Source organism: Corvus hawaiiensis, chromosome 4 (assembly GCF_020740725.1).
Source record: "Corvus hawaiiensis isolate bCorHaw1 chromosome 4, bCorHaw1.pri.cur, whole genome shotgun sequence".
In the NCBI taxonomy this organism is placed as follows: domain Eukaryota; kingdom Metazoa; phylum Chordata; class Aves; order Passeriformes; family Corvidae; genus Corvus; species Corvus hawaiiensis.
In genome coordinates this window covers 12,571,929-12,680,566 of record NC_063216.1, presented here as the reverse complement: position 1 = coordinate 12,680,566, position 108,638 = coordinate 12,571,929, and the positions used below count along the sequence as shown (strand labels likewise).

General features: G+C 39.4%; 3 protein-coding genes across 18 annotated transcripts; 1 reads left to right on the top strand and 2 right to left on the bottom strand.

The window, feature by feature from the left end:
• Nucleotides 1-10,074: 10,074 nt before the first annotated feature.
• RIBC2 (RIB43A domain with coiled-coils 2) lies at nt 10,075-50,949 on the bottom strand. 2 transcript variants are annotated; one of them, XM_048300950.1, is made up of 8 exons: nt 50,695-50,949; nt 47,223-47,304; nt 45,479-45,823; nt 44,797-44,915; nt 39,393-39,620; nt 37,824-37,990; nt 36,583-36,697; nt 10,075-13,814 (listed from the first exon to the last, which is right to left on the bottom strand). In XM_048300950.1, the coding sequence occupies exons 1-7, from the start codon at nt 50,809-50,811 to the stop codon at nt 36,616-36,618; spliced, it is 1,140 nt and encodes a 379-aa protein (XP_048156907.1). In that variant the 5' UTR covers nt 50,812-50,949; the 3' UTR covers nt 10,075-13,814; nt 36,583-36,615. The 2 variants fall into 2 exon arrangements, with proteins under 2 accessions (XP_048156907.1, XP_048156908.1); XM_048300951.1 differs by lacking the exon at nt 10,075-13,814 and adding an exon at nt 29,617-29,719.
• A 128-nt stretch (nt 50,950-51,077) lies between these two features.
• SMC1B (structural maintenance of chromosomes 1B) lies at nt 51,078-80,699 on the top strand. The gene is made up of 25 exons (XM_048300935.1): nt 51,078-51,310; nt 53,135-53,323; nt 53,858-53,970; nt 54,699-54,902; nt 55,297-55,535; nt 55,992-56,250; nt 57,232-57,372; nt 59,158-59,240; nt 59,757-59,964; nt 62,568-62,753; nt 64,138-64,317; nt 65,309-65,455; nt 66,032-66,169; nt 66,643-66,759; nt 69,240-69,346; nt 70,100-70,241; nt 71,014-71,159; nt 72,283-72,436; nt 73,776-73,874; nt 74,751-74,907; nt 75,474-75,628; nt 77,010-77,161; nt 77,567-77,636; nt 80,234-80,344; nt 80,589-80,699. Exons 1-25 carry the CDS (start codon nt 51,202-51,204, stop codon nt 80,697-80,699), a joined length of 3,717 nt encoding a protein of 1,238 aa, XP_048156892.1. The 5' UTR covers nt 51,078-51,201.
• Nucleotides 78,303-95,489, bottom strand: FAM118A (family with sequence similarity 118 member A). 15 transcript variants are annotated; one of them, XR_007203098.1, is made up of 8 exons: nt 91,107-92,560; nt 89,919-90,140; nt 89,176-89,304; nt 88,109-88,394; nt 85,128-85,160; nt 83,511-83,658; nt 82,762-82,867; nt 78,303-82,414 (listed from the first exon to the last, which is right to left on the bottom strand). XR_007203098.1 is itself a non-coding variant. In XM_048300938.1 (8 exons), exons 2-8 carry the CDS (start codon nt 92,611-92,613, stop codon nt 83,555-83,557), a joined length of 1,179 nt encoding a protein of 392 aa, XP_048156895.1. In that variant the 5' UTR covers nt 92,614-92,622; nt 95,291-95,489; the 3' UTR covers nt 83,430-83,554. The 15 variants fall into 15 exon arrangements, 13 of the variants coding, with proteins under 13 accessions (XP_048156894.1, XP_048156895.1, XP_048156899.1 ...); XR_007203099.1 differs by having other exon boundaries at nt 78,303-80,825; XM_048300938.1 differs by lacking the exons at nt 78,303-82,414; nt 82,762-82,867 and adding exons at nt 92,567-92,622; nt 95,291-95,489 and having other exon boundaries at nt 83,430-83,658; nt 91,107-91,464.
• Between the last annotated feature and the right edge of the window lie 13,149 nt (nt 95,490-108,638).

The following is a 108,638-nucleotide window of genomic DNA, read 5'->3' as shown; positions in this document are numbered from 1 at the left end:
TGAGATGGCCTGATTAAGTCTAAATAAGGGTATCGACCTCTGTCTAATGAACAAAGCTGACCCAGGGTCCCAGCTGCTGTGCCTCCTAGCTCATCTCTTTTACTGCAGCTCCCAAAGTCTGATTTTTTTACCACTCCACCTATCTGTCCTAGAACTTGAGCAAAAGAGAGGGAAATTAAATTGCACTATCTTCCCTGTTTGCAGGAAGAATGTTGCAAGGAAGTTAATAGATTCCCCTAGAAATTAAATCTAACTGTAGATTTCTAACTGTAAAGGGAAATTCCTTCGGCCCTATGGCAAAAAATGAAGCTACATATTGGTTCTTGTTATGAAAATGTGCCTCATTAAAGATGCATAAAAAGGCCTCTTTTCCTTCTTAATAGGAAGAATACATCACTGATTGGTACAGATACACAAGGATTAAGAGGATTCATGTGGATCTTACCATCTCTCACTGTAAATAAAAGACCCCAAACCCTACAGTAGGTAAATCCATGGCTAGTGGAGTACAAATGACCACTTAGCTAAGCTCCAAACACTAGTACAGGCATGGTACAACTGACATTTGGCTTCTTTCCTGGAGAAAACACTACCTGAATATTTTCTGAACTTGAATAAAACCTATGTACAAAAGACATGTGGCAACAACTTGACACATAATCATTTTAATATTGGAAGTTTTAGAATTTTTTTGGTTTAGTATCTTAATATAGGAAATGGATTTTGAAGGCTTATGGGAACCTTTCCGACTATCTTGCCTTTTGGACAGTAATGATAAGTTGCTCATTAAACTAGAAGACATCTTTTACAAAGAAAACTTAGCAGAGTTTTCAGAGATGGATGCACAGTAATCCTTGATTATTTTTTGAAACTGCTACTGCCATTACAGATAACAATTGCTTGCTTATTTTGAGTCTAAATCAACGTAGTTTAGCTTTTAATAGCTCTCTGGGCTTGTATTCATGTTGAAGTTGCTGACACTTTGCGCATCACCACTGATCACCAAAGCCCCTTAGCGTAGTGTCACTTGGGGGCACTTCATATGCACTTCCAAATCCTTGTCAGGGATTAATTTGGAATAAATCAGGATGCAGGCACATCCCCATCCTCAAATCCCAAACTACAGACTATCCATACGAAATGGCTCCCAGCCTAGGTAAACAAAAGGAAGTGGGATGACTGTGAGCCTCCTCTGTTGCCCTAAGAGTCCAAAACTGCACCTCCAAGAAGGCCCACCCAGACACCACCATCAGGCTTGTTATGGCATCTTGTAGCTAAAGTCAAGGCTGGAATTCCTTCCAGAACAATTACTATGCCATTCATAACAATCCTGAATTTACACTGTTCTTTATATAAATCGTATTACATAGAAATACATACATAAGTCGTATTATATATATATATATGCATATGTACAATTACACAGATGCCAGTAGTCCAAGCCACTATGCCATATGCATAGACAAGAAATACAGATGCTTGTATCCAAACAAGGGAATTTGCCTGGGCTCTATGTTTCAAATGCCTAGAGACTGTCAGAAGAGGCTTGGCCTATCTTAAAGAGCTTTCCTTGTCAAAGACAAAACCCCTCTTTGCATGGATCAGTTAAATATTCCAGACTGGGACTCATAACCCTGAGTCCTTTTCAACAGTGTTGCTTCTAAGCATGTTGAGGTTTTGCCCATTTTGGAATTTGTATCCATTTTTTGCATATTGCCTACATTTTCTTTTCTGTCCTCTCTGATTTAAGGAATTAGATATAGCTATCTTGGACACTCAGAACCCACACTGGTTGTCCATTATTATGTATGGGGGCTGCTTCTAAGACAAGGGGAAATTTATTTGGGCATAGAGGAATGTTTTGATGATCCATGTAATTTCCCTTGTGGTATTATTTGTAGAATTCAGGAATAACTCAATCTGACATTCATGGGGCATTTCCTGCCTCTCCTTCTAGAGATGCATCCTCCCAGTTTCTCAGATCTCCCACTTCCTATAAATTTCCTTTCCCCTTCTAAACTTTCTCATGTCCCCACACACTGACCTAGTCTGATGTGTGGATCTGCAAGGTGTTCTCCAGGACCTGAGCCCCAGGAAGGCTGGGATCCTTTGGTTAAGTTGGAGAACAGTGGGAGTCATGCACACACAGGTAGGAGGGGACAATGGCATCTGCCTTAGACTCTGCTTGGAGCCTCCACAAATCCAACAACAGCACGAATCAGTCACTATTTTAGCTGCAGTCTAAATAAAATCTCATTATAAAGGGTGGGGAAAAACAATCAATAAAGTAAATGGCTATTCTGATAAAGGCCTTTTCCCCTCCTGATAACCCTGGTAAATCTGAACTCCATCCCTTGTCAAACAAAAGTAATATTCAAGTATGTGACCCAATGATCTTTGGGCACCAGAAAATATACAAATGAATGTAAGACATTTCAGGCTTGAATAAATAAAATCCCAGAGTCAGCTGTACCTATCAGCTTTAAACCAGGAGCAGTTTTCTATGCTTCCTCATAATCACTGAAGACCTGCATCATTCAGTGCTGTTTCTTCATCATTTTATGAATTTTCTGTATTATTTACAAGTCTTTTTGTGTAATTCTAATAAACAAGAACCCATCCTACCCATCTTCAAACAGTCCCAGCCTGCCAGAAAACTTTTATCTTACCAGTAGAAACTGCAATTTAAACACAGTATAATGTAAGCAGGCAGTCAGTGGAAAGAGTATGAACACTGATAAAACTCTACAACAAATTCATGTATACTCTTTTCCTCCTTCTCCCCCAGTTTCACAGACAGCCTGTTTCATTTCCTCAGTCTCAGTTTCCTTATCAGAGGTTCTCAAACTTTATTTACTCATGCATCACATCTTTTAGACTTCACAGCCTTGGGCTTAATATCTTTGTCCCAGGAACCCAAGATGATTCTCGGAGGCCTGATTCTACAAACACGTTTGTAATACAATTGACAGGGAGTGTGGCTTGCATTTACAAAATTCTGACACAATTCTGAGCAGTGGCTATGAGAGCATACCTTAATAAACATGATTTTTAAAGTTATTGTAGTGTAGCAAACTGTTTAGAATAAAAATATTATAAACATAACATATTTTCTGGCACAATTCCAGAAACTGGTTGATATCTGGTACATGTGAAATTAGTAGACACTGGGTTCTAGTTGGAAGGGTGAATGGATCAGAACACCTATGTAATGCTGCAAAAGGCAAAATAAATAGACGAGCTCTATTAAATGAACCTCATGTTCCATGCTGCACGTACCCTGTGGTTCTCAGGACAGCCAGTTTCAGTTGTATATACTCCATCATTAGCCACAGCCTATGTGGATGAGGAGGCTGGCTCAGAGTCTTTGGAGAGCTACAGTATACTCTACATTTTGGATAACATTGAGCTAATGTCAGGGACTACTCTGTCATTCCTTTCTTAGCTCCTGGGTGAGCTCTGGAAGCAGAGGAAGCAACAAAGTTTAGGTTCCAGCTAAAAGAACTTGAACCAACTAACCAGATCTTTTCCAGACTACCCCTTCCTGACACTTTTATTTCTTTCAACTTTGATCTCACAACTGTTCTTTCATATAGTCAAAGAGTTTGGGATTGGGTCAATGAGCTATTGCTGCAAGAGGGAAGAACAGCTCCCAGGTGAATGTATGAAAACAGGATGTGGCATACAGACAGACAGCAGCAACTTACACCAAAAGGAGGCAGAAAAAAATCTAGGCTGCTCACAAAAATGACCCCCACACCCTGAAAGTCCTAACTATTTAGGAGTTAATTATCCAAGAGAAATGTGGCCTGCTGAACAGCAAGTTTGAGCAGACTTTAACAAACATTCTCTTTCTAGCTCATTCTCTCTAGCTTCTGAGATACCTTTTGGCCAAATACTGGACCTCTTAGTGCCACATGTTGTCTATAGGGATAACCTGATTTGTAAAATGTTTTGAGCTCCATAAAATTAAACAAGACACATAAGAAATAGTTGTTAAAAACTAGCAACTTTAAGCCATTAGCTTCCCACGATTGTGGTATGAAATAATTTTGTCCAATTTTAACTTCTATTTCCCCTGTTTCAAAGCAGCATCCTATATAGTCTATATTACAGAAACAGTAGTGTTCAGAATAGCTCTCATGTTTTCTCCAAACTTAGAAATGTACAGACAGGCACATTTCCAACAGAATAGCAGATACAAACATTTGCTGGATAGTTATTCCATAATTTGTACTCTACAAACATACAGGCTGTCATTATGAAGATCTAACTTGTGCATGTCAGTAATAGTTGCATTGCAAGTCAGAAAACAGGATTCTTTCAAATAGGTGTATTTAGGAGCTATATAAATTGTGTCTTAACTCTCCTGCAGCAGATAGGTTATATGAAAAGCATTTGCAGAATCATTTACATGAATCCAGAAAAAGAAGTGTCTTTATTCATCTCAGTTTATGCAATATACTGTATTTAATAGCTCTGCTAAAGACAAGTGAAAGCTTGGCTCTACAGAAATCATTGGCAAAATTCCCACTGACTTCAGTGGGGCCAATACTGCTGTTAACTCTTCCCTACAAGGAAAATCTAGATTGCCTAGGAAGGTGGCCTGCCTCTGCTAAGACCTCAATCCAGACTGCTTACAAGCTGAACTGACCTTGTACAATTACGAAAGCTGTTATTCTTGAGAATTTGCCAAATCCTCAAGACAAAACTAGCATAATAAATTATCCCCAAACTTTTACCCTGGAGTAAAACAAACCTTCTCCTTTTATAAATGAAAGCACCTATGTTGACTTCCATATTCCAGTGGTTTCACTGACTATTTTACAGAAATTTTAAAATTTATTATTATTTCCAGAAAGAAACTCATGTTTATTAAGTGAACACTGTGGAACATTCTGCCTCCAAGTTTGACATTTCATTTTAAATGCACTAAAACATATAAAATTTGTTGAAATATTAGTATATTGTTTTGTATCTTCTGAAACTGTCAGAATTAAGGATGATTTATAGCCTGTGAGGAAAGGCTAGGTGAATTGGGATTGTTCAGCCTGGAAAACAGAAGGCCCTTGGGTGACCTAACTGCCCTCTCCAGTACCTGAAGGGAGCCTAGAAGAAAGATGGAGAGAGACTATTTACAAGGGCCTGGAGTGACAGGACAAGGGGGAATGGTCTCAAACTGACAGAGAGGAGGTTTAGATTGGATATCAGGAAGAAATTCTCTGCTGTGAGGCTGGTGAGGCCCTGGTACACAGTCCCCAGAGAAGATGTGGATGCCCCATGCCTGAAAGTGTTCAAGACCAGGTTGGACAGGGGTTGGAGCAACCTGGGATAGTGGAAGGTGTCCCTACCACGGCAGGGAGTGAAATGGGATGGGCTCTAAGTTCCCTTCCAACACAGACCATTCTATGATTTAAATATATGTCTATTCCAGACCATTTACTACACTCTACACCAAACCATTCCGTTTCCTTGCCCCCACTGAAATACAAAGATGACTTTGTGACTAGGAAAAAACCACAAGGAACTGAATTTAATGTGGAACAGAAAATTCAGCAACATTGTGATAGTGCAACAAAACCCCTAAAAATCCAACTGTGGAGACTTCTCTACTTAAGTTATACTGAGGATGGTCCATATTTAGAGTCCTCTGCTAAACACATGGAATGCAGATCCATGTTAGTGGTCATTGACTAACTCCCTGTGTCCCCTTGCAAAGTCTTTCTAGCTGCTTTTCTTTTGAACTCTGAACTTTCACAGTAGATGTTCAAGTACCGTTGTTCTGATCATAGCTGGAAGAAATTGGACTGTTTGCTCTGAAGCAGCAAAGCTAAGAATAGCTCTAACTTTGCAAGAGACTGCCACTGAAGAAACTGGTAATATTTCTGTTGGAGTGCTGTAGGACTTGTTCCCATGGGATGGTATGTAGCCTGATTTCAATACAGCCAAACACTTCATCATTATTTAACTGGCTTATTAACTTCACTGGGATTACTCACACACCTTAATTTATATATGCCCTTAAATTCTTTATTGAACTGGGTTATATAAAGTGTCCTAAAAAAAAGTTCACTCATGTTTTTCATTTTCCAAAATATATGTTGAGAACTGTAGTCTTTCACTATGATTTCTCAAGCCAGCATTTGCCAGACTCCATCACGGGTCAAAAGAATCTTTTTCACACCCATGCTGTTCATGCATCCATCTGTATTTTCTGACAGCTCACAGAATCCAAGGTCCGTTTCACTTCACTGCCTGTCACAGTGAGCTGTTTCCTTTCTTAGTAAAGCCAGCCTTACTAGAAATGTCTGTAAATTCTCTTCTGGTTTGCTGTTCTGGTTCCAGTAAAAAAATTCATGCTGGAGTTTTCACTGCCAGATTTCTCTTCAACTCAGTATTGGGGAAGAGGACCCAAATAGTAAGGTCAGCATTACTTTCATATGTTAAACTTATGTAGATTTTCAAAAGAAAAAGAAAAAAGAAAACTTCTCCCTTATATTCTGAGTTTATTTATTCTGTGAAGGAGGCAATGATTGTTCTTTTTAAAGAGCTAGCAATTTTGGCATTCAATTTTTCTTCAGAACCTACTTTCATGGAGAACACACACACAAGAGTGTGTTTTTATCTCAGGCAAGTGTATCCCATATTCATTTTCTTCATGAGTGAAGACACAGGAGTAGAGACTTTCAGGCGATTACAGACAAATACACTGTCACATTCCCATGACTGTTGTTCATTGTGTTTTAGCTGAATGTCATCTCTTCCAGGCATGGTTCTACATAGTGGAATCACTCCTTTATTTGATTACATGGACATTAGCTGGTCACTCCTAGAGGATCTATCACTGTGGAGTGACATTTTGTAGTGGGTTGAGTTCGAAACTGGGCGGAAACACCAATTAAATGTAGTGGTTTTGGTTCAAAATATTCATTACTTACTGAACGCCAGCATTCTCCTTCTGTGAGATAAGAATTAGGAGAAAAGCAAAGCAGGCACAAACCTTAAACAGTTGCAGTACAATGAAAGAGCTTTATTACTAATAGAATTAAAAGTAAAGAGAAAATAACAAAACAAAATTAAAGCAAATCCCCCTCCCCCCCCCCCCCCCCCTTTCCAGCACTTCTCTCCTTTTACCCAGCTCACACAAGGATAACAGAATATGGGATGTTAGTCAGTGTTCCAGTTCTTGAAAAGTCTCTCTCTTATGCTTAAGGAAAAAAGGGTTTTCCTTCCGTTGCACGTGGTTCCTAAACTGCTACTAACAGCAGACCCACCCGGAAACAATCAATTTGCTGTGTGTAGAACATCTCTCCCATGAAAAATCTCACAGTTCCTTCACACTGTAAAACATGGGCCATCACATGGGGTTATTAATCCTTTTAAGGATAAGTTATTTTGGCCTGCACACAGAGGCTTTTCTTCGCCACAAGTCTCTAACAGCCTCTTACTACTTCTATATAGCCTGGCATAGGCACTCTTCACAATCTTCACAGGCCACATGGGGATTCTCCATCCCCCCATGTTCTTCAAATGGATTAAAGAGACAAACAGTTTGTGGTATTACAGTTTCTTACCACGGCATGCAAGAAGGTTTCTTTTAAGCTGCGCGCCAGAATCGCGGCACCGCCCTCTTTTCTCCTGTCGCCATGCTCAGCTCCGTCTCACGTGACTCACTTCTCTTTCTCTCTGACTCTGAAGCCGCCATGTTGAAGAGTGTTCTTGTTCAGGCTTTACGGTGGGGAAAGCCTCGCTCCCTCTGTGCTGCTGGCTGCATGGTGTCTTCTTCAGCGCGGAGTGTGCTGGCTGCAGACAGGAGGCTTTGCCGGCTCCCGTTGGCTCCGCCGGCTCCGCATGGAGAGGAGAGGGACCCGCCTGTCCCCAGAAGCCGCGCTGGATGGGTTTAGCTGTGAGCAGTCCATGGCTGGTTTTAGCTGCCTGCGGCTCTGGAACAGTCCCCCCAGCGACCCAGGGTCCGTGCCGCAGCGTTGGGAAAGGGGGAAAGGGGCAGTGGCCCCGGCCCGGCCCAGCGGGGCCGGGAGGCTCGGAGCCCCCCCACCTCCCAGCAGGCGAGCTCCGACAAAAAGGGGCAGTCCCCCCTTTCTGTGCGGTTTAAATATGTAAATTCTGAGAAGCGTAATTGGTCTTAAAGACTGTCCATCAACTCAGGGTCAACCCAATACACATTTTTAAAACCAGACCCCTAGATACTGCCTTCATATAAACAGCAAATAATAGTAGCAATGGTCCACAAAATATTAATAAAAGTCTAAAGAATTCCTTTCATCTGTTCTCTCTTCCTACATTCCCTGGCTCCTCCTCATACAATATAATTAATATTTACCTTAGACACCAGTTAAAGTACTCGAGCTTTAAGCTGTCAGTCGCTAATAGCTTCTCATCAGACGGCTTTTGAGATGGAAGATTGACTAGAGATCTTTCCTGCTAGAAGGACAAGTTTGTTCTTAAGAGCACTGCCATGATAGAAATGAGACTTAACTGCCTATGTGACTTCAGAAAGTCCTCATTATTTTATCAGCAGGATGGCAAGGTCAGAAAGTACTTATCAGAAATATTTTATTAGCCTTTATAATGCTTTCAGCATGATATTGTTTTTCAAGCTTATTGTGAATATTCACAGCACTTTCTAATGCCTTCCTACACTGTTATGTCCTACATCACCCTTCCATCCAGACATATGATGAGACAAGAATGTCAAAATACCTCTTCCGACATTTTTTTTTAACTGATAAGTCATAGGGAAAACTTCTGTTTGGTCTATGAACAGTCATTGATGAAGCTTCCATTTAAGTCATGGCCAAAGAAAAACAATTTGTACTTTTCTTCCACCTCAGGCTGATGTTTCATTATTTCATACTTGCTATTCTTTGGGGGTTCTGCCCTTTCTTCACCTTTACACTCATTTTGATGATTGCTTTGTCTGTCATGGAACCACTGTATTCCGTGATTACTGTCTGCTTTTGTGACACACTGATTAATAAAGTCCCTTTAAGGTCCTTTGTTCTATTTGAAGTTTTATTTACAATCTTTTTCATTAACTGTCATGGTTTGACACTGGCCAAATGCCAAGCACCTATGACAGCCGCTCACTCACCCTCCCCTGCCACAGCTGGACAGAGGAGAAAAAAAAAAAAATTAAAGGGTTCATGAGTTGAGATAACAACCGTAAGGAAAACACTCTGAGGGCAAAACAGGCTCAACTTCAAGGTACAAAGTGAGTTTATTACTAACAAAATCAGAGGAGGATAATGAAAAGTAAAATAAGCCCTTAAAACACTTTTTCCTCCCTCAACCCATCCCTCCTTCCCACTGACAGCACAGGGAGACAGGGCATGGGGGTTTGGTCAGTTCATCACCCGAGGTTTTCTTCCACTGCTCAGGGAGAGGAGTCCTTCCCCTGTGAGACTGTGGGGTCTCTCCCACAGGACACAGTTCTCCGTGAACTTCTCCAGCATGGTTCCAATCTCACAAGCAGTAGTCCCCCCACAACTGCTGTAACCTGTGTGAGTCCCTCCCACAGGCAAGCAGTCCTCCCAAAACTGCTGGGGCATGGGTCACTCTCCCACGGGGTGCAGTCCTCCAAGGACAGGCTGCTCCAGCCTGGGAGCAGGGCCCCCTCTCTCCACCAGGTCTCCCACTGGATCACAGCCTCCTCCAGGCATCCACCAGCTCTGGCATGGGCACCTCCCCCAAGGGCTGCAGGTGGATCTCTGCATCCCCCGTGGATCCCCATGGGCTGCAGGGGCACAGCTGCTTCACCATGGTCATCACCATGGCCTGCAGAGGCATCTTGGCTCCGGTGCCTGGAGCACCTCCTCCCCCTCCTTCACTGACCTTGGTGTCTCCATGTTGTTTCCCTCACATGTTCTCACCTCTTCCTCTTCTCCATCTGGAATTAAAACTGCCCCACTATCTTTGTTTTGATTTCTTCTTAAATATGTTATCACAGAGGTGTTACCACCATCTCTCATTGGCCCAGCTTTGGCCAGCAGCATGTCCATCTTCAGAGCCACCAAGGATTGACTCTGCTGGACATGGTGGAAGCTTCCAGCAGCTCCTCACAGAAGCCAGCTCTGTGGCCCCCCCACTACCACAAACCAGGCCATGCAAAACATTAACAGACACAGATGAGCAACATACCCATCAGCCTGCAGCAATTTTAAGTTCTGTATTATGAGCACTTGAGAACCAGAATGCACACACAATGATTCCTCTCTATCTCTGTCTGTCCCATGGGACACCCTTCAAAATTTACACTTTTTCAAAATGTATTTAGAATATAAGAAAATGCTCAAGCAATGTGGGTTTATCTGGCTCCCATTTTATTGTGTTTGCAGTAATTTTGGCTTTGGCATTCCCATGTACCACCCAGGTTGTATTTTATTTGGAGGCATTTTCACAGTGCTCCTCTCTATTTCAGAGGACTCAGCGAAGGAATGGATGTTTTGCACTTTGCAGCACGGAACTGGAACTGTCACTAGAGCATGTATAATTACATTTAGATATTGAATTGTATAGGCACTCTTATGTATCTCAAGAACAGGGTGTTTTCTGGGACAAACACAACCACCTTCTCTTTTGACCCTAATGCCTACGAAAAGCACCCATAATTACTAGTGAAACACCACAAAAGTGCCAAGTTTGAGCATGTGTTTCTTTGCTTTTTTGTTTATTTATGTATCTATGCATACAATGTTATGCTGGCCTGGTTCTTGGATCAACATATCCCAAATTTCAGCTGAAAAGCACAGAAGGTTAATGTTCACTGTCTCTCAAAATGAAGAATTCTTGTTTAAAAGACCTTTTGTACACTTCAGGAAGTTACATGGTTTTGCCTTCAGACTCCTACACTCCAACCATAACTTCAGGGAAAGACTGAGCACATACAGAGTCTAAAAACTCATCCATGGCATGAAGAAAAATGAAAGTGATATCATAACTAAAAATGCAATGGAAGCACAGATATCTATATGTCAAGATTCTCAATCTTATGGCTCACTTAAATCCTCATGGCTCCACTATTTTCATCAAAATTGTGCCAATTTGCAACAGAAGAGGATTGACAACTCTTGGGAAAAAAAGGAGGTGCAGTATCCTATGTATTTCTAGATGTAAAGCAGGAAGTTTATTAGTGTCTCTTCAAAGATATTCTCATTCATCTCTTTGTTAAGAAAAAAAAAAGGAAAAAAAAGGCCTTTTAAAGTTTGAAACTTAAGACCTGGAATAACACCAATCACTGTAAAGTCAGACCTTTAACACATCATGGTATAATGCACTACACTGAGATGTAATACTTAAAAATATTTGACACTGCTTATAAAATCACATAGGACTTGGATTTAAAGTTCTTTCTGTTATAACATTTCCCATCTCCTTTTTTTATGCTTTTTTTTTTCAGCGTAAAAACTTCTTAGAGCCTCTGCTTCAAATACAAGAAAATCTGGTCCCACATGTCACTAATTGGGAACAGGTTAGCAGAGAGATTTACACAGAGATGCCTGAAGTTACAATTCATCATGTGGGATCTGACAGCAGCCTCTTTCCCTGGGCTGTTTCATTTCAGTTGTATGTTAATAAGCTTTAACCAGTACCAAGCAAAGCACAGAGGATACATTTAAGCAGGAAAATTACATTAATATAGGTCTTTCTAAATGCTCTTAGTGTTTGTAATATGCACCACGTAAATATCTCCCTTCTAGCCAGGGATTCAGCATAAGCACAGATTATGAATTGAAAAGTGAAAAGAGAAGTACATTAATCAGTGTCTTCTGTTTCTTAACATCTGACATTTAAAAACTAAATTTAAGGAGTTAAATGTCTTTCAGCAGATCACTAGTTAAAGAACATTTTAAAATTAATTTTCTCTAATAAACACAATATTTGGAGAGGGAAGGAGGAGTAAAGGGAATTGCGGTTAGTTATGATGTAGATTTGCTTTTGCTGCTGAAATCAGCAGGAATGTTGCCATTAATTTCAAGAGTAGAAGGACTGAGCTAACTACGTAACAGTTGCACTAAATGAACCAACAGAAATACTTCTTGCCCACGGGGTTAAAACACCGTTAAAACACAAATACTTAATTTGAAATCTAGTCTTTAAAAAATAAACTGATCAAATTACAAATAATTGAGACAGTTCTGCACATTTACATGCAAGCTTAGACCAGAAACCACTGAAGTGAACTAACAATTCTCAACACATTTCAACTGGGTGGAACTGCCAGACAGCACTCACTATCGGCCAATTATTTAACTAAGATATTAACACCTGTGCTCCATTAGAAATGTTTACTTCAAATTTATAAGGCTTTTTTCCTACAATACAATAAAATGATGTAATTGCACATACAAATTCAAGCATGGTCCCAACGACAGTATTTCTTGAGCCTTATTATCCATTTTCCTGTGTTTCATGTTAGCCATTAGCCCTGGTGCTAATTGTAAGACAGAAAAAGAGTGGGGGTTTTCTTTCATTTTTCTTTGCATTGTCTCAAATGACTATATAAGAACTTGGGTGCATTGAAATCTACTGCAAAATTCTCCTTACTTCATAGGAAAAAGGATCCAATCCAAGTTATGTGAAACATTTTCTGTTGTGGAGATTACTTTAGATATACTTTGCCCTTCAAATGAAATTAAAACTAGGAGGCAGTTAATATGTACACATATACTAGCTAACCATATAATTATTATTTTAGCATGTCATTTATTAATGTATAAGTTCTTTTTACTCTTAATTTCATGGTCTTGTGAATATTAAGATCCACATTTGAATGATGCAGTTGAAATACACTGGTTCTGAAAAGAAAGGTTTTAAACAGCGAGATCCCATTTTTGCTTTCCAAGATCACTCTTTGTCACTAGATCCATAGTGACAAAAGTGACTCATTATAATTATTCTGACAGGCAATGCCAGAGACTCCAGCTCTCTTTCCTGTTACAGAGGTCTTTGGCATACTGCGAGGTATTGTGGGAGCCAGGCAGCCACTGGGCTTTATGGAAGGTATATTACTTTGGAAGTTCTGGAAAGGGGAGACTTAAAATTAACTTTCACCAAAAAACTGAGTTTTTTACTTGGAAGAAAATCAAAATCTATCACTTAGTGCAACCAGAAGCTGCACCTGAATTCTAACACAGAGTAATCTTCATGTTATTTTAAAACTATTCTGTAATTTTTCTGTTCATTTAATCCCTGATTTCTGTATTGGATTCATATAAAGTCTCCAAACAAAAGAGCTCAGAAGGCTTAACAATGTATGTGAAATGGAGAAAAGCAAACTGCCATCTTCTTGTAAGAATGAGCAGAACATGCAAGTAAGGACACTAAGTTTTTACCAAACTGTCTTAGAGGATATTTCAGGGTCTCAAAGGAAGTGCCCCAAATACCATTTCAAGCTCAGAATGTCTCCTCTTCAATGTTTAGGGAGGAGTGCTATGTCTGGCTTTGTGGCATCCAGAGTGCTCAAAGCATTATTTGTAGTTATGGTTAGTTACGAGTCGTATATTAAATTCATTATGGAAATTAATGCTGAGATTACTTTAAGAATGAAAATCATCATCACATTCATACTATTCTCCCAATCTTCCCTAAGTACAAAGCAAAGAAGAAACAGACCAAAACATCTCAAAAGAAAGGGTTTTGTTTGTACCTATTGTGTGTCCTTCTAAACAGCCAGTTTTGCTTCCCAGTGAGGAACAGGGAAAATAAATCTGCTATGCTGATCAGAAATATTATTCTCAGACTATATTCAGTTCATATTAAAAGACATCCACGCAGGCATAGGTCTCCAATCTGTCCTGTGGGGCAAAGAAAACAAGGCAATGTAATTTCTTCTCTAGACTAAAATTTTCATTGCTCCTAAACCAGCCCTTTACAACCCCTTTAGAATCTAAATTTCGAACAGATTTGCCTAGTCCCTCTGATGTATTCCAGGCAATTTTTAAACAGTACAAGAAACGTAACATAGTGGAGCCTCTTTGGCAATTTGCCTGAATCCAAACACATCATCTGCTGGCAAGACAGAAATGGTTTGGTTATGTCAAAAGTGGCATATGTTACGTTAGGAAACAAATGCCTTCTGCAGCAGAAATTTAAACACAAGTGCAGCTCCAAAGTATCTGTACAATGCTCTTAACTGAAGAAGAAAACTTGTATGAATGAATGAATGAATGAATGAAAGCCCAATACACAGGAAGTGATGCAATCTGTCTTAGGATTCAACTAATACACTAGAATACAAAAAAAATTCTAAATGTCATCCTGAAAACTGGCTACTACCATTGTTTATTATAGCTAAAGGACGAGAAAAATTAAAATCAGAAAATTATGATCTGTGCTGCTGGTAATTTAGACTTGAGTCTTAGATGCACTGATGTTGCGAGCAAAATTCTTTGTGAGTTTTCCCTCCTTCACTCCAAGCTTCAAAAATACTCTTATTCCAACTTAAAAATTTTGAATTCTTGAACTTTATTATTTACTTGATAGGCAGACCAAGAAATAGGCTGTCGCATACAATGAGATATTATTTCATCACACATTAGTCTGACATTAAGAACTAAAGCGTTTTGCTAACTTTACAGAAGATTATTATTGATATTATTTGGGGTCAATATATAGTGAAAACAACAAATAACATAAGCAAAAGACTTAGCGTAGTAAGAAAATTTCTAATTTTGTCAGAAATGGTGTACTGAATTGCTAGATATAATATATACTTGTACATATATATAAATACATTAATTTCATAATCAGTCAGCAGGAATCTTTAGGTGAATTCAGAGTTCTCGGGTGCCAGCTATAAGCCTCACTTAATTGTGAATCAAGCAGGCATGTTAATGATGGACAGCATGCTAGCATTTGGATAGACAGGGAATTTTCATTGAATAGACAGTGAAGATTGATTTCCCTATTTATCCCTTCATTAGTAGTTTTATGCTAATATAACAATACTATTTTCAAAATCCTAAACTTGCATAAATCTCATTAAGTTGAACAAAAAAGAGGATTAATTGCTGTTAATAGAACTAAGCTGAAGTTAATAATGTAAAATATATTTTTCTTAAATCCCTGGAATCCATTAAAGGAAACTGTGCATTGTGGCTGTGGTGGACTGAATGTTAATCTAACACATATGCTTTAGGAATGCGCATTCATACATAAATTCTCAGATGAAATATTTGAAAGCATTATTATAATCTTGTACAGCAATATTCTTCTAGATCTGAAACTGGGTAGTTTTAAGAAATATATGCCTTAAGGAACCACATAATTTTTTGTTGAGTCTTAGCTGAAAAAAACCCCCAAGCACCAGTTGGTTTTTCAGAAATAACCCTTCTAAAGGATTTCCCATTCTGGAGTGTTATAGCAGCCTCCATGAGTTAGCAAATGAAGAAAGCACTATTCTGACTGATTGAACAATATAATACATTCATGGAACAGTCATGTTTCCTGGAAAATCACAATTTACATCTACTGGTTTTGAACTCATCAGGTTTTTTTCAATCCAGGCGTTTAAAGAAGAAACATGAGTTTCTACTCACTCTATATTGAAAATATGTGTGGCAGATTAATAACCTTAAAAAATAAAAGAAGACATAAATCCCTAATTAAAGTTCCAAAGTCAACGTAATTTTTACTGTGATCAGTACTCTCTGATATTGTCTGTATAGTTTTTTATGCCCCAGTTTTCAAGGACAACAAATACAATGAAATGTCTAAACCAGACTGCAAATCAGTCAGATTTGGAATCCATTAAGTCCCTTTAAGTAATTTTGGAAGTCATTAAGTCCCTTTGTATTTTATGAAAATATCAGCTCTAAATTATTGCTTGGATGTCTAAATAGCCCAATAATACAGCATACCACATGCCCCAAACAGGTGATTTTGGTATTAAACTGGGTGATTTTGGTCTTGTTTTTAAAAAAGAAACACTTTATTTGCACTTCTTAGGAACAGGAATTCAAGCCAGGGGGCCATTTAGACCGGTATCTTTTTTCTGGCAGTAGCCATAATTGGATGCTCAGTGAATAGCAACAGAGAAAAACCAGACTTTTCCTTCAGAAGTCCCTCAGTTTCCAATTATATGCAGGTCACACAACTTCCTAAGCTTAAGGGATTTTTTCTGTTTATTAATCGTTAGTGGATTCCTCTTCTAAGTGTTTGTCCACTTCCCCCTAAAATCCACATAAATATGAGCATCTGCAATGCCTCCTGGTGAGCAGTTCCATGGGGCTACAACTCTCTGGTTAAAGAACTGCCATACTGTATTTGATCTGAAATCAGCTTAGCCAGTTTCATTTGATGGTCCTTAGTTTTTCCGTGAAAAGAGAGTGAACAGCTGACCTGTATCAACTATTCCTGTGAAAGCCAGGATTCTGTGGATCTCTTATCAGCCCTCTAAAACACCCTTTTCCAAGTTAAAAATGGCTAGCCTAGTAATCCACCCCTTCTGGAGAAACTCTGTACCTTTGTCACGTTTTTTGCCTTCTCTGAATATTTTCAAGTTTTAATAAATTCCTTTTTGAGATCAAGGGATCAGAACTTGCGCAAAAAACCACGACTGAACTATAAAGGTACATGGTGGCATAATGGTGTTCTCTGTTTTGTTTTCAGTCTTGAAAACGCCAAACAGTTGATTTGGTTTTATGACTGTCACTGAGCAATGAATCAATGTTTTATGAAACTTAAGATCATAACCTCAGAATCTTGCTCTTGATTGGGAACAGCTGGTTCAGTTTTACGTGACTCCAGAGTTGTTTTCACCATGTGTATGACTTCACATTTATTTACTCTGAATTTCAGCTGCCATTTTATTGCCTGGTCATTTAGTTCTATGAGCGCTTCTTTACCACCTTTTCTTCTTCTCTCTATTCTGAATAACTTAGTATCTTCCAAACTTTTAATCTCAGTGTTCACATCTGCTTCTAGGTTATTTATAAGTACGTTGAAGAGAGTAGATCTTAGCACAGACCACTGCTGAAATTTGCAAATGACCATTCATTGTAAAAACAACTTTTTTAGACTTATCCTCCTTAGTCAATATTTTAGATGTTTAGCTAAGCAAGGACCTTCCTTTTTGGTCTGTGCTGATTAATTGTCTTAAAAGCTCTCAGTGACAGACCTTTTTAAATGCACTGCATACCCACACAGACTATGGCCTGAAATAACAACATGGTCCACATCTGCACTGATCCTCTGAAAGATAACCCAGAGGTCCATAAGGCAGAAGTCTCCCAATTCTCTTACGTAGATCATATTGAGTTAGGTTTCCACATTTTAATTTTTATTATGAATTTATAACTGAATTCTGCATGGAACAGACCACTGCACATTTTAAACAGGAACAAATTAGTATTTCCAAACCCAAACAGGTACTGTTTTACAAATGTGGGCAATATGGCAAAGAAAGAAAGAAGGGCAGTTGCTCAGGGAAGTTGTGGCTGCCCCATCCCTGGAAGTGTTCAAAGCCAGGCTGGATAAAGCCTTGAGCAACCTGGTCAACCGGGAGGTGTCCCTGCACATTGTAGGAGTGGTTGGGACTAGATGATCTTTAAGGTGCATTCCAACCCTTTAAAATTCTACAGTTCCACGATTCTATGAAGCTGCATTGATTTGGACTTGATGATCTCAAAGACCTTTTCCAACCTTAATGATTCTATTTACATCAGTGGTAAACTGGACTGCTTGGCTCTTACTTTCACTGGAATGTACCATTCTGTAAGCCAAAATCACAGATTTTACCAAAAATGTAAAGTCAAATGATTCATTCTTTTTCTTTAATCCATAGAAGAAAAAGGACTAATTAATTCATTAGGAAAACCTAGAAGCCTGGAAAACTGCAGTTGTCTAGGAAGAAAACTCATATCATTATTTGAACCCTTTCTAGCCATATGAAAAAAGTACCTGTGAAAACCTGCAAGGAAAAACACAGCATTCAACTGTGAATATTTTCCTTCCCTATGAAAGAATTTGATTTAAAAATAACCACCTTTGTTACACTTGCCTTTTTAAAGTGATACCCACAGCCAGTGTTCCACAGCCAGCTACACTATCCTGTATCCTCTCCATACAACACTGGCTCATAGTTACCTGAAACCACAACCTAATCAGATACTCTTTTTTTACTACCTAAAGGACAACAAGTCTATTAGGCCCATCCATGAAAGCTCCCAATGATGCAAAATCAAAGATGAGTAAAAAAATATCATCTGGATAATGATATTCCCAAAGTATTGGATACATTTCTAATTATTATTTTTATTGAGTCACCATATTTATAAAGGTATTTAATTCTTTCTGAATTCAACAGGAATTAGCACCAAAATATATTTAAAACTCCACCATGTAGGACAAAATGGGAAACAGAATTAATTCCTTTTAGAGGCCAAAAGCATACATGGGCCAAAATACTCCTAATTAAAACTCAGGACAGAAAACTACAGTGAGAGGTAAACAAACAAATGGAAGACAGGCTAACAGAAAGATGGCAGTATTCACAGAAATAAGTTGTCTTGTTTGTAATAACAGCTGAGCTGCTTACCCCATTAGTATCTTCAGTTTTTCATTCTTTTATCAGTATCAACCCTAAGTCATTCATCAGAGGAACTGTAAAGTAAATTCAAAGGACAAACAGTGATGGTAGAGAAGACAGATCATCCTCCTGTGTGCGGGCAGCAGTTTTACACGTATAGAACACTTGATTTCAATTTCTCCTCTTTTAATGAAGAGTAGTTTAGTGCAGATTTTTTGCAAAAGGGAACTGATGCAAAACACAAGGAATAAAGAATGTGAGTTTATGAAGCCATGCTGTTCATGTCTGTTGGTGACAGCCAGGCTTTGGCCAGCACTGAAGTTGGAAACCATATGGTAAGTGTCACAAACACTTGGAAAATACTGCTCTGAAAACTACTCAAGACAGCAAGGAGCATGTTCTAATTAAAGCATCCACACTGTAAGTCCAGTCAGCAAGGATGCAAGGCAGGATGAAAAGCAACAGGATGAAAATCAGAATATTTTAGGGGCAATTGCTTGAGCTTTGTCAATAAAAGCTGTGCACATGAGTGAAGAACATTTTGGCCTTCAGTAGTTACAGTAATAATACAGTTGAACACCATGGCCTATAAAAAAAGTTGTGTGGTTTTTACTTGTTTTTTAAACTTAAAATTTCCTGTAATCATTTGAGACTGCAGTGAGTTAAAGATTTGATTTGTTTTCAGGGTATCTCAAACAAAAAACATCTTCAGCAAAAAAAAAATTTTTGCCTAAATTTTAGCAAAACCCAAAATCCATTCAACATCATTCAAATAAATCAAATAGCCATATCAGTGTCTGTTTTCCACCCAATCTACTGTACGGCAAGTAGATATTCAGTTCCCCATAACATTTTATACCCAGATGTAAGAACTGAGCATGGAAAGGCAATCCTTTGTTTTAACATCCCTGTGAGCACAAAGCCTAAGCCTCAATTCTGCACCATTTATGCTTTCTACTAAACTGCTGCATTACGAACATTTACCTGTCTCTGATAATGGAGGCTTATCTCCCTCCACTGCACGTTGAAATTCAATTTACCCACCTCTTCAGTGCACCATACAATGCGGGATGAAAGAATTTTTCAAGAGACAAGAATCTTCTTAAGAAGAAACTTCTATAAGTGAAGAATCCCATTAGAAATCCCTCCTTTTTCTACCCAAACACTATAATTCCAAGTACAAATGCTGCACCTCACCATCAGGTAATGACTGTTCTCTGCACAACAGAAAACCTGACCTGCCTTAGCAATGAGTGGCAAATGCTTCCCACGGTGATGCTGCTGCGTTTAGTTCCATCCCAGGGAGCCAGTGTCAGGGGTATGTGTTCACTGCTCTGTTCAGCACACTGTCACATTCACAAACCAGTTTTTACCTCGGCACATCAAAACTGCCCATTCCTGCTCCATGTTACTCCAACTGCATTACTGCAACTTCTTTTTACATTTATCTCTGCTGAGCGATTTCTAGTTGAACTGGTATAGTTTTTGTTGATCAAAAGTCTTCTTCTAGGGCAAACATTAAAGGCTAAAAAGAATAAAGAAACAGAGGCAAAAAGGAAGCTAGATTGTCTAAAATACTTTTTAAAACTAAATTAAATTGCTCCTTTGTTTTCCCAGTACTTTCACACATCTCTCTCTCTCGTACATTATTTTCACAGACTGGGCCAAATTCAATATACACATTGAATGGCCTTATCTGATCTCAGGTCACTACTTAATTAGATGACAGAGAATTATTACATGACAGGGAGCCGGTGAGAGAAAGAATACACAAATTTCTCAACCTTGGGCAAAACTAAGACTCCAAATTTGAGATATAAATGCATATGAAGCAAGCATCATTGCTTGTTATTTTGCACTTTTTCAAAAAAATATTAGTGCTAAATTAGGAACTGGCATAGCGAACTCCACAATGACCATACACAGTTGCCTCAGATTCTCAGAAACAGAAGATTCAGATTTATATGAGGAAGATTGCATTATAGATGATAAAAAGATTTTGTATCATGCTCTAGGAAAGTTTATTATTTACTAATCACTGGGAAGAGTCTGTGGACTGGAACGTGACATGGGCTAATTGACATTTTTGTGTAAGAAGCCTATTATAACAACTGAAAATAAGCAACTAGATCTTGGAGTCTGTCACTGAATACAAAAAAACACAAGTTGAAAAGATGGAAGAAAATGGATTTTTTTTGTTCTCACAGTTCTAAACAGCAAATGGTGGAGAATCTACACATCCTCATGGCTGCCTCAAATTGTAAGTGATACAGTTTCCAAACTCTCAAGAAGGTGGGAATCCACAAGGTTATAGATTTGCTCTTCATATTCTAAAATAATTTGGAATATTCTACCTCAGCTGGAGGAGAGCAGTGTCTCACAGCAGCAGAGGACAAAAAAAACCACCCTCCCTGTCTCCCGAACACTGGTACCTTTCCTTCTCTGTCTCATAGGATTGCTTCAATTGCAGCCTGTTGATACTATTTAGGCATCTTAGAGTGCTTGTCTTGGTTACAATGTAAGGCATGTATTCTATAACCACCTACACCACCTTCTGATGAACTGTTAATGGTCGGTCATTTGCAACAGCTGCCAAACACACACTCAGCCTAAAGGGGCCATCTCTGCTAATAGACCATCAAGGACTTCCCAGAATGACTCACAGAATTACATCATCTAATTGTGAAATGCCCTGCCATGGGGGAGGTACCGAACATTCCCACCTGTATATAATCTGGGGCTTGGGCCATCACAATACTACTACTGGGTGCCCAGAGGACAAGAGCTCTTGACAACCACCCCTGTACCTCCAGAGAAAAACCAGACCTTTTCTACAAGAACACTGCTTGGACAGAACCACATCCATCACCCTGACCAACAGGTCAGGCTGTATTCTGACTTTTTTGGTTTAAGCCAGTGTTTCTGTACTATTGCCTTTATTGTATTTTTTCCTATTAAATTGTAGTTCTGACTCGGAATCTCTTGCAACGTATTTGTGTGGAGTTAATTTCTCCCACTGGTTTGCCTTCAAACCAGCACAGTGCTTTTTTGTATTTAAAAGACAGAAAGATACTGGTTCCTCTCCCCTGCAACTACCAAGAATGTGTAATTTCTGAGAATTTCTTTGGAAAACCTATGCTTTGAATATATGCATTTATATATGGTGGACTTGTTATGAAGGCAGAATAATTAATTCTGTCCAGAATAACACTACTGAGTAAATTTTAACAATGTTACAAGACTTTTGGAACCCTAAACTCTTCCCAGAAGGGATTAAAACTTTTTACATAGAAGAATTTTACTCCATCAGAGTTTTTTGTTCTCAGTGGACAGCATTACTTTTGTTACAGTATTAAATTAACATTTCTTTCATTTTACTTCAGAAAGGAGGAGAAGGAAAAAAATGTTTTTTATGTTTTTCCTTTCTCGTTTCTCTGTCCAAGACCTTCTGAGACTAATTTAATAACATGGAAGAACAAATGAAAGCAAAGACAAACCAACCTATGGCAACCAACAACCTATTTTGCTTGTATATTACTTCAGAAATGGCTTAAAAGGTTTTAGTTGCCTTGCTAAATTACACAGTTATCCAAATGGCCCTGAGGTTGCACTTTAGAACTGTCTGATGCATAGCTGACACACAGATGTTCCTTCTCTGTTCCTCTGAATGTCGCAGTGGTATTGAGATAAGACATGTAGATACACAGAGGAACACTTTGAGTGAACAAAAATTATATTCCCTTCATTTTTTTGAGGCAAGAAATGAAATCACAGAATTACAGAATGGTTATATTTGGAAGCAACCTCTGGAAATCAGCTGGAGACTCCCTAATCAAAACAGAGCTATGTAGAGCTGGTCACTCTAAGGACTGTATCCAGATGAATTTTGAATAGCTCTGAGAATCAAGACTCATCTGCCCTGGGCAATCTGTTAGAGTGCTCTATCATCCTCCTGGGAATAACTTCCATGTACAAAAGGACAGCCCTACACAAAAATGGCACCGTACACTGTCCTATAATGAAATATAAATGTTTAGAAAAACCACCAGAAAAGCTAAAACTGGAAATTCATGCTGGCAGTCAAGTAAATCATCACAAGAATACACTGCTCATTTTACTTCATATCTATTTGTGTATTCTTACCTACTCTTAGGGATAATACTCTCAACTAAACGTTTCAGTCTCTGTTTATTTTCTGTGACATGAATACAAAGGTAACTCTACATATTCACACTCAATACCATCATCTCCTTTGATTAAATCATAAGCACTCATAAGAAAACAGAGGATACCAAAAGCAGTATCCCACTGTTGAATTTAGTACTTTTGGATGTGGACATAAACCACTTTGAATCAAAACTCACAGTGACTCTTCAACATAAATCTCCTTCAAGAGTCCAGAAAAGAAAAAAGACATCAGTAAATTTGTATACTGATGCAGCATGATGACAATTATATGTATTATACATATATTTTCTCTAGACATTCAAAAAAATACTGCTAATACTGATAAAGACAACTATACTTGCTATAGAAAGTAAGAATGAAAAAAAACTTCTATGATACTTAGTTTGTGCACAGATTACTCAGGGCCTGAGGCTTCAGCACAGTCCTAATTCAGGTCACAGGATGACAGTGCTTTTAGGCAGATGAACAGAATCTGATTATTCCATGCATCTAGGACCTCACATTTTAGCATATTAAAACTATTAACATGGCTCCATTCTAAAGATAAACAACGGTTTCTAGACACAACAACATCCTTTGTTTGCGTAAATGCTTTATACTGAATCTGAGCAGCATTTAAAAACCATACATTCTTTGTTTAACGTTCCTTGCCAAGAATGAGAACACCATTTGGACTACAAGCTCAGTGACATCATTACTGAAGAATGAAATTATTTTCCTGGCTACTTAAAAGACCTGGACATTATATAACATTCTTAGGTGATCTCCATTGTCTGTTCCTAGGATATACATGTCTAGTAATTGACATTTCCCAGTGGATACAACTCTTCTGTTTTCAGAGAGGTCAAACAGAGCATGCAGAAGATAGGGCTCTTAATTCCTTTTTCCTCTATGCACTACAGAGAAAGGAAAACAAAACACTGAAAAATTGCTCTTCACAGGAAAATATAAGCGCATAAACAACCTATTGGATCAGACCAGTCGTTCATCTATCATAACATCCTGCCTTTGATAGTAACTTACGCACTAGGGGAAAGTAAGAGAAAGGCATTATACACACCTTCCAAAGAACCTGCCCATAGCCGAAATTCTACCACTGATCTATGAGCTTCTGAGCCAGTAGAGCACTGAGGTACACTTTGAGTACAAACAGTTCCATTGCCTTGAATGAAATCATGCATGTTCCTAACCTGCTTTAGTGATTTATCACACAGTGGTCCTTCATAATTTGCTTAAGCCCTGAACATGACCGTTTACATCGTAATTTTCACAACATGCCCAAAATGGTTCAATAGATTCTCTATAAGGATATAAGGAAATTGTTAGATTTTATTAAACTCCCTCAAAGATTCCGTTTCCTTACTTTATGTGTTCCTTTCAAACATTTCCTTCTACAATGGTATGCATATTGCCTTCCATTTTCATTGTCTTCTCTTATCAGAGAGTCAATAAGATGGCCCATTCACTGTGTTCTCAGTTGTAGTATTTGTGTAAAGCTTGAGTGGCTGGAGACACCTGAGCTAACCCAAACCAGACCTAATTCGGACTGCAACTCTGCACAAATGCAACTGCTCTCCTCTAGAGGCTGGCTGCATTTCAAGGGCAGTTGGTGTTACCATGTGGCACAGAAGGCAGTTAAACAAAAGTCACTTAAAACCTGACGATGCCCATGAGAACTACAGAACTAGTAAGTACAAATAATATGAGACCTGTAATGGCTCAATGTATGTGGATATTTGTTGAGATATTCAGGCCTAGTAGTTGCCCAGTAGAACTTGACGTCCATTTTACCTATCAATTTATCTTATGTATTTTTATATCTCTGTCTAGTGACATAAAATCCTTGGTACATTTATTGTTTTTTGTTCTAGTTGGTTCTTCTGCTTTATCTGTCTTTATAATTTAATGCCATTATTTAACACTTGACTGTAGTGCTGTGAAATAGTTGCCTCAAATTTGAAGTGAGCATAGAAAGTAGATCTAATCTATGTATTTGTTTACACTATTTGCTATTGAATTATTCTCATTTTGCAGACTAGAAATTAAACTGAAGAAAGCTTAAAACTCTCGTGGTCAGACATGACATGTGGCAGACCAAGGATATGCAACTGTGGTCTCCAGTGTTCAGAACTATTGCACAAACTGATTCTTTCTGAGATTCAAACTTTTTTTCTTTCTCATCTCCAAAATGCCCCCTTTCCTACTTCAGAATTTTTTGGCAGAGAACAATCACAGCCAAGCATAAGGTATTGGATCATGTTACCACGTTATGTCATTCCTTAACCAGTTTGGGGTTTGAGGCTGTGACAAACTGGCTATAAACAAGTACAAGTCTGTACTTGTCTTAGCTCTTTTTCTTCAGTGGCTACAATTTCTATTTAATAGGTGTCATTATTATTTTAAGCAGCCATTGTCTTCCACTAGGTTTAAGGTATTATTATGCTGCTTGCTGGCATTATCAGCGAAGTGTTCTATGTGCTGCTATTATAAAAAAGCACTTCCTAACGTGTCTTGTATTTTCAGGGACCTGGGCTAGGGAAAGTTTGATATTTATGCTTTGTCCATAGATCCCTGTGACTTGCTTTTTTTCCTACGGAAATAGGACTTGCACAGTGACAGAACCCGTATTTCCTGTCTTGCATTCCTTTCCCTTCACACATTGAATCCCTTGCCAGTTTCAACCCAAATAAAAGAAGGTAAAGTTTTCAAATAGAAATTTATATTAATTTCACAAGTTGAGCTTGGAGAAGGTAGAAAGAACAAAGGTGATTGACCTGTTTAGGGAAAGGATGCAGCAAGTCAATACTTCTGTTACATGTGGCTTTGGGCTTGTTAGGCAGCACAGCTGCAGGTCTGAACAAAACACAGTTTGTGGTCAGGTGACACAGGAGGAAGACTGAGAATTTTACTGCAAAATGGCGTAACTGAGGCTAAGTTAAAATACCATTATGTCATTTATGAATTAAGGCTTTTCTATAAATGCATCATAACATCAGAATACAGTAAGTCTCGTGTGCTAGAGACCTACTGTACAAAGTGATTTTCTTTTGAAGAGATGCTGGCATTACTCAAGTACTTTCTCTCGACATTTACCTTCACAAGAACATTGGCAATCCAATATTTAATACTACAGCAGCTAGTTAAAAATGACAAAATATTTCCAGTAAACTGAAACATGAATTAATACACACAGCAGAACTGAACAAACATTCAAATTCATAGTAAGGCAGGTCTGTAGGCCCTCGGACAACGACTGTTACACCGGTATCTTTAAGAGTTCATCTTATCAATAAATACTACTAGAATAAATAGAAGTAATTTTCTGTGCTGACCAAACTTGATATACTCGTTTATTGTTCATTAACTTTTACTTACAAGTTGATATTTTGTACTGAAATATGACAATAAAACAGTTTTCTAGCACTTAGGAAGGCCCTGAAGGAGGAGGTTGAGGAGGCCTTTCTTTTTTCCCAAGCCTTTGGTATGTTGAGCTATAATTAGTAACTTTGGGGCACATGGGTTTTATCTGACAGAAAAGCAAAATGTACTTTCTTTAGCACAAGTCACATTTCCAGAAGAGAAAAACATGTACTATTTCTTTAAAATTTTTTCAGCCTTACTTATGTCTAACACAAGGCTTTTTTCTCCTCCACCCTGATGCATATCCTCATAAACAGAATTATGTCACAGTTCTGTGGCTTATTTATATACAGATCAAATTGAAAACTGATGCTGTATTCCAGACTTGATACAGCAAGGGCTTTTCTCTTCAGTGAGGATGCAAAATCATTTTCTTCTTCGATGCACACAGTTAACAACTTCAGTTTTACAAGAAAGGGAGGAAAGAAAATCCCAAGCCAGGAGAACATTGCTGTGAGATCTTCCCTTTTTCCATAATATTCCCTTTTTGTGCTTTGCTTTTTTCAACATGGAATGTAACTGGAAATACATACCCATCTGGTAGCCTGAGATTCTTCCATCTCTACGCAATCTACACCTTGATTATAATCATGCAGGAAGAAACTCAAATCTTTTCTGTTCCATGTTTCAAAAGGGTATCCAGACTGTAAGAGGACTAAGTCTCCCAAGTGTCCTTCTGCATTAACGAAGCCTGTGCAGAATGTGCAATTTCTTGTCAAACTGGCAGGTATAAACAACTAAATCAGAAATGTGCAAGGAAAAGGTTGTAACACGTATGTGGCAAACCATGGCCTCTTTGCAGGATACTAATGCATCAACACACCTTCTAAACTACAGAATAAGAAGGGCAGACTTACTTCAGAGTGGAAGAGGCTTTACAGAAACTGTCACCTTCTATCTTCCTGAGCTCAGTACATGCTGCTTCCCATATTTTGGCAGAGTGGTCACATAACTGTACACACCTGAACTTTCAAATCATGGCTGCAGCCAAAAGTGACCATAATCCTGACCAGAACCTTAGTGACCTCTGCTCTATTTTGTTCATAAATTACCTGTTAAGAGGCTCAAAAGTGCAAAAATTAAAAGCATCAAATATTACTTTCATAATTTGCTCAGATTTTTATACAGCCATGCTTTGATGTTTCTGACTTTTCATCCATAATTTACTTAATTACTTTTCTAATTTTTCTGGTTTTCCATTCTGTTTCTTGGTTAGATATCTGGATGAATCAGATGATTCAGTTAACCAGCATGAAATCTATTTTCCGTTGGCTAAGACAAAACTTGCCACTAACCTTTGTATCAGTGAAATTCTATCCCATCACCTTACAGAAATACCATAATTCTATTCCCTCTGGGATGCTAACAACAGCTTACCAAACCAAAAACCAACAGGGAGAGATAAGAGATGAAATTTTGGTTCCGCTCAGGGGTTGTGTTTTCACAGATTGTGTACCTTTTAAGCATACAAAGGTACACACCCCGCCAGAGCTTACTTGTTTGTGCCATACATGGCCCATGCTCTCACTTCTGGAAGAACTGTTACACATCCTACTAAGGTCTCAAAAATAGAAAAGCGAAGAGCCTTTAGACCATGCTTTAATGCAGTTCATCAAAGCAACAAGCTATTTCCCAGCTCTACACCACCTGGATAACACTTGGCTAGCCTTGGCAGAACCTCTCATTCTTCAGTCCTTTCAGCTTTCAGGGAAAACCATTTTCTTTGTAGAAATAAGCTTATGATCTCTGTTGGAATGAACTCTGGTGCTGGCCATACCTCCAAAAAAACACTATTTTGTCTTTCTTTTTTTTTAAGGCAGCAGGAGCTGAACAGATGGCTTTGAAAATTGCACTTTCATTTCTGTGTATGTACACGCATCTATACTTACATATTACATGCTCACATGTATTGTGGGAGGCTGAAAACATTGATCCACCATAATTTCAGTTATCCTGACTCTAGGCTTGGTACTTGGATCTCTTAGCCAGACTTGGGTAACGACAGATACAAGAAAACCTGCATCTCCCAAGAATTCACAACTCAAAGTTGTCACTGCTCCACACTCAACTGTTTTTCCAGCAGAAGCATGAACCCAGAGAATGACTGTGGATCCTTCTGCATGTGAAAAGACAAACAGTATTTTCCAGTTAGAAGGTTTCCTGGAGAGTGACTACTTTACCCATTTTGCTATTCAGCAAACTCCAATTATTATATGTCCTTTTAACTGAGTTTTCTCAGATATCACACTATTAAACTGTTGAGCAGTTGGACTGTTTTTTCATCTATCCTTTCACTAAATTTTCCATTCATCCTGATTTCAGAGCAGTGTCATTGATTCCAAGGGTTTTAACCAACTTTCCAGACATTTGTGTTTAAACATCTCATCATTTAATTGCCAGGGACAGCATTAAAGCAGAAACTAGTATTTTAATATTACCAATGAAATATTTTGTTTTTTAAAATAGTAACATCTTTATGTAGCTGGCTCTTTCTTTTTGTCAATTTTTCCTGTGTATGCTCGATTTTTCAATCCTCACTTCCTTCCTAGCATTTTCAAACAAGAAACCTGAATTAACTCTTAAATTTTATTGATGGAGAAAGTTCATTGAAAATTTAATAAAGCTCAAAGGTAAATAATTTTCATTTTTATAAGCTGTACCAAACACTTACAGTATTTACAGTATTCTGTTTCTTAGAATATTTCAACCACCGCTGCAATAGCAAATATTCTGTTAGAAAAGCCATAGCACACACTGGAGCACTCTTTTGTTCAAGTTGGTATGACAGTGATGCATCTGGATCCTCAGTATTTCCACTCTCTTGTACTATTGCAAAATGGCATAGTTAGATTAGAATATGTATTATTAAAAAAAAAAAATTACCCTTATCCCTATTTTCTAAGGACCTCAGCATGAGTATTTTTTGCTGTGTGAACAGCAATTGTGCAATTTCTACTATGACATATAGAGGCTGCTGCTTATTTCCTGTGGTTTTTTCTATGGGCAAGATTTTTGTGGTTTCTTCTGTGAAGAATCAGGATTGCTAATGAGAAGCCACAGGAATTAGATTTCTCAGGGTGAGAGTTCATTACAATTCTGCTAAGCAGCATTACATTTCTGGGTTAGAGCACCAATAGACCAATAGCAAGAAACATTCTAATGGTAATGTCCTCATTTCATAACTCTGGTAATAAATCTAGGAAAGGACAGTATATTTGGAAAAGTATTTAAACCAACAGAAAGCATGCTGAAGTCTTAAAACAGTATTTAAAGATTCATGCAAAAATGGGCACAGATATATATATATGTACATACATAGACATATTTGTGGCAACAAAAGAGTAATGATAATCAATTTAATAAAGTTAACTAAAACCAGTAAGCTAAGCCAAACTTTAAAAAAAGTCATATTTAGATAAAACTCTGAAAGCCTTCAGAAAGCAGTATCTCTCCTGATTAAATGATCACCTGAAGTATTCCTCATACTTCCATTGCATCATCAGCCTTTAATCAAGTAGAATGTCTACTAGATATCCATTTTTCCCTGGTTCCACATGCTGGCATCTGAAAAGCATTTAACGTCATTAATAATTGCAACAAGGTAAGACAGAAATGGTACATAAAATTCACTGGAATAGACTTAACATGAATTTTCTCCCTAATTCATACAGAGTATTTCTGCGCTTTGAGAATTTGAAGTACAGTGGTTTGGTATTACAGGGCTGGGAACACATACAGTATTGTCAAGAAATAAATGTGGAGGAGTATGTGAAGCAAAAAAAAAAAAAAATTACAGTAGGAAAACCAAGACTGACCTGACTTCCTTCATTATGTGCTTTTATTTGTTTTTTAGCATTATTATATTAACATTAGATAAGTTGGAAATACCAATAATATTTCAGTAATAGCTGCAAAAAAAACTTAACTTTGCCCTTGCAGGAGAAACCCCAGGAAATTAGCGAAATGTAGTTTATTCATTCAGAAACTCATTTTTTCCCCCACTCAGAAACTTCTTTTTTCTAATTTTGAAATCTATATGCCTATTTGTCCATGCATAGTTTGCCTTGTTCAGTTGCAAATTACATTTAGGATTATGTAACATATCTGCCTTCATTGCCAAGTTTTGAGGTTAATATCCTCTGAATTGCATTTGATACAAAACAGTATCTTCGGTTTAAAATGAGGAACTAAAAACTGGTTCTGAGAAAATGTTCTAAAAAAGAATTGACGTGAAAAGAGAAATATCAGGATCCTCACAGAGATACAAAACAGAATAGAAAAAGAAAATTAGCATTTTTTCTCATTCTTTAATCAGATTTCAGTATTTGTAATGGCTAGTTCCAACCTGACTCTCCACTACTTGCTTATGCAACTTGCCAAAATAACAGCAGCAATTTACTCAGTGAAATCCTTCAAATCCGTTAGTTATAACAACTTTACACATAAGCATTTTAACTCTTTCAGCAGATATTTCTATTTGCATAGAAGTTAATGACTACAAATGGAATGTCATCTACCCAACCAAATATAAAATTCAGTAATATAATAGGTTTAATTCTGATTATTCTAATTCAGAGACTTATTTTACTCAAATGAACAGATGAAAAAAGTAGTGAAGGGCCAAACCTGACCCAGAATAACACCAATTATTTTATAAGGTCTGATCACTCCTTTTGGATTTATGATGTTCTATTGGTTTATTTGTTTTATTTTTTAACTGAATATTTTCTTTGTTCCTCAGCACGTTTGTTTAAGTTGAAAATACACTTAAAACACCTTGTACCATGCAAACAACATAACTTTAGTAGAAGTATTAAATTTTACTTCAAAGACGTCTTTCATTAGTTATTTAGTTTAAAGTGAAGTTTAATTGCAGTGATTTCTGGGGTTTTAACAGAAAAGAGCTGAACTTTGCCTATTCAGTTCTGATTCAAAGCTCACTAGCATCTGCAAGACTCTTACTAGGCCTTTCTGAGTTTTAGAAGTGAGAGAAGGAGACGGCATTAGACTATCAGAAACTCAGTCATCCCTTCTTGAAAAATAGCAAAGTAAACTGCAGACTGACTATTTTTTAAACTTTTAATTAATTGATAAAAATGAAGAATTCATACTTTTTTCACAAGAAAATAAACTGCCTGCTGGCATAAGGATAAGAGGAGACTGGTTTTTCCTTTCTTTCGTCTCTCTCACCTATAAAGCCACGTAAAACCTGAGGAAATATTTTTAATGTGATTTTGTAAATTCATTGGCCAGAAAATGTGAAAATTCCTAGTTAAGTAGAAAACCACTAAAAAAAAAAAAAAGTACGCAAAATTAAATATTATCCAAACCTTAGAGGAAAAATCTTCCCCAAGTATTGTTAGGTAGCAGAGTAAACCTTTTCAAGGATGCCGTCAACTCCTCCAAAGGTCCATGCCAGAAGCAAAGGGGAAACCAAACTTTGGCAATTTGGATGTAAAACTTAACAACATAGACCAAAAATAAAGTTTAGAGATCTCTAAAGTAAAGGTATAAAATTTATATTCCTTTCTGAATACCTCATAAGGAGGTGATCTTAAAAAGAAGCCTGTAGGAGACAAAATTTCTTAAAGCAGCAGAAAAAATGAGGTCATTTCAAACAGTTTAAGAGATTTTTTGTGTATTCACAGTGGTGGAGAGTAGGGATGTTTCCAAACCAGAACACTGTATTATGTGGAACATATTAGTAGTGTTTCAAGCCATTGTGTTGATTACAGACATCCCAGGCCAGCATAACAAAATGGACAGTAACAGATTGCACAGAATGAAAATTCCCTTTGAGATTTCCCTTTGGAGGGAAATTGCGAAGTCCCACAAGCCCTGGGTAAAATGCTATTCAACATCCTGAAAAAAGAAGTAAATGTTGCGATCATATACTTTCCTGATCATATTAACCTACCTGTGTAGCAAAAGGATGATGAGAAGATAAAATGGTAGGTGAAGTTTGATACAGGAAAACCCAAAAGTGACACATACCAAGAACTACTCCCCAACCCTAATTTTAAGTATAGATTTTTGGGGACCTGAACTAGTTGATACCGAACGGAAGAAAAAAAATGTCTTTGAGCAACACTATAGAGTTCTAGGAAAATGCCTCTCAGTGCTAAACAAAGGCCCAAACCCCCAATGTTAGGATTCTATAGAAATACACATATATTTGCATTATGGAAAATATGGAATAAACCAGAAAATATCATTATTACACAATCTTCTGACCTCCTCATCTCAAAAAGGTTATGTAGTCAAATTTTTAAAAGTACAGAAGTTAATAAAAAGGACTGAGAAACCTATGTGATAACTTTTACTGAGGAGTAACTGAACAAACTTAGGATTCTTCAGCCTACAAAAAGGGAAGATTAAATGGTGATGTGACAGTGGTCTAAAACAACTTAAAAAATATGAGGAACAGCTATTCACCTTTTTAAAACATTTTCATAAGACGATTAACAGAAGCAAGTGAAGCTCAAAGATGTCAAGTTCAAAAACCAAACAAACAGAAGGTGAGTCTGCAGAAATACATCTTGGATGGTACATTTACCTGAGTTCAAAAAGCAAAGGGTTTTTATCATGGTTAATGATTGCAATAGCAATCACCTATTGTAGCTCTGGAAGTCCCTGAGACAGTTTCCTGGAAAGGAGTATTTCCCCATCCTGGAGATGATGGCTTAGCTGGATATTTATTCTGACAAATTTCTTAGTCCCTCTTTAGGGACAGGCATGGAAGAAGGCGAACCATACCCAGAATTTCAAACTCATTTGCTCACACCAATTACTACTGTTTCCAAGACTTAACTATGCACTTTGCATTACATCGCTATCAATGAGAGACACAAAAAAACCCCATCTCATTTTCATATATAATTAGCTAGTTCATGTTTCAATGAACAAAAAAGATTTATCCCAATCCATTTTCTACAAGCATATCAAAAAGTGCTAACTGTCATGAAAATTTTGTACACTAACTAAGAATTTCCTTGGGTCAGACCTTTGCTCCAGAGTTAAGACAGAGAAATATCATAAATATTATAAATATTAGAGTAGAAAATCCCAAGAGAAAGTAGAATACTGGACTCAGGTCAATCACTGTAACTTCTTTTTTAAACTTTAAATACCTACTCTTTTCCCAAATTGTTGATCCAAAGACACGTGGAAAACTGTGTGAATATAAACCACAAATTTAAAGATGATAGGTACTGATCATAATTTTCCTCTCTGAAATCAGGTCCTAGCACATGCATTTTACCCAACTTACTTCCGTGAAGCTCCATGAAGACCATTTAATCTAATTAACTGTGCTTATTTGTAAGGACCATTATAAGAACTGACGAATGTTAGAAACTTCTTATGCCATACTCACAGTTTTTAAAAAGTCTTTCTTAAGAAATGGAAAATACATCTATGCTTTTTTAGAAAGAGATGGTTGCTATCCCTCTACTCCCAGCAGCTGTGATTTGTACTCATTCCAGTTAGCTGATCATATCATCACATAGAAGATACTGTCTTTTTCACTGCTGTATTTAATAGAAATACCTACAAATATCACAAAAAATAGATTACCTCAGCAATGGAAACCAACATTTTCAAACAGCACCTACAATCAGCTAAGGCTCTTTTTAATTGATCTCCTCCACTTATTTCAAAACTCAGCAGTAAAAGTTAAGAGAATGATGCTTCAAAAGGTGAAGATACCACTCACAGCTTGTTTGTTTCAAAGCCATACAGGCTTGAGGAGTTCCTGCACTTCAATTCTTTATTATCATCTGCTCAGTTGATAATACCTACTGAAAATATGGCTTGTTTCAGTGCAAGGCAAAAGTTAGTATAAAATATCAATAACAATGAATCAGACCTTTTCCCCTTTACATTAAGCATGTTATCTACAACTTGATTGTGCTTCCAACACCCAAAATAAATTTCAGGTTTTATATTTTGAAGCAACAGGTAGAATGGAACGTGGTTGTTCTTGCAAATATGATTGATGATGCTGAAAGTTTTCTAGGAAATTCAGTGATGCCTGATCCTGCCCAATTATTGAACTGTCAGTCTTATTTGAATTTCCATCTAAAGGCTTATTCAGACAGCTGAGAAACCTATCCTTCTCTGATCTCATATAAAATGTTTCCAAGCAAACAAATAGGTATTACAAAAAGACTTTAAAAACATATTCCTTCCTGAAGGAAACTCAAACATCATCTGACGAGGTCCAGCATCGTTTCATTAAACTGTAGAGCTGTTGTCAAGTCTGCAAGCACCTAGTCACACGAGTTGGACAAACTAAGACAACTTCATGAACTTTTCAGCACTTGCTTTATTTATTTTTTTCTGTCAGGTAATTAAATTCTAGTTAAAAAAGAAAAAGTCAGAGTCTGAGATATTCAACACAGATCAAAACCAACTTTAGTGACATGAGAACTACTATAGATGGCATATTAATCCACCCATCCCATTTGATGGCCTGTCTATTCTAAGACACATACCTGCACTCCTGAGATTGTCAATTTTCTAGGTAATACTCCAAAGACATCCAGCCATATGTGAATCTCAGTCTGACAAATAAATGGATCTCACATTGGCATCTCTTGAATATCATTCCTTCTTACTTTGTAGACCAGCTCATTATTAACGGTGCATGACCCCCTCTCAACTTCATTTTCCAACTTTCCTACAGTTCCTGTATTTCAGCCACACTGCTTTTCTACTTAGCTTCTATCTCTACTGCAATTAATTCCAATTGCATCAATGTCCTACAATTGGGACAGACCTTTTTCCTCAGGATAATCATGTTGAAAGGCACTTCTTTAACCATTTTAATGTTCTCCTGCATTTTCTTTCACCTCTCCTATCTAAAGGCATTAACATGATGGGTCTCTTCCAAACTCCTCTTTAATCAGCGTTTTGAATCAGGCAGGAACACTGTATCAGCGTGATCCCACAGGGCACTATTTCAGCTGAGCAAACAGACCTGTTTGAACAGTCCCCTTTCAAGAAACGCTTCCTTCAAACATCATAAAATCCTCCTAATAATATCTCAAGAACCATGCATTCTTCATTATTTTCAGAGATGAGAATAACTCATTCAAGTTTATCTCAGCCCTTGGTTTTTTTTAAGTATCTTTCCTCCTTTGCTCGGTGGAGGCATCTTCAACCTGTCTCATCACAAAGTTCATTCAACATTACCATTATTGCTGAGACAAAGTGGACTCCAAGCCAACATCATCAGGATGTTTTTACCCCAGATTTATGTCCCATATGCTGGCAAGTTATCGAGATCTATTCTTATAAATGGGCTCTCTATTTTTATTAAAGGTTCACAATATTAGAGGTCTTGGATTCTTAGCTGAATCTCTCATCTGACTCTCATTTTTTCTCCTCTTTCATATCTCCTGACTCTTAGGATTAGTCTCCTTTTTGCAGTCTATTCCATGTCAGCTCTTTCTCTTCTGGATTTCCACCATCCATTTCCCTTATGTAGTTAGTTTCTTGCATTGCTTCTCTGTGTTTTCTTCCTTGGTGTTGTGCTCGCCCATGTTTCAAATGTCAGTGACTGGCTCTTTCATTGCTAAGTCAACACTGCCACCATGAAGGCAGGAAGTAAACAGTTTCCCTGAATTACCCTGCACAAGCTGAGACTTTTCTCCTTGACTTTGTTTGGTGCACACCTGCTTTTTCACCCCTCTTCTGTCACACCTGTGAATTGTCCCCACTCTCTTTCAGCAGCACACTACCTGAAATCTTCTCCATTATTTCCAAAGAGTGAGGGTGTATGTAGGAATACTTTCCCCCCTGCTTTTCCACACTAACTCTACCACACATTCTGTTTCAATGCTATACCTCAGTGCACTAATCACTTTGATGACTATTGAACTCTTATTCCCACTGCTCACAAAATAAAACATTTCTGACCAACTTGACCGCTTCTTTCTCTTTGCTTGCCTTTGTGTCTGGCTGGTTTTTTTGCTTTAAGACAATCCAAAACAAAAAACCCAAAACCAAACCACAAACAAACCAACCCAAAATTTTCTCACTAGGTCATCTTTCTTCCCTCCTAGAGAAGCGCATCACTTGCGGTCTGTGGTAGGCAGCATTCCCCTCTGGCCAAGTTGCATAAAGCAGCATTGTAGTTTAAATTCAGGTTTCTTTCCAGAAATTAATTCCTAAAGGCATGAATAATGTAAATATTACAGCTAAGCCTGAGACACAAGAGTCAAATAACCTACTACTGAATCTACTAGTTCTTTCAGAACACCAATCACGTTTAAAAACTATTACAATGTTTTCCTTTTCTTAGAACAAATCTGGCCTAGCAGACTGTCCTTTAGTTTGAGTGCAGTGTTTGAACAGGGCAGGGAACAGATAAAAATAATAAAACATGGGATTGCTCAATTGAAAATTTTAATATGTCTACATACTTCTGTATAATTCAGGTTGATTTATCCAGATTGTCACCGGGTGGTTGTATTAAACTGTGCATAAAACTCGTCTGTTGGAATATTTGAATACTCTTCTTCTTTAAGATAAATGTTCCTAGAATTAAATAAAATTTTTTAAAAAGCCATTAGTAAATGTTTCCTTGCTATTATACAGAAGTAGCCTGAGAAACCTAAAGACGATATAATGCATTAACACCTATAAATGCTCATAAATTATTAGAAATGGAATTTAATATAACTAGAACTTGTTCTGCAAAATATATGCCACATCTCAACATAGCAAACTTAGGTTTTTTCTTCCTGAAATATCCCTCCAAAAATCTCACAGTAAGAAAACCTGAATTAACTCAATTCCAAACTTTTGTTTTCATAACAAGAAGGCATCATGTATTGGAAATTCATTTGCAAAAGGTATGTATGAACCTGAGACTGGCACAGTTGGTCAGAGCATGGTGCTAATAATGCCAGGGTCACAGGTTCAATCCCCATATGGGCCATCCACTTAAGAGTTGGACTTGATGACCCTTCTAGGTCCCTTCTAACTCTGACTATTCTGTGATTCTATATTCATGCCAAAAAAAAAAAAAAAAAAAAAAGAAAAAGAAGGAACTGGAAAAAAAGAACACCAAATCATTAAGTTCGTTTTTCTTTTCCTGCACATATTATCTTCCTCCTTTCCCATAAGAGCAGACACAAGAGCTGCCCACCAAGACACATCCAGTGGTTAGTTAAAGAATCATCCAGTTCTGTCATACATAATGGAAATGCTGTTTGTGTTGCTAGCCTAACCCTGAGCTATCAAAAACTGGCAGTTCTACTGGTAGGTCATCCTTTTTTGTCTCAGAAAACTAAGATAAATTAAAGAAACATGTACTGTTTTTCACTTGATAATATAATTTTCTGCATAGATAATTATATTTATTCCATATTTTGCCACCTATATGAACAGTCTGTTGTCAGTGGAACGCTTTTAAGAATTCCAGATCCTAAATCATGTATGTCAGTCAGTAACACTCAAAACCTACACTTTGAAGATTGATTAAATAATACTGAAAAACACACTTCAGACATATTGGTTTTTTTGAAAGAATGAACTTGTAAAAAGTGTCTTTAAAAAGTTAGAAACAGAACAAGTAAAAAAGGCTCTTTGAAAGCCATGCTATTGTGTTAATAATGGTAAAGAGCTGTTTTTATTTGAAGAACCCTATTCTGGTACTTACTTTGCTTTCTGCTCCTGAGAGAGCTCTGCGTTCACGAAATCTAAATCTCGGCGCTGTACCCGATTCTGCCGCTGCTGCTGCCGCTCCCAAAGCAACTGGGCTCTCGCAGTCTGTAGACGTTGCCTATCCCATTCAGCATCTCTTTGGCGTTCCTGCTCTCTTACTCGCTACAGGAGCGAAAAGAATGCTTCATTTTCTCTTTCAAAGATGAAACTGTATATATAAAGTCTCATGGGTAAGTTCATCCAAACAAACTTGCTTGCCTTTATTGAACACTAGAGGTAGCACTTGAAATGGGGAGAAGGGAACAAGGACTTCTAAACCAGGCAGAAGCAAGATACAGCCAATGAAAGCGCTATTCTTTTCTCTCTGTAAAAACCCAGAGCAGCAAGACAGATTTTTTGTTTTAAATTCTTGTTATCAAGAGTTGAAAGTTCTTGAGGAAGAAGTGCATAGAGTTAAGAAGTGCACAGACATCAGTATGGCTTATAATATGGCTAACTTGGTATACATAATAGATGAGCCATGAACACTACATGAGTAGACTGAAACTGTTTTTTTCCTCTGCATCACTTCCTGTCTGACACCTCATTGAACTGAATCAAAAAATGAGGCCTGCAAAAAACTTACTTTTCTTGGTTGTACTCATTTTCAGTCAGCTTAATGACTTGAATGGGTTTACTTCAGAATAATAGGAGAGGCAGGAAAATGACAATTCTACCTCCAGCTTTAATAAGTCCTAGGTAAGACACAGTATAGCCCACAGTATTGTAGGAACTAAAAGATAAAATCAAACACTATTCCTTAGCTGTCATAAATGTAGCCTCTGTGCTGAGGGAGGCAAGTCACTTCCTACTTCACAGTATCTAGGCCTGGACACTCTTGACTTCATAGGAGACTAGATGTCTTCATTTTGACTGCCTCCTTCTGTACATCTCTAGAGCAGCAACTATTACCATTGTAATTCTATTCTACAGCACGGTTCATAGCTGTGTAGGACAGTAGAAACGAAACTCCATCACATTTTCACATTCATGAACTTATAGGCCTAAGAAATATGCATGAGCAAGGTCAGTGGACCTGCTCTATTTGCCTTGCTTGGGTACCCTTGAGCATGAGAATACTGCTTTGGCCTGCCCTGCTTTCACCTTCAGGTCCCAGATATTCTTCCCCTGTAGAGCAGCCCACTCCTTGCAGGCAGCTTGTCCACTCTCAGGTCCTGAACTGCACCATGAAGCCTGGGTCCTGGGCTGGACAGGACTTTGCTGCTCAGCTGGACCATCATGGACCATGTCCTAAGATCCCCTTGGCCCTGGGCTCCTCAGCAAACTTCCTCCCAGTCCAACTCCAGGGCTCCAGCCTACCCCATGGCATCTCCCAGGTGCTTCAGAGGCACTGTGTTCAGTTAGACTGATTAAAGTTTGGATAAAATGCAGATCAATGGAAAACACAGTCTCATAATGGCATGTCCAGGGCAAACAAGGTATTTTTCTTCTACAAACATTGTCTATAGTATTACTACAACCAAGAAAACAGAAAATGCATGAAAATGTATGTGAGCTTAAATACCAGTTTCTCCAGAGCTTGTTCCTTTTGAAATTGACGAATTGCCATCAGCTGCTCCTGATTCATTCCCTTCCATCGATCCACAAGCACATGATGTTTACCCAAGGGACCTATTGCTTGGTCAGGATTTTCAGAAAGTAAGTCTCCTCGAAGGAGGAAGGTAATTTCATCCATGTCATCTTTTATTTTTTGAGCCTTTTCCAATTCATTTTTATGATCTAGTTCAGCAACCTAAATTCAGTGGAAAGAGAGAAGTGATGTTTTTTCCAAGAGAAAATATGAACTAAGGAGTGAAAAAATGTTAACACATTTTAACAGATGTCTTTCCAACCTGCATACAGTTGTCAAAAGCATCACATACAAATACTGTGATCATTGTCTTATTGGCCAAGATCAAAAGTCTAATATCAAAGAGTTCTTTAATGTTGTCATATCACATATAGCAAGTAAACTGTGGGAAAATAACTTTGTTTTATAAGAAAATGCAGAATTAAATAAAAAATAATTCCACATTTATCCCCAAGTAAATAACCAGTAGATATTTGGCAGACAAATACAATATGGAAGAAATTTACAATAAAAATTTACAATCCTGAATCACTAGCCTTGATTTACATATTACATACTGAATGAAGAGTGTGGGTAAGCCCTCAAAATAGACAGATGTCCAATTAATGTCTTTAGATGCAGCCTTGATTCTGTTTGCTGATACAAAATGCAAACTTGAATCATATTATGTGGATGTATCTGCAATACTGGAAATCACAGTATGAATTTTCTATGGAATTCACTGTTCCTAATGTTCACTACAAGGTGCAGTCTCCTATTCAAAGGAAATTTTCCTTTTACAATACTCCAGAAACAAAATACAATGGGTTTACTGTAACATAATTACCTTCCAAAGAATAATTAGACTAAGTAAACTAACTTAAAGTAGAATGATAATGCTATGCATCATTCATTTCTAATACTGTGTCATTCTTCTGTAATGCATAAACTAAACTATCTGGAACAATGCCTGGTTCCAGCTTCCATCTGGACAGAGGACAAAAAAACCTCCTGCTTGCTAGGGCACACAGAGAACAGGCTGCCAGATCGGTCTCTCTTTACACATCTATCTTGACTGCAACAGATCAGTGGGTAATTCTGTCTCCACTTTGACCAAGATGTGCTGTTAAAAAAAACCACTGCCTTGAGAATATTCACTTATGTAGAACAGCTTGGTACTTTTCTTGCTGATCAGTAATTCACTGGTTGGCACATACGTATTGGCAAAGTAGATGAGGACAAATGAAAACTCGAGGGTTTTCCATTACGAAAGAGCAGGTAAAGTCTTCTGTGCCATAGAAAGTTGAACATGAGTAAGCAGAGTAACTAGAAGATATAAACAACAGAGAATAACATGACTACAGACATGTGTGAGAACTTGTTCCTCTGCACATCTTAAGGAAAAGAATCCTAACTGAGCAAGCACGGTGATCTATGCCACCAGAGAAGACTGCTAAACTGAGATTATCTCTACATTTTTAGTTAAAGACTTTGAGTTTGGATAACAGCGGTTGTCCCAAACATCAGGCCAGGAGACTGTCAGAGAGTGACTTCTGTTTGCTCCAAGTAAACATGCTAAACTACCTGTCAGTGATGGGGCAGAAGAAACAGCTAATACTAAGTACCATATCCTAGATTAATAAATTCCTTGGCTGAAAACAGCCAAGGTTTTTGTGGTTTCCATTAAAATAGCATTGTGGTTTCCATTAAAATAACAGAAGTATTTGATATGCAAAGAAAGTAAAAGAAGAGAAATTATTTTTTTTAAATTATACATTAGCTAAGCCACAGTTCAGCTTAGACAATGCCCAAAATCACGTCTTTAGAGATGTCTATGTCCTAGGTTACAATGTAAGATGTAACCAAAAGCATGCATTCTATTATCATCTTCACAAGCTGTTAAAGCAGGTGAGGCAGTGTTTGTTATCTCCTACCATGACTCATCCCTGATAACTCCCTCTGGGAGCTATCTCTATTTAACGGGCAATCAAGGACCCACCACATGACTCATAGAATTACATCAACCCATTGTGAGATGCTCCATTCAGGGGGAGGAGCCAAGCATTCCCACCTGGATATAGTCTGGGGTTTGGAACAGCATGAGCAGCCCTTACCTATGGCACTCCCAAAGGACAAGAGCTATCACTGGACCTTCAGGTGATGACCACACCCTTTTCTACAGGATCACTGCTTCAATAGGACCACTTTATCTGGACTGTTACCACCACCCTGACTAACAGGGTGTCAGGCTGTATCCCGACTCTGTCAGTGTTCTTGTACTATTGCATGTATTTTAATTTTCCTATTAAATTGTAATTCTGACTTGTTTTCTCTCCCTGGTTTGTTTTCAAACTAGTACAGTCTACCACCCAACAGGAACATCAACTATAAAGCAAAAAAAGAAATGCCTACTTTTAGAAAAACAGAAAACCTCAAGCAAATCAAATTTCTCATGACAAACATCAGCTTCAGATCTAGGAATCATTGTCATCATACCATGGAATAATACAGTAAGAATTACAGGCCACTTTTCCATCTCTGATGTTAGTGAGTATGACTTTTACCAGAAGGTAAAAGAAATTTTTTAAATTCAAAATGTATTTCCCTGAATTGTTTTTTTTTTTCTCAAGAAGAGTCAGTAAGAACTTGAAAGGAACGATGACATTACAACTTTTAAGATCCAAACCCCTGAAGATATTCAATCATCCAATACTTTTGGAACACTGAAACAGAACATCTGAATATATACTTTTATCTTATTAATACTATGAATCAAGCAATTATTTGTAATTTGGAAAAAGCTCCAGAGTAAATCACATTTAACAGAAAATAATTTTGAATGGATTTCACATAATTGCTAGCCTCGAAGCTTAAAATGTATAATTGTTATTTAGATCACTTTCTTAATGTCACTCCACTGTGATCTACCAAGAGATCAAAACAAGGCACTTCAACACTGTAACTCAGATTTGCCATTAAGCGGGAGAGCATAAAATTTCCAAGCTGCCTGAGAATCTTACTGGAGGAAACCCCCAGCCCTATGCATAGCCATGTATGTCATACTACTATGCCATGATTAACGACAAGAAAGATTTTAAATGCTGAAAACAAATCAGATTTATCCTGTCCAAAGTCCTGCTGCCTTCACTATTTCTGATCCAGGCCAGGTGCCACTGGCCTCTTGCATACATTGGCACATCTGCCTCATACTCAGCCACTGTCACCACCACCCCAGGGCCTTTCTTGCCAGGCATTTCCCAGCCGCTGTCCCCATCTTGGAGCTGTAGGGGGTTGTTGTGACCCAAGTGCAAAATCTGGAACTTGGCCTTTTTGAAACTCAGACCACTGGCCTAGGCCCATCAATCCAGCCTGTCCAGATCCCTCTGCAGAGCCTTCCTATCCTCCAGAAGACTTGGTGCCATCTACAAAGTGACCGAAGGTGCCCTCAATCCCCTTGTCCAGGTCATTGATGAAGATGTTAAAAAACTGACCCCAGTTCTGAGCCTTGGGAACACCATTGGTGCCTGGTCCCAGCTGGATGTAGCTCCATTCCCCACCACTCTCTGGGCACAGACGTCCAGCCAGTCTTTTACCCAGTGAACAGCGAGTGCCCCTGTCCAAGCCATGCGGAAAATGCTGGGAGAAACAGCGTCAAAGGCTTTACTAAAGTCCAGGCAGACACATCCACAGCTTCCCTCATCCACTGAGGGGGTCACTCTGTCCTAGGAGATCAGGTGGGTCAAGCAGGACCTGCCTGTCATAAACCCTGGCTGGCTGGGCTGATGCCCTGGTTGTCCTGCACGTGTTGCATGACGGCACTCAAGAGGATCTACTCCATGACCTTTCCCAGCCCAGGGTCAGGCTGACAGGCCTGTAGTTCCCTGGATCCTCCTTCCAGCCCTTCTTACAGAGGAGTGTCCCACTGGCCAACTTCCCTTCACCTGGGACCTCCCCGGTGAGCCAGCACTGCTGGGAAATGATGGAAAGCGGCTCCATGAGCACTGCCACCAGCTCCCTCAGTACCCTTGGGTGGATCCCATCTGGCCCCATGGACTTTTGTGGGTCTAAGTTGCATAGAAGTTCACTGACCATTCCCTCCTGGATTATGGGAGCTTCATTCTGATCCCTGTCCCTGCCTTCCAGCTCAGGGGGCTGAAGACTGAAGCACAGAAGATATGAAGTACCTCAGTCTTTTCCTTATGCTCTGTCACTATGTTTCCCCCCAAACAAAGGATAAGAGATTCTCCTTGTCCTTTTGCTGCTGATGTATTTGTAGAAACATTTTTCATTGTCTTTGACAGCAGTAGCCGGATTAAGTTCCAGCTGGACTTTGGCCCTTCTAATTTTCTCCCTGCATGACTTCACAACATTCTTGCAGTCCTCCTGAGCTGCCTGTCCCTTCTTCCAAAGGTGATAAACTCTCTTTTTCTCCCTGAGCTTCAGCCAAAGCCATCTGTTCAGTCAGGCTGGTCTTCACCACTTTCAGCACATGGGAACGGCCTGCTCCTGTACTTTTAAGATTTTGATTTTCAATTAACTTGAGCTGTCTATAAATAAAATTATATGACAAATGCCCCTTGAAAGGCTCAAGCAACATTTAAGGACTTGCATGCTTATACAGCTAAACCAAAAAGTACCATACTTAATGTAGGTAATTCTAATGTGGTTTATTTTGATGTGACTAAATACACTTAAAGCTAAGTCACAACAAACATAGTTTAACAAAGCTATTAGCATCCATGTAGCCCTTTGAGCTGTATGTAGAAGCTGAAGAGAAAAAAAACCATCTGCAGTAAGATGAAGAACTAGAGCATGACAGATAATGGTACTAAGACAGGTTCCAAAGCAAGGTCAGTAAATAACCAGGAGACATTTTACACAAATACTCATGAAGTAGCCAAAGAGGCAAAACCAGTGGTTGTGGAGAATTAATGTAAACAGTAAGAACAAAAAGCTAATGTTAACAGTGTTTCTACACACGTGCAAAGAAAAGCAGACAGACACAATAACATAAACCAGAAAGCAGCATGGGAGGCTTTTGCTGTACCCCAGTTTACCAGACCAAAGCCCTTGAGTGACGGAGCAGCTGTTTCTGCTCACCAGTCAGCAAGCTGAGAACCAGGAGGCACAATTTTGGCAGAGGATAACTAGACAGAGGACATCTAGATCCTTGAATCCTTTGTTCACTTGGCAAAGTGAATAAAATCTATCTTGTTCCAAGCTGAAACAACCTTGGAAGTCAGCTGCTAAGAAACCCCTGTGAAAACATTACTACTCATTCTGATTTTGTGCATCTTATTTTCCTTCTCTGTCTCCATGTTTTCTGAAAAACAAACCAACCAACTTAATATTAATTTACCTGGATTCTATTGAAATCTTTAGTAGCTGTACAAACAACACGCCTGTTTTCCTCTTCTTTTCTTTGTTCCTCCATAATCTTTCGGTCAAGTTCAATCCTAAACTTGTCATAAAGATCATCTAAATTCGATTCAAATGAAATTTAGTCAATATTCATGGACATGATGTGCAATATGAGTTAACAAGGGGAAGAAGCAGGGGGGAGCTACAGATACAGTAGGCTGAATAACTATTTCCAAATCCTACCATCAAAGCTTTCCATCTTGGCATTTCAGGTGACCCATGAATCAGTTTAATATGTAACCTATCTTGTCTAAACATTTGGTGTTAAAATGAAAGAAGTTAAGTGCTGCAGAAAAGAATGTTTCATGACAAGCTGGGAAAGAAAAATCAGTATTATTTTTTCTGCTCTAGAACAGTACAAATTGGACAGTTTGCTCTGATGAAGTAAGCATACCAACTGGAGGCATAAACCAGAAATGAAAACTGGGTGATATTACAATCATCACATGTTATTAAATAGAGATTTCATAAAAGAAATAGTGGATACATTAGAGCTTATAAAGTAAAAACTGCTCTAGTATTTTTAGAAGTTAAATATACAATAGGGTATACCATATTCTCATCAGACACATCACAACTTCAGGAAAATAAGATTAAAACTACATAATCTTTTTTGTTACCTGCCACTTTTTGGTCAGCTAATGCATTTTTCCAGTCTTTCTGTTGCTGAAGAGACCACTCTCTTAACTGCTCCTTTTGAAACTTCATCCTCTGATCATAGTTTAAGTCTTCACCCATAAACTTCTGCATGCCAGATATAGTACACCGTGGATCACTGTCTGAAACTCGAGCAGGTCTGTCTTTCTTTAGGGCTTGTGGATCATTCAGGTCAAATTCACGTCTTGTTTCCAGCTTCTGAAAATTCTTGTGAAATTCAGTGAGAGCCCTATTCATGTCTTTGATTTCATTTTTCTGTCTTTCTTCTAGCAGACACATAAGCTTGTCATTTTTCTTCATGTTATGAGCTAGACAAAAATGAACACAATGAAACCTCAACTCTTAGAGGTGCACAAATCATTGGAGTGCACACATAAGATGAAAATAAAATTTTCAAGATGTATAAACAGAATATAAGTCTTCAAACTGTTACACCTTAGGAGAGTATTTGATCTGTAAGTACCAGCCCAGCAAACACTCTAATGTTAGTAATATTTACTTATGAAATATTTTCAGCTTTTTAGGTATAAATTATTTTATTAATGCTACAATGAAATATATGCATGTGAAAAAAAAATATAATAGTAAGTACTAGAACTATGAGGTTTCATTTGGTGAAAACCTGCAGGAACACAAGAAATGTACTGTAAACCAGTTGTTCCCATTTACTCTTAGTTTACAGCTACAGCTGAAATACATTATTGCTTGTCAGGAAGCAAACCAAAATTGGGCTCCAACTGAAAGGAATATAGGTAGCTCTTCCACAGTTCCAGTGATTTTTCTAACCATAGCACTAAAATCATTGGCTGGCATTAAGTTTTGAACAGCTTAATAGCTCCTGCCCATTTAATTGAAACTAAATCACTCACAGCATTTTTAAGAAAAACAAACAAAACTCCCACCAAACCAGCCATTTTAGCTATTTAAATATAATTTGCTAGAAAAGATAATCTCCTCTTTTTCCAGGCTCCACATTGCTGCTGGTAGTTTTCCAAGAGTCAGACCCTGACAGGTGTATTTTCCAGCCAGGAAGATCACAAGCAGCTGTAGTAGAAGCACAGCATGGAAGTTGGCAGCTCCATTTTAGCTCCTCTTCAGGCACACAGAGAGCTCAAGCTGTGGGACCTTTTCACATGATAGCACGGGAAAGCATGCCAAGAACAGAACACCACAAAGGGTCTGAGGTCAGGGCACAGCGTGAAATATTTGTGTGGCTGCGTGTTCTGACTCAGCAATGGCTCCTCTTATCGCCTTACTGTACGTGACTCATGCTTCCAGCAATAATCTAGAGAGGATTCCACAGAATCTATATATTCTATGAAAGAATGGCCAGACAGAACATGAGCTCACTCTACAAGAAAGCAACCAAAACAGATTAGCCACTACTATACTGAAAAGGACAGTGGTAAGTAATTTTTAAATCCTCCTGCATATTCAGGTTTTTAAATGATGCTATTTGTCAACAGCTTTTAAAAGAAAACACTGAACATTCTGGTCTATTAGGCAATGTATCCCAGTTCAACCATGTCAATATAAATCTTAAGATAGCAAGGAAAATACATACTGTGCCAATGTAGGTGTATGAACATAAATAGGACATAAATTGGATGACTGAATTTACAGAATACACGAAAGGATAAAAGAAAGCAGAAAACAGATTAAAACATTTAACTATTCACAGAAATATCACAGTATCTATGAATATACCGAATTTTTCATGTTGTGCTTTTTCAGCTGCTTCTTGAAGTTTCCTCTCCTTGACCTGCGCATCCAATGCATCTTTATCAATCTATTGAAATGAAAAAAAAGCAGCTCTTTAGGAGATACTGTTTGAACAATTAAAACAGGGATTGTCAAGCTACATTGACTCACAGTTGTACAAGATAGATATATAAGCCCACTCACAACAGACTATATACACATTACTAATGTAGGTTAAACAAAATCCAGAAACAGAACTATTCTTGTTTGCTTTGCTTTAATAATGACAGGTATGCTCTTGCACCTGATCATATGAAAACACCACATTTACACGATACATAGAGCTGTAAATATTTTCAGCTGCATTACACAGAGTATGTTTTCCTCATTACAGCTGGCAATTTTATTGTTCTGCTTTCATTTATAAAGCAGGTAAGTATTTTAACAGTCAAGATGACAGAAAGTTGTAATAGTTCACATTTGAAAAAAATACAGAAGGTTCACTAGAAGAATGGAATGGAAATGTTTCCAGTCTTATCAGAGAGATTCACATGGTTGCCAAAATGCACTACAGGGCACATGATCTGTGATGCGCTGACAGATATGGTACAGAACATCCACATCCATGGGGAGTGGGACCTGAGGAAAGGATAATATAGGCCACATCATCAAATGGGAGCAGACACCTCAATTTTAGGCAAAAGAATGTGGCCTCACATTTATTGGCAGATGGTGGCAAATTAATAGGCAGAAACATGGATTTTACTTCTTTTTTTTTTATTGTCAAGTCACTTAATGTCTTTAAAAAATTTGTGAAAAATACAATGATAAATCTTCAAGAACCTGGTAAACAATTTTGATAGTCTTTGTCTAAAAACTATTCAGATGAAGACAGAAACAAATCATGGCTGAAAATACACATGGTTAGTACTGTCAAGGACAACTGACAATAGCAATCAGGCAAAGAGATAAGTTTGTAAGCAAGGGTGAAACCATCAAGAATTCTATCCTCCAAAAACAATGGTGTTGTGGACACTAAATATCAACTCTTTCAGAGGTCTCACTGGCGAAGCCAAGCTGTCAGTATAACTACAGGAAATACTGTTAAGAGAAGCTCAATACAAGTTCTTAGTATTCTGGCAATAATAGAGGTAGGTCAGTGTATCGGCTTGTGTTACACTATTGGTTCTCTCCTCTTCCAAACGCTTTCACTCGACACAAAAACATCCCTAAAACAGACATTCCCAGTCATATAAAACTACAGGTTTCACTTTTAAGTGTTTAAATAAGAAATCTACAAACAGTTTGAAGCAGCTAATTTTTAAACAAGGTCTATTTATGTATAAAGTTCACACGTAAATTAGAAGTAATTGTTCATTTGGATTACTCATCTGAACTCTTCAGAAAAATCAGTGATTTACTGAGGATAAATTCTTCAACCTGTAAGTGAAGAGGGCAGTATCTTACGTTTCCATTACTCAGACGACCAAACAGATACCGAAGTCAAAGTAATAATAAAACTAGTAATAATCAAGGAAAAAGAATATAAAATCTGCGTTCCCATTCTGCTTTCCAGTATATTACCTCCACGTTTTTATTCAAGCCCTGCTTTAGGATTTCTGGTTTCTAAGTCAAATATTGTCTTGATTTTTTAGTTTTCTTAGAGACTGCCACTCAGATAAACTGGTCAAAGAACAGAAGCAAAGAATCTAAAAACCACACAAAAATACTGATATAGAATATCTCTGTATGGATTTCATGGCTCTTAATGGTTCAGACCTGGCCTAACTTCAAAGCGTAATAACAGTCCCTTATGTCAGCATCATTGTTCAGGTACATTGAATGACGGTAAATATACTGTTAATCAAAATTCCCCAGATGATCTCTCCTTCATTTTAAATGTTTGTCTTACGTAAACATCTATCAAAACCTGCCTGAGTCAGTTCTACAAAATAAGTCAGTTCTACAAAAGTATTTGGGTAAAACCTTCGGATGGTGTACTCCTGTACGGCTCAATAAAACACACCAGGATATATTAGTTGCCAGCTATTTCATTAACTGAGAATTTATGGTTTGCACTTAATTTTTAAGGCTCTAGAAAAGCCAGAGAAAATATGTGTTTCTGATGAAGAAATTTCAAGTATCTTAACCCATCCCACAACTGCTAAAAAATATTAGCTCCTTCCACTTAAGTATATTGTTGGTTACTGCGTATGTTGGGATGCCATACCAGGTGGACACATCTGTCATGTTCCTTAAGTGGGAACTGCTAATTGCTCTGCAGCTACAATGACTCTTGCATAAGAGTGACAAGAATAAATTCAAGGCCCTGTCAGAGATAAGGTGAACATATTTTTCCACTGAGTTATGTTTCTGTACCTCATAAAAGAGGATCCAATTGACATCTGTTGCAATTCTACCAGTTCAATGAAATCACCTCACAGCACTCTTCCCTCCATGCACGCTCACAGAATCTTAATGTAGGCCTTTGAACATATCACAGGGAGATTCAATACACTATTCCATCCGAAGTCAAATAGGTATAGAGCACATCATTCCCTCATGTTCAGGATGCAAACTACATAGTGAACTCTGGAGAAAATCCACCAGCCTAAAGGGTGTTCACATTTACACATCCATGCCAAGAAAAAACAGACACAACAAAGAATTACCTATACATAAACAAGGATGGATCTGTCCTATTTTGTCTCATGCAAAATACTGGCTAATTGCAGGACCCTTACAGCAGTAAATCTCTCACAGCATCAATTCTAGTGAGATCCAAGCAGACAAGGGCAGTATCAGAGCAGAGAGGTAAAAAACAATTATTTGTTTCAGCCACATTGCATGAGCTGACTCTGGAAGCATTTGGCTTTCCTCCAAGTAAAGCAAACCACATTAACTCCTACACAGAAATGCAACACAAGGCTTGATCTCTCTGTGCTGTTCGGGGGCAATGACACCTTGCCCTTGAACCCAGAGAAGAGGGGCACAAGTACATACAAGAAGCAATACCCACGAAGTTTTGCCTCAACAGGAGGAAGAACTTCTTTCCATTGAGGGTGGCAGAGCACTGAACAGCTGCCCAGGGGGGTCACGAAGTCTTCCCCCTTTAAGATATTCCAAATCCGCCTGGACATGTTCCTGTGTCACCTGCTCTGGGTGACCGTACCTTGCCGAGGTGTTGGAGTGGATGATCTTCAGAGGTCCCTTCCAACCCTAAGTATTCTGTGATTTCTGTCACCAGTGACTTTAAATGCGACTCTAAATGTTGCATCTGGGCCCTCCCTCCTCCCCCTCACACACACGCCTGAGCAGGGGTCACTGGGGTACCGCTGCTGGCCCGCCCAGACCGGCTCAGTCCTGTCCCTCCCTGTCCTGCCCTGGGGGTCGCCTCTGCGTTAAGCCCCTCTCCTCAGAACTCGTGGGACCGGCGGGGGGGACACGGCGCCTTCCCTCCCTTCCTGCCCGCCCTCACCCCTATAGTGCGGAGCCGCGCGTTGAAGATGCGGCCCCGCCGCAGCAGCTCCCGTCGCCGCCGGCGCTCCAGGGCGGCGGCCTCCTCCAGGTCCCGCTGCGGCCCCAGCCTGCTCATGGCGCCGGGAGGGAACAGCGGGACGACGGGGCTGGAGTGAGGGCGGTGGCCGGGAGCGGTGGCGTCCAGCCGGGAAATAACGCGGCCCGTCGCGATGGGAACAGGAGCGGCGGTGACCAGCCGGGACACAAGGCGGCCCGTCGCGAAGGGAACGGGAGCGGCGCCGCCCGCCGGGCACCGCGGGGCGGGGCCGCTGCACGAGGCGCGCGGGCTGTGAGGGCGGGGCGGGGCCGGGCCGTCCGTCCTTCTGAGGCGATAAAGTTGGGGAATAGTGGCTTTGGTTGGGGCTGTTTTTCTGCCGACAGACCAACTGGTGAAATATCCTCGTCGATTCTTTGTGGGGGTTGAGGCGGGGAGCTCAGGAGCTCCTGCTCCCGGCTTCCCGTGGGGATGGGTTACCTGAAGTTGCTGGTGGTGAAGGACTTCAAGTCGTGGAGGGGGCAGCAGGTTATCGGCCCGTTCATGAGGTTCAGCTGCATCATCGGACCCAATGGATCAGGTAGTGTGGGTGGTGCCTGGGTAGGGGGCAGCTGCTCCATGAGCTGTCAGCATTGAGGGCTCAGTTAGGTGGGATTTAGCCTCACGGACCTACTGAAAGTCTTATGTGCACCTGAAGGGGCGGCAGCACAAATGAAGCCTTGGAGGTGCCTGCTCTGTAATCCTTAGCTGAGGATGTAGGTTCTTCCAGCATGAAAGGGCAGGAGCAGGCTGGGGGCGTTGATGGAATTTTAATTTCGGGTTGACCTGGCGCTTTCAAGTTTAAGCAGAAAGCCTGGTTTGCAAACAGCACACCTTGTCTTGGCCACCCCAGCTTACAAAGGTCACATAAAGGCGGTTTTATTGTAATACTCCAGGCTGTACCGGTGGAAACCTGCTTTTTTATGGGAGTCTGTGGGTTTTACCACGCTTCCTCCGGGAAGGGGAGAGCGGCTCTACAAGATGGCGGCTGCCACGAAGTCGGGCTCACACGAGCAGCGCGTTTGCAGGTGCAGCGCCACGCTGTGATCCCAAGGTGCTGGAACTTCTTAAAATTGGATCTTTGCTTCAGAAAGCTCCATTCAACAAAGGGGATTTTATCTTCTGTTTGTCAAAGTGGTAGGAGGTGAGGGCTGTCTTAACAAAGCAGCAAGGATGGGTTTAACATCTCACTTTAGTTTCCCCAGTCTGTTAATGATTTAATTTATAATTCAGATTTTTAGAACCTGTAGTTTCCTCACATACCCGATTGAAGTAAGATCTGTGAATGTAAGTTGAATATATTCAGCATTGTTCTCATGTTCTTTATCATCCTACCCCCACTGTTCTGTATTGTAAAGTCTCAGAATGATGAGACTTTTTCCAGGTGCTCTTTCAGTTAAGTCTGAGTACATTTTATAGATGAATCCAGGGGAAAAGTGTGAATATGATGTAAACCCGGAATTAAAGGTGTGAGTATTATGTAATCCCTGAATTGAGTATCTTTATTTTTCTGGTTTCCTCATGGTGTTCTTCCTTTTCTGATACTTTTGCGAATAAGTCAAAATATTGTCGAAGTAGCAAGGTTAAAGGCTGAAAATAATTAAGCTGTCAGCGGAAGTGCTCAAGACTAAAGGGATAAAACAAAAAGAGGATTCCATTAGGAGGATTTTTGTCAAAGGACTGTGACCAGAGAGCTTTGTTGCTGTGGTGATTGGATCTGGGATAGTGCTTGTATTCTTCAGGAGACGGGAGTTGCAGTGGAAAGGTTGGGGATGCAGTGCTCATGCAATAAACTTCCCTCACTTCGCTCCAGAAAGCTCACTGCCAAGGAAGGAGAGTGATGTGGTACACTCTCCTCCAGAGAAGCTTGTGTAAAAACAAAGGACTTCTTCAATAAGGCTGAACAAGTAAATTAGTTTTGTCGTAATTTTTATTACAGACAGGCTTATTTTCTGCTGCCAGTGTGTTACCTCTTAAAAATGTGTTTATTATGTGCAACAGCTTTTCCTCAATAAAATCACAAAATCATAGAATGGTGGGAAGGGACCTCAAATCTCATCATGTTCCAACCCCCCTGCCATGGGCAGGGACATGTTCCACTATCCCAGGTTCCTCCAAGCCCCATCCAACCTGTCCTTGAACACTTCCAGGGATGGGGCAGCCACCGCTTCTTTAAGCAACCTGTGCCACTATCTCACCACCCTCACAGGGAAGAATTTCTTCCTAAAATAATAAAAAATACATAATTAGAAATAGAATTTACAAAGAATTCACAATTCTCCAGATTCTTTAACTAATTCTTAATAAGATGCCTCTATGTATGTCTTGTCAAAAAAGTCTTAATTTTTTTTTTTTACTTTTCAAGGAAAATCTAACATAATGGATGCTGTTAGCTTTGTGATGTGTGAAAAGACATCAAATTTGCGAGTTAAAAGCGTTCGAGAACTTATTCATGGAGCACATGTTGGAAAACCTGTTTCTTCTACAGCTAGTGTGAAGATAGTATATTGTGAGGAAGATGGGGAAGAAAAAACATTTTCAAGAGTTATCCGTGGTAGGTAGTAAATTCTGCTGCATGTACTGTCTATTTTCTGATCTGTAAAGAAATGGAGACCAAAAATACGCAAATTGGAATTTCAGATGACCGATATTATTTCGTAGTTGGGCAGATTAGTATAGTCCTTCAGGTAACATTTTAGTAGTGATATAAATGAAAAAAACCCCCATATTTGGGTTAATTAGTTAAATTAAACAAGTTATTTTATGTTCTTTGCTCGATATCTGTCTCTAGATATTTCCTTGGATCTGTAGATGACGTTGGCTCTAGGAAATGGGGTCTGACACCTTGCTGCAGGCATGAGCACCATAAACATGTCTGTTCCTTCAGAAAGTACTAGAACTAGAGACTAGAGTTTTCAAACAGAAAAAATAAATTACTGAAAGGAATAAATGAGTAATTGAAATCTATTGTCCTCTTTGAGAAAATTGCTCAGTTAAATAATTCCAGTAGTTTATAGTTTAATTATTTTCCAGTGAATTTTTTGTTGTAGCTGTTTTCAGCGGTAATTTGTTTCCTTTCCTCCTTTAGGTAGTTGTTCTGAATTTCTTTTCAATGACAAGTCTGTCAGCCGATCTGCATACATATCTGAGCTTGAAAAAATAGGCATTCTTGTCAAGGCCAGGAATTGCCTTATTTTTCAGGTGAGCGTTCAAGGTACTTTGAAAAGAAAACAAAAGGTTCTTAGGTTATTTCATAGAATACACAGTTAAGTATTGTCTAGAAATGAGGACACCCATAGCTAACTACAAGGCAACATGTTTTTCCTGACCTGGGCCAAGAACTACAAGATTACAAAATACACTTAATGGGGTTTGTATGTACATGCATACAGTAGTAAGAAAGAAGCTAATCTGGAAGAAGTTGAGTGCTTACATTGTTCACAGTATAGAAAAAAGTATGGGTCTGTATAAATGTTTAGTGTATTCAATTGTAGGAGTGCTAGGAAAAAGTGATTTTATCTTAAAACACTCCTGTTAGTAAAGATGCATGAAAATGTAGAGGATTTTTTGTTAAGACTGAGGGGTTGAAAATTCTGTTCAGCTATTAGTTTCCACGAGTTTAATTACATAGGCCTTAAGCATTTGCTGAATAATACATTTCACAAAGTCATCTTCCTTGGAGTTGCTGACGAAAATTCCTAAGGAAGAATGGATTTCTCCCTTTTGCAGAAACATTTATAGAAACCCGCATGGTTAGGTGATACTCATTTTGGCACTAAATTTTTCCTTGGGTTCAAATCCAGATGCCGACCGACCAACTGTGTTCACCATAAATATATACAGAGGTCAATTTTTACTATATACTGTTAAATTCATAAGGCATCAGAATGATCTACAGTGCTGTATAATTATTTTCAATTTTGGTTTAGGGAACAGTAGAATCAATTGCAATGAAGAAGCCAAAGGAGAGAACTCAACTTTTTGAACAAATTAGTAATTCATGGGAATATGCTGAAGAATATGAACAAAAAAAGAAGAAAATGCAGCAAGCAGAAGAGGATGCACAGTTTAATTATAACAAGAAAAAAAGCGTGGCAGCAGAACGCAAACAAGCAAAGATAGAAAAAGAGGAGGTAACTTCAATTTACTCCATGTTTTCATGCTGAGATGCCAGATTTTGCATCTCTTGTGAACTTCAGTAGTGTTCAAAAAAGCACAACAAACCAACAAAACAAACCCACAAAGTTCTGTTGGTTTTAGTCTGGTATTTTTTTTTCAGTATGGTGTAGTATATAATAGTATCGTTTAAAAAGGTAGATGAATACACGTAATCTAAATAAAAGAAAGCATAGGCTTGCCAGTATAATTAATTAAGTATTGACTTATATACTTGAGTTTTACGATTAGTGAACATTACTGAAATTACAGCTACTTGTATGTCATCTTACATCACTTTGGCCTTGAAATTAGACTGCTAATGATGGAAAATAGTTTTTATAAACTACAAATTAAATTTTAAATTGGTAGGCAGAGCATTACCAGATGCTAATCAAGGAACTGGATGAAGAAAGGATACAAGTGCAGCTTTTTCAGCTTTATCACAATGAAAAAAAAATTGACTTTCTGAAAAACAGTTTGGATGAAAAGAATATGGAGGCTCATATCAAGAAAGAGTCTCTTTCTACAGCAGAAGATTCATTTAAAGTCAAGAAGAAATTACTTGGGATACTAAACAGGGACCAACAGCATATGGAAAAAGAAATGAAGTAGGTTTTCCAATCAGATTCTGTGATAGTTGAATTTTAAAGCATTATCCTGGTAAAAATTTGGGTGATAGCCCAGTGCTATGGAAGTCAGCTCCTAGCAGTTCACTGAAGTAAAATCTAGAAATGGTTTTCACCTCATCTACCGTGCCTAGATACATATTTCGTTATAGAAATGCTTGCTTGCTATTAACTTTTAGGAGGTTATGTTTCACTTCTTAAATTACTATTTTCGGTGGAGATAAAAAAAAGTCCTCTGTGGGCATACCCACAGTGTAAGCCCCAACCTTACAGTTTAAAACTGATTGTTTGCATATGTGGTTGGCAGGGGGGAGGGGGTGTCTTTTCTATCTTCCCTCTCTCCCCTTTACCTGTGACTTTGTTGTTTTGGCTGTGTTTTGTGGTGGTTGGCTGATTGGGGTTGGTTGTTTTGGGTTTGTTTTCGGTTTTGTTTTTTAGGACTCTGGAAGCATCACTGATTCAGCAGAGACCCCTCTATATAAAAGCAAAGGAAAACACATCCTACCAAATCAAGAAAGTAGAAATGTCTAAAAAATCTCTAAGGGACAAGGAGAAATCCTGTGATAAGGAAAAGAAGAACATAAAAGAACTAGAGATAGAACTGAATGATATTGAGAAGGCATGGAGAGCATTTGAGGAGAAAGCTGAAGAAGAGAGAATGCAGAGAGCAGCAGATATTGAGCTGGGAGAAAGTCAGGTGAACCAGGAGGCCCAGAAGTACTGTTTACTAGAGAAGTCCAAAAATACTCCTGTTTACAGGGAAACTGCTATTTCACCAGTGACCTGTGATTCCTACTAATCTTTTTCCCCTTGAGCTCCAACAAAACCAAAATTCTAAGCTTTATTTAGACACATGGTACATTGTGGGAGGGTAGGACAGAAAACATTTGTCAGGGTCTCAGGGTGAGTGATTTTTGAGAACTGGCTTTTAATCTGAGATATCAATTAGGGAAAACCAGTGAAGACAAAAAGGTAAACCAGACCTGGTAGTATACATAGCATCTGCTGTGGGTCTGAGACTGAAACTGGGGTAGCTCATTTGAGAAGGAAGGGGCTACATCCTTTGACAGTAAATTCACTTTGGAAGAAGCTGTCTTTGCAACCATATGGCCACAAATGCTTGTAAAACTACGTGATAGCTTTTTTCCACTGTCTCCTCCTTAAAATAGTTTCTGATCAATTAATGGAGAACATGCAGGGTTATTACCTTAGTTTGTGAATCTTTCTGCTCTGCACTTTAGAGGTATTTGGTCAGTTAGTCATCACTTAGCAGAATTGTTTAAAATATTTATATTTCACTTACTATGTGAAATTTTTTAGTAACATGAGAATGCTGAAAATATAAATACCAAAACTTGCACTAATTTTGGGCTATGCAAAAACTGAGTGTTAACCTTCAGATGGAATGGGAAGTACTATAAACTTCCCTGAACGGTAATAGTTCTTGCCTACAGTCTTTTTTTAGCCTTTTTTATTACTCTTAAGTGTAAACTTTGGATTGAATCTTACTCTAAAAAAGTACAGCTTGTTATCCTGCAATCAGTAGCTACAAGAGTCTTCTGGAGAATTGGGTAGTTTCCATAATTTTTATTATGATAAAGTAGGTAGTTACTTAAGGCTGTAACAAGTCTTCTCACTTTCCAAGGAGTGAATCTTTTTTTTATTTCTTTTTGTCCAGTTAGAGCGGTACAAAGAGCTAAAGGAAATGGCAAGAAAGAAAGTAGCTACACTAGCCCAGCAGCTAGAAAAACTTCGCTGGGAGGATAAAGGAGATCAAGAAAGGCTGAAACTTAATCGGAGGAAGAAAAATGAAATTGAGGTATTTGTATGAAACTAGAATTAGATTTTTAGGAGAAAAATGTCTCTCTACCATTTCCTCTGGTATAACTGTATATAAGCATGTTCAATACTTTGACATAATTAAATCCTCAGCAGAGGAGGTATGTTGCAAGTGTTAGCTCAGTTTCCATGTTGCAGCAGGTTTAGCAAAATGGCCTCTAAATTTGTTCAGAAGTCGTTTGCATGGGCCTACACTGAGGATTTGGGTTTGAAAGCTTTGGCTATGATATTTTACAATTACTCAGAACACTGGCTTAACTGTCATCAGTTTCTGGTTTTGTAAGTGTAGTCTTTCTGGGATGTCCCACTGCTGTTGTATGTGTGTATGACACACCCTGCAGAGGTGTATTTTGATCACAGTTACCTTTTGCTGAGATGGTTTTAAGGTCAGTTGTGTGTAAGAATGTGTTGCAGTTGGAAAAATCTCAGTGTCCACTCTTTCCTTGCACTTCAGAGGCAGTTGTTTTGTGTGAATACAGTTTCAGGCATTTTGATTCTGATATCTTTTATCATTGCAGATACAAACATATAACAATAAAATATGCACATTTTTCACTCTGGCTTGGTTACCATGCCTGATGTTTGCTTCTGATGGAAGTAAAAAGGGCAGAAGCTCAGCTGATGATCTGTGTTTTGCTGGAAACCTTGTCCTGTTAGATGTTTTGGGTTTTCTGGTTGGTTTTTTTTTCAAACTCCGCTAACTTGCATTTTTGTCATGTACTAAGAAGTTAGAGAGGCAGCATGCATTTCTTCAGCATTTAGTTACAGAGTCAAGGTTGAGGGAGACTCCTGTTCAGAAAGCTTATCAATGCATCGTATGAGACTTTACCAGTGATAGAGTTGCAAACACCTCATTCTTGTACATGTAAACTTGCTTCTATGGAAAAGTTTATATTTTACTCCATACTTAAGAGAATATAAAGTTATCCTTACCATAATAGCTAAGCTGATATTTGTACATCCATTTTTTTCTTCATAAAATACTATTTCTTTTTGGATTACTAGTTACCAGGAAAATGTAATTAGCATCTAGAAGTGAAATAAATTCCATTGCCTGTGCTTCTTAAACTGAGCAAGTCCCATTGTGTTGTTGAGAAAGGAATAAGGAATACTTAAGAGTGCATGAAATACAAATATGCAAACATTTAAGTGGGTTCATGAAGAGGTTAACTTTCCTTCCCTAGAACTATTTAAAAGGTCACAAGGATTTCAGGAGTTAAATTAAAGCTTAATAAGCTGTGTAGGTAGCAGTATTTTTTTTCTTCTTCACTTGCTTCAGTTAGTGTATTTTTATTAAATTTGAGTAATTGAAAATTCTAGTTTTACCATTGGCGGGGTTTTTTTGCTACAATGTTTTGTGTCAGTTTGGAAGCTGTGTCAGCTTCTTTGGAAAAAGCTATTCATGCAGGGCCAAGAATAGCACTTTCTCTGTTTTAAGCCCTATAATTTCCTGGCTCTTTGTTTAAAGTTTTTTTTTATTTGTTGGTGTCATGATTCTCTGTGCTGAAGAGGCTTTTCCTAAACTGTAGCTGAACATGGAAAATCCAGTAATGGCCTTGGTAGAATAATTTCCCTGTATTATTTGTTCAGGTGCAGCTTGGCACCTACTATAGCAAAAGAGATGCTGTTACTTCACTGTGAAATACCAGTAAAGAAGAGAAGACATATCTCAGGACTTGTTCTGAATGTAAAACTGTGTATCTTGTTACAAAACTGTCATTTTGCTCTGGTTTATTTTCAACACATTCTATTTGTGACTGCATAGGAAACCATAAAACAGACTGTGGAACAGGTGGAAGAGCATGAAAAACGCATAGAGAAGTTGGAAGAATATGCTAAAATATGCACGTATGTGTAAAAAAAGAAAAGCTAACTGGATTTCTTGGGTGTTAATTATTTCTTGGGTATTAATCATTTTCAAAACACAGGTTTCTAATTCCTTCTAATTATTTTCTTTGAAATTTTAGTAAGAACTAGAGTTCTTACTGATTACTACTAATTTTACTTAATAATTCAGTTACTTTAGCTTTCAAAATAGGGTAGGAAGTATGATGATTAATCCATATTTTGTTTGAATCGGTTCTATAATTCTAATTTCTCTCGAGTTATTTCACTATGGGTATGGGGCTATTAATGGACAAATTCTGAGCAAGAAAACAGGACAGTTTTGTAATTGTGCTGCTCTAGAAAGCATTAATATTTAGGTTGTTTATTAGCACAGCTCGGTTCTTGCCTCCTGCATCTTGGCTTCTGCCTGATACTCCTTGTGAAGTAAGGTGACTGCAAAATGACCTTAATTTATACTGAATGTGTGTATAAATGAAATTGTGAATTGCTTTTTTTTTTTTTTGCTTCTGTTCAAAGTGGATCGTTAACAGAAAAAAAACAGCAGGAGGAAGTGCTGGCTAAGGAAATTGAGAACGCAACAGCAAGAATGGGTGAAGTGAATGAAGAGTTGAACAAAATAGTTGGTGAACTACAGAATGCCAAAATTGATTACCATGAAGGAAGGCGGGAGCAGATGAGAGCAGAGATCCTGGAAAGTCTCAAAAGGCTATATCCGGATTCTGTGGTAATGGAATGTCCTCATTTAAATGCTTTATTTTAGCATTATGACATAAAAGTTCTGCATTAGACTGAGTAAGCAGCTGGAGTAAATTGGACAGTCTGGCACATCCTTTTGAATTTTGTGCTTGCTTGAGTGTACTTGATGAAATAGTATTACTGGAAGAATTGTAGCATGTACTGTCATTATTTTTCACAGGTTCCAAAAATAAAGGGATTACTGCTAGCATCAAATAGTAATTTTGCTCTCTTGTGTGATTTAGTGGTGTTTAATTCATTTTTTCCTTATTTGGTTTTGGTTTTTTCTGTCCTCAAACATATTTTTGACTTTGTTATTTTGAACAAATGAATGGGAAGGTTAGCCATGAGACCATTTATTCCGAACAAATAGTGCTTCTGAAAGACAATTTTTATATTATCAAATGGTCTGTCTTTGCTTATAAGTTGGCATATTTTACATATTTTCCTAAAATTACTCTTCAGTACTTAAGGGGTTTGTGTATTGATCCTGAATTGTCAGCAGACATTAACTGGTTTATGGAGCATCTTTACATCTTTTTAGTGACATCAAAAAGATATAATGCAACACTGAAAGCCATTTCAAACAGGAATTTTTAAATAAATATAATCAATTAAATAGTTGGCCTCTGAGTATGACTCAGAGTAATCAGTCCTTTTTGAAACATAGTCATTTGAGATGTGCAAGCTGGAAATCTTTTTTTTTTAATGTTTTTTAATGTTTACTCAGCTTTCCAGTGTTGCCATAAGAACATAAAAAGTAAAATGTTTTCAGTTCTTTGCTTCTTGGTCTTTTGCAAAAACCTCCTCAGAGTACAGCAAGCATCTGATCATGTTGTATTCTCCAGAAAGTAAGAAACTTGCTTTTCAGCTGCTCTTCAGAATTTTTTCATCCAAGTTAGCAAGATGGTCCAAAAAAATCAAAAACCTGATTGCCTTACCTCTTTTTGCTCACTCTTTGTTTTATATCCCTGTTGGAAAATAACTGGATCAGATGGTGATGCCATGCCAGCTTAGGGAAGGCTGGTGTTGAGGAATATTCTGTCATTTTCCTGTAGGAACTACAAATTTAAGAGTGCTTAGAGATGGGATGGCTTCTAACAAAAATGAGAAGTCAAATTTGGTACATAAACTATCCTGTTACAGGAAGGCTTAGTGCTACCTGCTTCAGTTACCCTTGTTCCTGTAGTAGTTCTCCCAACACTACCATACTGAGGCAGCAGAGTTGTTACTGAACTGCTCCTTAATGCTCGAGTCTACTAATTCCAGATGAGTGAACGCAACCTAAATCACAGTTTTAGGATGGAAGGGTCAAGACACATTTTGTCTTCTGGTCTGCTGGCAGAACTGAAGGAAATCTTTGTGTCTCGGTCTTCTGGATTTCATGGGCAAAAATGGCAGACTGCTTCTAAATGTTCAGTTCCTACATCCATCTTACAGCTTCTGTTCTGTTTAAAACATGCTTACAATGGTGGGTGTGCACTGCAGGTACTGAAGTTAGCTGTGCCATAACGTGGTTCTGCTGTAGTACTGACACGTGCATTTACATGGATTTGGCCCATCAATAAAGGGAATTTTGCAGCTGCTTATAGTTTTTACAGCTTAGTTGTCAAAATTGCATTCTTACATTAATAGTTTTAATTGTCAACTCTGCTGTTATTACAGATTCAGTTGGACACTCAGTATTTGTTTTCATAGAAATCTGACATTGCATTTAGACTTAAATGCATGTGTCTGAAAACCAGATCATAGTAGGCCGTGAGTTTCCAGTAGTTTAAGTACCTTGGCTGAGACAATACTGTGAATGACCTGTCGCTCACAGCTCTTGCCAGCTGTCTTTTCATTTGCTTAAATCTGGTAAGAAGAAAACTGTAGATATGCAAGAAGAGATGAGTAGCTACATGTCAAGAAGCAGGAAAATTGTTTTTGCATGAATTCACAGATAATAATGTTCAGAATGTGCATCAGTGGAATTTGGTCATTCAGAAAAAGTTCAACTCTGCCTATAATTACAGAAAAGAAATAAAACTCTTTAGGGAGCATGTACAACAGAGAACTATAGTTAATTTTCTCTCTGGATGTGTTATTTCAACACATGGCAAAAGAGGCTTGATTATTTGGACTATGCAGTACAAGAAAATTAGTTTTTATCCTTTCATGCTTTTTCGTTTTTGGGTTGAAACTGGAGTGGTACCTGCCTTTTGCAGGTAATAGGTCGATTTATTTAAGATGTTAATGTCATTTTAAGATCTTACTGTTAGATACTTTTCTTACTTTCCAAAAAACATGCTTAGGTATCTTTGTCACTGTCATGCTTCTAGAAGTGTATGAAAGAGATTCTCAGTAAAACATTGAGATATGTGACTGTAACCTTAGAGAAAAAATTACATCCCTTCAGATTCTGAAGATATACTTTGCAAGCTGGGTTGATGACTGCTATGATTCCTGTTTTTTCTGATGTACAGCTGTTGTTGTGAGAGAGTGCAGCTGGTAGATAGGTAATACTGAAGCAGTAAGAGGAAAACATATCTTCTATGCAGAAATATTTTTGCTATCTAAAGTATTAATATTTCTCTCTATTTTAATCTTCAGTTTGGAAGATTGCTTGACCTGTGTCATCCTATTCATAAAAAATACCAGCTTGCTGTTACCAAGGTATTCAGCAAATACATGACTGCTATTGTTGTTGCCACTGAAAAAACAGCAAGAGATTGCATTCGGTTCCTAAAACAGGAACGAGCTGAACCTGAAACTTTTCTTGCTTTGGATTACCTTGATGTAAGTATGTTTTTCTTTCTCCTGTCATCAGCAAGCTAATACATTTGTAAGTCTTGGTACTGGCTCATTTAACTAAAATAGGCTTAAGTGTTAAGGCACAGGACTTGGCAAGTGAATTTTGTGAGGCTCCTGTTGGCCCACTTTGCCAGCCAGCTGAGGTCCCTCTGGATGGCGGCATGACCACCTGGCATATCAGCAGTTCCTCCCAGTTTTGTGTGATCAGCAAATTGCTGAGGGTACATTCTTCCCCATCATCCAGATAATTAATTAATGAAGATGTTAAAGAGGATCGATTCCAGTATTGACATGGCTTGCTACGGGCCTCCCATGGGACTTTGTGCTACCAGTCACCACCCTGTGGGCTTGTCTGTTCAGACAGTTTTCAGTTCATCTCACTGTTCATCCAGACCCTATTTCATCAGCTTCTCAATGACGATCTTAGGGGAGGCAGTGTTAAAAGCCTCTCTGAAGCCTAGGTAGATAATATTCACTGTTCCCCCCTGCTCTGCCAGGCTAGTCATTTCTGTTCTGTTAGGCTGTTGTTGGTCATGCATGACTGACTTATGAATCCAATGTTGACTACTTCTCCAAGGTTTAGTGTTCATATGCCTGGAACTGGTTTCTAGGATAAGTTGCTCTATCACCTTTTGCAGGATCAGCCTGAGGTTGGCCGTCCTGTAGTTCCTTGGGTCTTCCTCTCGCCCCTTTTTGAACAGAGGAGTGACACTTGGTTTCCCCGAATTCTTAGGCACCTCTTTCAGTTGCCATGATCATTCAAAGGTACATAGAAAGTGGCCTTGTAATGACATCAGCTTCTCCTTCAGCTCTGCTGGTTGCATCACACCAGGGCCCGCACATTTACATGCATCCAGTTTGCTTAAGTTTGTCTGACCTGATCCTCTCCTAACAAGAATGTATCTTTCTTATTCCAGACTCCCCCCTGGGCTCTGGAACCCAGGATTTCCAGAGGCTAGTCTTGCAAGCAAAGATTGAGGTGAAAAAGGAATTCAGTACCTCAGTCCATTCTATATGCTGTGTCACTAAGTTCCCTGCCTTATTCAGTAGCAAGCTCACATCTTCCTTAGTCTTACTTTTGGCACAGATCTTGAACTCTCTTGTTTATTCCCCATGCATTAGTGTCCTTTGATTTCATGCACAGGTTACACAGTAGTATCTTAATGCCATTATAAATAGTAATGCTGTAGGTTACACAGATTGAAGGACAATGGTGTACCAAGAGCATAAACCCCAGATCTGTTTCTAGTCTTGCAGTGATTGAGCTCCCTGGTGCATTGATCTGTACATTCTGTCCCCAGACCACTCAGATTTGGAAATGCTTTGCTCTAACAGCGTGGATTCTAAACACTGCTTGTTTGCTTTACAGGTCAAACCAATTAACGAGAAGCTAAGGGAGGTAAAAGGAGCTAAAGTGATGGTGGATGTTGTACAAACACAATTTGCACCATTGAAAAAAGTCATTCAGTTTGTGAGTGGGAATGCCTTGATCTGCGAAACAGTTAAGGAAGCAAAACATATTGCATTTGATGGACCAGTGAGGTTGAAAGTAAGAAGCCAAAGTTTGTGGCATACGTTTTTCATTGCAGTTTTGTGTTTGATGCCATTAAATAATTCTTCTGTAAACATGCTGGAGTATTACAGATAAACACAGAGTTGGTACCATGTTGTCTAATCCCACAGAAACAAATCGCTAGATAATTCACATGGTTGTTTTCCTCTGAAAGTAAGTTGAAGTGGTTTCCTGGGAAAAGGAGGGGGCAAATGAAAGGATAGTTAGTGTGCAAATATGGTTCTTGGTATGGTTCTTGTGATTAGGAGTAGGAGGGAGGGATAATCTTGCTTCTGAAACAGTCTGATTTAAAAATACAGACTTTATCTTACAAGATTTTCTTTGAAAAAATGCTTTCAAAATTCTTTAAAATACCTGCCAGAATCCCTTGGTTGTAGATACAGGTTATGTCAAGGACTGGAAGCTTCTCTGTCACTTCCTGCAGTTCTTTCTTATTCCTGTCTCTATTGCTGCAGACAGTATTTTATGCACTTAATAAACCTTCTAAAACTTAGATTAAGACACGTTTAAGTTGAAGGTGAGTGTGAAATCATGTTTACTTGAAATAGTCACAAAAACACCCATGTTCTTTACTAAAATTTACACTTTCACTGTACAAACAAGCTGTTTGCCTTTGCTCCGGTACCACGTTGCTTGGTCTGTTCTACCGAGCTTAAAAGGTGTCTGTTCTACACCTTTTCAGTACAAGTGTAGACACAAGTGGCTATATGCAAGGAAATGATACAATTTCATTTTATTTTCTGATCAGTTGTAATAATACCAAAATGTAATTAGTGCTAAGAAACAACAGACTTTTTCTTTGCTTCAAATATCTCATGTTAGCAGGTTTGGAAGAGAAAAGAAAAATTTGAGCCCAACTCAAATGTGGTTGTTACTTGTTTAACTACCGTATCTTGGGCACTAGTGCATGGGGTATTTTGGCTGGGTTTTTTTCTGATTTATTTGGATTTAACTTATTTTCTTCCAGACAGTGGCTCTTGATGGAACTTTATTTTTGAAATCTGGAGTGATTTCTGGAGGATCAAGTGATTTAAGATTTAAAGCTAGATGTTGGGATGAGAAAGAAATGAGTAAAATGAAAGAAAGAAGAGATAGCTTGATTAATGAGTTAAAGGTAGGTCTCTTAAAAGCACTTAACTGTAGAAGTCATGCTATATCTAACTTATTTCAGCTCTGAGAAGGTGATCTCCTAAAAATGTAATTTTCAAAGCTTTTGACAGGACATAATAGCTGTTCATTCTGTTCTAGTTAATAATGAACTCTGCATCTCTCTTCTTAGCTGAGATTCTCAGCTCACAGGTGGAAATACAGGACAAGACTGTTGGTCCAAGCTCCCTCCAGGAAAAAGTTGTTGTTCAGAGTACCTGAAGACTTGTAGTGAAAATGACAATATGATCTGTCAACATGGGAATGTTTGCATGAACCAAAACCTGCCAGTGTAAAACAATGTGTCATTAGTGTTGACTTTTTTTAAGAAGGATGGAGTTGTAATGTAATCTGCCAGTGGGTACTTTCTTGGGGGAAACAAATCCATTACAATATTAATATTGAATATGACCTGTGCTATCAGCCCTTACCTTGAATGAGGCCTGTGTCAGTGAGGCTAGCTTTAAAAGCTGAAAAACAAATAATTTTCAAATAGTACGCCTTTTGTTTAAATGCTTTTTCTTCCACCATAACACTTTCCCAGGACTTAATGAAGATCAGACGGAAGGAGGCTGACTTGAAGCAATTGCGTGCTCAGTGCCAAGGAACTCAGACACGACTTAAGTATTCACAGAGTGAATTAGACGTTATTAAAAAGAAACGTCTTGCTAATCTCTTCATGGTATAATACTAACTCTGTATAATTTTCATGTTTAATAATTGTATTGTTTTAAACTGCAGTTATTCATCAAGTAATGCTACTTCCTTACGTAGTTTTTAAAATTCAGCTAAAGTTTTACATATAGCAGTTACAAGTGAGGAATTGATAAAATATAAAAAACAAGATTGCAGGGTACTTCACATGAGGCTTTTTGTATTGTAGTTTTAAAAAGCTTGGTTTATCATTTAGTAACCTTCAGAAGTCTGTAAGTCAAAGTGCACTTTATGTGGTATTTAGTTTGCTTTTCTGCTCATTTAAACTAATTGTTACATGCAGATTAGCAATAATAGTGGTTAAGTGGCATTAGAGAAGAAAATATTTAAATTTCTAATCAGAAGAAACAGTTAACATGGAACAGAGCTGTCTCTTAATTTCTAGAAAGTTGATCCTTCTATTAAGAGAAAGTACCATCTTTTTCCTTTTTTTCTATCTAGGAAAAATCAAAACTGGAAAGTGAACTGCTAAATATTGAGGCTCAGTATGATACGCTTAATGAAGGAGTAGTACAAAGAAAAGAGAAAATACAAGAATTTCAGAAAAAAATTAACGAGGTAATGCATTCCATCAGAGCTTTGAGATGTTGTGCTGTTAGGCTACAGAAACCTGTGTTTTACTGACATTTAGACCCGGACAACTTCTTACTTTGTAAAATGTTTTGTCAACAAGGCTTGTACATTATTCCAGCAATCTCTCCACATCCTCTACCTTTCTTGCCAAGGTAGCTGTGAACAGAGAATGTTAGTGTATGTGTGTCATAGCTTTGCAAATCGGTTTCCTTAGAGTCAAAGTTCTGTGACTGTCAAGTGCTAAACACAAATCCAACCAACCAAATCCATCTGTGTCTCAAATAGATGAAGCTTTGCTTAGTATCTACAGTTTTCTAGAGCTGAAAAGAGTCCTCAGTACTGTGAGAGGACTGTGTTCTGAACTCTACAGGTGACATGTCTGGGGGATGGCCTGTATACTAGGAAAGTAGATGGAAAACAGCATAGTGTGAAGGTTCCTTTCTCTTGGGAAGTAGCCAGTATTTGTGCTTCATATTCTCTATGCTCTGATTACCCCGGGAAAGCCGCTGAGGTGTGCATGATAATTGTCAGCAAATTCCTATTTCACTGTTTAGTGGGGTTTGTTTGTTTCTGTAGAGGTTTTCTTTTTGTGGTTTTGTTGTTTGGTTTTTTCTTTGGTGGGTGGGAAGGAGGTTCTTTCGGGTTTTTTGCATGTTGTGGTTTTTGGGATTTGTTTTGGTATTTTGTTGGGTTTTGATTTTTTTTTTTTTAAGACGGTTGTATACCTGTGTTCAAGTCCAATTCAGGGAAGGTGGAGCTAGCCTGTGATATAACTGAGTGTTCTTCTTTCACCCTCTCTTTTGAGCTGTAGGTGATGGAGAACTTGGAGATCTTGTTCTACCCCACCTGTCCAAATTCATTACCTGTTAGAATACTAAACAGCTTTTGTCTTTAGAATCTGCTCCTGTCTGCTTCTTATCAGCAACAGGAAAAGTTCCCTATGATATGTGATCTACCACCTAGGTTTCTCAGCTGGTGTTTGTGTAGACACTTCTGCCATCTCATCCCTCAGTTTCCCTGTCATTTGCTGATCTTCCCGTGCTCCCCAGAACAGTTCATACAGACACTGGGCAGATGGAAGAGCAGGGTTGTCATGAAGAGACTGAAGGCATTCAGTGAAGGGAATGTTAGTAAAGCCTAATGTGATGCTAGGAGGGGTTTCCTACTGTGTTCTGCTAGAGTAGGCAGTAACTGACCTCTTGGGGAAATAGGCATCTCATCTCTACCTGCATCTTGAAGCTGCCTTTGTTCCTACTCTTGCCAAACAAAGAAATCTGGTATAAGCTGTGGAAAAGTGGTACTGCAGCTTTATCTGGAAAATTCACAGCCTACGACTTAAGATGCTGGTGTAAATGCTGGAGAAGGAGAGATTCCTCACCACTGTCCGTAGTAACTCAGGCTGTATCATACATCTTTAATTTAGTTCCTGGCTTCTGACCCATTTTCATCAGTCAGTCTGGGATTAATTCATGACTGGAATTCTACATTTAAGAACAAGCCAAAATTGCTGCTGGTTCTCTGTCTTGCTTGGGGTGCAGTCATGAGGGAGTGCAGGTGTCTGTCATCTGCAAACACTGAGAATGTCATTGATGGTTAAGCTTGTAAGAATTCCAGGTACAGGGAACTTTTATTTTGCTTATTCTGAAAAAAAAAAAAAAGGGGCTATCATTTGGAGCAATCATCGGTTTCCAAAGAGTAGTGTAACTTGGAGAATGTAACTTGGTTTGATGTAGTATTTGATACCTGGCTAAAAAAGCCTGAATACTAAAACAATATCAACAATACCAGGTTTTGACCTGTAGAGTTCTCGTAAAATTTTGTTCAGTCCATTGGGTTTCCTTTTAAATAGGCTGTTGCTATTTCTTCCTTCAGTTCAGCCATATACATTCTACCTAGTATTTGCCTGCTTAAATTTTTCTTCAAAATTTTAGAATTGGTTTTGGCTGATGCTTTTGTTAATATCTACTGTATCATTAGGAGATTAGATATTCCATGGCAGAGTTTTTGCTATGACTTTTCTATAAATGGAGCACAGTAATTAATATTAATGGTTGTCTTGAAAGGATTCAAATAAAAAACTGAACTACAACTCCAAGAAATCTGGTGTATCTAATTAGTGTCCTGTCCAGCTTTCTCTTCTTCCGCTGTCTGGGAACAACAGGCAAAACCAGGGAAGCAGGTTACAACTGTGATGACTTTTGTCTTCGGAATGACCAGGTGCTGTCAAGATCATCTTAGGTTGGAGTTACACTTGGTAGCTCACAGGCACATATGCCATATGTCTGGCATTTGGACTGAAAATGTTATTTGAAAATTTCAAATACAAATTACTTCTCAGTAGTTGTTAGCTGTTTTCTTGAAGTATCTTAAAAATCCAGTCTGTAGCATGAAGTGATTGAATATTTTACATCTGTGAGTTGAAAAATAGTATAATCATTTTTTGTTCCATTTCTCTGTTTTCAAAGGTTGAAGATGATGTTTTCCGGGAATTCTGTGAAGAAATTGGTATAGAAAATATTCGTGTGTATGAACAAGAACATGTGAGACAACAAGAGGAGATCGATAAGAGAAGGTGATATATGGCACTGAAATGTAAACCAGGGGTCGGTATTAGATTGGGCACACTGGTACTTGAGAAACTCCCTCACAGGAAATAGCACAAAGTCCTAGAGGATGTAGAAGGTTCTCTTTATTACTGTAAGGATTAGGTAGGCCACTGCTACGAATTAGTTAGACAAGGATTAGTTAGATCACTGCTGTGGTTTGGGTTTGTTAGACAGTCAGGGACTGCTTGCAACAAACTTGAAAGGTAACATTTACTATTTTGGTAGCACTATTGTAAAGAAATAGTTTTCTGAAACCTACATTGAAAAATTGCACTATCCCAGATTGAGAATAGCATGAAGGGTCACTTGTGTTCGAAAAATCTTAAGGAAAACTGGGTGTAAGATGCAGGTGTTTCGTATAGGAACATACTCTTAAGGAAGACAGGCTCTTGAGTTTTTCACATGTGACCTCACCTAGTGTTTCTCTCTTGTGTCACTGCACCATAGATTTGTATTTTAGGAGGAAAATGATAAAATGAACTGATGGTTGAAGTTCAAGTGTCACTTTCCATATTGATGTGGCTATATTGTATTTTTTTAACTAATATCACTGTATCTTTGTGATTTCCCATATATCCACAGGATGTGGTATAGTAGAATCAATGTATGCCAGGTTTTGTGTTCATATAGAAGATACAGTAATGGTATCTAAATAGAGTCCAATCACAGTTACTAGCCTGCTTTGTAAGAACTGGTTTTAAATCCTGTACTTTGACTAGACTGGAGTTTGAAAATCAGAGGACACGACTGAAGATTCAGCTGGAGTATAATCGTGATCATCTACAAAAATTAACAAACTCAGTCAGCAAGTTGAGGGAGACAGTTCATAAAGATGAAGCTGAGATTATCAAGCTACAGAAGGTAAGTGTAAAATCAATGTCTGTCTCCGTAATTCAGTGCATTCTTTCCTCTCAGTTCCAATTTTGAATAAATGTAGTTGATGCTGTGGATTAATTTTTCAAGAGGTTAATTTAGTTTTGACTTGGTAATTACTTAAAAAATGCAGATGCATATTGCATTTTAACCTTGGAATAAACTGTTGTATTTGGATGCTTATTTATTATTAAAAATAAGTTTACTAAAAATTAAGTTTTGGATTACTGTCTGTACAGTATTATTTTATATTTTGTTCAGTTAATGTGTTCAGTTGATATGAAAAGGCAACATACAACTACAGATAAAACCAGCAGCATGTGGCTCAGATTCAGCAGAAGATTTTATGAGTAAGAGCAAACAACTCTAGTGCTTTACATCTTTAAGCTACTTTACAGCCACTAACACATTTAAAATAATGCTTTGAAACCGATTTAGATTTTTAGTTGAAGTAATATGTATGGAGTCCTCCTTCACAGTGTTTATCCTGTATTGTGCTGATGGTGCTTGTTAAAGAAACTGTGCTTGTTCACAGAAAAGGGAAGGAGAAAAGATGTGCTTTGAACAAAAAACAAAAAGTGAAGTGTATAAAACTGCCACAAAGTGGGGGAAACCCCCTCTCTCCAGTGCCTTTTCAGATCTTGTGCTGTAACACATCTGAATGTAACAGGTTTAAACTTTAACTTCTCCTTTCTCTATAGTAGATGTTCCAGATCTAGATTCTTGGTGGGAGGTTAAAACTTCAAATATTTCTATGCAGGATGAGGAAAAGCTTCTAAAAAAAGTGAATGAACTTTTGGAGGAGCAGCAACACCTTAAGGATAGATTAAGTGCTCATAAATCTGAGCTTACAAAAAGCCAAAATGAAGTTGAAGAGTTCAGAAAGACGATGTTAACTCTTAATAGGTAATTCCTACTTGTACTCCTGGGAAGATGATTAACGGGATAATATTTAGAAGGGATTTAGTGATCACCTGTTTGGATTTCTCTTGTTTTGTTTTCTTGTGAAAGATTTATTAGAGACATAGTGATCTGCATCTACAGTGTGCCTTAGTTTAACAGTGTTTCTAATTCAGTGTGTGAAGGAGAGTATTTCAAGAGAGCCATTCCATAAACCATATAGAATAATTTCATTACCTGCCTAGTCTTGGGTCTCACTGTGATCTCTGCCCACAGATCTCTGATCTCTTGTGGTCAGTATGTAGTAGCTTACAGCTTGACTGGGGGCACGTGAAGTTCCCTGGTAGTTCCACAATTTAGTTTGAGTTGTACAGTAGGCCCAATTAATGGGAACATTTTTATTTTCCAATTTCATTGTTATTTTTCCAGACTTTTCATGTGTTGGATACCTTAAACTAATACTAATTTTAGGTCATTATTTTGTCCTACTATTATATTAAATCAATTCCTTTGTGGACAGTTTATACTTCAGTTTTGTGGTGCTTGCTTATTATTGATGTGGCTACTGTCCTTTAATCAGGAGTCATCTCTGTGTTTTAAAACCCCATCATGTTGGCACAGTATGGCTAGGTAAACTTGTGGAATTTTCTATAAACTTATGAACTGTATGCCTATTAATTTGTATTGTGTGTAATTTTAACAAGATGTTTCTGCTGATGGTAACTTTGTGCTATCAGAGGAATTGGTTGCAAAGAATCAAGCTGTTTCAAGAAGAGTAATGATAAAAGATACTTGTTTACATGTTGAAGGATCAAATCTCCATACGTGTTCACTAGAGTTCAGGGGTAGGCTGTAATTAGGAAAGATGGGTATTTGAACATGCCTTTAAGTGAACTTGGCAATGTACTGAGACTGAGGCTCCCTCTGGAGTAATTCAGGAAAATGGAGGGGATGGCAGAAGTACAGTACCATTTTTCCTTTGTATTTGATGGGGATTACTGCAGAGGAAAGAGCACTCTTGGTGCTTGGAATCTGTTTTCCATGCTGTATTTATCTTGCTGTTTTTCTGTGGATGTTATTAGCAGTGGTTTTCCACTCTTGAGTTGTTTTGTGCCCTTTGTGCATGTAGAGAAGCCACAAAGTTGCAGAGGGAAGCTACAGCTCTAGAAACCTCTCTGGAAGAGAAGAGATTAAAGCGACACAATCTGCTGCTTGAATGCAAGGTGCAGGACTTGAAAATCAAGTTACTGTTTGGATCACTGGATGACATCAGTGAAGTAGAGGTACTTAAAGTGTTTACAGGAGATAGATATCATAGAGGAGCACTTACTTATTAATTTAAAGATCCTTTTTCGCTTCTTACAGGACTGTTTGTCTTACATAGTACTATTCAAACAAATATGCTCTATTTGTGTGATCAGGTCTCTTTCATTCAAAAGAAGTATTTCTTTTTATTTTTGTAGACAGAAATATTGTTTGCAAGTATTTTTGCTTGTGCTTGAAACATACTTCTGTGAAATACATAAAATCTTGTGGGACAAGAAAATTGGTACGAAGATACATAAGAGGATACACAGGGGTCAGTTTGGAAATGTAAATAAATATGGCTTGTGCAAGGGTTGAGATCACATTTGGTCAATCATCCATAATATAAATGCTGTACGTAAAATCATCCTTTTGTGTTCAGTAGATGTAGATATTCACAGAAATCAGGGATAGGCTAAAGTAGAAACATTCCTGCTGTCTGATGATTGCCCCTCGTTACTTGTCTTCATCTTCCCTCCTTTTCCAACATATTTTTGTGAGGAGAAATAAACTTTCTGCACTGTTACAAAAGAAATGAGCTGTGGGTTTTGAAGAACTTACTACATGTGTTTGAATTTGGAAGGAGTCTTGAACCCATTCCTTAGAAAAGTATTTTTGCTGGAGGATAGGTGTGAACTGGGCAGGAGACAAAATGCAGCCAATGAGGTGGGGTGAGCAGTCTGCGAAGGAACAGAACTGCTAGTGATCAAAGGATGTAGGAACTCAGCTCTCACTGTTCCTGAATAAGGAAGAGAGGAAACCAAGGAGGTGAGCAGAAGGAATAACGATGTGGATTCTTAATTAATCTCACTGAGAAGACCAGCAAGATTTGGTTCTGAGGAAGCATCTTGGTGGGAAAGGGGTCTAATAATGAGAGGTGGCACATGTTTCATTTGAGGGAAAGTGACTGAAATTCAGCCTACGAGGAGTAGAAGGTTCTCTGCTTATGCCATATAGAACTGAAGCTCCTTGTTTCTTTTGAGGTTGACTGAGTGGAGGAAATGCCTCAGTTTACACAGTTCAGCCTTCCCTTGGAAGGGGTTGAGGAATCAGGGAGTGTAAATCTTTCCAGTCAGGAGATTTACAGGTTGTACTGTGTTGTAAATATGTTATAAACAAATTGCTGCTGCTTTCAACATAGCTTCAAGCTGAGTTTAGCAGATGTTTTCATCTTTATTTAACAGGTGTGGGTGCTAATTAGGCTCATGAGATCTTAACTCCTCAGTCCATTTGGGCCAGAGGAAGACCCATGGATTAAGTTTACCTTGTACCATGTTACCACTGTCTCTTAATTTTAAAATGTCCTTCATCTTATAGCTAGGAACTGAAATAGAAGGCACCCAGACTCTATCAGGGATCTATGAAAGGGAAGAGAGAATTCAGATAGACTACAGTGCCCTAGAAGTCGAGCTAAAGGTAATCATCTTTGTCTGAAATTATTAGAGATGGAGTGTTTGATTTTTATTTTTGTGAAAAATACTTTATTTGTTGTTTATTTATTCTTCACCGTGGTCTTTAAGTGGCACATGGTAAAAACACTGCTAAGCTGAAGTGCATGTGTATACGTGCTGTAGTTTTGCACTCATGACATAGCACTGATGTGTGGGATTTCTAGATAGATCAGTTTCCCATGTAACTGGCTTTAACTTACAGCTTACTTGAACCACAAAAACGGAATTGAGAGACTTAATATAACCTTGATTTTTTTTTTTTTTTTTTTTTTTTCCCCTCTCCTCCTTTACTTTCTGCCTTGAAGTAAAGGCTCAAAACTCCAGAACCCAAGGATGTGGGGGGTTGTTTACCTTCTGTGGCATTTGCAGAGACTGGGGCTTCCCATCCTTCCGTGTCTAACAGCCCATTAGGTCACATTTTCTCAGCAGGTTTTGTAATTTTGTTTTCCTTTTTAATCTTGAGGAAGATAGTTAAATGTCCAAGGCTAAGCACAGAGCAAAGGATGAATCTGTCATCACTGGAACTTATCTCAAAGAATTCATGAGAACCTCTCCTTTAAAAATGAAGGAGTGAAGCACTAATTCTGCTCCTGTGCTGTATTTTAAAAAGGGAATCAAGGGAAAGGAATTGGTTCCCTGTTTTTAAAGGTCTTGGGGGAGAATAGTGAGGGCTTGGTAGATTCATTGCAAGAGGTAAGACCTGGGTGGCATCTTCAGTTGCGTTTCCAGTTAAAGCTATTAATAAGTGGGTAATTGTTTCAGGAACCATGAGTGCGTGCTGTATGTATTGAAATGTCTTGGCCTAAAAGCAAATTAGATTGCTCTTTTTTTTTTTCTTTAGGAACTAGAATCTGATAAAGATATAGAGGATCATGTTAAGCAAATGCAGCAGGAAATCAAATGTAAAGAGGTCACGTTAATGAAGACAGCTGCTCCAAACCTGAGAGCAGGAGAGAAATTACAGACAGCTCGAGACAAGTTCCAAGAATCAATAGATGGTAACACTGAGTCTTTCATGTCAGTCACTTTTGAGATTTCACCCTAATTGGAATTCCTTTTCTTGGGGTTGGTCCTGCTGGCTTTGCTCCTTTCAGATATCAAAGTATTTTTTTGTGCTCAAGTGTTTATCCTCAGTTATCTAATTATATGTAAACAATTCAGTAACATACACTTGAGTGAGCAGTAGTTTGTTGAAATACAGTTTGAATGATTGGGAAGATATTTGTTTCCCACATGACATCATAAAGTATTTTTACTTGCTTTCTGAGAATTACTGACTTTAATGTTAAAATTGCTAAAATTTTTCTTACATAACTGAAGGAACTGTGTGTGTTGTCCAAAACTCAGACATGAGCATTTCTGCAAAATTATGAGTATCCTCAGAGAGTTTTGCAGACATTAACAATGTAAGAAACCTAAGGGGTTCTGGAGCTGTACCAGGTCAGTGCTGGTGCTGCTTAGGGCTGCCTGGCTCCCAGAAGGAACTAGGAGAATTTTATTCCTTGCTCCAGACAATTGTGGCACAGAGGAGTAATTCCTGTGATTTTGGGTTTTTTCCCCGTAGCTTTTGAGACCAGCAGAAAGGAGGCCAGAATATGCAAACAGGAATTTGAAGAGGTGAAAAAAAGGAGATATGAGCTGTTTAGCCGGTGCTTTGAGCATGCCTCCATAGCCATTGACAGGATCTACAAGAAGCTTTGCAGGAACACTAGTGCTCAGGTGTGTCATGTTCAGGGGCTTTGCCTTAAAGGCCTTAGTGGATGCTAAGTATCAAATAGCACTTTTGGTTTCCAAAGACAGTCTCAGTCCTAAAGATGAAAATTACAGAAATAGACTACAGAAGTTTAGGGTCAGGGAAGGAATAGGTGATAAGTCAAAGTATGCTTGACATTAGACAGAGAGAGGTAATCTGTGAACAAAATTGGGAACTACTCAGCTTGGCTTAGTTTTCCTCTTTGCTTTTAGCAAACTTGTAAATTATCAGAACAAAAGTGTGAAATGTAATTGAGTACTTCATTTAAAAATAACATTGGTTTACAAATCAGGTGATACAAATATTAATCGTTAGTACAGACAGCTAAAAATCATAAATCAGTGCTAGTGTTTTGTACAAGGTCTTGAAGCACCTTCTACCCCACTTAAATATTTAGAAAACACAGACATAATATGTTTGCAACTTTTAAGAAACATGTAGAAAAATTGTCCCACAATTCTTTGTTACTATTCCTGTATTAACACCAAAAGTCAAGGGGGAACTCCCAAATGCTTTGGTTACGTCAAATTCCATAGACTGTGGAATGTTTAAGGGATTGAACTCTTGTCTGTCGTAAGATTTTGTATTTTCCCTCAGCATGTTGTGTGTTCGTTTGGTTTTCTTCCGTTATGTCTGTGATCTGAGAGGAGACATTTGAAATGAGGGTTAAGTAAGGAAATTTCTGTTCTATCTGTCTCCACCTGTGCAGCGGGGAAGAGTCTGTATTATTTTATTGTCTCTTCTATTAATGAGAAAAATAAACCACGTAGCAAAGATCTTCTTACCCATCGTCCTTTTAGTGGTTTGGAAAAATGGTGGTTCCTTTAAAATAATGCTTTTAAATTTTGGCCCTGGGAACCAGGATACAAAGTACAGAAGAAGACTTTAATACAAGCAGTCTTTGTCCAACCTAGCTCAAAGCTAGGTTCTATAAAGCCAGCCTTTCACCAGAAAAATGCAATTTTGCAAATATATTGTCTTCCAGGCCAAAAAAGAAGAAACCTGCTTTTGAAGTGTAACATTTTAATAATTAAAAAAAACAAAGCAGTTACATAAAAGGTGATAAAATCAAGTTTGTTCAGTAGTTGAAAATTTGTCAATAATAAATATGTGCTGCCATTTCTTTACTGGTGTTGTTACTGAGCCTCTTGGTTCCTGGTTTGTTAGCAAAACCATACTCTCTGGGAATTGGATAATGTTACTCTCAGAATGGATGAACAGGTTCCCTAAAAGTGAAGCAAACTCACTGGTTTCCTCACTAGCTCAGGCAGTCTTTAAACCTAAGAACTACCCATCTAAATAATTTTATAAATGTCACTATTAACAATTAAATGTATTTGTTTCCAGGCATTCCTTAGTCCTGAAAATCCTGAGGAGCCCTATCTGGAAGGCATTGGCTTTAATTGTGTGGCTCCAGGCAAGCGCTTTATGCCAATGGACAGTTTGTCAGGAGGGGAAAAAACAGTGGCAGCCCTGGCTCTTGTGTTTGCCATACACAGGTAAAAGAACTGTTCTGGGATTATCCAGGGAAAAAAAGGAAGTACTGTGGTACTTGGCCAGATACCTGGAGAATAGGTGATAGAAAGAGACAGTGTTATGCTTACACACATACTAAAAAAATTCTGCTAATGGAGTATTCAAGCATTGCTGAAGTCCTTATTCTTTATCCGTCATGACTTTATATATTCAATGTAGATTTTTATGTTAATTAAAATATTAACTGTTAATTAAGTTGTCTATTATTTAATATTAAATGTTAAATGATACCTAATTATTTAATTAAAATAAATATAAGAGTAATATTGCAAAATATTGTCAACATTTTTTTATGGAGTAAGCAAGTAATTAGAATGTTTATTAACATTTTGGTATCTCAATGCAAAACACCGTCTTGTCTTCTGCAGCTTTCGTCCAGCTCCTTTTTTTATTTTGGATGAGATAGATGCTGCACTGGACAACACAAACATTGATAAAGTAAGTTGGTCTTTTACCAGCAGTATCTGGTACCTTTTGTAGAAGTGTGGCTACTTCCATTGCAGGGTGTTGGGATACAGAGATTGATTAGCCTGACTGAACCTGTTGTAAATGAGATTGGATTTAGGGCTGAAGTAATTGGTCTCTGAGGTATGAGACATAGGCAAAGTGTAAATTCCTTAATCCAAGTGTGTTTGATTGGCCTCTAAACTGTGAAGGTGAGAGGAGGTGGTGAGGAGTGTGAAGGTGTGCAGCGTAACCCCATGCGGCACAGTCTGACCTGGCGGGCACCTGGGAATTTGTAAGGCCTTGGAGTTCCCTTGGCTCTGAGAAGTAGCAAGGAGTGCGTCTGCATGTGGCAACCAAGTCATTCTGTCACTGGAGTGTTTAATACAATTGGCCTAGTAACTATTTTTGCATTAGCACCAGTTAAGGTGTTACTCCTGTCATTTTAGTCACATGACTTTCTTGATTAAAACACCTTCCTGCCCTCTCAATTACTTTTTCCCTTTTTGCCAGCAACTGTTCAATGTAACACGAACTGAGGCTGGAGCACAAACAGCAGATTGCAGCTGTGGATGGCAGCCCTTGAGAGGGGGAGGCTCAGAACAGGAGCGTTGTTTGTAGGGAGGAATCCTAAAGCTTTCCACATAAGCCTGGATTTTCTTCTGTGGAAGCATTTTTTTTGAGAGCAGTATTTCTACTGGCATTACTGCTAATGTCAGTTTTGGTAGAGCCTAACAAACAAAAGCAGTTGTTTAAACACCATACATTTTGGTTTTTCCCCTGATGGCATTAACTGTGATGTGCTGAGTACCCCAGAGTTTGCTTGGAGGGTACCTCTGGAATAGCCAGCTGGGAAGCTCTACCACTTGTGCCTGCCAGATAGAATTCAGTTCCTTCTTGGAGGTTACTGACTCGCTCTGAGAGGTTCCTGAACCTGAATTCCATAAATATTCCTTGGGATGCAGGTCCACAAGGTTACCCAGGCCCTGAGGTTGTTTTAACTTGATGCAATTTGAGCAAGATCAGATGGGATGTAATGCGGCTATAATGAAAATCCCTAAGGAAGCTTTCGGGTTTGGCTCTCAGTGACATGGTAACAACAAGATTACACATCACACAGCACCCCTGTGATCTGAGCTTCTGTCAGATACTGCTCTACTTATGAGTCTCCCTCAGGACCACTCTAAGATGATGTATTCTGGTTAAATATGAGTGTTATGTTTTCTGTATGTTGTTCTTCCTGGGCTCAGATGTCTCAAGGCTGATGACCCGGAGCAATGCAGGCTGACTCCAGGTTTTCCTTTGCTGTTACACCATTTACTGCTGAACTCCACATTTCTGCCTTTCATGGAAGCTGTGGTGTGTCAGGTGATGAGCACTGCCCATCTCTGCAGCTGTCTGGGGTGGCTGTCTGGTATGTCTCCTGGCTCTGTTTGGAGCTGGGCAGGGACCCAGATCATGCCCTTACCTGGTTGTTACCTGGATGACTTTATTAATCCGAGTAAATTCCTGTTGCCATTAGACATGCCCCAATCCCATACACGCTGCATGAAAGTGAGGATTTCTGGGATGTTGCCAGCTTTCCATATAGGGTACCTATGATGCATTAATAGAGCTGATGATGATTAACAGAGTGCACAGGGCACTTTGCCTCTCTGAGGAGGGTCATTCTGCCTGGCAGAAGAGAGGTCCCCTCTACACCTAAGGATGTGCTGAGCAACATTTTTGTCAAAACACTGGAAACAAAGAGGTGATTTTGCCTCTATGCACCTGGATTTATCAATTTAAACATAGTTAAAATTAAATACTGGAAGTGAGCAACACTGCTGTGTAAAAGATTGTTGCTGGTACTCACTGGGTATCCATTTTTTATCCTGAGAAATTAATCCATTTCCTTCCATTCTTTCAGATTGATGATGTATTAAAGCAGATTCCTCAATAATTGGAACTATACTCTGAAATTATTGTGAAGTCTGTAACTTGCTAAAGACAGTTCTTCCCATAACTTACTAACAACAGTTCTTTCATTAAAAAATAATTTCCTTGTTGTGTAGATAGAACTGTGCAGGCAGAGGGCTCATGAAAAATGTACTGGATTTCCTTTATGCAGCATTTAATTTATATTGGGGGACATTGCAATACTCACCAGTTCGTAACTTATATTTTGTACCTTTATGTTGCATTATCATTGAGAAACTTGCTGCTGTCTGCAGTGAACTAATTTAAGATTATTATACAGCCAGTAGCAAACTTTTCACACTTTTTTTAAAAACTTATTTAGGAATTTCCACCTTCCTTTCTAGTTACGTTAAGTAAAATTGTTATTCATGGGCACTGGTGTCTTTTTATAGCTTTATTCATTGGACTGAACCATTATTTTCTTAAATGTTTTCAAAAAGCAGCATATCTGAGGGGTTGTCTTAAAGCCATGCAAAATATCTGGCTTTTAAAACTGGTTTATTTCTCATTTTATCAATCTTACTTCATGACGGAATTCTACAGCTAGCACAGTTCAGTTCCCTCACCATTCTGTAATCACAGCACTGTTTCAGGCTGCCAGAACTAACTGAAATACTTGTTTTTTTCCAAAGGTCTCGAGTTTCATTAGAGAACAGGCACATGAACGGTTCCAAATGATAGTTATTTCCCTGAAGGAAGAGTTTTATTGCAAGGCAGATGCATTGATTGGAGTGTGTCCTGAGGTAATAATTAATTACGGTTAAATAATGCACATGGGGTTGTTGAGGTGCTGGGTCACACCTGAAGTGTTGCTCCAGTGAGTCATGCACACAGTTGGTGACACACTGGGTGTGTCCTGCTGTGCAGGTACTGGCTCCGGGGAACATCCTTTGGGGAACTCAAGCTCATGCTTGTATCTCATAGTTATGAAATGCTTATTTCAATTACCAGAAGTGTATTACATGGTGTGATCCTCCCTCTTCCCAGCACGATGATATTATGTTTAGCCAAGTCCTGACCCTGGATCTTACAGAGTACCCAGAGGGGGAAGAGCAGGACACAGCAGAGAAGCCGAGCCGCAGTTCTGTCTTTGAATAGCACATGGATGGTGTCAGAGCCAGGTGACAGCAGGAACTGGGTTCACAGCTGACTGTTGCAAACCTGAGTTTGAATGTGGTTCTTAAAAGTTGACAGGGAAATGTTCACTTTTCAAATGAAGCAGTTCTGCAAAATATTAAGGGAATCAGCTGTTACTCCTTGATGCAGTTTTGTTAAGGAGTGAGAGGCCGAGGCTGTTCCTGAGGTGTGCACACTGATACCCAAAGCTTTCTTTCCAAATATTTTGGCTGTAAGAAGAAGGGCTGCAGGTTCATTTCTGTAAGTACAGTATCCCAAAGAACAAGCCTCTCGCTTTTCTTAGGAAAAGTCCATAGTGCCAGCACACTGTTCAGGTACTCACTGCTCCAGTCAGGACCTTTTGTTGTAGCTGCATTTGCCTTCAGATAGGATTATTTCCTCTTTACTAAAACAGTAAGGTACTGGAATGTGCTCTTGGGTGACTTCTGTGACAACCAGAAAGACTTCAGTCTTCCACTACAACCTTACGCAAGTATTAGTTGTTAACTGTACAAATAAACTTGTGATGCAGCTCTAGAGCTGTGATGTAACCTTGAAAAATTTCACCTCTGAGGTATTTCAGTTTGCACAGAAGTGGAAAGAATGAGGCAGATGCTATAGAGCCACCAGCCTTATAAAAATGTATTGGTTTGTTGTTATGCAGTTGTCCCAGTACACTCAAATTATTTCGCTGGCCGTTTTTCATCTAAGCAGCAAAGTAATGAAGTTGGGTATAAAAAACTGAAAGCTGGAATCACTTTATCTGGCTTATGTTCCACCTCTGTGTGTGCTGACATGTTCCCCTTGGTTTGTAGTTGTTCATAATAATTATATATTGTGTTCACAGAGCAGGTTCCTTTTGTCCCATGGGTTGCCTACACATACCTGCCTTGTCTTGTGCTGTGAACCCTGGGCTTGTGCTGGGCCTGTGGGGATCCTGCCTCAGGGAGGAAGAATGTCTGAGCAGGAGTGTTGAGGTGTTTCACAGGAATACAGATGTTCATCCAATACTGGTGTTACTGCTACACAGCATTAAATAAAATAATGTACTCAGAGGTGTGAGTCAGCATCAGTGCCTTAATTCAGAATCCGGTGACAGATGTGTGTGTTAGGAGATAACATAACCCCTCACTCTTCTGCTTTTGAGAATACAATAGATGGGCCTTGAGACAGGAGGCTGCTGGACAAGCTGCAGTTCAGCAGTTGGGAAGAATCACCAGTGCTGGTTGTAAGCTGATCCTTACCAAAGGGAGTGATGGGATTTTCTATTGTGGACCCGAGTTCAAGCACATGATAAGGAGTTGCATGACTTTAGGGTTTAAATAGTGGTAGTAATCAGGGTCATAAATACCTCAGTGCAAATGATGGATTTTGCTGCAGCTTGAAGCAACAGGTGAAGTGTTCTGAGCTGATCATCAGGATCTACAAGAACCTGACTAGTCACTTTCCAAAGCAGCCAGGTCATGCTGACTGCAAAAGCGTATGTTAGAGGGTAGTCTCACAGATAACACTCTGTGTTGCTGAAAGACAATTTTCAGAAGTGATTTTGCTGTAAATAGACTCTCTCAGAGGACCGGGGTGGCTGTGGGCTGCCTGAAGTCCTGCAGGAGCACAGCAGCATCCTAACAGCACACCTCACTGAAGTTTTTTGTCCCAGGGAACTGCAGGAGTTGGTTGTGTGACAAGGGAGTAAAGACCTGCCAAACCACAGTTCAGAGAGAAAAGTCACCTGTCAGACCCACCCCTTGCCTTCCCTGTAAAACCCCAATACAATGTGACCTGCTCTCAGAAGGTGTTAACAGAAATCTTAGGAAACAGCCACAGGGAAACCAGACAGGAGCAATCCTTCAGCCCTGCCAGGTACACCTGTGCTGGCATCAGCACAAGGAACAGCCCTGGACATGCTCTCCTGCAGCCACTGAGGTGAGAGCCAGCTGACTGGAAAGCTACACATGATTACAAGTGCTGGCAGCTGCAGTGGGAATTGTGTCTTGCTGTCAAGATGATACAGGTGGAGGAAATACTATGTACTGCTGGGCCTTACCTTCACCCTTGGAGTACTTCAGCCAAAGGCAAACTTACTAGGAATTATCTGCAGATGGCTCCTTTTGATACTGATTGCGTTTCATTTCACTGCAGGACTCTGTTACCTGCGGTCCAAGAACAGTCTGTGCTGTAACAATATTTAAAACATTTCCACAGGAACCCACTGCAGAGAGGTCAGGGAGCACCTGCCCTGCAGTCTGTCCCTGCACTGTTCCAGCCCTTCCTCCCCAGGTGATCTTGTGCCTTACCACACAAAGGAAAACAAATCCTCGTGCCAAAAGTGGAAAGCAGGTGGGTCATCAGGCTGTGGGTTCCATAAATGTGGAACATCACTGTTCCTCAGGACTTGGGGATCAGAGACGGAAGCCTGCATGACCCCTGAAGAATCCAGCAACCCACCTTCAGTTCAGCCAATGGGAGAACTGAAACCCCTTTGTTTCAAAAGCAGGTGTGCCAAGAAGCACTTTTGACAGATTCAAATGTGTGGCTTCACCTGGGGAAGAGTTTGGTCCAGGTTGCTTCATGTAGAGGCAAAGAGAAGTTACATCTGCTTCTATCTGACCCTGCAGGTCCTGCCTGAGTGGTCTGGCAGTGCCAGGGGAGTGACTCATTTGACTCTCAAGCTTTACACACACGACACATTTACAGCTTTAGGAAAGAAAAAGCTAGTATGTACAATTTTATTCCACTTAAAACCATGGAAATACCAGCTCAAAACTTTCCACGCAGCAGATGTAAAACACCTACTGTTAAAAAGCTTCTGGGGTGGGCCTTGAGTGTTTGGGATTTTTTCATTCAAGAGTGGGTATATCATTATCTGACTGCTTGATCCTCTTGGGAGAATCGGTGCTGTTTTCTCCTAACTTCCTTTTAGCACAGTCCACACACGAAGTTCCTGGGGTGGGAGAGGGGAAAGAAAACAAATTAATATTGCTACATCCATGTGTTTGGTGTACTTTTTATTACAAGCACCAGCTATTGAGATAAACATAATCCTGGGCCCCTGAGGTTCTTGTATTTGGATTCTGAAGAGGTTCTTGTATTTGGATTCTGAATTACCTGTAACATTAACCCTGCTAAAAGTCTGGGCTCAAGCTCTCCCCCCAAAACTGATGTCTAGTACTCTCACAAGCAACAGGGACTCAGCTCAGGATCCAGCTGCCTTTTGCCAAAGATAATTTAACACCTGTGGAGCTCACACATGAGTCTAGATCCCTTATTCAAAGGCCCCAGCTTGAGCTGGAGGGTTGAAATAGACTAATCCAGTGGTCCCAACCTGAACCATTCTTGAAGTCTGCAATAAAAATCCTTGGTGTAAACTGCTGTTGGAAGTACATAAAACGCGTAACTGGAAAGGAACATAAATGGAACAGAAATTCTTTCAAAACCATAACATTCACTTAAAACTCCAGATAGATTTTGTGGGATATTACACACAATAATCCTCTTGAGGTTTTTTACTTGGTCTGTATTCCAAGATACAGGTAAAACTAAGGATGGTGCTAACAAGTTAGTAAAGGAGGGACTGTTAAGAGGGATGTTAAGAGGGGCTGGAATAAATTGTACTCAAGTTTTTTGTTTCTCTTCCGCTTATTTGTATTTTATTGAAAATGGGATTTATGAAGTCAGTTGAGAGACAGATAAGTGTAAAATCCCATTGAAATTACAAAACTAATTTCTGACTTCACACCTGCACACAAGTGTCTTGGACCTCTTGTGTACTTTTTGATTATGACAGAGCAGGGGTTTCACCTCCCGCACTGCCAAAGGCCCTTACATGCATTACCAAATGATACTTCTGTATAATTTTGATATTGGCTGCAGCAGCCCAGATCTCTCAGGATTGGAATCTTTTTGTTTCAGAGGGAAGTTTTGCTATATTTTTTCCATCAACTGGAATGTATTATTGCATGACTTATTCACAGAAATACCACACCACCACCTGAACAGCTCAGCTGAAAAATCGCCTTCAGTACCACACAACTGAGATTCACTCTTCCTGGCCTCCTTAAGGAAGGCTTTTGGAACAGAAACCCGTGTTTGGAAATCTAAGCCAAAAATCTCATTGACTTTAGTATTACCTCGGAGTACTCTGGTGAATATTAGTAACTATTTATATATATTTTCTATAGCTTTTACGTGCTATCATTTGTCATTTGATAGACCTGAAAAGGCCATCAGTTACCTGAAAGCCTTCAGTTACCTGCTGATAGGCAGAAAGAAAACCAGAGAGTAAAAAGAGAGCATTCAGCAAACTTTCAGAGCTCTCCGAAGTAATTATTTAATTACTTTGGAAATAAGAGGGGTATTTTTCTTGTGTTGGTAGGATTATGGAACTTCTGTGAAAATAAAAACATTACTTACCCAAGAGTGTTGTGCTGTCCACCTGATCAGCATCTAGAGAAGTGTAAGAGACATCAGCAACACACATGAGCATCCAGGAAGTTTTTATACTCTTACGCACCATCCCAAAACAGCAAGGTTGTATTTAGAATCCCAGAATGGTCTGGGTTGGAAGGGATGTTAAGGCCTATCCAGTTCCACCCCCTGGCATGGTCAGGGACACCTTCCACTATCCCAGGTTGCTCTAAGCTCCATCCAGTGTGGCCTTGAACACTTCCAGGGATGGGGCAGCCACAGCTTCTCCAGGCAACCTTTGTCAGGGCCTCCCCACCCTGATCATTAAAAAATGTCCTCTTTAATCTACATCTATGCCATTTCGGTTTAAAGCCATTCTCCCTCATCCTATCCCTACATGCCCTTGTCCAAAAGTCCCTCTCCAGCTCTCTGGGAACCCCTTTAGGCACTGGAAGGCTGCTGTAAGATCTCCCTAGAGCCTTCTCTTCTCCAGGCTGAACACGCCCAGCTCTCACAGCCTGTCTCCAAAGCACAGGTACTCCAGCCCCTGATCATCTTTGTTGCCCACCTCTAGATCCACTTCCAGCAGCTCCACATCCTTTTGATGTTGAGGACCGCCGGGCTGGAGGCAGCTCTGCAGGTGGGGTCTCACCTGAGCAGGGCAGAGGAGCAGAACCCCCCCTCCTCTGCTGCCCGTGCTGGGGGCTCAGCCCAGCACAGGGAGGTTTCTGGGATGGGGCCTGTCCAGCTCTCACCCACCAGCACCCCCAAGTCCTCCCCAGGGCTGTTCTATCTGCTCATCCCCAGCCTAGATTTGTGCTTGGGATGGCCCTGACCCAGTTGCAGGACCCTGACCTTGCTGAACTTGGTGATTGCACAGCCCTACCTCTCCAGCCTATCAAGGTCCCTATGGATGTGACCCCTTCCCTACAACCAGAGCGCTCAGCTTGCTGTCATCTGCTGAGGACACACTCGAGCTCACTGTCCACATCCCCCTCAAAGCCATTACAAGGTCCTGGTCCTAACACAGACTCCTGGAGGACACAACTTGTCATCAGTTTCCATCCACACATAAAACCACTGACCACAGCCCTGAGTGTAACCATCCAGCCCATTTTTACCCATATCCCCCAAGTCTTCCCTTTTTTCCCTTTTTAAAAATGGGGGTTAGGTTTCTTCTTTTCCGGTTGATGCCATGATGATTTTTTGCCTTTTCTTTTATACCCCTGTTATTTACCTTTTTATAGCTTTTGTATTCTTAGTGTTTTTTAGCCTACATTCTTAGACGTATTTTGTCAAGCTAGGAGACTAAACATCTCAGAAGCCTCGTAGTTAGGGATCAGAAAGCCCCAGACACCAAGGTCTTCTCCAGAACACATTCTGTAAACTAAGATAAAACCATGCAGGGGAAGGTTCCTTGGGGAGGGGGGCTCACTCGAGCCTCTCATTAGAGAATCTTTGATAGAAATGCTAATTAATAAGACCTATAATGTTATACGAGATCTATTGTGGGTGTGCATTGAGGTGTGCATTTCGGCGCACTCCACCTGGACGTGGTGCACCTGAGGATCCTTAAAATAAATATAGAAGTAAAATCCCTTTTTTCCTTCTAACCGTGTTTGATTCTTAAGATCAGGAAAAGGCATCACAGTCAGTGGGAACTTCCCCAGTTGACACAGTTTTTCAAATAATACGGCTTAGCAACTTCATCATGGTTTAGCAGATTGAGAATTCTACCAGGACATGACTGGTACAGCCCAGGCTACTTCCAACCCTGACCTCAGGTCCAGCTGAGCCTCTCCTCTGCTCCTCTGAGGCTCTCCATCACCTCTCCTAGGAAGTGGTCTTCAACGCATTCCAGGATTCCTGGACTGCTTGCAGTTTGCTGTGTTCCTTTTCCAGTGAGTGTCCAGGGGCCTGTAGTCCCCAATCTGCATCAGGGCCTGCATTTCTCATTTCTTTCATATAACCCTTTTAACAAACTCCTCCTGCTATATTTTAGAAGGGAGATTGTAAATAGGCACAAAAAACCCAAACCCTGACAGTTTGTGATGTACAGAGCAGTTCAGCACACCTGAAAATGGTTCTGTTTGGGATCTCGACTTGTAAATGAGATCAAGAGATTTTCAAGTCTGAGTAAGGTCCCTCTTCTTGCAAGTCTGATGCAAACAAACTGCAGACAAACTTCTTGAAATCTCAATGGTGTGGTAAATATTTTTTCCTAGCCTTCATGGCAAGAATAACATAATGCAGTCTAACTGGAATATCATCAGGTCACAAAAATCGGGATAATAATTCAGGCATGCACTTTTCAGGGAAAAGGTTCCAGCTATGCACCACCTGGGGATAATTTTAGACAAATCAGTTTCACTGAAATGATAAATAAAAGAGCTGTTGAACAGCAATTCTTCCCAAGGTCATTTAGTTATTGTTCTCTGGATAAACCAAAACGGAACTGTCCTTGTTTGGAATACATTAAAGAAATCTCTTTCCTTAGACATACAGTTCTTTCTCTTCGTTCTCTTCACAACCCTAACTGTACTAAGCCAAACACTTATTGGATGCACTGACTTAATTTCCCATTCCATGCTCAGTCAGATATTGTGGCTCAACCAGCTTATCCCACCAGTTAATCCCTTCAATTCTCTTAGGTTTTTTTCCTGACAAGTCAGATTTCTGATAATGTAATACTCAATAAGCTGAAGTAGTTCACATCATAAATACATGTTAACATCTTTAACAAATACTAACAAATAGGCAAATTCAGAATTCAAGATTAAATTTGCAAGAATCCACAGACCTCCAAAATCCACAGATTTCAAAAAAAACCATCTAGTTACAGTTTGGCCACATGCTCCAACTCTGCATGTTCCTCACAAGCAACAAAGCTGCACACGAGGTCAGTGCCTCGAATCAGCTGCAGTGTTCAGGCAGCGCAAACTGCCCAGTACCTGCTCCAGACTGTGCTGTTGAAGAGGCCACATTACCTGGACTTCTCTGCTTGCAGATTTGAGCAGTCAGATCCTGGACATACTCTGGGAATTGTTGGAAGCAGTCCCCATAGGACACCACTTTTATTCCATGCAGCAGCATATCTGCCTGGAGCTTAAAAAAGTGGTCTTCGTTTTCTTTAAGCACCAACATGTAATGTTCTAGATCCACTTTGTTCTTTACTGTGTAAAGAAAAAGAGCTTGGAATATCTGGTCACGCAGAGTCTCTCCACAACCCAAAAACAAAAAAGACTTGGTTCGGTACAAGTTCTGAAGAACTTCCTGTGAAGGAATAGAAACACAGAAGAGCCACACTTACTTGAGTAGACAAAAGGTCAGAACTTCTAAAATACATCAGCCAGAGAAGGGACCAGCAGAGCAGAACCTCACTAGTGAACTGACAAAAGTAAATGTTTTAGGATCAGGCTAAACTGACATTTTATAACCATTGCTCCTACACAAAAAAAAAAGAAAAAAAAATGAAAAAAAAAGGCAAAATTATCATACAAAATTGGGAGTTGGAATAAGATGATCTTTTGGTCACTTCCAACCCAAGCCATTCCATGGAATGTAAGTGTTGCCAGTAAGGGAATTTAAATCAAAAGAATTAGGATGACAGACTATTGGGTTCCCATTAGGTCAATCTCTAAATAAGGAAAATGAATATTCTTGACCAAATGTTTGACTTCCTATGACAGCTAAGATGACATTAAATCCAGGATCCAGAGCTGGTAACAGTTTAAAACCCTAAGAAACCTAGCAATCGTATGATGATGAATCCTTGTCCTGGTGTTCAGTATTTTAAGGCTCCTGTTCTTTCCAAAGATAAATACAAACTGTGATATCCAGCTGAGGGGTTTGATTGTGATTTACACAGCCACAGCACCCAAGGGCACAGACTGCCTTTGCAACAGAGCCACCTTTCTGAAAAATTCTGAATAATTCCTCTGGGCCCCAAGTATTTAATTTATATGGTGCAACAGAGCCTTCGGTATCTTGTCTGCAGTCATTACAAGAAAACTGTTAGGCAAAACACAGTCAAAATTTTAAAGATCACACAAACCATGACTTCAGGATCTTGAGTGACATCTTTATATCCCGAGGGATCAAGCACCATTCCACAGGGGTCTGTATATAAGCCGTGAATATGAAGAACTCCATATTTTACGTGGCCTCTTGCCCACTGAAGAACCTAAAGCACATCATGCAAGATGCATCCTTTTGTTATAATATGCCACACTCACCATGAATCCACAAAACTATACAGCTGAACTGACTTATAAACCACTTAAAGCAGAAACAACTCCTTTTGCACCTTCCTACAGCAAGAGATTGTAATGACTAATTACATAGCTCACTTTAAATTGTAACAAAGAGGTGATGGCTAATGCTGCAGCTGTCTCTGGCTTTTTGGGTTAAACAGCCAGTCAACCAAGAAGCAAGTTCCAGCAGCACTGACAGAAAAGGTATGAACAGCAAATTAACTATCAACCAGGTGAAATTCTATTTGGGGTTTTAACAATGACTTTACATAAGTTAAATAATTTGTGGGTTTTTTCCAGTAAATGGCAGGGAACTGGTTAACAAACATGTCACTGAAATTCTCCTTGGTAACTGTAACCAGATTATTCAGTATAAAGAGATATGTAAAAGAAATGTCTGGGCATCTGCTGTAGATTACAGACATGCTTTACCAATTAACAACTTTTAGTCTTGACTCTTTAAACAGGAAAACATCTTCCAGTGCAGCTTATGTGCTGATTTGTCATATATTAAGTCTAATAATTTTACTGCTCTCAATCGTACCTTATCCTTATCTTTAAGGTCTAAAGATTCCATAGGTTTACCCTGTTGCTGACCAAATATTTCAAGCAGATTATCATAGTTTGTAGTCAGAACCATTGTGCCTCTGTCCATGAGCCTCAGGATGGATTGCAGAACCACAGGGTTCTGAATGTGTTGTTCTAAATTATCAAACACCTCCATTAAGCAATCCTGGAAGAAGTTGGGCTTCACGTCCCCAGTACGCTGAGGAAAGAGAAGAGGAACACTCCATCAGGCCCATGTGCTACGTTACAACTGCCTCCCACAGGAACCCATGCCATCTGGCTACTGAATGCCAAAACATTTCTCTAAAAGAGGGCTTGAACAGTACCAAATCAAATCTCAATTTGTTCCAGTGCTCTTGCCTCTACTTAGTGTAGCTCCAAACAATTGTTTTAGTTTCTCAAGAGAGCTTGTAATACAGACACAATAAAGCAACACTAAAGTTAGCTTACCCTGGATTCAGACACATCAGTATTTTATCAGTATTCAGCTATTCAATATATCCTGGATATCCCTGGGATATACCATTAAGGGGAGGGGGAGGCTGCAGGTGTTCTGTTTTTTCATTCCTCGTTCAGAAAACTTTATTAATTATTAAATCTGCTACAAACACATGCAGACAACCTTACTGTCCCACTGGGCCTGGAGAGAGGCTCACCCCAGCCTACACTTAGCACTATGTCTGTCACCCAGATTATTTCAGCTAGAAGGAGACTTGGCAAAGGTCCTAACACAGTTTGTAAACCTCTGGAAACTCAGATGGATGGCTGAGACTGGGCATGCATGGGCTGTCCTCAGGGAAGCGTGAGCTGCACCAGTGATTCACAGTGTGTGGCCCAAGGTCATCAGTAGGCTCAAGGCCTACCTCTACTTTCAGGGTCACTCCAGTTATAGCCACAAATCTAGAAATTCTTCTTTCACTTCTCAGGAACATTATAGCAAATACTTAATAGTCAGAACTCTTGTTTGCATTAATTCTGATGAATGCTAACTTATACTAAAACTCAAGAGATTTTTTTAGCCTCTCCAAAATGTACAATGTGCTGTATGATTACCCACAAAATTTCCATTTTTACCAGAAAAAATTCAACTTTTGGAAGTCATGTTTCCTTAGAACAAAAGTACATAGTAGTTTTAGAAATTAACATAGGTTATAAACATACTCACTGGTGACATCTTCCTGATGAGATCATGTGCAACCACAAGCAGGTCTCTCTCTTTGATTACTTTCTTTCGGAATTCAGCAACATCCCCTGGGTGCAACACCTCCAGCTGCTCAGCTGCTCCAAGGACAGCCTCAATGCAGCTTCTCCAGGAGCAGAGTGCCGGGATTCCTGGGGCTACTGCAGCACTCACCCCCGTCCCAATTACCAGGAGAAGGTCCTGAGGCTGCTTTCTTACAAGACTTTTTAAGAATTTTCTTGAACACAGAAAACAAAAGTGCTCATTGTTCATGGCGTATTTCCTGGCTTGCCTGAAGAGCTCAGGGACTGACTCCAGAAGTTTATCTGAGCCATTAAAGCTTCTGCAAAACACCAACCAACCAGCAGGAACAGAGTTCTCTGTTCCTACACAACAAGATGAGATGGGCAGCCACAGAAGCCCACGGCCTCCCCCAAACCAACAATGGCCTTGAAGGCTTTTTGCCATTTCAGACAAGTAAATGTGCATGGTTAATGCCAGCCAAAAAAAGGCAACAACTTCAAATCACTAATATCTCTGAGATCCAAATTGACAATTGCCACTGGGCCAGCCAAACACCATTTCCAATGAAATCTTGAAAAAAGTAGGCAAAAGATTGTCCATGACTGAATTAATACATGTGCGATAGAAAGGAAGTAGAACTATTTCAAAGGGACAAGTCACAGTATTTCAAGAAAATAAATTCTGGGGGGTTTTTTGGGAAAAAGTGGAATATTTTGTTCTCATTTATGGTCTCTGTAGGATATGTGAACATAGCAGTCATGCTGGTTCAGATGAACGGTTCATCCAACACACTATTTAGACATTACTACCCACAGATCCTTCTCGGAGGTGTGTTGGTGTTACATCCATAGTTGCTGCACAAACCAGCACAGGGAACTGTGAGGAAAATCTGTCTTTCATGATTACTCAGAAAAGAAGTGAAAATGCATATAAACCATACAGTAAAATCACTTCTGTACAAACAAGGATTTCAGTAGTACAGAACCTCAGAACTCCCCTGACTTTCCAAGCTACCTTTACAGATTTTTAGTTCCTGGTAACATGGTAATAAGGATGATTAACACCTCTTATTTCACAATCATCTGAAACTACCTAGGTCAAACTATGGTGTTCGACTTGAAATGGCCTCAGGCAAAGCAATAAACATGTAGATGTGATTGCCAGCTAGTGCCTACAAGTTCGTGCTTGATGACCCATGCCTTCCTGCTACGTTTAGCCCAAATTGTTTCCTCTCATTATTTACTCCTACTAAACAATTTAAGTGAGCATGAAGTACTTGGTCAGTGAAGAAACTACCGGGATAATTTCAAGTTTTCAGGCATGATGTTGTTCTTGTATTCGATATTCAGTAGTTTATTCCCAATGTGATTTCAGATTTTCATTAAGAGAAAGTTTTGTATCAACTCTGGAACACAAGTTACCTGAATTTCTGCTCACTTCTAGCTGTGGCTCCTTCTGGTGAATCCATCTCTGAGCCCTGAATAAAACAGAAAGCAAAATAATTCTTAATGCTTCTACCTTAGAAAAAGCCGAAATCAAAATCAGATGTATTACTGTTGATTTTTTCTCTTTATTCCTACCAACTTATAATATCAAGACTCCATGTGTCACATTCCAATGAAGCAAGGCACTGATGGAAACAAACCTGCCAAAGGACAAGTGCACAAACCCAGCACAGCTCCAGTTAAGCTTCCAAATGCCATAGGACTGAGAAAACAGAGATGCAGCTATTCATGCAGCTAAAAAATACTTGTGTCTAAATTCAAGATAAAATTTAGCACACCCACTAAAACTTTAAGTCATTTCAAGTCAATTAAGGAGTTTCTTGATTTTATTTTTTTCATAAAAATCAGTTGTTTCAATCCAGTTTGTGGAAACCAGACTTCCCCATGACATCCTGATCATGAGAAGCCCTCTGAGAGCCACCTGGCTACATGACCAGACTGCAGGGTATGCCAGATTTTATTTAAAATACTTGCTGAGAAAAAAATAACTTATTTCTGTATCATCTATTATGTTTTATGTCTGAAGTACAAGAAAGACTGCATCTTGGCAGGAGAACTGGTTATGGGATCATTACTAGAAACCCCCAAGTTTCATTACATGGGTTAGTTTTTTTATGAGGATGTATTTTTTGTTTGGCTTGAGACACAGTTTTTGGTGGTGGTGATGGCAAACTGCAGTCCCTAATCCCTCAAATAAATATTGTGCCAGAGCCTAGGGCTCCTAAGGTAGTTGCCAGCTCTTGTGTTCGTGTGCTAGAAGCTAATTTGGAAGCAGGAGGCTCCAAGTTTCAAGATCATTTAACTAACAAAAACACCAACAAAAAAACCACCCCCCAAAAAAACCCAAAAAACCCTCAACAAACCAAACTAAACTTTAAAAACCCACAAACATCCCAACCAACCAACTCCAACCCAACACAAAAAAGCCAAAACAAACCTCCCCTGCAAAAAAACCTCAAAAAAACCCCAACCCCCCCCAAAAAACCCCAACAACAAAAGAAAAAGAAATCAAACAAACAAATACCCATCCACCCAACCCCCCCCACAAAAAAACCCAAACCAATACCAACAACAACAACAAAAACACCACCAAAAAAACCCAAACTCCAGCCCCCCCTCCCCCCCCCGCCAGGGTGTCTTTTCAGGTGGAAAAATCTTTTCTTGTTGTAATATTTATTTTCTCTGTATTCCCTTCCCTGACCAACAGTATCCTATGGAGGTGCCCCACTGTCATCATTAGCACATCCAAAAATCAGGACAATAATCTGTCTAGGACAAACCACTTTAAAATCACACAGAATCATCAAGGCTAGCAGAAACCTCCCAGATCATCATGGCCATCACCCCAGCATCACCATAATCACCCTAAACCATGCCCCCAGGCACCACAAGATTCCTTCACACATGGGAACATTATGAGTGCACAATGCAAAAACAACACAGGGAGGAAGGGCAACTTATTTTTATGGAAAATATCGTTTTTATTTTTAACCCCATCCAAGAAAGCTTTATTAATTACCACTCCCCAATTTTAATAAAAGCATCTCACCACGGGCTGCTGTCAATACCAACATTTCAGACCTTGCTGTTTCTTTTTAGCTCCTAAAGTTCCTTCCTGGAAGGCGCAGCCGTGCAAGGAAGTGGGAGCAATGATCCCCCAGTCCTCACAGCGAAATGGCTGCGATAAGCGATGGAGGTCAAATCTCCCCGTGGTTCGAGTACTGGGAACTACTCCGGAACATCCTCTGGCGCTGACCACAGGTGTGGGCAGCTCCTTTTCAAACAGGGTTTCCTCACGGCAGGCTGGAAGTAGGAGCCCACTGTGATCCAGGGATGCCTGACAGCCGGGATGGGAGCTGGGTCCTTACTCCAAACACAACGAGGGGACATCGGAACAACTTCTAATCTCACATTTTTCCTGCTCAACACACTCAGTTTTTATCAGTGAAATAAGAGCTCCATTCACCGACTGCAACTCCAGGTCACTGGGCTGACTCGACGAAGCGCGTGTTTCCAGACACTTTTGTATCTGAAATCAGCCTAAAACGTTCAACCTACAGGCAGCCGCGGGAAAAGGAATGCCCCGTCCCGAGCCCGCCGATTGCCTCTGAGACGCCGGGAGCAGGAGCCCGGGCTGGATAGCGGCTCCTGCCGGCCCCGATTCCCTGTCTGCTTCCGGGAGTGACCCTGACGGCTTCCGGGAGCCGAGCCTTCCCCGCCGCGCGGGAAACAGCCGCCCCGACACCGAGGTTCCGCGCAGCTCCGAAATGCAGATTTCAATTAAAATCTGCTCCCAAACCGCGGCCGTTCCGCTAAAACCCCCCTGGTGGGTGGGCGGCGGGGAGACGAACAGGTCTGTCCCCTAGGCCCCGGTCCGAGAGCGTGCATGGGACCGGCCGCGGCTCCCTAAAAGCACTGAAAACCTCTGAGAGGCAAGAATATACACCTGCGGGTCTGTGTGAAATACAGCAGTCAAGTCTTACTTACAGGAGAAAGCGACCTGGTTAACCCGCATATTAAGGAGTTAGTGCCCTGAAAACGTACAGGTGACAGAGGTGTTAGAGATGAAAAACATCACGGTGAGGAGAATGCAAAACAAAACAAAAAAGAAGGAACAGCAGGAAGAGACGGCAGCGTTACCTCGGACGGCTCTACTGACGGCAAGGCGGGGGTGGCGGGGCTGGCCGAGGCATCATTAGGAGCGATTCTGTGCCGCCGTGACAGCAGGTGGCACAGGTCACCTGGGCACGGTCACCCGCAGGCAGAGCAGGGCAGCCCGGCACTGCACACAGCAGGCTCTCTTCAGCGAGTCACACCGCCCAAGCCAACACCCACAGCGCCTCCTCCCCTCCGAATCTTCTCTCTCTCTCTCTTTTTTTTTTTTTTTTTTTTTTTTTTTTTTTTAAGCGTTTAATATCTTAAAGCCAGAGCGTAAAAACTTCCAGGTCCTTCCGCGTGGTTTATTCTGGTGTTGGTTAACATTTAGCTCAGCTGCAGCGTTTTTTCCACCAGCAGTCCCACCTCCCTTTGAAGCGCTGTGCTTTAATCCTGGCAGTCGGATGGGTAAAGGCTGTAATTGTGTCAAAGGAGGCTGTTACAGACCCGTACCCTCAAATTCCAGTTGCAAGACTGGGTTGAAAATGCATAATTCTCTGGTTTTAGTTCCATAACTGGAGTTTTCAAAACTATGCAGAAGAAATTCCCTGCTGTGAGGCTGGTGAGGCCCTGGCACAGGGTGCCAAGAGAAGCTGTGGCTGCCCCATCCCTGGAAGTGTCCAAGGCCAGGCTGGACGGGGCTTGGAGCAACCCGGGATAGTGGAAGGTGTCCCTTACCATGGCAGGGGGTGGGACTGGATGAGCTTTAAAGTCCCTTCCAATCCAAACCAGTCTGTGATTCTATGATTCTACTCATGATACCATTTTGAAGACCTGAAGTACTTCTTGACATAAGCTTCCCCTTTTCCTTTGTTTCTCTAGTCAGCCACTTCCATTATTTTTGGGTACAGTCAGGACTCACAGGTTTTGCATGTCCATGTGATAGATTTGACCATCATGTTATGTTCATGAAATGCCACAGTTGTATTGATATTCTGGTATAGTTTTAGGAAGAATTTTGGTAAGGATAGCCAGTTTTGAAGATGACATATAAGCACGGTTTTTACTCCCTATCCAGTGTTTTGGCAAGAACAGTTGTGTTGACCACTGTGAAATCACTGACTTTCAATCTGTGTAAGAACACTGCGTCATTGTGAACTGTGTAATATTCACTAGACACCACTTCTCACTTTGTTGTTGTTCTTATATTACTATATTGCAGTCTCTAGAAAGGCTTAACAACTATTTGGAGAATCATATTCCTAGGATAAGGAAGATGGAGGATAGGATCAGTGAGAACACAGAAGGAGAAGGAAGAATGCAAGTAGTCTCACCTGAAAGCTGACATGTGATTGAGTTGGGGAGGCTCTGCAGTGTTTCCAGCTCTTGCCTTTCACCCTTCACTGCTGCCAGTCAAGCAGCAAGGAATTTTAACATGCTGATATTGAGGGTTCTGTAAACCTGAAGGTCAAAGACACTGTATTTTAAAAGAACCAGGTGATATTCTTCTCCCTAAACCTAGCTACTATGTATGAAATCCAGTTTGGAATGCTATTTGACACTGTGTTGTACTAACACTGGAATGTATTACTAAAGAATTTGTTGGGTATCTCAGAATATTTTTTCAGCTGTAGATAGGAGTTACAAAGACTTGCTCAATATTTGCCTGAGCTTGAGACTCAGCGTCTGGCCCATCCTGTAGATTTACAATGCTTAATACTCTTTTTTTCACATTCGTTTAAAAAGAGATGTGAGAGGAAATTTTTGTGAAGAAAGGCCTTTGAAATCATTTCCATTTTTCAGTCTGAATCGATTAATCTGGTGTTACTACCTTTTCCTGTAAGCCTTGCTCCTTTAATATCCTTAAACTGCACGATTATTTTAAAACCCCAAGAGTAGTCACAACAACAGTACATTTCATAAGCTCTGGATTCCCCTGCAACAAGCCGAGAAAGTTACTAAGGACAAAGAATACCAATACTTTCCAATCAAACACAGTACAAAAGTAAATACATAAAATACAACCAAAAGGAGGCTTAGATACTTTTTCAAATGTACAATAAGAAGTAAAACTATATTATTATCCATTATATTTCCATGTTGTTATTTTAAAATTTGAACAATTAAATATGACAGTGACAAGCCAACACGATTATGAGAAAACTGGCGGAAAGTTCAGGAGCAAAAGTCACAGTGAAAAAAGAATTTTTAAGTGAGTTGAAATCCGTGAACTTTGAAAAATGGAGTTTCTTTCAAGAAGCAACAAAGAAAGGCAATTGAGGATGTCCAAGGGGTAAAACACACGCTTAAAAGAAATAACTACACCAGTTCAACACTCGATTCAACCTCACATTTATCTCTCATCGTAAATCTGTTTGTCCAAGTGTACTAAACAACACATTAAGTCAGTTGCTTCTTTGGGGATTTGTTGCCAGCTTTGGAAATAACACTTGAAAGGATGTCGGGCTAAGAAATGCAGCTAGTTGGTTTTGGCTCCAAGAGGCAATCTATCTGATTATTCAGCTGTGGTTCTATGAACTGGGATGTAATGTTGATTTACTTTTGACATCTTGCTCCTTGAGAAGTTACAATAAAGTAAATCCAAGCCTACATTATGCCAGAACCACTGGTTTGAAAGAAACTAAGCAAAGCTCATAATGAAAGCTTATTGAGCTTGCTGAAAAGTATCTTTAAGACACCAATTAACTTGTGTCTTATTTTTTTCCATAGCAGGAAGCCAATCGGCCCCTGATGATTGAGATAAAATTCCTTGCACAATGGACCTACCAGTTCTTTCCTGTTAGGAAAGAAACTCTTTTCTAACTTGGAGATGACTGGATCTTACTAGTTTGTCATTTTGGTAAACAGAATAGTTTATAAAATACTGTGAAGAAGATACTTTCAGAAATTCAAAGTATGTTTTCAAAAGCCAGTGTCAGTTCACTTACAGTTTACCCATGACTGAATGTAAAGATTAATTTTCAAAGATAACGTTTTACTTGCTGCACTGTCTGTGTGTGTGCCCTGCAGAGTGACATGATCTGTAATATAATTCTGGATGTAACTGCAGGTATATTTTTAAAGCTGCCAAGTGTTAAGCACATCTGCACCAACAAGGTCTCCCTACAGTCAACTCTTACCTAACAGAGTGTAATTACCATCAAGTTCTGCGTTACTTTGAACCTGCCTCTCTCACACCTGCCTTCTATTAGCAACATTGAAAGTGTGATCATTTCAGTACAGTCACGTGTGAAAAAAGTACATATTACAAGGGTGAATGAGAGGGGAAATGAGCTCTCTTAACTGTCATCTTTCTGACCTTGACTTTAGTTTGACCTTGTTTAAAAAAAGTCTGAATACATGAGTTTGCTTTGAAAAATTAAGGAGTGTAACTAAATGGGATGTCCTTTGATTAAAGAGTTTATATTGTGCATTTTTCTGACAAAAAAAAAAACAAAACCAACCAAACAGCAAAGAAGTTCTGTCACAAGGTCCTCAGCTGTTCTGAACAGCAGCAATGTGTGCAGCAATGGGAAAGGGAGGAAAACCACTGCGGAGAGGCAGAACTGTAATGGAAAAAGGAAGCAAAACATAAACCAAAGAGAAGACAGTCACCAAAAAAAAAAAAAAAAAAAGAAAGAAAAAAGAGAAAGTAGAAGGAAATAAAACATTCTGAAGCCTGGAAGGAATGAATTTAAACCAAGCATATTACTGTAATGACTGGGAAGAGAGAAAGCCAAACAGGAAGTTGCAAATACTCAAATTCTGCTTGAAAAGGTTGCTACTGTTAAAGAACTTAACTAGGTCAGGGAAATGAACCTTGGGAATATTATTATATGAACTTGTTGATGAGTTGGCAAAAAACTCTTTTCTGTTTGTCAAAGATCCAAAATTTAAAATGTTGGCCAAAATAATTTCATAAATAAAATCTGTATAAATGAGGGACAAAAGTAGAGGTGATATTCTGCTCTGTTAGAACAGAGGCAACTGTGGTATTAAATAATAAGGTGGGGGTTTTTGTACTTAGTGGGTTTTTGTGGTGCAATGGCTACTTCTTCTACCCAGCCATGTATTTAACAAGCTTAAAGTACCACTACTGATCAGCAAACTGAGAGTTTACACAGACGGGAGCCAGCACATGAGCACAAAATGCAGTGCAGAGATAGAGGTTAAGATCTTGGAATTCTCTGAAACTGCAGCGCAGGGAAGCCCTGAGGACAGGAACCTGTGACCCTACGCAGCAATGATCAGTCAGTCTGGCTGTCTGACTCAGTGTTCTGATGGTCACTGTGCAACTGCAGAATAAAGCTATTGAATACCCAAGTCTCATCAGTTTTCCAGTAAACAAACCTTTGCTTTGACATAGTTGCTAACACGATCACTCCTTAAATAGTCGTGCAAACACCTAATCTGGGGTGTAGCTGTCTTTGTAATTCCTGTGAAGTCAGCATCCAGCCTACAAAGAAAGCTGTGAGTGCAGCACTGGAGCCCAAGGATGTAAGCCAAAAGAAATTTTACTTCAGAAGCAAAGTTCTCTGTATCTGGCCAGCTGCTGTGCCCTATGCCCCCTAGCCTGCCTAAGGAGAAATGAAGCATTGTATCCACATTTACATCATGCTTGCTTGGATTAACATCACCAACAGCTGAGAACCAGATTATGTATTGTACATGATTTTTGGTCTGAGATCTCAGTTACAATCTCTTTTAATGCATGTTGTAATAAAGTGGTTTGCTATAACATATGCTGTCATTCCGTTAGATATTACAGATTCCTGCCCAGAGATAATTGGACACCTGCCTTCTGTGTTACATTTAAAAATCTGGGCCATCGTATGGAACCACCTAGATCCTGTATCACTGAAAGAAGAATTCAGACAAAATTATCACAGCAATGTCTTCAGACCTCAGCTTTAACCACTTGAACACTATGTAACCCAAAAGCTCAAAAAGTTATAATATGAAGGTCTTGCATTCTATAAAAGAAAGAAAAAATCTGTAAGGATATTTTTGAGTTTTAATCTTTTTCTAGAATAGGGGACAGTAAGAAATTTCTGTAAGAAATTTTTTGTCTGTTATTTTGTTAACTGTCTCCAAGTCTTTTTAACTAGATAAAGCATAAAAGGCTCCGTAATCTCCAGTTTTACTGGATTTATTGAGCAAGTTATTAACTCCAATATTGACTCATATTGCAATATGGCTCTCTCCAGAATTCCCCATTTCTGATAAGAAACAATAAAAGTAGGATTAGATTTATTCTACTAATGCAATCTTTATTATAGAAAATGCTAGGGAGTTTGTGGGTATCTTTTTAAAAGTCAGCTTTCTAATACATGGCTGCCTCCTCCTGCTACATCCCTTACAGTGACTCATAGCAGCAGAGATGAAACCAAGTAAGAAAACAAACCAATGTAGCTATGCACTGTGTTCCAGGTGAAAAATTTCCTTTGGAGGAAACTCAGATACCTTTAGGTAGTTTCACCTAGGTGTTAGTCCTGATTTTTGTGGAAAGATAGGATAGTAAAAAGGTTTGAATAACAGGAATTTCCCAAGGTTTCAATCTCTTTGTGGCTAATAGTTCCTTTTCACTCAGTTTCTCCTCACCTATTAGCTGGAACTAATACAAGCACTGCACACCACAGGATGTCAGAGTCAGAAGAATTCCCGTGCAGGTTTAGAAAGAATCCCTTGGGTTTACAAGTCCAGTTCTATATTTTAGGTGTATTGTTAAACAACAAGGAGCTGAGTTTATAGAGCAGTCACTATCTGATTTAAATGCTTCTGAATGACAGCATTTATGTAAATATACTCAAGATTAATATAAAAAAGGTAATTTATTATATGTTACTGTAAGCCAATGAGAATAAATGGTTCAATGAGAGGCTGAAGAACACAGACTATCTTGGAGAAATCTACTGCAAAGTTTCTATGTTAATACAAGCAAATTTAAATAAATCCATTGCAAAAGGTTTAAAAGAACATTACAGTGATGTTCCAGCTCAAATACTAAGAAGACAGGAAATATAAAAGTCAACATTTATCTGTTCATCCCTGATTTGCTTCACCATGGATTTGCACTATGATATGACTTTATAGGAACACATATTTCTTTCCCCCATCCTACTGCTTTGTCTTTTAGTACACAGAATGAAGGGTACTTGCTTCAAAGATTTCTCATTATTGTCCAATGCACAACTTTTGTTCTTATTATAGTGCATATTCTCTAAACCATTGCTGGAGATGAAGCTACTGATTTATTTGCAATGAAATATATTAAGCCATTTATTTTAAACTTCCTGTGAGATAAGAGGAAATGATTCATATAGAAATTAAAGTAAAATAGTATTTCTTTATTTGGTTGCCTTTTTACTAGAGTCTGTTGTGTACTACTACTTTCCATGTTATAGTACCCTAGATACTCAAGGTACTTTTCACTGACTACAGCAGTAGCTGTCTTAATTGTTTGTCCAAATCAGAGCTGGATCCTCAGACTCTGAATCCAGATAACAAAAAGCAAAGTACTGCCGATCACAAAAAAAATTCTGTGCAGGCGTTTTTGTCCAGAGTAGCACCAGAACTCCATGATAAGTGAAGAGACCAAATCTACCTCCCAAGGAGGGATGGATGGCCTGAACTTCAAGACTGTAATTTTTTTTTCATTCCTTATTGGATGCAGCGTTATCTGGCACACAGATTGGATTGATCAGCAGAGACAGAAGCATGCAGAAGAAATAATTTGTGACTGTGTAATTCAAGACAGTACCATAACACCTATAACATGCTAAATGAATATTGCAGAAATATCTGTAATATGGATTTCCACTCTTAGCTAACTTGACTTTGCAGCCATAGCATTCTTTTAACACTGTTGCAAGTGTAAGGTAAGGTTTATGCAAGACAAACAGTAGAAATTCCATTCTGTGTTTTTAGGGCAAGAGACTTTAGAGGCAATTCAAGGACCTTTGTCACTGAAGTGAAGAAAGGAACTGATAATATGAGAAAAGTTAACTTGCTCTAAATACACAGATGTTTGTGATGGTGTGGGGGTGCACGCACACACACCCATCTCATCCTTGGGCCTGCTCTAGGGTCTCAGAGGCTTCTGGTAAGCCTTGACTGAATCATCTGAGGAGTGAAGAGTCCTGTGAGTGAACCAGTCCAGCCGTGAGGCGCTGCCTGACCATACCAGGAGCTCTTGCATGGTAGAGGTAGGAAGAATAAGCTGTTCCAAGAAAGGTGGGAAACAAAGGATAAGGAATTATCCTTTGTAGCCCTGGTAAACCATTCACTTGACTCAAGTGGAGTGGCACCCGTTGTTCCTGCACTTAGGGAATAAAAGCCCAGTAATTACCAATTACTGGGTTACAGCCAGGATGGAAACTTACTGGTGACCAAAGTTAACAGTCTTGGGACCCTATAAACAATGGTGCTGAGTGAGACCCTGAGCTCTCCTGGATGGCAGTGGCTGTGCCAGCACCTCCCTCTGAGTGGGACCCGCCTTGGAGCTCCAAACCCTACAACTACACCTGGAACAGCTTTAGCCTTTCCAAAGATCGTGCCTGTCAGTATCCATTTTATCACAGAACACATGGTGACTAATATAAAAAACTTTCCAGTCAAAGTCCTTTCCAATCAGCAGTTTCAAATCAGATGCTGTCACTAGATTACCTGCGCCAGCATAGGAATAGATCTAGCAGTTCATGTATGAATTTTCCTACTGGACAATGAATTTAACCTGAGAGAGCTCAGCACTGCTGGAGCACCATACAGCACCAACTGCAGGGTGCTAGACCAAAGCCAGACACCTTCAAAGCTACACCTTTAATTGAGCATTTCAGTTGGGGGCAGGTAATTCACAAAGGAGCCTTACACACTCAGTGCTACTTCCTACTGTGTTTTAAGAGCAGAAACCAACTTTCAAGAAGTAAGAATTATACCTGTAATGTTGTATCTGATGCAAGAGGTGGGTTACAGACATCTAGAAAGTCTAGGTCATACAAGCAAATCCCATCATTCCCCACTCTGAAGAGGTATTGTTTCAGGTTATCAGAAATTTTGCTGACAGCTCCTGCATCCACAAGTCTGGGAGGCAATGCACAAATTACGTACATGGAACAAAGCAGCCTTGTAAAGTCCAAGCTGCCCCCCACTTGGCTTGCTGGAAGGTGCTGTCAAGCACTTTGCTGCTGCTGTCTGTCACCATGGACCTTATTGCACTTGCTGCAGGAGAGATATTTTTAACAAGGCTGTTAAAACAAGTTTAGCCCTTTCCATTCACCCTGTATTTAATTGACATCTTGCACTTCTACCCCAAAACACTCCCAAGACAAACCAAAAATCAGCTACCAATTTGGCTGTGTAGTGATCCTACCCCTTCCTGTAAATTTGTTGGTGAAGCTCTTTACACTTATCCTTCAGAAACTGTAAAGGATCTCAGTGTAGCTCAGAGCAATAGTTTTTAGCAGCTATCTTCCCCAGATTCCTCTTTTCCAAGGAGAATCTGACGGAGTAGGAAGGAGGGGGGCAAAGGCTCCTCCCACCTCCCCCCCTCCCCCATCTATTGCTCCAATAAACAACCAGCAAGTCCATTTCAGATTTAATCCTGTAGCCAAGGCAGAGTTCCTGTAGTCACAATTTATCTCTAGGCCCTTTGGCCTCTGGTCACACACCACCTGGACCTCCCAGGATCGCAGTGTGTAGGGGCTGCAGGAATGCATGTGGGTTCTCCATTTCTGGCCGGCCAGGAGCACCAGTGCTTCCAGTGGAATCTGAAAGCCCTCACAGCTTCTAGCAAAGCATGACTGCATCCAGGAGACTTTGGAAACTTTGATGCAACTCTCAAACTTCCCCTGCTGCAAAGCCAAGGCACAAATCCCAAGCTCTGTAACTGGGGGTAATTTTTTCTTTTATAGCCTCCTTCAGCTGCTCAGTGCTGTCAGCAGTGAAGGAATGGCAGTTTTTCCAAAGCTGTGGTACGCTGGGAACAATTTCTGTTTGAAAGCATTCTGCTGTGCTCGTGGAGGAGAGTTCCTGCAACTGATAGGTTGTGAGATGTTTTTAGCTCTGATCCAATGCAAAATTAGATCTGTTTTAAAAGGGAGAAGTTTCTGGCACAGCTTAAAAGTATAACTTGAGGATCAGTGCTCAAGTGAGTGGAGTTCTGACACCCCTGTCTTTAATGGGAGCCAATGGCATGTAAACAGATACCACCCAAGACATGCTCTTTCTTTAGGCTTGCTTCCCCAAATTATAATACTTCTTACAGCTAGGTCTTCCTGCTCTCCCACTCTCCAGTAACTCTTAGCCTGGCTCTGGTAAATAAGCAATAGCTGATGCCTTAGCAAGGTCATTTTATGGGAGGTTTTTGGGGTGGTGTTGATCTTTTATTTTTTTAACTTGAGTCAAGTTAAAGTCAAGTCTGATAACAAGGATAAAGCCAAAAGTTACAGTACTTTTCCAGAAATTCCTCATACCCTCAGCTTTTTAGTATGCTGATGCATATTCTTACCAATAGAGCTGAATATAAGCTGTTAAGAAAATTAAGTTTTCTTAATCTTTTTTCCTTCCCCCTGCTCCAGGAGGCATCTAAGGGTGAGCCAATGTGCTTCCCTGCAGACCAAACAAGGGACAGAGACCAGAGACAAATCCAAACAAAGTTCCTTCCAGTCTGCCAAGTAACAAGTTTGCATCTACTTGCCTTGAAAAGCAGCAGCAGATGTATCTCTGTGGAGATAGAGCTAGAAAGCAGAAGTGAGAGCACTGCTAAACTCATGTCAGAAGTAGACGCGCTAACGCTGCTAGGCCGCAAACCGTGGCAGGCAGTAAGGCCTATAATGAAACAGTCAGCATAAAAGGTATACTTGGTATGTACCTGTGATAGTTAGTGCTAGCTTTTAGTTTTGCAATGTTATTAAGAAACATAGATATGGTTGTTACAGTGATTGCTGCTTATATAACTGCTTATGTAACTGAAAGGTATAAAAACCCGACCCTGTATCAATAAAATCGGCTTATTGCATCCAAGCAATCTGCCCCGTCTCTTTCATCGCCGACTGTCTCGCGACCGTACCGCGACAACATCTCTGTAAGCATTCCATTTGGTATAGATTCACTCATTTGTGTAGGAAGTTTTTACCACAGAATTTGCAGAAGGTGAGGTGGTTGATGCAATTTCTAATACAAACCATATTTGCAGCTATAACTACTTAGCAGTAGACTTTTATATGTAATTCTAATGCAGTTGCAGCCCAGCTTAGACATATAAAGGTGTGCCCTTCAGCCACAGGATGTATCCCAGAATACCACGCATTCACAACTGTCTGTGTTAGTTGTATGGGATGGTGTCTGTGGTTGTAGCTTCCAACCAGCCAGGGCCTACTCTTTCCACTTGGTACAAAGTGGCAACAAACAGCAGTGAAAGTTTTAAGATTGGCTAACAGACAGAACCATTTCATCGCTGCCCCTTCAAGGTCTCTTCTCTGTGCCTCTCCAAAAAGGAGGCTGCATACAACATTCAGGGGAGAAGGTGTGAAATAAGAAAGGCCTTAATTTCTGTCAGCTCACAGAGTAGCTCTAGGTGGCATTTGAACAGTGCCAGAACAGCAGGGAACATGGAAGGCAGCTCTTACTTGCCAGTGATGTCACTGCCAAGAGTTACGAAACTCATTTCATGAATGAAGCCATGGGGCAGACATCTGTGACCACAGGTCTAGCATGACTTGCCTTAGTCCGAAAAACCAGATAAATCAATTAGTCCTTGCAAGGGCTGCCTACTCTAACCATGAAGCAACCAGCAGAAGTTACCTGATGTCTCTCAGCACGTTTACTTAGTGGAATTCAGGCTTTTACACATTTAGACAAAGACAAGATATCAGAATGTGAAGCACTTAGTTTCATGAGCAAGATTTGGGCAAACACTGATAGCTGATAGTGCTGCTCCACACCTCCCAGACTCAGCAAGCACAGTGTATCAGTACTCAACACCACTAAAGTATTTGTATTATATTTTATAATAACACCCTAAAGAAAACCAAGACCAGGGGCTCAGTTCTATGTAGCTTACAGTTACAGATTTTTCTCTTTTTTCCCATTCAAACCCACTCCCACGAATTTGTGAAGGCTTTTATGCAAAGGTCAAATCATGTATTTTCCTTCCAGAGAGGCACAGTGCAAGACACTTGCCTGATTCCTCCACTGCATACAAGTAGATTATAAGATTTATTTGGATGCAGTGAATTGTCAAACATACAAAAAGGTTTTTCTAGAGCAACTGTAGTAAGAGTGGGACTGTTAGTAGCAAGCTGAGGGGCTGCAGTTTGAGGCTTCAGGCTTTGATCTAAAAAGAAAGTTACCAAAAAAAACATATTTAAAAGAAAAAAAAACCAAAACCCCAGCAACTTTCTCCTCTTCCCCCTGAAAGCTCTGACTCAAAAGGGAGGATCAGGCTGTTCCAACAAACAACATTAAAGCATAAAAGGGGGTGTAGCGGGTTGAGTTTGAAACCGGGCGGAAACACCAATTAAATGCAGTGGTTTTGATTCAAAATATTCATTATTTACTTATTTTCCTTCTGTGAGATAAGAATTAGGAGAAAAGCAAAGCAGGCCACAAACCTTAAACAGTTGCAGTACAATGAAAGAGCTTTATTACTAACAGAATTAAAAGTAAAGAGAAAACAACAAAACAAAATTAAAGTAAATTCCCCCCCCCCCCCCTCTTTCCAGCACTTCTCTCCTTTTATCCAGCTCACACAAGGGATAACAGAACATGGGATGTTAGTCAGTGTTGCAGTTCTTGAAAAGTTTCTCTCTTATGCTTAAGGAAAAAAGGGTTTTCCTTCAGTTGCACGTGGTTCCCAAACTGCTACCAATAGCAGACCCGCCCGGAAACAAACAGTCTGCTATGTGTAGAACATCTCTCCCATGAAGAATTTCACAGTTCTTTCACACTACAGAACATGGGCCATCACATGGGGTTATTCATCTTTTTAAGGATAAGTTATTTTGGCCTGCACACGGAGGCTTTTCTTCGCCACAAGTCTCTAACAGCCTCTTACTACTTCTATATAGCCTGGCATAGGCACTCTTCACAAACTTCATAGGCACACGTTGATTCTCCACCCCCCCCATGTTCTTCAAATGGATTAAAGAGAAAAACAGTTTGTGGTATTACAGTTTCTTACCACGGCATGCAAGAAGGTTTCTTTTAAGCTGCGCGCCAGAATCGCGGCACCGCCCTCTTTTCTCCCATCGCCATGCTCAGCTCCGTCCCACGTGACTCACTTCTCTTTCTCTCTGACTCTGAAGCCGCCATGTTGAAGAGTGTTCTTGTTCGGGCTTTACGGTGGGGAAAGCCTCGCTCCCTCTGTGCTGCTGGCTGCGTGGTGTCCTCTTCAGTTCAGCACGAAGTGTGCTGGCTGCAGACAGGAGGCTCTGCCGGCTCCCGCTGGCTCCGCCGGCTCCGCATGGAGAGGAGAGGGACCCGCCTGTCCCCAGAAGCCGCGCTGGATGGGTTTAGCTGTGAGCAGTCCATGGCTGGTTTTAGCTGCCTGCGGCTCTGGGACAGTTCCCCTCAGTGACCCAGCGTCCGTGCTGCAGCGATGGGAAAGGGGGAAAGGGGCAGTGGCCCCGGCCCGGCCCAGTGGGGCCGGGAGGCTCGGAGCCCCCCCACCTTCCAGCAGGCGAGCTCCGACCAAAAGGGGAAGTCCCGCCTTTCCGTGCGGTTTAAATATGTAAATTGTGAGAAGCGTAATTGGTCTTAAAGACTGTCCATCAACTCAGGGTCAACCCAACACATTCCACCCCTCGCTTCTTAAAATTTACATATCCAAAAGTTACTTAAAATAGCAAAACTAGAGCTAAAAGAAAACAAATTACATAAACCTCCACCCCTAGAATTTTTACCACTACTACAAAGCAAATTTCTTCTATTATTCTACTTAATTTTATAACTTTCTACTTGCTTTGCTTATTATTTTCTCCTAATTAATCTTCATCTCACAGCGCTCATTAATTGCCCGCATTCTCCACCATAAATGTAGCGGGTTGAGTTTGAAACCGGGCGGAAACACCAATTAAATGCAGTGGTTTTGATTCAAAATATTCATTATTTACTTATTTTCCTTCTGTGAGATAAGAATTAGGAGAAAAGCAAAGCAGGCCACAAACCTTAAACAGTTGCAGTACAATGAAAGAGCTTTATTACTAACAGAATTAAAAGTAAAGAGAAAACAACAAAACAAAATTAAAGTAAATTCCCCCCCCCCCCCCTCTTTCCAGCACTTCTCTCCTTTTATCCAGCTCACACAAGGGATAACAGAACATGGGATGTTAGTCAGTGTTGCAGTTCTTGAAAAGTTTCTCTCTTATGCTTAAGGAAAAAAGGGTTTTCCTTCAGT

What these genes read in the sequence shown, in the direction of transcription:
- RIBC2 (XM_048300950.1), bottom strand. Translation starts at nt 50,811, where the DNA reads ATGAGCAGGCTGGGGCCGCAGCGGGACCTGGAGGAGGCCGCCGCCCTG. An exon ending in CGCGGCTCCGCACTATAGGG is followed by an intron (nt 47,305 to 50,694) that starts GTGAGGGCGGGC and finishes TCATTTCAATAG; the next exon opens with ATTGATAAAGATGCATTGGA. An exon ending in AAGATTTCAATAGAATCCAG is followed by an intron (nt 39,621 to 44,796) that starts GTAAATTAATAT and finishes CACTGAATTTAG; the next exon opens with GTTGCTGAACTAGATCATAA.
- SMC1B (XM_048300935.1), top strand. Translation starts at nt 51,202, where the DNA reads ATGGGTTACCTGAAGTTGCTGGTGGTGAAGGACTTCAAGTCGTGGAGG. An exon ending in ACGATGTTAACTCTTAATAG is followed by an intron (nt 71,160 to 72,282) that starts GTAATTCCTACT and finishes TTGTGCATGTAG; the next exon opens with AGAAGCCACAAAGTTGCAGA. An exon ending in ACAACACAAACATTGATAAA is followed by an intron (nt 77,637 to 80,233) that starts GTAAGTTGGTCT and finishes TTTTTTCCAAAG; the next exon opens with GTCTCGAGTTTCATTAGAGA.
- FAM118A (XM_048300937.1), bottom strand. Translation starts at nt 91,610, where the DNA reads ATGCACATTTACTTGTCTGAAATGGCAAAAAGCCTTCAAGGCCATTGT. An exon ending in ACCTTAAAGATAAGGATAAG is followed by an intron (nt 89,305 to 89,918) that starts GTACGATTGAGA and finishes GATGTGCTTTAG; the next exon opens with GTTCTTCAGTGGGCAAGAGG. An exon ending in GGACAGCACAACACTCTTGG is followed by an intron (nt 83,659 to 85,127) that starts GTAAGTAATGTT and finishes CTCCCACCCCAG; the next exon opens with GAACTTCGTGTGTGGACTGT.